This window comes from Lichenostomus cassidix, chromosome 1 (genome assembly GCF_008360975.1).
Source record: "Lichenostomus cassidix isolate B80296 chromosome 1, HeHo_3.0, whole genome shotgun sequence".
Taxonomy (NCBI): Eukaryota; Metazoa; Chordata; class Aves; order Passeriformes; family Meliphagidae; genus Lichenostomus; species Lichenostomus cassidix.
This window is the reverse complement of record NC_139479.1, coordinates 35,346,050-35,490,228: the sequence shown is the minus strand read 5'-3', so window position 1 is coordinate 35,490,228 and position 144,179 is coordinate 35,346,050. Positions and strand designations below refer to the sequence as shown.

General features: G+C 38.7%; 2 protein-coding genes and 2 long non-coding RNA genes across 4 annotated transcripts in view; 1 reads left to right on the top strand and 3 right to left on the bottom strand.

Moving 5' to 3' along the window:
• LOC146444532 (uncharacterized) overlaps positions 1-5,379 on the bottom strand; it is a 5,397-nt gene extending 18 nt beyond the window's left edge. The window contains exons 1-3 of the long non-coding RNA XR_014849720.1: positions 5,322-5,379; positions 513-583; positions 1-74 (exon numbers count right to left, since the gene is read on the bottom strand). The exon at positions 1-74 is cut by the window's left edge and continues 18 nt beyond it. This is a non-coding gene — a long non-coding RNA (uncharacterized LOC146444532). The remainder of the gene's footprint in view (positions 75-512; positions 584-5,321) is intronic.
• A 28,704-nt stretch (positions 5,380-34,083) lies between these two features.
• EFNB2 (ephrin B2) lies at positions 34,084-79,626 on the bottom strand. The gene is made up of 5 exons (XM_085056679.1): positions 78,438-79,626; positions 56,835-57,118; positions 40,400-40,492; positions 39,531-39,644; positions 34,084-37,939 (listed from the first exon to the last, which is right to left on the bottom strand). Exons 1-5 carry the CDS (start codon positions 78,563-78,565, stop codon positions 37,557-37,559), a joined length of 1,002 nt encoding a protein of 333 aa, XP_084912805.1. The 5' UTR covers positions 78,566-79,626; the 3' UTR covers positions 34,084-37,556.
• A 2,496-nt stretch (positions 79,627-82,122) lies between these two features.
• LOC146444530 (uncharacterized) lies at positions 82,123-87,168 on the top strand. The gene is made up of 2 exons (XR_014851080.1): positions 82,123-82,441; positions 82,600-87,168. It is a non-coding gene; the product is annotated as an uncharacterized LOC146444530 (long non-coding RNA).
• ARGLU1 (arginine and glutamate rich 1) lies at positions 86,657-95,996 on the bottom strand. The gene is made up of 4 exons (XM_085056659.1): positions 95,386-95,996; positions 91,173-91,398; positions 88,749-88,832; positions 86,657-87,535 (listed from the first exon to the last, which is right to left on the bottom strand). The coding sequence occupies exons 1-4, from the start codon at positions 95,739-95,741 to the stop codon at positions 87,371-87,373; spliced, it is 831 nt and encodes a 276-aa protein (XP_084912785.1). The 5' UTR covers positions 95,742-95,996; the 3' UTR covers positions 86,657-87,370.
• Positions 95,997-144,179: the final 48,183 nt, after the last annotated feature.

The following is a 144,179-nucleotide window of genomic DNA, read 5'->3' as shown; positions in this document are numbered from 1 at the left end:
TACTTTTTTCTTTTCACTTTTGGCCTGGGCAGATATGTTGGTATTGAGTAGATCAGCAGCACGTGACAAAATCCCTGTTGCAAGGAGGAAGAAAAAGTGAATTATGTATTTAGCTGTACTGGTCTGTAGGTTTCCATTAAACAGATGTCTCTGGCTTGCTATCATTCACTATAATTGCAGTGTCTGGAAAGTTGCCTTTCCCTTGAGACTAATCTATTTTAAGTTCAATGGATCAGGGAAAGCTTTTGAAAGATTTGTAAAATTCTTTACACTTGACTTCTTAAGTCCAGGGAAAGACAATACTATGTACCATGCATACTTCTTAGTGAAGAATTTATTAGAATATTAGTTTGAGGTAGATTCTTGTGTGAATTTCCACAGGCAATGGATCACCACACACATACAGACACAATTATATAGATAGTAATTTTTTTTCAAAGATGGCATTTAGGAAAAAAATAGCTCATTTTAATTACAGTTGTAATTATATTCTTGTTATTTTTCTATGTTACCCATGCTTTCCCATCAGCAATGTCAGAATGATCAGGGCAGTCAAAAGTTGTTGCAGCGTTTCAGACATGCTCTGAAGGAAAGAATGTTATACTTTAGGGCATTTTCAGCATTTTGTCCAAATATATCTGGTATAAATAGGCTAAAGGAATAGTCCTTTAGCTCTTCTTGAGTTTCATTTCTTACTGAAATAGCTTAGAGACTATTAGAAGCTCTAAACTAATTTTAAAAAAGAAAGGGAAAAAAAAAAAAAAAAAAAAACCCTTCAGAAAAGGATACCCATTATGCCTTGAAATCTCTAGTGGGCAAAATGACATCTTTCTTGTCCAGACATTCAAACTATGGCAACCTCATTAAACATGTTAACCAAATGACAAATGGAGAAGTTACCTTCTAAAATCTCATTTCTGTGGCTGCTGCAATGTCTGTGACTACTGCAATCCCTGTTCAGGTCTCAAAATCAACCTAAGATTCATACAATGCAGCAGTAGCATACTTACACCTTCCTTACTCTGAATACCATATAGCTTAAGATAAGAGCACCACATTATCTTCATGCTTAATGCCAGTAGAGAGAAAGCAGTGGTAAAAAAGCTGTGGTTTAAACTTTTTTAATCAAAAGTCAAGGGTGACCAACATTGCAGCTTTCATTGTACCACAAAAAATGACACAGAATTGGTACAATTCTTGGCCCATGGTATTGACTACATTAATTCCTGAGAGAGAGAAAGAAAGCAAGTAACAGTTGTTACACATTGCTTAATGCATGGCTGGAAGGTGCATATCTGCCCTGTGAAAAGAACCATGTAAAAAAAATGAAGAATATTTGCTTTCAGACTTTATAATGGAGACCTTTCAGACTCCATCTCACTTTCTTTTTTAGGGTTGCCTAGGAAGATCACATAATAAGAAGCCTAAGGGATATTAAGAAAGTGTGGTGTTAAACAGGTGCATAAATAGGCAGTGAAGTACATCACCTTCATTCCAAGTGATAAGCCTTGAAATGCACTCAGTCTTCTTCTAGACAGCTGTGCACAAAAATCAGGAGCAGCAGGAGATACTCAGTATCTGGGGTCATTTCTCTAGCATATTAGGTTAAACACAGCACATATACCTCTTTTTGAAAGAAGAAAATTATTACACTGAAAGACAGATATTAAATCTGAACCTCTGAACTCTAATTTAACAAAAAACTAATGTTCCACCTTGCCTTGTCTTAGAAAGCACCACTGCACATCTCTTCTTGAAAGGGCTCTGAGAGTTTCCCCCTGAGGGGATGCAAAGGCAAACTACAATCTTCCACCAGTGAGCTCAAAAAAAAAAATAATCTATTTTCAACTGCTTTATACCGAGGCTGGAAAAGGCTGCATGAGCATGCCTAGTCATGCCTGAGCATGCTGGTTCCAGTCTACTCTGTGGTGCCTTTGGCTACTCCAGAGGTTGAACTTGCAAAAGGCAAAATATCTGAGTCAAATACTGAGATCACTGTATAGGTATTTTCTATATGTCTTCTGTGTAGACTTTCCCAGCTTTTCCCATAGCTTATCAGAAACTATGGTAGGAATGAGAATTGCATCCACCACATCAGCCCTGGGCAGTGGCAGCAGTCACAGCTGAGCATCAGACCCATGACATGATATAACGTCAGCGATTATCACCATCAAACCCACAGCAAGACTACACTTGAGTTCTTGGGTTTTCACAGGGGAAGAGGCTCCTTCAATCTTCTGTTTGGGTAAATGCACACTGAGCACATTTGCTCAGTCTGTCCCTGCATTCCCACCAGCAGTGCCTCACACAGCGCTTGTGCTGATAATGATTTTTAAAGGCATTTTTCCCTTCTGTAAGCATTAAAGATCTTTGGAGATCATTTTTTCCTCCTTTTCTCTTAGGAGTGGATCTTCTCTTAACTCAACAAGTTTCTGACTGTGTGAACGAGAGACTTTGAAGGGTTTGCTGTTTCAAGAGACCAGGATGATTGACTGCAACAGCAGTACAGTAATGGAGGGAATCACTAGGGGGATTTTGGAGCAGACAGCTGTTATATTATTTTGAACAGGCAGTTTTCCTTATAAATATTTACTGTATTGAAAAACAGACAGCTATTGTAGCAGTGATCTGGAAAAAATTTTGAAAAATGACTGGGATTTTCCCTGCTAGACCAACATCAAAAGCTGTAACTAAATATACTTATGGTCCAATATTGCATAAAATTTGGGCTCAACCTGTATTTAGAAAAAACTTCAGTGAAGCACTGTATTATTTATGTAAGGAGGTCAATGTGACTTTCGTTTGAACAAATATTTCAGTACTCCTACCTATTGTTCACAAATTTTACCCAAACTGAGACATATGGCAGACAAAATTGGCCAAATGCTCCTTTGAAATAAAGGGGGCTTCACACCCCTCACTGAAGCTGGCTTGTTTTACAACAGTGAAAGATTTTATTCAGACGCAGAAATTAATAAATTTATCAAGAAATCATTTAAATATTTTTCTGAAAAGCTGCTGCTACTTTTATCATCAGCTCCTGAAAATCTTAAATAGAATAAGCCATTTCTAATGTCCACACCAACCAAAGATCGATTGAAAAAATCACGCTATTAAATTTCAAGAATTAAATATTTGAGAGAGCCATAACTGAGTTGCTGTTGTTGCTGTTTTAAAATTGGCTCCTTCGTTATGTAAAATGCTGTACCTATGAGATAATTGACTTTTCCTGTAATTAAACCTGCAATTAAAAAAATGTTATCACCAGTTAAATAACTGCTTGGGAAACAATTGGATGAAAAGACGAGCTGAAAGCCAATGAATGGTCTTTTCTCAGAGTGTGAATAAAAACAAGGTTTCATAGTCTGTCAGTCTCAGTACTAGCAAGCTTGTCTTTGAAAACACTTCCATTTTTCAAGCTGTTAGAGGGATTGCTATAGATCCTGGGGGCATATGCCTGAAAGAAAGATCATGATTCAGCAAGAGGAGGTCTGCTTATCTCACTCAACAGTGAGCTGGCAGAGGATGAGCCCCACGCTTTGTTTACAGGGGGAATAAACAGCATACCTTCCTGGTGCCTGCGTGGGCTGTGAACCCCCTCGGTACAGAGGGGATGGAAGGATGGAAGAGCAAGGCGCAGACCATGAGGGAAGAACCATGCATAAATATGTAGGTGTGTAATTAGTGGGACTCTTCACACCTTCAAAAAAGAAAAAGAATCTGCCTCATCCTTACAGTATCCCTTGATCTCTTTGTTAAACTGTATTTGTAGGTTTCTATTGAAATGTCACTGAGGAAATACCATTTAGCTTCTCTTGACACACAAAGAGGGAGGACAGTATTAAGTGACCTGTGTGGTGAAAGGAAAGCTGTGTCTCAATTTTATATTATTTCTAATTAAATTCAGATAATTACAAAAGAGACGGGGAAATGGGAAGAGGAGGGCAAAGAGAGAGAGTGAGAGAGAGAATAAATTATATCCTATTTATAACACACTTTTCATAGAGCTAAATTCTGCTATCCCTACTTATTTTGAAGTGAATTGGTCTACTTGTAAAATATTCCTCTGCAGAAACCACAAAGGTGCAGCAGAGGTTAAATTGATTATAACAGCGTTATGATGATTTAGCAAGTAAGAACTGGTCATTTCACCCTTTTAGCAGAAATGTATTTAAAATCTAATTACAATGGTGTATTTTAATTTGAAGTTACAGGTGACATTCACCAGATAGAAAGATCAGTAATTACCCTAACTGACTGCTGCAAAACCAAGAAAATCAAACCAAAGAAAAAGAAGTGTTCACTGAAAAAGGAATAAAGAATTTAGACATGATAATGCTGTTGTATCAAACAGTGATACACTTTGCCTTTGGCTTCTGATTTTCTCTATACATTTCTAAATAGTTTCCTGTTTGGATATTACAGAAAAATAAATTGAAAGAAAAAGAATTGTATTTAAGTGCATCACCTTCTACAAACTGAAGTTAAAAACTATTATTTATATTCTGCTACCTATGGTCCAAAAGATTATCTGACTTGAACATGCATATAAAGGTCTTTAAGAATTTGACAATGTAAATATTTCTATTTTCCTTCACATTTTTTTACCCCATCAAAGCTAAAAGAATGTAAAGCAGTTTTAACTGTTTTAAATAATCAGCTTGCCTGTCTCAGTTCTTCATGAAAGATAATGAGGTGTATTTGATCAGAAGGTTCATTAAAAATGATTGCATAAAAAAAAAGAAAGTCATTCCAAACAGTGTTGCTAATTGGAAAAGATGAGTTGACGTATGACTGAAGTTTGGATCCAAGTTCAGAGCCAAAGAAAATGTGTAACAATTTGTTTTCCCAAGTGCAATAGTTTGTGTGATGTTATGACATTAACAAGTCCCTCAGTTATATCAACTTTCATTTTACTGTGTGATGCTGGAATAATTTACATTTTTCAAAATTACATTTGAGTTTCTGAGTATGAATTACCCAAGAAAGTAATTGACTGTTTAGAAGTCGATGTTTCTAATAACCAAACAAGTGTAGAATCACTTCATTTTTCACCACCAGTCACATTCTTCACATGATTTCTGAATTGAGCATGTCACGTCACTGATGTCCCTTTTGAATTGAATTAGTGCACAAATGGTAGCTGGAGAAAGTAATTATTTTTCATGTTTCATCTGCATAGCTAGTGTCAACAGAGTAACAAATACTATGTTTTCTTTAACTCGTGATGGGCAAATATTGTTTGAATAGCCCTACAGACCTCACAGAAACCACATTTCTGATTAAGATGCGCAGAATTGACTATTACATACCATCCTTACCTTTTCAGAGGAAAGCAAACCTTGTCTTTTCAGCCATAATAAAAAGGCATTGCTGTGATAAGAACACTCACAGATTAACATTTAAGATACCCAAAATAATCAGGTAAGTTAAATGAGAGGGAAAGAGGAGAACACAGAGTCAAAAGGAGACCTCTGAAGCCTACAGATGGATTTCAACCTATGGAGACTGGATTACAGAGGAACGTATGCTGAATCAAATTTACTTCCTCAGCAAATTACACTGTACTTTCGAGTACAGGTGGGCAATAGGGCTGTGAGTTCCCCTCCAAAATCTATCCATCCTGAACACCTTGTTGGGACAGAATGAATGGCATATCTCACTCCATTGCTCTGCAGAAATTGTAGATAGAAAACCTAAACCAGACTCCTCACTCCTGCACAGCTGATGGGTGACATGAGCTGAGTGCTCTGAGCTCTTATTGTGGGGGTTTTGCAGCAAGTCACCAACATTCAGTTAGCTTCTCAGGATCCTTGAGATCTGAAGAGACTGGGCTGTTTTTTAATGGCTGGGTTTGGTGGGGTTTGGGGAAAACAGGCAAAACTTCAACTTGATCAAAGGTAGGTATGAAAATACTACTTCTCTTGTGCAGACAATGTATTTGACTAGCAGAAAGGTAAATTATGTGTTTTAAAAAACTGCATCTGTGGTAGGCATCGGCTCCCTTCTCTGTTAAATGTGTGTACCTTTAGGTTCTGATTTGTAAAGTAATTAACCCTTTTAGAAATAAATGTTATTAACTGCTGTGTCTTTAAGAGATGGGAGTGTATTCTTTATCAAAGACTCTAATCAAGAACCAACAAAGAAAAATACTGTAAAGACAACATTTGTTCTGCCTTTTTTAAGAAGTTGTTGTATCTTATGTAGTTAAAACTAATACTGTGAAGCAAATAGGAAATTAGGTCACATACTATTTTTCAAGTTAAATTCCACAGGAAATAAAGTCAATTGTAATGGTTTTTAGTGCCCGGAACTTGACTGTTCATTGCCTTGCCCTTGAGCGATGGTAACGTTTTGAATCCAGTTTGTAAAAGGTAATGACAGTACAAGACACAAGAGCGTGGAGTTCAGCTATTGCATCCTAAAGCTTTGAATCTGAAAAAGTCGCTCCATACGCAATTCTTTCTTGAAGAATATTGAGAGAGGGCATAAATATTGTTAAACGGGCGTTAGATGGAATAACTTACAAATTGAAATGGTATTGCTGATTCTTCTGTGAGGAAAGAAAAAATATTGATGGAATGTATCAGTTGGTGTCAGTTGCACCACCAAACTGCAGAGGATACCTTTACAACTCAAACTGCTGAGAACTTTGCTGGGATCTAGGGAATCATTAAATATCCCAGGACTCTCTTTTGGAAAGAACTGCTTTGTATTACGCTTGCCCAAAAATAGTTTCTGCAGAGAAACATTTAGACAGTACACCATTGTAGGCTGCAGATCCTCTGAAGAGGCATGGTGCACTGAATATTAACACCATTTCACACATTCCCAAGATGTATGCAATTACCTCAGGGAGAGGAGCTGGGAATGTGAGGTCTCAAGGGCTTAGATAATGACATAAAATAAATTGCAACGATTACCCGTGTATTTTTCCAAGAGACATATTATTTAAAACCTGTCTCGGCTTTCGAGAATGAAAGACAGAGGAATGTCCACTTTATGAAATTGCTATTAATGTGTGACCTAGAGTTGAAGACAAGGTTAATTATGGGTTTTTAACAGAAGTATCATTCTGGTTTAATATCACTACCCAGGCCTTAAATATTGAAGTAAGTCACATTTTTCAGGGACAATTGCCTTTGAATGAAGAATGGCGGGGCTCTGATCTTTGCTGACCCTACTGACTCCCATTGTGTAATCCATAGCAACAGCGTTGCTACAGCAACCCAGGAACACCTCGTAAAATAGGCTAAGACCGTGAAATCTGATGTCATACTTCCATGAGATGCAAAATTGCAAATAACTTCCTAAATCAGATTTATTAAATGATTGATATATTGCATACGAATTATATTGGGTCAATCCTCAGTGAACAGAGTACAATGGAATGAATGGAAAGAACAATAGAAGGCAAGCCGATCTTATAAGGCACTTTAGTGTTGTGGTGAAATGTTTGGTGCTTAAGACAATTATTCTTAAATCATGTGCATCTTTACTAATGTTTTTGTTCTCTTGAGCTTTTTTTTCTTTCATCTGGATCTAGTAGGCCATCAGGTACATTTGATCCAATCTGATGTAGCTATTCTGAAATTAAATGGAGAAGAAGATAAGACTGTAATCAGTACTGTGTGAATGAGATGGAATTATTCAGGATATTGTATACAGAGTTTCATTTTGCCTTGTCTACAAGCTGATTTGTCCGTGGCATAGTGTACAGTCAGCCAGCCAGCATGTAATTTACATGAATGTTCACATATACAACAGACAAGCTGGAAACATTAAATTATACTTTCTGACAAAGAGAAATTATTTTTGAACGCAGTATGCTTCAGAACAAAAGCATAATAGCATGTTATAACTTTTAACCATAAATATATTTCTAAAAGTTATAAAATATAACACGACTGAGTCTGAATTATGAGCAATTTTTAAAAGACTGTTTTATCAAAAGCACAACAAAACAATCGGAAAACAAAAGTCCTATTCACTAGGTAAAGTTTTTGCTTCTCAACCCTCACAACATTTGTTAATTAATATAACTTTGCAGCAAGCTTAAATATATCTCTAAATGGATGGATTGTGCTATACATATTATAATAGGTTCAGTAGCTACATAGCACAATGCAGGGTTTTTTTTTTTGAAGGATCAGAAGTTCTTACACTAATCAATTTCAAACAGTTTTTCCCAGTGTTTTACAATAGTCAGAGCTGGATATTTCAGAAGAAGCTGTAAACTTCTTTCGCTGTATGCAGCCATAGATTTCTGTGTGATAAAGCTAAATTTCTGCCAAAGCACAGATGGTGATCTACCTATTTCCCCAAGCACAAGGTTTGATGGCTCCTGTAATTTGATTCTCTTTTGTTAGTACAGCTAGTCAATGAGGAGTGCCTTTTTCTGAAAGTTCTGCCTGTATATTAATCGCCTGTGATGCTCTACTGCACATAATATGCTGCACACATTCTGCCTCTATAGGAGATTGTAAAAGTATGTTGGTCAAATATATTAACCTTGCTAACCTCTGCATCTTTAAAAATGACTTATTGATAGAGAAAGTTCAAAGAGACGATTGTACAAATCACAAATTCAAACAACAGTGGTCCTGTTATCTGATAAAATGGTATTGAGTTTATAGATGCTCTTTAAAAACCCATATAGAAGAACACTGCAAACCAAAAAAGATGTTTTTCAATTCATTTAGTGGCTGTTTTCTTCTTTTCTTATGGCTGTTATGCTGTGCCAAAAAAAAAATCTGTAAAATTGCTCACTTTTTCACTAAACATATGAAAATTGATCATGCACTTATAGAAGGAGTTTTGCTTTTTATAGACTAACATTCATATTTATGACTTCTGAAAAGAAAACAATATAGTACTTTGGGTTTCCACTAAAAGCTAAAATACACAGTACTTTATTTAAAAAAAAAAAATCAATACTTCTCAACCAGCTTTATCTTTCTTATAGTTATCCGCCACTGAAGTTTTATTGGAAACACAGATTATCTTTGTAAACTAATTGAAACAGGTCAGCAAAATAATTTGATTTTATGGCTGAAATTCTAATGCTGACATAAGATTTAAAGTGCTTGTGAAATCTGACTGCAAACTCAGAGGCATACAATTGAATATATATATATACACACACATATATATGTGTGCCTTTTTTTTTTTTTTTTTGAAAATGAAGGTAAGATATTCAAAGCTTTGGTTTGGTATCCCTACTGAATTATGCAATCATGTCCACTAGCTGGTAATGCAGGAAAATCTTCTGGGATATCTGTTTACAGAAAACAAAACAAAACAAACAAAGAAAACCAACACAAACCCAAAAAAACCCCAAACAACCAAAAATTAAAAAAAAAAAATCATGTCCATTAGCTGTAATTACAATACTTTACTCAGTGAGGTCAGTTTCAGAGTTAAAGTAGAAACTCCCTCAGAAACCACTTTCCTTCACTTTGACTCTACATTTCTATAGGGTCTGGAGCCACTTTAGTCAGGTTAAAAAAGTTTATTAAATTGAAATTATCTTGGAAAAGCAGGGTTTCTTTTAGGCTTAGATAGAGGAAGGAGTGTTTAATAGTAATTTTTGAGCAGCCTGTTCTGCTGCAAAAAGGACAGTGATTGAGTCCTACATTCCATTTGCAAAGGACTTCACTGAAGAAAGTGTTGATGTTCCCAGCAGCTGATAAGGGCTGTTCTGGCCTGTGGGGCACGTGTGATTGGAAGTGTGATCACTAATCTCAGGTGGCTACCAACCCCTGACCACCAGATTGTCATTCTCCGTGGTACACCCTATAAAGAGGGGCCCCAGACCACCCAGACTGGAGGGACCTATTGGTATGTGTGTCAGCACCTTCCCCCTTCATGTGTTTCTTCAAGGAGAAGAACACCTCTGACTAAAATATAGATAAAAACACTTGCCTAGATCTCTTTTTGTATGGACTTCCAGTTCAAAAAAGCATTTAGCTTTCTTGTTTCCTAAACTGAAATTTTCTGAGACAGTTATGAACAATCTTAGTTTCCCTGCATGGCATATAAGATTGGGATTTCACTCTTACAATCTCAAGTTGTCTGCCATTTATTTCAATTATCTCCCCATACTTCAGATTTTCCTTCCAGTCAGATGGGAATAACCCTTCCATTTGTTTCCTCATATCCCTGGATGCACGCACACATGCACTCATGCAGGACGTCACACAGATCTCGTACTGGAGATTCAGAGGCAGCGGGAACACCTAAATTAAGAAGTACAACCCACCTCTGCTCCTTCCCAGTCCAGGTCAGAGTCTGCTGCTTGCTACTGATTCATATAGTCTGCAATCAGTAATTCATAACCTTTATTTTCTTTACCTTAAATAAAATTAGTCACAAAATGTCCCACAAGGGTTAAACCATTTTCAGTAACTATAATTTACTTCATGGATGATTTTCTGTCTATACAAGTTTTTCTATTTTCACAGAGGTCCCCTTCCTTGTTATGAGTCCTATTCTGTGTGAAAAGCAAGCAAAACTAATTGTTATGACTATTCCCCTTATGTTTCCTGCTCCACTGGCATGAGGAGGAACTTTGCCATTAAGCTCAGAGGGTGTTGGATCCAGACCTGAACAGGTTCATGTAAGGCAGTAGCACCATTTCCTCTTGTTTTGAATGGCATTTCTCCTTCTCTCTATTAATGTCCATCCAACACATCAAAGACTGGTTGAGTCAAGGCAGGTCATAGCTATAAAGAACATAATCCCCACCTGCAAAATTTAAGGCTGAAGATACGACCTACTTTAGCTGAAAAACAAAATGGGCTTCACAGGTGTCAGAATTCCACTGAAATCAAGCACTAATCTTTGTTTTGCAAGAGTGAAATAACAAAAGCAATTTACCTGTAAAATGATGAGTTGACTCTTGCCAGCTTTGTGTTAAAATGAGACTTACGTAGGTATTTTTGAATGTATTTTTAATCATAGACTTTTAATTCTTCACATATGTGAGGTAGGGAGAGAATATTTATATTATTTGATAGTTTTATCTACTTTCCAGGCTCAATTATTTTATCAGCTGAAAAACTGGAAAATATTCTTATGACTAAGCTATTTCGTGTTTATCTTTTTTTTTTTTTTTAGTCTGTCCCCATGACACTGTTCTAGTTCTGATAATGTTGAGAGAAGGAGGAGGAAACATTTACACTGAGGTATCTAAAATGCTATTCATTCAAAGACATGGTCAAACGTATAAAGGACTTGTCAATAAAGTGGCATTAGAAATATACTTCATATTGCATAGTTCTCTTGCACAAAGAGATTCCACTCTTTTTTTACATCTGTATTATCATAGGTTTATATACAACTTATTTTTGTGTGCAAGTATTGGTTCTGGGAAGAACAAATCATAAATAAATCAGATTTGTATTAAACTGTAAAATATTTAGAGCTGACTTTCTTGTTTTAGTCTTTGAGGGAGGATTTACAAGAACACTGGTGCTGGTGCACCAAAAATAAGTAATCATCACCTCTAGTTTCCTAGGATTTTCCCTATTTTGTAACCTGTTGTTATCAAATAGTCTTGCAGAATCAGAATAAGTCTATCTTTCATACTGTGTAGGTAACTTTGATTTTTTTGCAAGCAATTTTTGTGGCAATTAAATTTTGATGGTCTGTCAGACATGTGCAGCCAGTAACATAATTGGCTCTAATTTAAAAAATAATAATTTTTGCTGTACAAGTAGCCAAAGAAAACAAAGAAAGGGGACAAAGGGTCAAAATCTGAGCCAACTGCCTTTCCTCAGGAAAAGCCTGTAGTCGAGACAAGGGGAAATCATATATGAGAATCATTTTCTCACTCTATATATAAATAAAGAGAAATTTTACTGTGAAAATATTAGCCATGAGGTTGTTTCTGACAGATGTCCTTACGTCTTGGTTTAATCACAATCCAATGTAATGTTTTTGAACTTTACCTCATTTCAATACATATTTACTCAGAGAGAGGGGAGAATGACAGCAAAATGCAATATTCAAGGGTTTTATTATAACTTTAGAGTATAGAATATGTAGATAGCTATCATTTAAATCATTACGCAGTAGTGCTGGGCAAGTAGCAATCACAAGATTTAATAAGTGCACAAATGTTTCACATTAAAATCTGATGGACTGTGTAGTACCTCCCCCTAATAGGGAAAGGAGATGAAAATAATAACAAAAACTATGTGGAGGAAGCTGTAAATTGTTATGCTTTTGTTTTCTCTTGCTTGCCCCTTTATGTCCATAAAAACTGTGTCCTTCTTCAAGAGGTTGCTGGTTTTCACAACCGTAGGGTGCAGAAGAGGATGGTCACTGCTCCCACTCAACGTAACTGGATTTTTGTTCTTCCAGGTTTCTTTGTTCTGCATTTATATGGTCTCACTTCAGTCTTACCTTCATCAAAAAGAAACCTCTCCACCTCACTGGAGAGGGCCCTGAATTTACCTTTGCCTCGTCAGGCTCCACAGGGTCAATGGCTGTGCTCCCCATCTTTTCAACTCTGCTGTTCATTTAACAACAGGAAACACATGAAAACCCTCAAATACATGAAGGATACACATGAAAACCTTTCAAAACAGTATGGGTAGATCTTCTCCACAAGTTTTTTTTTTTTGTTTGTTTGTTTGTTTGTTTGTATGCTTGTTTGTATTGTTGTTTTTGTTTATTTTAAATTAAGGCTAAAATACAGCCATAAATGTGGTGCTTAAGGAGAAAAATACTGCTGTGAAGGGGAAAAAAAAAGGGAAAAAATTCATAAAAGTATCTTCTTCTTTGTTCCAAAAAGATATCATGGACTTCATGTTGGACGTAAAGATCAACTTTGCCTAACATTGGCAGAGTCAGTTTAATTTTTTATGAGAAAATTAAGGAGCAAATCTGGTTTACAGTCAGCTCCATATGCTGTTTAGGAAAATCCTGTTTTGCTCACCAGAAATGCATTGTTTAACAGCTGTGAAACAGCGTTTAAAGAAGCATCATTGATAAATATGGTACACACTGATAGATACACCAATCATTTACTTTAAGCATTCGCTGATCATTGTTTCAGATATTCAGTAGGGGTAAGGAAGAGACAAAATTAAGAGGTGCTAAAGATCTAGATTTATTTCTCTAGGGATTTTTTGGACACCCCATTCTGCTTTCTGACATGAAAAAAAAAGAAAAAACTAAAGTTCCCCATCCTCTGAAACACAATAGAAAAGAATCTCACAACCAGAAGTTGAAAATGGAGGTACTGTTAAAGTTTGGCTACCCAAGGGATTTGAAAGACATCCAGGATGGAAATGTTTTTGTCATTCTTACAACGAAGGAAATCAGAAAAGCCACTGTTAATCAGGAGGTAATGTAATTCCGAGCATGCCCTTCAGAATACTCATAGTACCACTGTGTTGAACAGTGTTGTATGACTTTGATTGCCCTGACTTCATGTAACCATCCTGGCTTTAAAGGGCTTGATTTTTAGAGGATGGAGCTGAGGCATGTGAAACCACTAATTCAAAAATCTCATTTTTCTAGCATAAATAGCAATACCTTTAAAATGTGAAGCTCTGCCATCAGTTATCTGAAACTGCTCCCTAATTATCTCACTATTCCTAGGATATGGCTGCTCAGAAGTGAGTTCCCTGAAGCACAGAGCTATCTGGACTATCTTAACATAGTTAGCTCAGACATCATTACCACTGCAGTGGAAGCAGTCCGAGTTAATTTCTCCTCCTCAACAGAGCAAATTGCTCTAACTTTGGAGGAGACAGTCACAGAATAAGAAATTGCCAGTTTCCATAGACATGGTGTACAACCTCTTTTTGAAGTCAGCTTTTAATGTGGACACAGTAAATCATCATGAACATTTGAGTAATCTACTGGGGATTTTTCGAGTGGTGTCAGATTTTCAGGTTGCAATAAAACCTTTCCCCCCCATGAAGGAATAAAATGGTGACGCAAAACTGAACATTTAAAAATGTTATTATTTGTGGTACTGAAAGATCTAGTAGTAGAAATAAAGAGACAAGCAGATGCACTTAGGGAAAAATCAATGCATATGAAATATTTCTTTGATGACACATGCCTAGTTTTAGACTCCAAAGAGGTGACAGGAGAGGGAGACCAGCTGCAGGGATGGAAAAGATGAGTGAAACAGAGATAAGGCACAAGAGAAACAGGATAATAACAAAGATAATTATTGAGTAATTGTGAAGACAGATATTAAGAGAGGAAGGAAGCATGGCAAGAACAGTGAATGCAGTTACAGGGTTTAATACATCAACTATTGAATATCACAGATAGTGAATAAGAAGTTTTAATACAACTTGAAAATAAATAAGAAAAGAACTGAAAAAAATGCAATGCAGGCTAAAATATTTTTCACTAGAGGAAAAATGAAATCATAGAAGGGAACACTGAGAAAGAGAAACGCATTTCAAAGAAGAAAAAATATTGAAGCAAAAACATTGTGATTTTTTCCCTTTAATTAAAGTTCATCTTCACTCTTTTTCTCGGTCAGCAGTAGTTGTTGCTCATTTCTGAATTTTATTTGTATTGTATTAGGGGAAGGGGTATTATCCTTATTACAAAGCCGCTTTTAGTTAATAGCTGCTTTTGTTTCATAGGCCCATTGCTGCTAGGAAGCATTTAATAAAGACTGCCTTTGTTAGAAGGTATCCTCAGTGCCAAATTTACCCCTCAGGTATAATCCTCACGTTGGTGGGTGGAGCTGCACAACCTCAGCAAAGGACAAGTCCAGGTAAACCAGGTAAACACTCCAGTGTGTGACAAACAATGCCAATCAACATACCACGACATGTGGCTCACCTTCGTGGCAGATTTGTGTCACCAAGAGTGAAAGGAGAGGTACTCAAGAGGAATAAGTAAAAGACACGTCATGAAGGAGGGCCTGTTCCACAAAGCCATAGCCAGGCAGTGAGTATTCCAGCAGGAGTCCTTTCCAGATGAAGCCTGATGAGAAGATACACTCCATTTGTATTTGCATCAAATATCACTAACCAGCAACGCCTCCGGGATGAGAGCACAACTGCTGTGGTACCATTGCATCGGCTACAAAATTGCATTTGATTGAACACTGTGCTCAAAACATGAGGTGTGAAAGCTGCACCAAGGCTTTTTTTTTTTTTTTTCCTTTTTTCTGTTATCCCTCTTAGTGAACTTCCAAAACTAAAACACAGTATGATATTTATGGATGTGATAGGCTTTGCATTGCAGGGCAAAGATGGTAGTCCACAAGGAATTTCTATATACAGCCTAGGGTCTCCAGCATAGATCCCGAATTTATATTATGCAGAGCTGTAATTAAATGTGTCAGAAACCATGGTCCTCTATATAGAATTAAATCAAATTTATAATATTTTCCATGAGTTAATCTTCTTGAATCTTTTGACTGAGATATAGAATAGAGAATGTGCTATCAGAATACTTGGTTTTCCAACAGAGAAGTTGTTTGTCAGTTAAAAGTAACAAAAAAAAAACAAAAAAACTTGTGTAAGTTTGTTTTTTTTTCTTTTCTCTCTAAAGTAAAAAAAAAAAAAAGTATTTTCTTCATCTTCCATAAACCAAATCTAGTATGAGTTATTAATCTACAAAAATGAGTCAAGCACTGAAATTAGCTCATTCTTTTTCTTATCATTATTATAATCACTTTCTTGGTAGCTGCTTCTCCCAGTTAATTCAGCTGTGGATAATATCAGGCATGCAGGTGTCACTTGTTTTTTCTGAAATTTTTAAATGTGTTCATTGAATTGCTCATACTGAAGCTACTGGATAATTTGGTCCCCCACACCATTCTGAAACTCTGTAACAGCCATTGTTTGCCTTCCATACAAATGAGGCTTAAGCATCACATTAGCACAGGGCTTCACTCACTGCAAACTGCATTATACTCAGAGAGAAAGTTTAAATGGATTGAAAGTGCAGGCAAAGCTGCAAGTTTTACAGCTGAAAAGAACTTCATCTTAATAGTTAAAACTCATGCCTGTTCAGAGGACCATACCACGTCCTTAAAAATTATTTTTTGCCCTCATAATACTGCTGTAAATTTAAGCAATAACTTATCACATGATCCTTGAATTGGCTCTAGACTCAGGAATGAATTTCACCTGCGGTGAGTGTTGTGTGAAGGGAAAAAAATGTATGAGAAAGATTCCACAGAACTAAGCAAGCTGATAATTTAAACAAGAGGATTGGATGAGAGCCTGCTATGATGGGTCATATTGGATAAACAATGTGAGAAAAGTAATCTGAGATATTTTAAAAGCCATTCTAAATCCTTACCAAGAGACAAAAGAGAGATATACTACACTTTCTTTGTGTTAGCCAAGAAGAAGGAGTGAGGATATCGTGCTTCCATTCATGCCTTTGTTGAGGCTCTGATTTTTCAAACATACTGAATTAAAGCCAGAAGAAAATCTGAGCTCTAGAGATATGAAACAAACCAGTGATAAACGAAAAGACTGTATAATAGGATAACTATTAAATACTATTTTCCACCAATTAATATCATAACAGATGCAGCTCTAATAGGATTAGAAAACTATAGTTTGACATGGAATCTCTGTGATATAGAGCACAAAACCCCCAAGCTCTACAGCTGAAGAAAACGAAAAATGTTGAGTTGTATGAGCTAAACATTAATAACTATCAAAACAACAAATATTTAATGCAAACAGTAAAAATCTAGTGGCAGATATCTTTAAGCAGCTTTAAAATGTTTCATTGACCTAGTATTTGAGCTGCAAGGCTGCTATTTCACACCTTGTCTGTGCTGCCAACTTCTGCTTGAGCTACACAAGTACTCCATGTCTTTATGCTCCTAATCAGACAAACTACACATCCAAGTGCAGCTTGTACATTCATCTGCAAGCTTTTAGATGTGATTGATGCCTGTAACAAATAAGTGGATTTCAAGTAAAGGTTAAATGAATTATCATATTTATCTGGGCCTATGAGCTGTTATCAAGCCTTCCACAGGCTAGCACTGCACTTAGAAATGAGTATTTCAAAGTAAAAGGTTAAGGGGTTTTATATAGAGAGAAAAATAATCAAGTAATTGACCAATTCATTTGCTAAGTCAGGTGATAAAGACAATTTATTCTTAAGCGTCAGGACAGATGTAAGATCGCTTGCAAAAGCCTTTATTAAACTCAGAAACACTGAGCATTTTCTTTAAAACTTCATCTTTCTGTGGGAAATGCAATTCAGCTTAACAAGGTAATATATACGCTTTTGAATTACCTTCCTTTTGTTTTACAGTGACATCAAATATTCTGACATAAGACTAGAACCAAGTACAATAGAAGGCAGACAAGAATTCTTGGTAGAAAATCAGCAAATTTTGGAACTTACATTCACATTTGCAAGTACTCAAGTATGGATTTCACTTCAGGAAATGCAGCATACAATTACAATATAACTGTCCAAACATTATTCCTGTATTGCAACCGTATTTCATTCCCCCATTATGCATGATTTCTAAAACAAATTTGAAAGCTGTAGTCTAGAAATGGCTTAATTCCAAGTCACTCTTTAGTGGATATTACTGAATATAATAAAGCCTAGTTACTTCTGAATATGAAATGGCTATTATTCATGTATTTTTTTGGCTAGTGACAAGCTTACCCTAAATTTGTGGTAAAACAAAGCAAAACTTGGTGTGTGATGCAAGAAAAAACTGAGCTATTTAGTTATTTAAAGCTTTTATGCTATCAGTAATGATAATAAAATGCCTTTATTCACATTTACAGGGGCTCCATCTTATTGCTTAAATCTAAAACAATATTTTGAGGGCACAATTGTTGCAGTGCTCATTAGACAGACACAGAGTCATCCTTCATCCTGCTCTACCTGAGCAAAGCTTGTAAAAATGAACTGTAACTAGAAAAAAAAAAAAAAAAGAAATGTTGCAACCTATCAAAATCTAGGTATACAGACCTTCCTGTAGAGTCTGAATGCATAACATGAAAAATATATAATAGGCTACCTAATTTGTTTTAAATATTCTGCATGCTTTTTTTAAAATGGTTATTGCTCTGAAAAAGAACAGTTGTTACATATTGTCCACCTTTTCTTTTTTCTTTTTCTTTTTTTTTTGCCAAGTATTAATTTAATAGGTATTAATTAAATACAAGCCTCTGAAGATTACAGGAGCATGGACATGAAAGCACATACTGTGGCTCATACATGTGTACATATTATTTTTAGGAGAGGCTCAGTACTCCTGCAAGTGAAAGATAAGGTCTAATTTGAGGGTTCTAATTTCCATCTAATTTGAGGCTAAACCAATAAATAAATGAAACATAACTTGGGGTAAAATTAGATGCACACTATGTGTTTTCCTCTCCAGCAATCCACAATGCTCCACAGGGACAACAGGAGTTAACTATTTCAGCCACGTGTAATGGATGAAAATGGCTGAATCAGTATTTTTTAGTGTTAGTGATTATCTTTATTTCACCATGTGTTATGGGAGCTTATTTGAGTTAAGTAAGATTTTGCATTAAAAAATTAACAATTTTAAGTCTTCCAAGTAAAACTTTCCAGAGTTGTCCTACAGGAATCCCATTATCATTAATACTGGGTTTTTTTGACAGGTCCATTGTGTGAAACAGACTTATCATTTCATTACTTCAGGACATTAAATTGCTCGGTGGAGTGAGCACATTGCCCTCTTGGTGTGTTGAATCATGCAGTGTCTATGCAGGGTTTGCAAAATTCCTTTATCTCCAGTAACCTTCGTGACCCACCCCAATGACTGACTGGCACCTTCACTGTGTGGGGCTGGGATACCTCCAGGCTTCCACCCGGAGGAGCTTTTGTAAACCATTCTTTAAAAAGCTGACCAAGGCCTTCACAGTTATGAAGTAATCCAGGAACCTATTCTGCCTAAATTCTTGCAGAGCCAAGTGTCAATGAAGCCTAAATGAGCTCTACTACAAAAAGAGATAAACATAGCAATTGCCATGTTTAAACTGACCTGTGATTACCTGCATTGAATCCCATGCAGATATGGTCCACGTTAAAAGTTCCAGCATCCACTAGCAGATTACTTAAACCCTGGCAACTCAGCAAACATTTTCATTTTAATTGTATCAAAATGATGACCCAGTTCAAATCTCCCCATTTTCATCATCTGGGTTGGAAACATCGGCTGATAATGTTGTCAGTAAAATCAGCTGTCCTAGCCAGAAAGCAGATAGCCGTGAGCAATGGTGCCTTCTCTCAATTAGCATTTTGCAAGCAAAGTTGGCCCACGAATAAATTGGCATGAACGTTCATTGAGCTAAATCAGATGAGACTGAGCAGTCAAACACATAAGAAAAGATGGTATTTATCCTGACCAATCTGCAAAAAACAAACTGAAAAAAATTGCAATTTCTTATTTTTTGTCTTCCCCCCACCCCCACAAATCAGTAGAACAACAATCTATCTAATAATTCTGTTTCAGGGAAAAGGTATGGACCTGATTAGCTTGGACTTGATTTTTTGACACAAATGTTCAAATACAAGAAAAGAAAAAAAGTATATACCACTATCTATTTTTTGGTTATGCATAAAAGATTCAAGTGTAATATAAGACATAGATGAAATTTCTTATTTTTCAATTCATTCTTTCATTTATATCCTTCTGAAAGTACATAGTATTTTAATATTGTAAGCACACCTAAAAAATTATGAGACAAAAGGAAGATAGTGCTTCCATGCCTATCCACAGCAGTGTTTTTTTGCCTTAAGAAAAGTAAAAGATATTTCATAAAAAAAAAAAAAAAACAGCAGCCACAATCCTCCTGCAAGAGGCAATGTAAGCCTACAGCCACAAAACACTGAAGGGCTTTTGAATCACATCACTATTCTTGTGATAATGTAAATATGTTTTCTTGAAACAGGGCGGCACTAATATATCCGACTGTGACATTTTGGTTAAAAAAAAAAAATGGAAAAAACATAAAAAAAATGTGATAGAATAACGACAAAATAAGTTGATCTGTTCTACACCAGGTGTATATACTACTACAAAAAGAGTAAGGAATCAAATATAGCCAAGAGAACATGACTGCTTTCCACATTTCCAGTACCTTGGATATAAGTAGTCAAAATTGTCAGGATATTTCTGGTTAGCTGAGACTAGTTTTCAGTATCTTTGTACCCCACTCTGTGACTAGCCATGCTCATTTTAAGCTTCCTGTACAGGGAACAGGGAACTAAGTGGCCACAGCGTGGATTTCTGCAGAGCATTGCTCCCTGCCTACCAGCATTGCCTTCTGCATTTTTCTTGCTGGATCTGTACATAATTGCCCTCACTTGCTAAATCCTGCTTCCTGTCCTTCTTGAGGAATACCTCCCCTCTGCACTAGCAGCTCTTCAAACTCCTGATCTCCTGATGAAATTGTCCCTTGCCACTGCACTGTGCTGTGAAAATTAGTGATGAGATAGGTGTCAGCCAGGACGGTTTTTCTGGCTTCTGTTTCCTTTCCTGAGGCCAACATGGGTGGAAAAATCAAAGTGGTTGTCATGGCCTTTCTAATTCCCTATAAATACAAATTTCAGGTGTAAGATTAACAGAAAGTTATAGTTTATATTTGATGTCTCTCTCTACAAAAGATAATTTTTAGGTTTGGTGATTTTGCTGTTTATTTTTTCAAATGGCCAGCAAAGGACACTTTACATAGACTTAGCTACTCAGTAGCATTTTGGGTTGGTATTTCCAAGGTACATTTACACTTAAAACGGCACAGTATTTTTCCTTATTTTATTAGTCATTATTTTCCTCTCATTTTCCTTCTGAACATTTTTTCTAGAAGCTTCCTCAAAGGCAGCCAAGTATGCAAGTTGCCTTTTATTTCTTAATTCCAAAAGGGAATATGGTAAGTTCCTGCTCTGCTCTTTATTAATGCATAGTTTACAGTGGAGATAATCCACATGATCCAAGGAACAAAAACACCCACTCCATGCAGGTGTGTGGGCATGGCTGAGTTTCACTGTGCTGCCATAAATTTAACACAGGCCTTGAGATTTATTCACACCAGATAAATACGCAACCCTTCAAATGACTTTGCATACAATAGATCACTAATTTATAAAAGTAAATAGAAAAACAAAAAGCTGGCACTTGCCTCTTAGTATAATCTTTGAAAAGCCTTGGTACTTTCATGATTTATTTTGCTTAACAAGGGGAAAATAATGCCAACTATGCAGTTGTTAACACTTCCTATAAACCTCTAAAACAATTCTTTTTTTTGCTCAGTGACAAGAAATCTTCACAGGTTTTTATACAAAATCTCTAAGCAGCTATCCAAGATCTGCAGGTTTTTTTCCTCCAGCATTCTTCCTCCTTCTGTTTGCTATTCTACTTGGCTCTGCTCTTATGTGTTAGTAAGAGGTGCCATTATAAACCAAAAAGTTTAATCAAAAGTATATCAATTTGCTGATGTGATGGCATATCAATTGCAATGGCTGCTAGAGTAGGCTTTAAAGAAAACCCACAACGTTCTGTAACACACTGAACTGCATGCTTGGTTATGGCATCTCTAGAAACAAATTCTCCATAACCTGACATAATGTGAAATTTAAAAATGGGGATATAAAAAACAAAACAAACATGAGTTATAAATGTTTGTTCCTGGTTTGACTTTCGTGGTACTGTCTCTGCACCTAGTCCTGGTTACCTGCTGCTCTGGCTGTTTGCTCAGGCTGAGCAGTGTGTGGGCACAGGGAGACAACTCACCACTGGGTACTTGTGGCTTTTCTTTCACCTGGGTCTGTGCCCTACCTAGTGAGCCCTCTTATAGCCACAATATTAACCTTGAGTAAAGGCTGTTCAAAAATGTGACTTTATTGTTTCTGGACAATGACTCCAAATATTCATGGCACGCAACACCTGATCCATTAAGTATGGCTAGAGCCATGCTTCTTCTGTGGAGCCATACTTGGCTTTACATCATAGCTGTACTCATGTTTGACTGTGCCTACTGAGATCCCAAAACAAGGATTTCTCTCTCATCATCGGAGCTGACCGTGTGTATACACAGCACATGGGAAGAAGGAGAGACTGGTGACTGTCAGTAGCCAGTATTCCTTATCTCCTGATTCACAAAGCAGCACAGTATTCTTTTGACACTGCTCTTTCTCACCTTCAAATGAAAGTGTTGGAAAGAAAACTTGTACCCTTTCATTTTAATATGTTTTAATCTTGTACTTTACTTTGGCTACTTATTTAAGCTTACTCCACAAGTTCTCACATTGATATTATTAAAATGTCAGCGTACAGTGATCAGTCTATTTTGAAGATCCTTCCTGAAAAAAACAAAATGGAGCAATTTTATCTGTATACATTTTATCATTTCATGCAGATAAAAAAAAAAACCTCTTCAAACAAATGCCCATTAGAACAGCTATGGTAAGAAATTATGTGGGCAGATAATTATGTTAATTTGTTGTCATTTTTATTATTGCCTTTTATTATTACTAAACTGTTGCCTATTGAAACAGACAAGTCATTTCCCCTTTACAAAAATAAAATAATCTTCATGTCAATAGACTTCTAAAATAAAAGTACTCATAATACAAGAAATGTTGCAAGCAATGCATGATTGTGTTTTGGCTCACAACACAAATGAGTATCTGCAAGTCACAAGGACTGCCTGCAAAACTGCAGGCCTTGGTAAGGTGTAAAATGATGTGTAGAAGCACATCAGACAGTTGGGAAAGGGGTTTTTTGCATAAGATGTATGTGTAGCAGTATATATGTTCATGATGTTTTTTGTAACATTCCTCCTCCTTCTATTGTTTGCAACTCTCCATTGCTATATCACATTTCTCATCAGAGTGCACTACTTTTGAGTCCGGCCTTGTGGCTAGCTGATACATGTCAAAGGCATCTGTGATACTACAGGGGTGTCATGAGTACAGATTTTTAATCCTTTCTTCTCTCTAGTCATACTCCCATTTCTGTTTATTAACTGCCACTCTTTAGAAATCCTGGTCTTGAAGATTTGCCACCTCCCTGTTTCTCTGCGGTGGCGTATGCTGCCTTCAATTCCAGCAACTAAATTAAGTCAGTGGCACCCAGCTTTTCTCTCAGGGTTTTCACCTGCTGCTTCAAGGCAGAAAAAAGAGCTGTTCTCCCCAGTCTGCAGCTGTAGGCTAATTATCTCTGGTCTGTCAGCAGAAAATTTAAAGAAATATACACTTTGACTAGTTTTTGTGGGGTTTTCTGTTTGTTTGGTTTGGTTTTGTTTCATTTCTTTCTTTCAAGTAAACCACAGGCCAAGTGCTCTCTATGTAATTTTCAATTTAACCTTACTGGCTTCAGAGCCTGTACATAGTAGATGAATTAGTTGGGTAGGTTATGATTCACCTAACTCTTCTCCCCGGGCATCAGATGGCAAAGTCATGCACCACTGGGGTCTCAGATTCCACAAGAGAAGACAGACACCTAAAATTTAGGTTTGAGCATTGCAACGCCCACAAGTCTTTCTGCATCTGGGGCACAGAGATGTAACTAAGCTCTGCCTAAGGCTGCTTTTCCTTTCCCCACCCCCTCAGACTGAGGTTTCCTGTCCCACCTTAGCAAATAAATGGATGAAGGGCATTAAAGACACAGAGTCAGAGACTCTCTTTCCCTCCCTCAGATTATAAATGTTCAAGATGGTACCTCTGATTTTAGGAGACATTCAGCCTCATTTTAGGGGAAATTCAGCCTTACTTCTGAGGATACAGAGTTTTTCCAAAAGCAGGATAAGTTTGATAAGAACGCTAGATGTATTAACAAGAACCTTATTATTCCTCTTCACAGCAGCAGCAAGGAATTAAAAAAGCAATTAGTTCAATAGGTGACAGTTTCCTTTAATGACCCACTTAAATATTTAATAAATAAGGTTACTCAAAGTTTACACCTGTTCTATTTGAACACCACTAAAGGAGGCATATGGAGCAATACTGAATTCTCAGTTGACCTAGCAGTAATTTTATTCACGTTGCCAGTGGGAATACACTGCTTATTAATTAGTTTACTCATCCTTAATATTTTTTTGCATTAGTTTATAAATAGACATTTCTAAGTTAAATCAATCATTTGTCAAAGATCTGATGGGTCAGCCACATCCTTCTCAGAGAAACTGGTTAACACAGCACACAGCAGCAAAAAATTGTCTCTGCTAATGGAAGAGAAATAGGAATCTGTCCAAATCTCACGGAACTAATCCTAAAATAACAAGACAAACCAGGGAGGCTTTCTTCTCCACCTTGTAGTAGAGAACTGAAAGCAGTTGCAGACACCTAAGAAACTGAAGCCCATGGAAAAGACATATGGCATAGGATCCATCATGTGACTGCCTGGATGCAAAATACTGAAGACATCTGAAAATGTCATCTGTGAATCTTGACTGTTGGTGGGAACATCTCTCACCCAGAGTTAAGCTTTTTGAAGTGCAAGGCCTCAGCTGTTTCTTTGGCACTTCCTGCTGACATCCTTGTCTTTGATGCCAGCACCAGCTCTGCCTCTTTTAGCATAAAGTACTTGTCTTTAATACAAGGATAGGTTTTAACCCAAATATTAAATGATTTTTAACTCTTGCTCTGTTTTCCCCACAGTTTGTAATGTCATTTGGCTTAATAAATTTGAAGCTATAAAGTGCCCCAAATGCTCCAGTAGGATATTATTTACTGCAGTTATTGTACCCTTTGCAAAAATTGTCCCTGCTCTCTGACCATTTGATACAAGCCAGCTTGTTCTGGCTCTTAGTGATAGAAAATGCACAAGTAAGTTGATTTCATAGATATGTCTGCAGCATTGCTCCCTTCTGCCTTTACTCTTTTTGAGAAAAAAAAGGCCATTGATTTCCCATTTCTTTTCCACCGTTTTTACTTTAAGCCCTTTGTAGTTATATGAACATCAGGGGGATCTAAAATCACAGTGCTGAAAGAGTTAAGCAGGTTCTAAGCAGAGAAAATATGTGTCCAGACTTGTTGAAGCTTTTAAAATGCCATCTAAAAATCAGTGTGGAAGAGTCAGCACCGGCTCTGCCACTGAACATAGAAAGCAGTACTTTGCAAGGAGCACTTTCTTGTTCAAGTACTCTAAAAGTGTATTTTTAAACATCTGGAGCTGTGAAAGCTGTTCGGCTGAGAATGTTTGTTACAGGAGGAGGCAGGGAATGGCAAGCAGCCATGGGATCAACAACATAACACCTGGTTTCTGACCTAAAGTGGCTAAGAAACTGAAGATCTCATCACTGGCAGCCACAGCTTCCCTGCAACATGATCTCTTCTCTGATATATTTGTGTAGTGCTCTTTTTAGGCCTCCTGTAGGCTTTCGCTCCAGAAAAGAAAAAAACCCTCTGAATTCTTTCTTTCCTTGTAGAAACTGGCAGGGATACAAAAAACAGAGTATGAAAGACAGTAAATGGATCTCAGCAGGAGGAGCCCTGTTCCCCTTATAATGACCAGCCAGCACGTCTGTTGCTCTAGTGCAGAAATTCAGGTTTTGTCTTTAAAATCACCAGGCATCTTCCAGACCTCATGGATTCCCTAATTTTTCCTCCAGCCCCATATTATAGCATTCACGCTTCCTGCTACAGGGGTCGAACCGTATCAAATGTTTCTCAGTCTGCCAGAAGGATTCCTTACAAGCACAGTGTATTTGTTTCGGTCCTACGCACTTCCATACATTTTTTGGTATAGACGTGTACAAAGTCAGTGGGAATTCTGCCTGCGTAGGGCAGAGCTGAATGCAGCCCCAGATTTACTGTGTCATCCAGTATTTGTAACACAATAGCATTTGTCAAAGTGCCAGTGTGAAGTGCAAGTGGATTTCAAACAGCTGTAGTGCTGCCATATGCTGCCCTTTGGTTAAGCCATGACTTAAAGTTCAGCTTCCCATTTAGAGCAAAAATTGACAGATTCATCTTTTTTTGGATCTTCAGAAGCAGTCAGGCTCTTTGCTGTGCATTTTCTCATCTAAAGCTGTCTGATTGGCACTGCTGACACCTCTCCCTGACATTGGACCCAGAGAGTGCCTTGGTTTCTGAAAAAAGGAACCTCCCCATGGAGTCCACTGTCCACCATTGGGAAGGGTGTGGGATCTCAACACAAGCCAAAAGCTCAAATGAGAGCTTACAAATATGCACATTGCCATTAAGACCAAATCTCCTCCTTTAGGACATGTGGTGAATCAGGACAATGTGAGGGTCAGAGACGCCAAACAAGATTTAAGCTGTGCAAATGGGCTTGCAGTCTCTTCTGAAACACGAGCCATGCTCTCCGTATTAAAGGGGAACTCGGTAAATGTCAGGTTTTGGGATAACCTTGATCCACCTCTCTTACTGAACAACAGGATAATGCCTCAGCACACGACTGGCGAGCAGTGCTGCAGCCTGACTCCCTAGACTGCTGGTTCATGAATTTTAGAGGCTCTTCTGAGCAAAAGCTGTTCATCTACCAAAGGTGATAAAACTCCAACAGAAAATACCTGGCACAGCACTAACCTGAAGTCATATATCCATACCTCTGTTCTGAGTCACGCTGGCAGTGGATTTAAACCCAGGACTCTGACATGCCTGGTGAATGACCTAAAACTGCGTGTTTTCAGAGGTGATGGAGACGGTGACAGTCTGTTTGACAACAGGGATTTTTAGTACGTGGGAAAGGACCCAGACTTAGCTCAGGGTGTGGTCTGTCTAAAAAAGATGGATTGAGAAATAAGTCAAATTGTTGGTACAGGGGTGATTCATGTGGTTTGTGAGGGAAAAAAAATAGATTAAGAGGCCTATTTGAAAAGGGAGCTTTATGCATCTGGTTGGAAGATACAAGAAGAGAGTATTCAGATAAATATTTCCCGTTCATGTATTATAAAGGAAATATCCTGATTTTGCTATAGAGAAACATAGGTAGAAACCTCTTAAGCATCATAACTGCAGCCAAAAATATAATCCTCTCTTTCTGGATAGGATACCTAAGAGGTGCTGAGCAGTTTCAAATCCTACTTCTATTAATGCAAGCTCAAAGTGCTTTATCACCATCCAGGATATTTTACAGGAGCAGTTTCCTAAAATGCTGTGGACACAATAACTGGCCAAGATGGCATCCAAACTGTTTTTCATGCAGTTCCTCCTCAGCTATACTAAGGTTATACTATAGCAAAAAGCCATGCAATTTTGACTAGTAAACTCTATATTCCCTCTCTTTCTTTTTAAGGGACAAAGCAGAACTAAGGGAGAGTTCAAAGTACAGAAAAAAAATGTTTGGGGCTTGGAAAATTCACTAAAGGGAAATAGACTGGGAAGCATGGGTACCACAAGCAAGAAAATCAGATGAATGAATTTTAACTTTTCTTTCTTTAAGGTAGAAATACGCTAACTAGTGATAGAATTTAGGAGTTGATTTCTGTGTCTCAGAAGAAAGGAATAGAGAAATTCAAAGGTGGAAAGCTAAAAATTGATCAAAGAAAACACTCTTTCATATGATGTGTGACTGAACTATAAAAATCACCTCCACAGAAAGCCACACAGGAATGGAATTTAGGGAAATAAAAAAAAAAAAAAATCAGAATTTCAACACCCATGAAGAGTGCCCAGTTCTGATTTTCACTGCCTTTAAAGAAAAAGAACTTAAAACACTTAATGATTATGTTTATCTCGGAATAACTGGGAATGGATAGGATATTTGCAAGAGCCATTGTTCTCTAAGGGACTTGGAAATGTAACTGAACGGATCTTATATTTTATAAGGATTTAATTGACTCCTGATTCACGTCTGTCAATTGGTTAGTAATCAGGGGCCAAATTCTTCAGGGCACTGAAATCAGCCAGCTGCATCAACGAGAAACTCCACGAAATGCTGGAGAAGTCACGTTTGGGTCAGTCTCTGTTCCAGGAGCCAGCACTGATGTTAAGCAGAGCCGTCAAACAGTAAGGAAGTGAAAACCTTCACAGATCTCCGTCTGCGACCCAGAAACAGCCTCTCCAGAGATGCTGGTGCTGACCTCCCGGCCTGCAGAAACACTGCTGCGACAGTCACAGCTGGTTATCCCTGCATCCGTGATTCTCACCGCCCGTGAAGCTTCCAAGGGTTTAATTAAGGCGGATCCTCCTCACTGCTCCTTGCAAAGCACGCCTGGCAGAGCGGTGCGGCAGATGAGCTAAGGCATGCCGAAAGCCCCGCATCAGTCCCCAAGTGTTTCCTCACAGGCTCAGCCCGCTTCCAAGAAATCTTTTGAATTCCACAGCCGTGCACAGAAAGCTGAGTGACTGAGCCTCATCACTCGCAGCTTCAGTCCTGCTGCATTCGGTGCCACGGCGAGAGCCCTGGGAAACTCCTGCCTTGTGCAACAAGGAGCGGTTCTTCCCTTTGAGAAGGAGTAATCAAAGTGCTGGGGAGTGAGACTTGGCCACCTCCTCTCCACCCCCCTGCGAAAGCCTCAACAGCCCACACTAATCCCTCCCTGACGGTGACTGAGAGAGAAAAGAAAACCAGTCTGTCTAACTTTCGTCAGCAGTGATGAGGCCTTTCTGGAGGAAAGTGTGTTGCTTTCTCAATCCATCAGTAGCGTGACACAGCTAAAATGCAGTGGTAAGATATCTCTCAAAGAACTGGTGCAAAAATAAGTCTCCCAAGTCTCCTCGGGATGCTTGTGGCCACCAGTCTATTAATGGTGTCTTGTGTAAAGAGGATGCTGTGGAAACATTGCAAGCAGCAATGGGAGACAAAAGTGTTGTATAACTTGATAAATATAGTTCTGATGCTATCTTTGAAATATTTAGGCTGAGTAAAAAATCCAAAGCAAAAACGTCTGCTGTTTTAAAATGCAGCACTTGAAGGGAGTGCAGGGGAGCTGGCAAAAGGGATTTATGTCTCCTCTGCAGGAAAAATGTCTTAGGATAAATCCCTTGTATTGTGTGTAATCACATAGGTTACACCTTTCGCTGGCCAAAGCATCCAGACTTCAGTTTAATCACTGCTCGTCATAAGAGAGTGAAAGGACAAAGCTGTGTAAAGAAGCTCCAAGCTGGCTGCCACCAGACTGGTGCACTGACAGTAAAACCAACAGCACTTTCTGCTCCCCAGTTTTCAGATGGCTTAAGGAAACAAAACAAAACCAAATATTGGTTATTTCCAAAAGTCATTCTGTTTTTCAAACATGCTCACTCAATTTTGAGCTCCACATTAATAACTGCTTCTTAATTCTGCTCAAGCAGTGCTTCCCAAAGTGAACTGCTGACACTTTTCTGAAAAGAAATTTTAACAGATTCAATATTTTTTCTTAAATTACAAGAAGCAAGACAAAGCAATCTGAGATATTTTTAGCTTAATGTATTGATGAATGGAAATGTAAAACCAAGTGGATTGAAATGAGCTATATTTAAATTGTATTTAGGAATTTTACTTCATGCTATTTTCCTTCAGATGCAATTGAATAAATACAAAAGAAAGAGATAAAGCCATATAAAAATTCAGACTAAAGCTGATTGAAAAATAAGGGGCTTATAAGAAAACACATTCTTGGTATGAGGACTGTTCCTATGTTCCATTAGAACCTTATTTTTTTTCAGGAAATGTTGTCACTAGCTGAAATCCAGAGACAGGCATACAAAAGGAGGAAAGTCTAGGGCAACATTTGAAAAGAAACTTTCAGGGTGAGAACAGAAGCTTTGTCCAGATATGAAGCCCCAGTGAGGGCTGGTGTGATGAGCAAGTGATCAGGGCATGGCATCAGGGTGTGCAATAAGCAGGCTGAAGGAAAGCAGCCACCATTTACTCAACAGGGGAAATTCAAGAGAAGACCTCTAGACCCAGCCATATGAAGCTCTACAGCTTGGACACTGTTTTGAGGCCTGGAAAATTCACATACGCTTTGTTGGTTATGTACAAAAAAACCCATAACACATAATGAAGGAAAAAGTGTGGACCAAAGGCAACACATGCATTGCTTTTAATCCTTGCATCATCATTTGGATTTCCCCAGATCTTTACATCTTTTAGAGTGACAAACAAAGAGCTCTTTTGGCCTCCTGGCCTCACATCCTCCCATATTCCTCATGACAATGAAAGCTAAAGTGCTATTGATTCTGAATAATTACTAAATTATTCATGTGGTCATATGCTTCCAACAGCTGAGTTTAAAGACAGTCAAAATTAGGTATGTTGAATGAATTAAGAGATTTGGAAAGGCTAGGAACATAGCATGTGGGCATGAACAGATAATGTAATAACATTGCACAGCTGACCTGCCTGTTATGCATATGGAATAGAATTGAATACAGGAATAGGAAGGAATGTGTTTAAATATTAAAGAGAGGACAAAAAGACTCATTAAAATGTGAAAAAATTTTATTACACATTTGCTAGTAATCCAACCTACTTTTAATGAACAGATAGAGCAAATTGCTGACAATGTTCAATAAAATACAAAATACAATTTTTATGGCATTCGATAGCAGTCTTTTATAAAAGCAAGTCGTTGGTATGTTTTGAGTACAGTCTTCATAATATTTAGAACAACACTCTTATAAAGAATTTTCTGATAGCTAAGAGCTGTAATAAAATCTGTATGAGTATTGCTTACGTGTGTGCAATTCTGAATGTGGTAAGTAGGATCAGATATCAAACTGAACTATGCTAATTTATATCCACTGAAGGTCTCATCTAGAAGTAGCTATCCTCCCACCTTCAACGAATTCCCCATATTATTAATTTAATAATTGCACTTCTTCACCAGTCTAAGCACATAAGTTCTGTCAATGCACTTACGCAAACACAAGTCCCATTCCAGGGGCTATGACAGCTGTGCACAAGATTTTCTGCTTTTTGGAATTTGAATGGTCCTAGAGTTATTCAATTCTTGCAGATCTTTGATGTCTTTCTCCCAGGATCCCAGGTTGCAGAAAGCACGGAGTTCTGGCCTGAGTTCTCCACCCCATTTAGGCTCTGTCTTCTCTCAGTGGCTAGCAGAACAACCTGACTTGACCTCCTCACCCACCTGAAGCAACAACCAATACTTATCAAATACTACACTTAACTCTCCTTTCATCTGTCAACACTTTTCTTCTGCTTGCTGTGACGTTTTCCACCAAAGCCTTTCCCAGAGCTGTGAAGACTCTGTTTCCCTAACTACCTCCACAGCCGTCACCTTGCTCTGATTTCTCCCTGGATTTTGTCATTGCAGATGTCCCTGAGCCTCCTCCTCAGAACGTCACTGCCCTCTCACACACTTTTGCCTCTCCTGCCTCCTCCCTGTGTTCCACAGGCATTCCCCCAGGAGCAGCCACCAGCAGCTCCACCTCCTCATCCTCACCGTGTATGGGCGGGCTCTTGCCCCTCCTTCTCAAGAGGGTTTCCTATAGATTGCATTATGCCTTAATTACACATCAAAGTATTTACATGAATCATGTGAAAGATGGGTATTATTTTGTTTCATAGACGATAGCTCAGTCAGCTGAATCCAGCACCATTTGGATTATGAATAGCACAATCATTAATACACTGTGGTATATGCTCCAACATTCATCTTTTTCCAAAACAAATACTACTTGATTTCTGGTCTGATGCTTCATGTAATGACATACCAATTGTGTAAGGAGTTTGTTTGGTTTTTTTAAAAGCCAGGCATTTTCCCCACCAAAATTTGTATTGTGGCTGTGAAGATGGAGAGTGGCAGTTAGAAAGACTGAATTTTCATTGTCCTTTATTTTGCTAACCACTACAAAATTTTAAGCTTTTCTGCAAAAAGAAAATTTATGGTGCCCATAGAATCAAAACGAGTGTGCTGCTGACTGAGTGAGCATTTGATCAATGCAACACAGCAAAGCTAAAGAGACAGGCTGAAGAAGAGGTACAACGTTTTAAAACTAGGCAGTAACATTGTTATGCTTACTCTGTGAGGCACTTTTTTATATAACAGATCCTAATTCCACTCTAGGTGGATAACTACTGTGAATTATAATTTTATTTTCCACTTAGTGGAGCCTATTGACTTGGACTAGCTCTTGCCAGAGAACCAGTTTTGTAATAAACGCAGTAAATTCTGATTTTGTGCTTGTTTGATAATTAATAGTGAGGTGTCAGCAGCAGGACAAAATGAAAAGTTCTTTTTCCTCTCCAAGTTATAAAAGATGGGTTATAAGTCAATGACTTTATGCTGAGTGTCTAAGGCACATATCTTTTACTAAAATGAGTTCAGCAATTCAGTGGAGGTTCTGCTCTGTTTGAGAAGGCATGTGTGCAAGGCACTCCTGTTAACCAACCGTCCTTGGCCCCAGGCATAAATATACAGGTAGTTATTACACTGGCAACCATTTTTCCCTCCCAGTGGAGACAGTTTATAGCAACACCAATTTTCCCTTATTGCTTAAACAGTGGCAAAAATAGGTGTCCATGGGTGTCAGTATATATGCTAGTTATAAATATATGTAATATGTTTATCATACTTGGAAAAAAGAGGCACAGTAATTAAAATGCCATGTAAACTTGACACTATTGAAATATTTGTTTAGCAACATCTTCCAGTATTTACCAAGGATTAAAATAAAAACAATAGCTTTGGCCTTAACTAAGCCAGAGCCACAGCTCTGACAGATGGCTGTGCCAGACAGGCTTTCAGCATAGACCAGACCTGAGCATCTCACAGCAAATGATGACATGGAAGCCCTCATGACAACCCATCCAGATCAGCAAGTGAAATTCCCTGTGTGCAAGCACGAAGCAGGGAGTGAAAACTCAATCCAGCCGAGCATCTGTGTGCTCTGAGAACACAAGGTTACCTCCTTTGAAGCGGTTTACAGAAATAAATAGAGGATTAGGACCAAGGTTTACTGAGATGCCAGAGGATGCTCACATGCTTCACTCTTATGCCTTCTTGCTGGACCAAGTCAGTCTCCCAAGGTCATCTGTACCAGAGCCAGAAGGTGAACCTCAGTGCCACTGTGAGACTTTCCCTTTGAGGTCAACTTACAGTACAGATTCTGTAAACTGGATTTCTAAAATGAGCTCTGTCAGCAAGAAGTCTTGCTAGTCCAGCCATCTCCCAGTTTGGGGGTTTCTGTATGTCCCATTTCAGAGTGCTTGTGCCATTGAGACATGGTGAGTGTCTTGGCCATACAGTAATTTCTGATTATTCAGAAAATTATTTGACAAATGGGAATTGCATGACCCATACTATAAATAGCTAGCTGCCTTTCTCCAGTGAAATGTCCATGGCTAATTGGCATCTGTGGTTAAAGTAACAAATGCATATTTGCCCTCTGCAGACCTTCCCACCTGTTACTCACTCCATGGACAATGATGCCATTTGTGTGCTAACTAACTGAAAGGTGCTTCACGTTCAGGGTGATTCGGCTTTGTTAGAAAATTAAGGTATTATTTAATAAACAAATTTGCTTCCCTAGTGAAAATTAGGGCAGCACAACCACAGATCTTGTATTAAGGCTGGTGCTACCTGCTCGTGTTGGCCCCATCTCCCTTAAACTGCAGTAAAGCAGGGACAGGACAATGCATGGCCACACTGAAAGAACCACGAACAGATGTCTGGACTTTGCAGCTTTTCTAATCCTTCCTCATCCTCCCAATGTCTTGCTTGATCTTGCTTGGTCCCTTCTTGCTCAGCCCTGTCACCCAGGCTTCTCCTCCTCAAGACATGCAGGGACAACAACAGCACCCAGGAGGCCTCAGGTATTTTTTTCTCTGATTCTGCCCACAGAGTAAGTTTACCCCATAATGTCTGGGAATTATTTATGTGGTTATACTCTCAACACCAAGATCATCCTGGTTTACTGCATCTGACTGCAATTCACTGACTTCCAAGGGCACAAGACAGCCAGGTGTTTTCTAAAATCTGCTGATACATGTAAGAAAAGTGTCTGAAAGAAGTAGGTTAACAGAAGTCAGTGTGCTATAAGGAGCTTTCCTATAAACCACTAACAACAAGGTTGGAAAGAGGGGGAAGAGGAGGAAGGGAGAGATGGGAGGAAGGCAGGCAGGCAGGCAAACAAGCTTGGTGACTTTCTTATTTATTTTCATCTTTTAAAAAAGAAAAGAACTGCAAAACTAAAGAAGAAAATACTAAGAAGGCAAGGTTTCCATAGGAAAAAATATTTTATTTTTTAAGAACAAATTCAGTTTGAAACAGACGTGGAATGTGATTTTCATAATTTTCATTTTCTGGGAACTAATTGCAATGTGGAACTAAAGTGGATTTCAAACTTATGACCGGCTAGTTTTAATACAGAATGAAACAAACAAACAAAAACAAAAAATAAAATAAAAAAAATTAAAAGAAAGAAGAAATTATTTATAACTCAAGCATAATACTGTGTTACTTACAAACTGGACAAAGAAATTCTTAAATAAATATTCATGGTACACAATTTCAGCACAAATATGCGGCAATTTGGCAACCTTTTATATATTTTTTTCCTCAATACAGTGCAAAGGGGAATGACACTGCCTTTAAACAAGCTGTAGCTAAATACATTGCAAAATTCAAATTTTATACAAAACATCTTGCTCAGACTTTATAAAAAACCAACATTGCTCTATATACACAATCTGGTTAAGAAAAGCCTTTTTCGTCTTGTTTTCATGTGGGTTTTTTTATTATTTAAAAAGGTGAATAAGGCTACTGTAACACCCCAAATCCATATACAGTAAATCTGAACCTATTTACAGCATCTTCACTTAGACATGATGGTGCAAATTCCAATTCGGGTGACTAGGGATGATCATACAAGCAAGGCATTTACAGTAACTTTTCAAAGCTGGACCAACGTCAAAGAAAGGAACAGTTGGTAGATTGTCATAATTCTGCACCAGACACAAAACAGACGCACAGTAATTTTTTTTTTAATTGGTTGCAGGTTGCTCTTGAGCAATTCGTCTGATTTTTTTTTCACAGTTTAGTATTTAAGTAGAATATAACCAACTGATGAAGCATACATGATTTTAAAAAAAAAGTATCAGTAAGCCCATCTTTTCCCTTCCTCCCCCTCCCCCAAAATAAAATCTTAACGACTTACAAGAGAACCTTGTATGGATGGATTCATAGAAAAGAAGGGTTGTTGAAAAGAATTACATATGTACTGTAGTTAGTCACCATGGTAACCTTCCACAGAACCATCGGTTGGGATTTTTTTTTTGTTTTTTGTTTCTCTCTTTTGGACCAACATCCCAACATTATCTTCAGGTTCAGAAAACAAAGACAGTGATCATTTCTATTACATGTTTTTTCCTTTTATTTTCTTTTTTTTCTTTTTTTTTTCTTTTTTTTTGCAGGTGCTCACTGGAGGTCTGAGAACCCTAAAATGCTGTTGCTACATTTTCTTTCCAAATCAGAAAGCAAAGTGTTACCATAGTAACATGACTATGTTAGAAATGTCTATTTGCATAGCACATATAAAAGTAGAGTTTTTTTATTTCCTCCCCAGGGTGGGAGCTTTAGGGTAATAGCCATGCTAAAGAGAAAACTTTAACCTGAAACCCCCCTCTACGAACCTCAACAAAATCTACAGAACACATCAGCCTGTAAGGCAAGGGAAAACACAACACAGAAAACAAATGCCGGCACACCTTGTCTCTGTTAAATATGTGATGCAGTAACACTGAATTCCTGATATTTTGGACCTTATACTTCCTACTCTTCTCTTATGAGATGCTTTGGAATTTTTTTTTTAACTATGCTTCCACTGTTGGTTTTGGATGGCTGATTTTTTTTTCCAGAAGTAGCGTATAAAAAAAAAGTGTGCATATGCATACATATATATGTATACGTATGCATATATAGACTTATATATATGTGTGTATATACATATACACACACACACACATATAGATGTATGTAAAATGATGGCAAGTTAAGACTATGTAATTGCCGCAAATTAATTTCACATCTTCTGGTGTAGATTCTGTGCAATCTCAAAATATACATTAGTAAAAAAACCCAAAACAAAACAAAAAGTAAGAAAGAATGAGCAAAAGAAAAACTCGCACTTTATATCCCTTGTGTTCTATACACCTATTATAAATAAGACATATTTTCCTTCTCCATCTCAGTGTCATAATTTATTTTATTCTTATGGACTGCCAGAGGTTTGCCATATGTGCTTTAACTTTGCAAGAGAGCACCAATGAACTGCTGTGTCAGTCAGTACCTACACTCACTGTGCAGGGACAGCACTACATCAAGCCAAAGTGCCAAAAGGGTCAGCCAGAAAGAAATTCTGCCTTACTTTTCGAGATGAGCAAGGTTCTGAGGTTTGTTGTTATAAATTTTTTTTCACAACTTTACCAGTGTTAGAATTATAGCTCATTTGACCCACTGGCTTATAATCATCTTGGTCAGACTTGGCTCTCTGTTGTTTTCTTAAATGCTTTCCCTGTGTTCAGTAAAATGTGATAGTATAGCAGCTGAGTCTGCTTAAAAGTCATTCAAAGCAGACTACATTTTTGCTACAGCTTCAAAGCTGTGTATTTTATTGCCAGTACCACAACAGCCCTGCCCTAATATATCCTCAGCGGCCTGCTATTGTCTTGTCTTCTCCAGGCTTGTTCACTTACTAACAATACCCCTTTGTTCTACTGTATTGAAGGTACTATTTTTTTCTGCACACTGGTATTTGATAACCGTGAATTCCTTCAAATGCAGCCTTAATCCACTGCGCATGTTACTGTGTTTCCTATTTGCCTCTTAAAACTTAGCATACCAAAGTGCTGTGCTACCTAAATGCATTTTTTTTCTTTTTTTTTCTTCCCAGCTTCTATTTTTGAGGCAGCAATATTCAACTGCAACTTCAATCAGCCCTTCCCTCCACCACCCAGTCCTGCTCTTGACTTTGTTGACAGCCTAACTTTTTGGCTGGAAGGCTCCTTACTATCAAACACAATTTTTATAAATGCATTACCCATTCGAGTGAGGCTGCTGTAGCAGATGGATGGAGTGCGGATCTCCAAACATTAATGTTCCATTAGTGATTCAGGAGGTGGAGTGAAAGGAAATCTTATGTGAAGGATGGCAGAGCCCCGGATAACAGAAACAAATGGAACAGTGACGGACTAAAAGCAAGAGAACTTTAACAAGTCTTACTTAGACACCAAGGTCTGTGTGACAAATCCAGTACACACTGAGAGAGACACACAAAGTCAGAAGATTGCATTTCAAGCTTGATATATCCTAGAGCACCTTCCCAGGATGCCTAGAGCTATTAACATCCACGGATTGCTCCATCTTCCCTTGGCTTTTGTACATGCCTGAACGCCCACAGCACATGGCTTTGAGGATGATGAATGTAACAAGAGTACAGCAATCAGAATGGGCATCTTCTACATAAAAGTCTTCCAGCTTTTAGTGAATACTTATTCACCAAGATAGGAATTCTACAGACTAGGTAAGCTGTCCAGCTCGCGTCGGTTCCTGGAGAAAGAGCTGTTGCCTTCTCCCCCCTGTGCTTAAGTCAATGCTAGTGCACAAGGCGTCATCACAAACCGCATCAGAAAGCATTTGACCAGTGAGTTTCCTCTACGACTCAACTGTACCACAGAGCTGGCTGTGTTTTTCTCAGACCTTGTAATAAATGTTTGCTGGACTCTGAGGAGGCATCTCTTGAACTATGTACACCGGATGTCCATAGTCGCCGCTGACCTTTTCATAGTGGGGGCAAAAGACACTGTCTGCAGTCCTTAGAGGAATGATAATGTCACTGGGCTCAGAACCATTGTTGTTGCCACTGCGTTTTGGGGTGGCTAATGTACTAAGTGACAGAGTAGTCGTGTGCTGCGGGGAATGCTTCCTGTGTCTTCTCCGGTACTTCAACAAAAGAACCACCAAAGTGATGATGATGACGATGAAAATGATGCACCCTGATGCAATCCCTGCAAATAAGGCCACCTCTGAACCCAGTATACTGGAATGCCCAGCCTTACTGCCATCTGTGCTAGATCCTGGAAAGAACGGAAATACAATAGACAAAAGTTATTGCCATCCTGTGACCCATTTATGTTGCTTAAAAATGTGTAGAGTAAGCAAGACTGGAAGAATTAAGTGACAGCTAAACTTTGACAAACCAATTACCCTGTTAGATAGCTAAATGCAAACAGCCGAAGTCAGCAATCAATATAAAACAAGACTTTGTGTCTGTTGGTCTCACTTTTGTGTTGCTCCCAAACCACCCTGTTTCATACATCATCATCCATCAGCGGCAAGAACTGTCACTGACAAGGCAGCCTTTGATGCACACGGCATCTTTTAACAGATGCCGGCCAGCCCCGGGCACAAGAGAGGGGTGGGATGGGACTGGAAGGGAAAATAACACAGGGAAATGACAATTCTCAGAACAACTGGTACTGCTCAGTGCCACACTGCTCCCTCTGCTATTTTATCTTTTGCATATTGATTTAAGTTAAATCATCCTTAGTGCCTCTTTACGGCGACTCCTCTCATTTGGACATGAAGCTAAGGAGCTCGAGGCAGCATGGGAAACAGCAAAATGGCTACAGCATGCCTGTTAGTATTAACTTACATTTACTTAACAGAAAACAATAGCATGCATTTGGTAGTCAGGAAAAACTAACATGCTGAACAGCTTGTTGAATATTTCCTGACCATCACACCTTCATATTATTTGTCACAAAAATTAAATGAATGCTCATTTGACACTTTTTTGCTTCAAAGTTGGAACCTATTTCCCTCTCTTAATGCACACTCACAATGGAAAAATGATACCGATGCTCTATTCACATAACTGTTAACTCTTCCCACCAAAGCCTTTGTAAGGATTAGCTGAAGCCACTCACTGTATCAAACATTCATTAGCCCAGTAACTAATGACAGAGCTGGCAAGGAAAACTTGGGCCTTTTTTGGGAAACCCAGAATCACCTGTCAGCAAAGTTTTGCTTTGTAGCATTACTAATTCGCTGAATTTTCTTCTGGACAGCTTGAGCCTTAGGAGTTTTTTCTTGTTCATCCTATGAGTGAAGTGCACCCTGAAGACATTTTTTTTGGGAATCACCCATTTATTTTGTTAAGATAATTATTTAAAAAAAAAAAAAAATCTTTACATTTAGCAGAAGACCAGCCATCCATGTCTAGACTTTATACGGTCAGCTAAAAGATCAGGACATTAATTATAGATGCCTTGAAATAAACTTTATAAATGGCTGTCGAGAACCACTTGATAATGTATTATGCGGGAAGAGAAAGACAGACTCATTCATGTGCCAGAGTACTAAATGTAAGGCAGCACTGACCACCATAAAGCTGCTTAGCAAATGTCCCATCCAAAAAATTTCCTGTAAATGAGTGACATTGTCACAAGACGTAATTAACTTCTACAGCAGAGTGGAAGAGGGGAGAGAGCAGCTGTTGCCAAAACTTGCAGCTCCCAGACACTATCCACTGGAGCAATTGGAACCGACTTTCTCTTCATCTCACAGTGAAAATATTTGCTTTTCTGGCACTTTAATGGTAAAATAAAATGCATTTGGGGACAAAGTAAGAGAAGACATTCCAAGGCCAAGTCCCACCACACCTACCTGAGTGGTCCTTCACAAAGGGGCTGGTGGTGGAACTCTTCCCATTGGTGCCAGCTTCCTGCTCAGGGCGCTTGGTGGGATCCGTGTGCCGGGGCTGCCCTGCCGAGTTGGGATCTGGGGGAGACAAAGACGACTCATGCAGCTTTGGCACTTGATGGTATGGAGCCTTACAAGCTGGCTCTAGGTACCTCGTGAGACACAAATAGTTTAACAGAAGAACCTTTATGCAAAGGACTGGGAGATATAAGAAGGTAAATTTCCTTTTAAAGCAAAATGGTTATATTAGTTATTTCAGGTTTAAATTGTGAGGCCATCTGCAGAAACTATAGGGTCTCCTGTAACTGGCAAGAAAAGCTTTGCAGATGACATTTCAGTTTAACTGAGGAAGCTGATTGACTACTAAACCAATTTCTACTTAGAAGAATAATTCTTTCTTCCTGCACAATAGGTTATCTATATGTAAAAAGAGACAATGAACAAAAACCTCTCTGTAATCAGAATTCATAATGAGCAAACTATAGAAATATTAGCTTCCTTCTTTTCACGTATTTTAAATAATTTTGAGCAGCAGAGTTGTGGCTTTTGTTTTTAAAATAAAAATAAAAATTACTGAAACACACTACTCCCAGGTGACCTTTCCTTCTAGGGATCTCTCCAACAAAGAGATCTTATTACACTAACCCTCCTTCTGTAGAAATCTGTCAGTAGCCGAGGAAGAGAAAATAGGCTTTGCTTTCAGACTATAAGGGAGGAATGACCACACTAGACTCAACTGGCTCTCTGCTCTACACTGCTAAAAGAAGTCTGAAAACTAAAAAGGACATTGAGACCGATCAAAGTGATGTCATGAAACAGCAGATGGTCTTTACCTTGTCCAACTTTCATGAGGATCTTCATGGTTTTTGTCTGGCACACCCCTCCCTCCTGGTTATCCAGGCCCTCCAAAGACCCATTTGATGTTGCTGATTAAAAATAAAAGAAAAATAAATAAAAATAAAAATAAATAAAAAATCAGGAAATCAACAGGCAAAGTGATGTGAACATGAGTGTCTGAAAGCAGGGCTCTTTCAATCTACCAGGACCTGTTCTTGTTGCTTGGGCTGACCTATGGAAAGTCATGAAATGTTGAAAGCCAAAGGAATGAATACATTGGTAAGCTATACAATATATACAAATGGAGGAATGTGTTATCAAGGTTTCAAATTTACGCAGCAACCTTTTTTTTTCCTATGCACAATTGACTGACTGACTGACTGACTTGGACAAAAACACACCATCTTGCTAAAAGGTGATGGAGTCAGCTGAATAGGAAGCTCTGGCAGGCTCAGAGGAGAAAAGCACTGAAAAATCACCCCTTTTTTTCCCTCCCAACAATATCTTTATAATCACCATGTTACACCTGCTTCCTCTATTACAAATCTCCTGCTGGAAGAAGTGAACGCACACAAAAGACCCAGGTGAAAGCTAAGATTCTGAACTGATTGGAAAACCATTTAATATTTTAAAGTACAATCTCACTTTTCTCAGCATTGAGGAGCCTCCGCGGGGGCGGGTGGCAAAGGGGAATATGCTCTATTCTCACGGAAACCTTTCAGCTCATACAAACAACAGGGTGCTTTCCCCCGTGTTGATATTGTTGTGGCTTATCTAGGTGCCAGCTGGAGCCACGCGATCCGGGCGCAAGCCGACACTGCCAGGAGATGTGAGTGCGAAGCACCACTCCCCTGGAGAATCCACAGCACTGAATCACGGGGCATGGGTGAGCCCAACCAGCTGTTGGTTGCAAAACAGCTGCTGGGAATCGATTCGGCAGCTCGCCGGCAGTAAGCACTGTGGCCACTGCACTGCACTGGCCACCATGAGCAGGGCACGACTGCCAATGGTGGGCTCTGGATTCTCTATGCAAGGAATGCAGCAGGGGTTTTCCTACCCTGGTTGTCCTGGGGATGGAAATTTCACTGTCATTTCTTGGAGTTGTTTAACCAAGGCCCAAAATGGACTTAGGAGAGAGGGTGCATGCACAGACACCAGCACTGGGCCACCAAGTGGAGAAAACAAATGGAAAATGGGATGTAAGGGAGCTCACTGCTTGCTGCGGCGATGGTGAACTGCTTAAGCAGCACATGCCTCCCTCTGCCCCTCTCCTTTCAGCTTGTGGGCTTTATACTGTTCAGGTCTTTGTTTTTAATTCTTGCTCCTTCTCTTTCACCTTCCTTGGGGATTTTCTTTCAAATGCAGTCTATGTATATTTCCTTTTTCCTTCACAATGTCTTCCTACCCCCATGGCAGTATTTTTCTTGCTCTAATCTTCTCTCTAGCCGTAAAGATATAAACCCCATACTGTTGAACCCTGTTTCCTAGCCTTTGATCTGCTTCTTGTTTTTGTTCCACTTCTGACTCTTTTGTGACCACCTCGAATTACAGCCACCATACAAACTTCCCAAACTGTGCTTTCTTTTCCTAAAATTCCCTTCTCCTCATAAGCGGTCCCTCCCAGTTCCTCCTCTTGTTCCCTCCCCCCCGTAAAAACATGACAATAGCTGTATGGCAAAAAGACTTTTCAAAATACAAAAGAGCACATTGAGTAATTTAAGATAAAAGCTGATCTGAAATGTGCCACTGCATTGCCAGGCTTGGAAAATAATGGAGACATATAGTTTTGTTTTCTTTTGTTTTTTTCCAGAGGGGAAAAAAAAAATCAATACCAAGAACTCATCCTGGACATACATCAAATGTGTCTTTGCTGAAAGTGTTTTTTATGATCTATTTGCCAATGTACCAGCACAAGGACACAGAGAAAAAAAACAGTAAATAGAAATACCAAAGCTGAGCACCAACTGGACGTACAAATAATAAACACTGACTTTGTCTTGTGGTTTTTTTTTTGTTTTTTTTTAATCGAGGCAAAGGGAATCACATCTCTTTAAACACCTTCGACTTGATGTTAATTGACTAAAATGCTGCTTTTTCTGAACATCAATGCCTTTTTATTCTTTAAAGGCCTATCCACTTAACCCACAGAGCAGGAGACCTCAACAGGATGCAGAGGACTCGGTCTGACCTCACTACAGAATAAGAAAGTAAGATGGTAAAAAGAATGCAAAATTACTTCAAATACAGTCTCCAAACGGGAAGACCCAGATGTACAATGAGTCTGGTTGTGTGCCTACGCCAGCACAATCTGCCTCGCTTGCTTGCTAAAAGAATGCTTTCATAGCTTTGATGTCAGATGAATGAATTTGCAGAAGTATTCACTTTTTCCACAGTTCTTCAAGGGATTTTAGGAAAGCCTACATTATAGCTCAGAGTACAGACTGCTACGTCCTGAGGAATGGGAAATTTTCAAAGAGGACCATTTCAGTGACAAAGCAAAGTTTCCGTCTCAGTTTCTCCTGTAATTAAACTGACAATTACCCAAGGCCACTGGAGGAAATTATTTTTCGAAATTCATTAAGACTATCGAAATACAACGCTGCGTATCCCTAGTGTACCAGGAAGAAAGTAGGTAGCTTTAAACACATCATTTTAAGCTTTGAAAAGCTGCACAGAGAAAAAAGAAGTAATCTGGGACAGCAGAGAAAACACAGTTTCATGCTGCTAATGCCCCTTGACAGTGCAGTGTGCAGAAGTCAAACAAGGGAGTGAGTACAAAATATTCCTCAAACACTTGCTGTGGCCTTTCTATATTGATCTCCAAATGAAAATTACGCCCACTGTCATGTTAGCTCCTCCACTGCACTCACACCTCTGCGGGAAAGTCACCCAGCACCCGCAGCTCTGCTCACACTGAAAGGACTTTTAAGAAAAAAAAATAAAGTGCTCCTAATAGGAGTTTTTAGATTTACACACAAATATAACACAAGTTTCTGGTGTCCAAAATGGAAATGTTGCTCTCCAGTGTGTTTATATAATCAGATTTTAAACCTTCCATCCAATTTATTCTTATAAACATATTTAAAAAAGAATGGGTGTTTTATATATATAGGTCTAAATATGGATATATTTTGCAGTCAATAACTTACACATGAGCTACCATACAAAGCCCTCTGCTAGGAAGACTAGATACTTAAATATTAACATTAATAAACATAATTAATGACTAATATAAAGTTTCTCATTAGTATTAGCATATTCTCAGGACCCCACACTTCACTTTGTACTAATACAACAATACATGTGAACCTAGAAGTAAGCTAAACGTTGCTGAACAGGCAGCAAAATATTTTTAAATCTTTTGATGGTTAAATACCTCTGAATTTTTGAGACCTGTCCTGTTCTACTGGTGTCAACTGCAAAACTAATAATTACAGTCAAAACCACATAAAATTATTCAACAGTTTGTCCACACGTAAAAATAAACACATATAATTGTGCTAAAATCTCGACTAATTTGAAGACTTTCTGACAAAATTGTGTAACTTATAGGCCATTTTTACAGTAGTTTATTAGACACTGTCTGCATTCCCTGAATACAACAGCAGCTGCTGTTTTACAAGGAATGCAAGTTTAGCTTTTCAACATTCAGAAAACACTTATCTGTTATGAAATTATGGTTAAGAGTCTTGCTGATACCTACTTACTTTAGAGAAGTTAGCATACATTTTTAGGTTCGTAAAACACTGCCTTAACATATCCTCTTTCATACACAAGGGAGAAATTAAATTATTCAGACCAAAGAACTTCATTCAGATCTGCCTCCCCTTCTTTGAAAGATATAAATTACATAAAACAAACAAAAACATCAACAAAACAAACAAAGAAACAAACAAACAAAAAAGCCTGAAACTCATGTAAATCAATGTCTAATGTTTTACATTTATTTGCTTTTAAAACTCAGCAAGTGCTGTTTATTGTACAAAATGCATTAGTCATAAATGCAGAGGCAGGGAGTCACTGAGCAAAGCAGAGTCAGCTGACAAGAATAGTTCCTGGCTATGATTCTTATACAGTCCCCATGGAGAGGAAGTAATATTACATTTTAATATGTCTTCATTTGATTGTTATTACTCTGCCTCCCAGGAGGCTACGCCACTGTATGGATCACGGCTGTTTTCAACCTATCAGGTTGGTAACATTGCTCTAATCAGACAGAGAATTAAGCTGCTGGATTTGTGCCTGTATGTAGCTTTTCATTCACAAAGAGATTAGAAATGAAGGCGCAGTCACAAAAATTCAACTTCCTTCCCTCCTAAAAACACACATTATGCAAAATGAAAAAATGCCATCACAATTACTTAAAACTTCAGCAGACAAAAATCTCAGCCTCTTAATTCTGCTACAATTATTACCCACAGTTTCATGTTTTATGATTATGAAAAGCATTACCTATATGCAAATTAAATGCCATATGCTTTGAACCAACACAACTTTAAAACACATCTATTTCTAGAGCTTGAATATGAAATGTACTACGTAGCTGATGAGAGAAATTATGATCATCATATTTCATTTTCCTGTGAAAACTAAATGGACCTTAAACCACAGACTACAGGAACGAATGAGTTATGTCAACTCATGGGCAAGGGCAAAATTGATTTTGTACCTCCTTAGTGTGCTGGACAACAAAAGTCATTTGGCAATATATTAAAGACACATCATTGATGAGGTTATGAAGAATTAATTGCTGCTGATGTGGATCTGTTAATACCAAATTGAGAATTACCGGTTTTTTAGGGGTAGATCAGTACTATCCAACAGTAGTAATTTTCACCTTCTTTTGTCCATTAAATACTGTTTGAATACTGCATCAGAAAATAGATTTCTCAAAATCAGAAAAAAATAAAATCAAGTAACACTACCCATTTCCACTTTTCCCCTGCTGTGCTTAGAAACAGAATGAAAAAACAGCAGCACAATCCACACAAGCTTTAAATCCAACAGTAGTAAGAAGTATTCTTAAAGCAAAGCTGCACTTGATCTCACATGCACTCACAGTATTACTAAGTGCATATAAAGTTTTTGAGGGTTTTTTATTTTATTAATTAATAGAACACTATTTTGGCCAGACGTTGTTTGTGCTCTGACTGCTTTCATCTGCTTTTGGTCCTTTTAATGATTCTCTTAGTAAAGCACTGAATAAATAATTATTCTTTTCCATAAATTTAGATAATTTATGGGAGAGGTTTAAGAACACCAGAAATCACACACTGCAAAACCACAAATCACTGATCACAACATGAAGGTTGTTTCTAAACTAGCCATGGACAAAGAACAACGTAGCCGAGGTAACAGAATGAGTGGTTTAATTAAATGAAATTAAATTCCTCCCCCCAGTAACAATGCTGGATCTGCGTGGAGATCTGAAACAACTAAAAAAATTGTTCAGGCCACTCACCAAAGAACAGGTAGCTTGGTATACATTATATTGGGTGAGCTGAAGAATGTTTAGAGAGAGGAGAAATATACTAATTTCACACACTAGCAACTAATGGTTTACCCCTTGCTTGTAGTGACAAAAAAAGATTGACACTGAAACCTTTGTTTTAAAAAAAATAAAATTGCCTTCTGAAATTTAACCACCAGCAGTCCCAGACCTGGACTGCAAGTACTAAAATGTAAATGCATTATGAATAGTTGAATGGAGTGCTCTTATGAGTTGACTGTGTTTTTATCAACAGACAATAAAATCACAACTTTCTACTGATCTTGTAGAGACAAAGAAATGATCCTAAAAAAACCAACCAAAAAAAACTGCTGAATATTCTCAATTAATACAATCTAGGACACTGAAGCTGTAACAAAAATGTATCAAAACAGCTTAACAATAATTTTCCTTTTTTCCCACAATGTCTGCTTTTTTATTTGCCCCACTTGCAAAGTCAAGGTGGCAGCAGAATTTTGAGGAGTTTCTCAATCTAAAAACCATTCAGAAACTCTCATTCCCTCTGTTTTATTCCACATATTGTTTTAAAATTAAAATGGATTTTTTCCTGAAACTAAGGCTTATGGAGTGTTTATAAACACTCCTGATGCCAGCCTTTTTCCCCCTCTATCCACACAGGAGGCAAAACTTCAATGTGAGGAAAAGGACAAGTATTCTCTATTCTTCTTTTTCACTTTTCATTCTCGTTTTTTAAATTAAGTCCTTTCTATTTCTCAGGATTTATATCTAAACAGGATCCACAAATTATATTCTGCGCAGCAAGTAAGCAGCAATGCTCTCTCCAGTAAGCTCAAACCAGAACAAAATAAAGTAAAATAAAGAACAGACCTCTTCTTGCCTGGAAGAAGCAAAGGCTCTGCAGTGAAACTTCGTGATTCACTTTTCTAACCACTGCTCTAAAATGTATCTTGTCCAACTGTGAGTAGCGTGACTTGTGGTACTTAGATGGGACTCATGATATGAGGGTATTTATATAATTCCCCATAAAAGTCTCCACTTGTATTCATATGTTAAGAGAGGGACAGATTCTATTACAGTTTCAATGGTTTTTTTAAGGGTGCAATGTGGCAGACACAATCAAGACAGAGCCAACCGGTTTGGTACTGTAAAATATACTTTGGTATACACCAGCTGTATGATTCCAGGGACATCTCTGAAAATTCACTGACTGTCCTTCCCACATCTCATGTCATCCAACAGCACAAAACAGGGAGAGAGTTGTAAAGTTTCCTACATTCAGGATGATTTTATTAATTCCAGGGAGGCATGGCACCATATAAGAAAAATACGGGTGGTAAAAAGAAAAAGCCCTTTATGTCAACAAAGCCTTTCCATAAAGGGAAAAAGAGATGGTGAGAGACGGAAAGTATCAAAAAACCTGTGAATTCCAACTGGTTACTGCTGCCTATCATTTAAAATACACCACCATTTTCTCACTGGCTTAAGGAATACCACAGCTGAAGTGTACTGAACGGTAAACTATTTGCTGAATTATTATTCATTACTGAAGGTCACAGCTTCCACCCACCCACCACAAAATCCTACTTGCTTCACTGCTGTCAAGTACCCCTTTACAAAATCCCCTTGGAATGATTTAGAGATTATATTTAAAAAAACCAGAAAAGCATCGCAATACTGTATCACTATGAATGACAATTTGAGTCTTTCATTACAGTTAAGCATTTCTAAAAGTATTTCAGTTCTATATTTCACATACTCTGGGAAATGTTGTCAGATAATGATCCACTGCACACATGGTTGCTTCTAGTTTACATAAACAAATTATATATTTGTGAGTGCTGAAGTAACTGTGGCAGATGCAAGCCCACTAATTATGATGTATTTAGTGTATATCTGAAAGTAGGCATCTAAAACAGATTACCAGTTAGTTAACTTCACCATCCACAAACAGGTATTTTATGCAAGTTTATCCTTTCTCCCAGCACGCTACTGACAAAAGCCTCTCATAGATGGGGAGAAGTATCTCCCACTACCACAGCAAGCTTTGCTTAACAGTTCAGCTGAACAGAACTAATAGAATTAGTTAGCATTGAAGTTACACTGATTGTTGCTAATGACAAGAGGGCTTGCTGGAAACAAAAGCAGAAGCTTTAACATTAAATGAGGACCCACTTTCTGTATCCTACAAAATCACCTTCACTCTACAAGGATGTTCAGCTGCCTTGAAAATCTCTCTAGTTTTTGTCTGTGGCACTTGGATAAGAAAGGGTTATAGTGAAAGTTCATATTAAATAAATAACAAACCTCCTGCTCATTCTACCGTCACTAATTGCATGCAATGATATTAATGACCCAGTAATTGCTATACGAGTACCACTGAAGTGGAAAACATCATTTTGAGGCAGAGTTCATCTCTAGGTGGTAGGACTTCACCAGTGACTGAGTTAATGCCTAGTGACAGTTTCGAATATAACACTATAGATGAGAAAATGTGCCAGTCTCATGGTTACAACAGTTTAGATGGACATGATGTTATTTGCTTTGACCACACAGAGTCTAGGAGTAACCCCAATAAAGTGCCACAGTCAGACTTTGCCCTGTAGATGAACCTCATTCCTTTCAGGGGAGATGCTCTGTACTATAACAATCTAGAGCAATTTTCCACATGTTTGCTTCAATAAAAGAATACCTTCATCTCCTGCTTTTACATGTAGCACAACAAAAGTGTGCTTTATTGCAAAACACAAAAAGCTATTTACATCATCTAACTATCCTTCAGCAACACAGAGTTTGGCACCTTAGTACTGAGATCAATTATGATACTATTGGATGACTGTACACTTGGCAAAGACGATCAGAAGTTAAGCACTGTTTTGACTGCAGTATGCTTATGTTTGTGTTTAGAGCTGTAAAATACCCACAAAGTAAACCTTAATGAGGGAGCATTGCAGAAATTAAGCAATCTGAATTTCCAGGGTTCTACAGGACCTCCTGTTCAAATACTTGCTATTAAGAAATTAAGAGGTTTAGCATCTCTAGAAATTATCACACAGGCACATCTTGGCTCATTTTAAAAAACTCCAGTGGGATATGTTAATATGCCAGTGTTTGGAATTTTGAAAAGTCACTAGACAGACGAACTGATGCTTTTCTACTTAAGTTCACAAAGTTTTTAAAAATTCATGGGTGTTTTAGCAGTATAACATTATTTAGTTATTGTTTTTTCTTTTGCAATGTGAATTATTTTGCTATCGTCTTGATTCTGCCACCCAATCTGCTGTGGCAGCCTCTGGGTGGCATGTGGAATCAAGTTTCAGCACAGGCTGGGGGGCCCAAATGCATGGAAAGCAGGTCTGCATAAAGGCCCTGAGGGTCCTGGTGGACACCAAATTGAACATGAGGTAGCAACATGCCCTCGTGGCAAAGGGGACAAACAGCCTCTCGGGCTCGATGTGTCAGAGCAGTGCCAGCCGGTCTGGGAGGTGATCCTCCCACACTACTCTGCACTGGTGAGGTCACACCTGAAGTGCTGGGTGCAGTCACAGGCTCCCCAGCACAAGACAGATGTGGACTTAAAGCAGCAAGTCCAGTAAATGCTCTTGGAGATGGTCAAGGAACTGGAGCACCTCTACAGAAGGAGGGGCTTTAGACTCGGGGATACTCCAAACTCAGCTGGATGTGGTTCTGGGCAACTGGCGTGCTTGAGCAAAGGTTTGAGCAGGGGACTAGATGAGCTGCAGAGGTGCCACCCAAACCAAACCATTCTGGCATTCTGCAACTAACTGTGCTGTTGTGGTCTAACACAGCATTTATGTGCTTACATGAAATACCTGAAAAACAAATCATTTTAAGTTTTTCTGGCAGGATTTGGATTCAGAATTCTGTTTCTCTCACAGCAGCCCAGTGAGCACGTAAGGACCACTCTGCTGCTGCGGTTTAGTGATTTTTGCCATCTTCATCTACTGAACTGAAAAAAGATAAATCATGCTAACAAAAATGTGAACATGCTTTTTAAACCCAGCCATATCAGCTTAGCATGGACTCTTCTCCAAGAACAGCTAAGACCACCTTAAGCCTAATTCTGCTTTTACTCTCAGAAATATCTGCATTATTTCCTTGGGACTGAAAAACAAAGAAATTGGAAGAATGCCCATTAGGGCTTAGTTCTATAGTCTGATTTATCAGAAATAAATCCTGAAATATTCTTCATCCAAGGTTTCCAGGACTGACTAAAGTCAGGAAAGAAAATCCAAACTGACATTTAACCCTGGTTTTCATCTATTCCAGTGTTTTGTTTTAGCTAATGCAGTTCTCAAACGAAAGTACATTTCCATCCATTCCAGCTATGTAAAGATTTTAATGATGCAAACAATTTCAAATCCTTAAAATGAGTTTCAGTAAAGCCTTTATAAATCCTTGTGCAGTTCCTCATCTTTTATTTGAGGACTTAAAATACTGCAATATGTAACACATAAAACACAAGCAACTGTATAAGGTAAAGACTAATCATCCCACTTGATGAGTTAAATGCTCATCACCAAAGTTACGTACAAAATGAAAGTTAAATGTGCTTCACACTTCACTGTGGTAGTGCACTTTCAAGTTTCAGTTTAGACAGATATTTTCCTCATATTTTCCTCATAGCATGGCATGTCTTCCCAATATGCACCACCCCCTTGATTTAAGCAGTTACTCATACCCTGAATAGAAAGGATAAAATACACACTCAACACAATCTTCTTCTGCACGTCGTCCTGTTAAGGATGTTTATGTAAATCTAAGAACATACACATATTTGAGAAGATCAGGGTTTTAAGCTTTTTCTTTGCAAAGCACTACAGCATACATAAAGACTTCTACAGGAGACTACAGTATCTTTCTTAGTGAATGAACTGTATTTCCAGTATTTATAAATTTATGTTTCTGAGGAACTATAAAAGCCAGATATAAAAATAGTGACTAAAACTATCAAAGAGCTTCCTATGAAACTTTAAAACCTGTTCAATTCCTGAGTATTTCCAGCATAATTTTTTCTTTCAGTCTGAACAATTATTCTTCATTTTCATCTGATTTCATATCTATCTGGAATACTTGTGGGGGTGTGGGGGAAGATAACTATATTTTTTTAACAACATGCCATCAATTAACAAACTAAGCATTCCAATTTCCTTCCCTTAGGAATAGAGACATAATAACAGATTTCCTGCTGAACTATCTCTGTCTACTTTAAAGGAGATAAACGATTGGTATTGCCTAGGTAATGGCACCGAATATGAACAAAGTCCATCAATATAAAATAGCCTTATTCTCTTACAAGACCTGTGTGGTCTGGGACAAAACCCCAAAGGACCATGATTCCATTAATCCTGCAGGTCTTAGACTCTGTTAGAAATCTGAAGCTACACAGACAGTGATTTTTCTCTCTAATAATATTATTTGTATAAGCTGTATTTATATTTCATTCAACAAGGGCTAAGTGGTATTGCTGATACATCCCTTAAAAGACTCTTCAGCAAAGTCAAAGACTGACCTCTGGATATCATTTTACACTAAGAAGAAATTATTTATCTAATTTTCTGAGGACAGAGAAGGAGAAAGGAAAGGGAAAAAAGCGATCTTTGTACAAATGGAATTAGAGTGACTATTATCGCACTGGCTTTCATTAACACCATCACCACATTGAAAAAAAAAAATAGTAGATTTCTGGACCACAGAGTCTTTAGCAAAAACCAGGAAAAACATCTTTGTTGCAAAACAAAAGGAATTTCTGATACAGTGTTTATTCCCATTTTGGCTAGTTTGGCATTAACATAGGAAAACCTGTTTACTGTTTCCTTTTGGGCAGCTTTCATTAGGTGATTTGGAGGTTGCAGGGGGCTGCAGGCTGAAATCTCCCTCAGAATGTTTTCAGAATGCCCAATCAGACAGATTAGCCAGTGCTTAAACTGGTCAGAATACTAAAATAACATTTTAATGTAAATCTATTTGGCCATGCAAAGAGATTTATTCTTCCCAGCTGGGCCATATTTCAGGGCACAATCTATATTGTCCTTTAATATGTTCTTCCTCAGACAGTTATTGCCCTTTAATTGTAACAGAATGACAAAGTGAAAACATAAAAAGCCTTGTGATTTTTTCAAACACAGCTAATGCTAAAGTTTCAGAATGACTGTTTTGATTTTAAAAGCCACAGTACTATTAAAGCAGTTATCCAAAATATAGTGCTACTAGCCAGTATAAACCTTTAAATCAGTCGGGGATCAAATATATAAAAATATATGCTTTTTAATTTAAGCCAGAAGCCAATTATATAAGTGGGTCACTTGAAAAAAGTTGACAAAAAAACATTTAAGGAAAGCTGCATATTCAATTTTGCCAACGTCAAAGCCAATGAGCATCATTAGCTCGGCAAGCTCGGCTAATGAGGTCCAGGCAGAGCAAGCCTTATAGAGGAATCTTTCAGACAACCATTCTCCAACCCCTTCCCAAGCCCCAAGTCACTCTACTATAAATTTGGAACAGGTGAAGATTTCATTGCAGGTGACTTATTTTTTACCATTGATGGTATCAGCCCACAAACTTCACTTTACTTAAGAAAAAGAAGAGATGACGTGAAGTATGTGCTTGCTTGACCAAACTACCTAAGGAGCTTGAGGGCAGCTTGAAGGCAGGCAGCACTACTCCCTTCCCTCTGGCACTGCTCCCTTCCCTCTGGCACTGCTCCCCTCCTCCCTCTGGCACAGCTTCCCACAGGCTTTCCCCAGCACTCCCTCAGCACAAATCCAGGCAGGGTATCTCCAGGCTCTCCATGCCCTCTGACTAAAGGCCAAGTCTACTGGGAAGGGTTTAGGATGATTCCTGTTCACCAAAAGTAAACATCTTTGATATATTATATGCACTTGAATTATGCTAACACATCTCTCTCACCAACAAGAAGAATCTGCATCTGAGAGAGATACTCAGCAGTGACACCATGACCCAAGTACTTGCACATCAAGTACTGAGTATCTCCTCACTACTGAGCAGATTCTCATTGCTCGTTCTGAGCAACTCACAACAGCAGAAAATTATACTTTATTCCCTAACTGTGCAAAGATATAAAAAGACTTTTTAATGCAAACATCAGAGTTGCAAATCTTCACACTCTTCTGCCCAAGTTTGCCCTTCACACAGATATTTATGTTGTTTGGCATGATGTATTTTTCTTTGTGCATCTGATTAAGGATTTCCTTAGAAACTTATGGTATGTTAGCTAAATGGTCACATATTTTAGGATAATCAAACATTAATACTTCTGAGATCTCAAGCACATTTGACCTTCTCCAGTTCTGCTGAAAAGAAATCAGGTAACCGTAGGAAAATGAACCTATTCATTTCCCAGGAATGAAAAATTGATGATAGCAAAGACGAGAAAAGCAAGGACACTCTGTTATATCATTTATTCACTTTCACAATACCATTCAGTATCGTCTTTCCAATTACTGCTGTTCACAGGATTAACTCTTTGGATACTGACACTAATATTGAGGAGTATCTTGCCAAGAAATGGGTTACTTGGTTTTTATTTAATAAAGTACCACTAAATGTGAAAATGGGTATGAGGAACTTGCCCACACTTTTACTTTTTAAAAAATAGCAAATTGTGAAATAAGAAGATTTTATATGCTTAGGCTTAGGGAAGCACTGAATTTAAAAGACCACCTTCTGCTATACCTATCATGAATACATCTGGATGATATAAAAATTCTGGCTTGAAGAATTCCTGTGCAATCACATGTCTCAAAAGGGCTCAGGAAGCTGCTTCATCCTGTGTTGCAATTCCTCATCCCAAAATGACTAACCCCCTAATATGAATAGAGATTTTACTGTTTAATACAGCTCCACAAACCACATACTATTACCTTAGAAAAACAAACTCTGTTTTCAAATAATGGCAAGATGATAAAGGTACATGATGCACAGAACATTTGAAGGGCTGACAACAGCTTGCCAGCATAAACAGCGTGAGATTAGGCTGTAGGCGCAGCCACAGCAAGCATTGCAAAGATGCTGAGCTCAGTAAGCGCTTGTGTTAGCTTTGTTTGATGCCACTTAGTTGAGGGAATGCAAGATCCTAAAATACTTCAAAATCAAAAGCTGGCACATAAAATGCATCATTGCCTTCATTGCATAGCTCTCCCACCCCCTAAAAAAGCCCAACAAAAAAAGCAAGACAAAATGGAAAGAAGGAAGGACAGAAGGAGGGAAGGAAAGAGGGAAGGAAAGTAGGAAGCAAAAGAAAGAATTACAGGTCTGTGAATAGGGATGTATGCAAACAATTTACAGCCTGACTTGCACACGACTAAGATGTATTTTATTACTTATAAAAATAACAGCAAATGTCCTGACTACCAGAACCTGCATTGACAAGGCCATGTCATGAGCTTTTGAACACAAACTGTTAAAAGCCTATCTAGCTCCAGCACCCTCTAAAATGGTGTCCTAGCTGAGCACTGGCCTAGTTTTCTACCCCTCTTAGTGTTTCTGAGATGAGTATCACTGAGTTTATTGTTTTCTCTTGAATGACAGGAAAGCGAGGGTTTTCGCTTCTGGATGGCTGGGTTTTCAGGGGTGGGGTGCTTTTTCGTCCAGCCTATAAAAAGGTATAGGTACCCTTGCTGCAGCTTGGTCAGTATGCTAGCAATAGAGTGGTAAGTTAGCCATTTGTTTATGCCACAATGAGCAAGAAAAGTAATACCCTGAGGCACTCCAGTACTACTGCTAGGCCAGTGTGATTTTTGAGGCATTAGACTGAAGGCTGAGTAAGTTCTTTCAACCAAGTTATGCTGTAATCTTCCAGGAAATGCAACGTCTATTATGTCTTATTGCTATAATGAAATAATTATACAAAACTAATGAAAATGAGACGTACTTAATAATTCTCTGGGTAAATCCATGACATAGATATGACAGAACTGACAGTGCATCAGAAAGCTCCATTTGTGCCCATAATTTTCAGGTAATAATTGTATAAGTGCCATTTGTTCCACTACAGTTGGTCTTCTGTGGATGTTTTTTTTTAAAAGCAGCACTAAATAATGAGCACATTTCCTCATTTAAGCCAAATATTTGAGCGTGATCATTTTTTGATGATGAAAATGCTATGCATTTTCACTGGAGTTACAGATAACTATCTCTCAACGTGTAATTTTGCTGCTTTCACCCTGGTAAATATCTCACTGGATTTCAGTGGGAAGTTTCTCAAAGTTAGTATTGTTTAAGCAGGATCAGGTTTTTATAAAATCCCTAGCTAAACGGAGAAAGTGCCAGTATTAAGCGATCTTTAAAACCAAAAAACGGTGGTTTGTATCTCCCGTAACTCTTGCTTAGTAATTTCTAAAATTAATAATTAATATTATTAATGTAGTGAATTCTTACTTAAGTTTCTGTGACATAAAACCTGTTTTATACATTACCATGTACCTTTATGGATATAACTGGGAAGTGAGCACTAATTTATATTGAATGCATTTCCATTTTCACTTTAAAGGTACTTGATCAGAGCACTTTTTAAATTGCCAATATTTTAAACTCAGAAATTAAGAAATAATTACACTGTCAGGCATTACATGAAACAGCTATCAATCCTCCAGTTTTCAAGCAGGTGGCAGAAATGTGTTTGGGGACTAATTTTTGAGCAGGACCTGTTGTGACAGGACAAGCGTTAATGGTCTTAAACTAAAAGAGGGCAGATTTAGACCAGACATAGTGAATAAATTTTTCACAAAGAGTGTGGTGAAACAATGGAACAGGCTGCCCAGAGGGGTGGCAGATATTCCATACCTGGGAATAGAGCTCTGAGCAACCTGATCTAGTTGAAAATGTCCTGGAAGATTGAATGGGGCTTGAATGGGGCTAGATGACCTTTAAAGGTCCCTTCCAACCCAAATTATTCTATGATTCTGTGAAATAAGACACACAAGTATCTAACTTCCTTGTAACTGCAGAAAAGCCAAAACACAGAATTTGCTCCGTCACCTAATAACTGTTGATACTTGCTCAAGACTTCAAAAGTGTCCACGGGGCTAAATGAGATCCACAGGGCATAATAATACAATGACAAAACCTAAACTAATGCAAATTGTTGTTGTACTGCTGAGGTCTCAGCTTATGCAAACTCCTGATTCACATCATTAACTTTACTCATCGTAAGTAATTTGAATCACTGAACACAGTGGCTACCTCCAGACTTGCTTTTGGCCATAAATCCCTGATCAGAAACTCACACAAAGTTTGTATTGCTGGACAGAGGCCTGTGCCATGCGCATTTGTTTTGCAACCCAGGACCATGAAAAAGGATGAAATTCAAGGCCACAGTAGTCTAGATTTTACCCTAGAATTCTCCTAGCTACTGCATGTTTTGAGGAATGGCATGTTCAATTATAGGCCCTTACCAGTAACTATTGTGAGGAAACTCACAGCAACTATTGTGAGGAAATTAACAAAATGGGCACCAAAGTGGCCAAAAGATGCTTCCTGTGAGAATCCCTGGACTAGTCAGAGCAATGGCTAGCCACGTCACACAGGACGCCTCATGTCAGAATAGCTGTGTCACCATACTCCTACTCCTGGCATAAGAGGACCCAAGGACAAGGCCAATAGCACGGCACATCACCAAGACTGTGAGCAGGGAAGGCATCACAGTTTAGCTGCATACAACTTTTAATGCAAATACAGTACAATACTGTGCAAGCATGGAAGTACGATCTAATGTGGTTTACACAAACCAAGAAAAAAAGAGACAGAGACCCTTTGGAAATCAGGAACAAGATTGAAAATTTGCTGGGAGGAATTTTTTTTCAGAAAAAAAAAATACAAACCCATTCATATTCCTCTTAGGTTGGTTATAATGTACAAGACAGCATAAAAAAATAATGAACAGTTATATTTAAAAGAATGAACAACTGAAATTTTGAACTTACATATGACGTAATAATCTTTGTTCTTCTGAAATTCCAGGCCCCAGAGATTAGGACTGAACTCTTGAAACTTGATGGTAAATTTAACATCTTGATCTGGCTTGGCACAGTTAAGAAGAGGTGTATTGTCCTTTTTAATAGCACAGCTATCTGCTTGGTCTTTATCAACCATGTAGACCTTATAATATTCATATTGGCCAACAGTTTTAGAGTCCACCTTTGGGCATATAATATCCAGTTTGTCTCCTATCTGTGGATATAGTACCAATCCTTGTCCAGGAAGGAATCTAAAAGGAAGGGAAAAAAAAAGGGGGAATGGGGGAAGAGAAGAAGAGGTAAAATGTGAGACACTTGATAAAATTTCATGCAGAACAGTAGCAATTGCAGTGAACAGACAGAAATAAACACAGTTTCCAAAACCAAAATGACAGACTGGGCAAACCAAATCCTAATAGTTTGGCCTTGATTCAATATCAACAAGATGTTTATTTAGATCTTGGAAATTATAGACGGATGAGTCTTATAGTCCTTATCCCAGTTTTGGGCACTGTAGCACTGTAGCATGTCTCTCTGGCAAGCATTGCTGTTTCTTCCACTGCATTTGGCCATGCAGAGCAGCTAGTACAATACCTGGTGGGCTATGATCCTGTTTTTCTGTTTTTACAGTATTTCTACTATTCTTGCATATATTTTGCTAATTTTGGACATGGGAGAATAACAAAATAAATCTTTCAATGCCCTTGAACAGCCATGTGGGACAGGAAAAATAATATATAACATGCTGATTGATATTACCAGTGCAACACAAAGGAACACCAGTCACTCACCAGGACCATGCTTACAGACCTGGGATGGACAGAGATCTATCTACCTGATCCATGGACCACACATGCTTCTGATAAAACACTTATATCCAAGACAGCATGACCACTATACTACAATGATTTCTCTTCATAAATGCCACCATTGCTGTCATTATTTTAGCTCTTTTTTGATTTTTTTTGTGCTAGTAGCAAAAGACAGGTGTGCTTTTTGCCTTAGTACAGGAAGACTTCTTTTACAAACTGGCAGTGAGCTTTAGTATTTGAGGTTAGACACAGTATTTTGTCTTTCCTACTAATATTAATTAACAGGCAAACATGACCACTTCTTCATGGAAGAAAAATATAAACAGTTATAGTATTGATTCATCCACAAAATGAGTTGTTCTCACAAGGACAAAAGCCACAGCAACTTTGTTTGTTGCTCTCTCCATTAAGATATATTTGTTTCAATTAAGGCCAAGAAGTGCATGTTTTAGAACAACAGCCAACAACACAACGTACTTGAATGCACAGACCTAAAAGACTGACTTTCTTTCCTCTTTCTCCTGCCTGCCAGCATTTTCCAAAGATCTTCCTTAATGGAGAATCAGCCTGAAAAACCAAGTGAAACAATTGCTGCCTAATGAACACCCTTCTCCAAGTGCTAGTATTTAAACAGCACATGCAGTAAATCTAGCTTATTCACCAGCAGCCTTCCTGGAAACTTTAAATTAGAGTATCAAGGCCCACGCAGAACAAAGCTGTAGGCGTTGGTGACCTCCAACCTCTGGCTTGGCAAAAGGAGCTACAAGCATGAAGCAGCGGTGGGGCAGAACCCACTAAATTAAAGGATGATCCAATGCTCCAAATTTCGAATCCATCATTTACAACTGCTTGCTCCCACACAATTCAAGTTTACGATCTGTGCTAATTGAGCAGGATTACTTTCCCTCACAAAGCCTACGTAAGAATTATATTTGTTATGAAGCAGCACATAGCAGGACAAAGACATGTAATTACAGATTTAGGGAACTAGAACAATGAAATGTTATGGCAAGAAAAGCGACTGTTGATGTATAAATCACTGCGCTCTTTTGTGCTGTGCAGTGTAATTTCCAGACTGCAGAAACTGGGCTTGGCCACGGCTGTTCAAACTGAGATTGAAGCAGAGACGGGGCAAAGCTGCGCCTCCTCCTCCAGTTTTCAGACATGCCAAAGGAATGCAGTGAATACCATGTCCTAAAAGCTGAAATGGTGAAATGAAAGGTGGAAATGCATCCTCAGAGTTACCAGCCTGATGAAGGACAACCAGATGTATGTGTGGATGAGGCATCTAGGGACGTGGTTTAGTGGTGAACACAGCAGTGCTGGGTTAATAGCTGGACTTGATGATCTCACGGGTTTATTCCAACCTAAATGACTCTGTGATCCTATGACTAAGGCAGAGGCCAGTTCTGCAAAGGCACCAAGGAAAGGCGAGGAGGAGCATCCCAGCCAGCAAATATTCCCAAGGGAACAGCTCTTATTGTGATTCTGGCTCTCCTCAGGGATCAACTCCAGCCAGGCAAAAACAAAGGGACAGAGTTTGCAAGGCAAACTCTGTCACCTGTGACTGACTTTACTACCTTGTCTGACCACAACCCCATTTTAACTTTGCTCCTGTTCTGTACCAGGAAGATGACAATCACTCCTATTCCCCCATCTGCATGCCAGGACAAAGACTGGTGGGTATGAACCCACTGCTGCAAATACTTCTTGCCAGCAATTCTTCACATAACAGGACTGTGTAATAGGAAATACATGGTATTTCAGAGGACTGAATCTTTGCTTTTAAGTTAATCAATTTAGATTCCCATGCATAACAAATTTGAAGTTCATAAGGCTAGATAAATGTTCCTGTCTGTCATTATCAATAATATGACATAAAAGCTGCCCTGAAAAACAACAGACACTGATTCTAAATTCAGACTTTGTGTATATACATTAAATAGCCTCAGTATATGCTCTCCATGCAAACTCAGAGCACAAATGGGATGAACTGAGAGTCAGTATGCCAGGCAATCCTCAGAAACAGCTGCAGGAGAGAAGGCACTTGGTAAGCCTTGGTTTTAGCCTGGAATTGTCCCATAAAAGACAGAGGCTAGAACCACCCCTGACAGACAGTTAAAACTACATTTTACAGGAGCTTTAAACCAATGCACTTGTTAGACTTTATGGCAGAGAATATTTTCACTATGACTCTGAAGTCTGTACAGTTTTAGAACTAAACTCAGTAAATCTCCTTCCACTTGAGTGTCTGAACTTGTAGGATCTAACGCTGATGGGATTAGGGAAGAATAAAGGCTAAAAATGCAAGGATTAATCTGAGAACTTGATTGTATTGAAATTTTTTCCACACTTTGCAGTTTTGATCGTGACCTTTGCTAGGAGAGATATTTTTCCAATTTACTTTCCTTATTTTCTTACAACAATAAAGCCCCAATATGGATGGAGATAGTAAAAAAGTTTCAACTCATGCATTTCAGTTCAACCACAAAACTTACAGTGACTGATTAGTAGTAGGCATGATTATTATCCCTGCATTTGTATAATGCTTTTGCGACTGTACATTCTATAAAGACTTTAAATAAATCATTTGCTGGGTACTAAGCATTTTCTGAAGCTATTTATGAAATGTCAGGAGGATTAAGACTACTGTTTTATGATCCTATTTTTGAAGACCTTTCATCTGAAAAAAAAAAAAACGACAATGTACATTCAGCCTTGGTAGAGGTTAAAAAAAACTTCAGGATTAATCCTGAGTCTTTATTTCTGCAAGTGATCATGTTGCTTTAAGTATTCCAGAGTAGCATCAAAACTGATGAAATGTTTGCTGAATGGTGTCTATAAAAATTAAGTTCATGAAATGGCTTTAAAACTCTGATCAAAATGTGCCTTCAACTAATTAAAAAGCTTTTTTTTTTTTCCCCTCATCAAAACAGAGATATAATAAAGACAGAGCAAGGTGTTTCCAGGATCCTGTGACTGATCCTGTGGAGGCTGCTACTCCAGTGGTGGCTTGGGAGGATGACAAGCTCTCCGAGTAGTCGGGATAGCAACAGCACTGGAACCATTCCAACAGCACTGGAACCAAAGAAAGCTTTCCAACTTTCTGCATTTCTGCTCTAAATATGATTTACTGGGAAACTTAAATACCAACATAGGCCCCTGTACCCCAACAGAAACTTAAGAGAAAAGCTTAGTAAGCTTCCCAACTCATTTCTGTCAGCAGTCAGATACAGCAAGACTCTTAGAGCATTCGCAAAATCCTGCTCACAATAAATAATCCCGGTGCTTGCTGTGAGAAAGCACAGAGAAGTATATTAAGTACCATATAAGCTGTATGATGAAATTCATGCGCTTTCTGTCTGGCACTTTTCGATACAGATGGCATTTTTACTGTCAGCCCAAAACTGGTGTATTGTGGGCGACATTTGACATCTGCGCTAAGCCAATGGATGTGAATCCCTCCCACACGTCCAACTAGTCATGCAGCTCAGCATATAACAACTCGCAGAGTTCCCAGACCTTTTTAAAAATAATTATTGTATTTGACCAAAAAGTCACATGACACACAAAAAGAAATCAGGAACAGAGTAGTTCATCCCCCACTCACACCAACGTTACTATGATTTTATCCACCACACTTATTAAAGTAAGTGCTCAGTGTTCAGAATAATAAAAAAAGGCTCAGCAGCAGTTCCTGGCACTAATGTAACCTTACTGGTCAAAGTCCACATGAAGTTAAATTTAATTATGGAATTTTATAAAAAATGAAATGTATATTATGCATAGTTTCCAACTAATTTCTTAAGAATCTACTTACTGTATAGAGAAACTTAGCACATTCAACCGCATTAAATTAGAAAGGAATTTTTATTAATAATAACCACTTAAACCTACCTAACCTCATAGTAGCAAATTCTCAAAAAAAAGTAGAACTTCACCTGCCCACACTCTCGTTCACTCAGAATATTCTACCATTTCTTAGGGCACAGACATTTCTGAAATTGTAAAATTATCAACAGAAAAAATTCATAGATAAATTCTTAAGAGATTTTGTTAATCAGTATTGACTGATGTAACCAAGTGTTCTGTCAGGGTTTCCTCAGCTTGCAAAACTATACACACATATATATGTACACACACTATACATACATATGCACACTTAGCTTTAACTATATTCCAGTAATTATAAAATAAATATGTTTTAGAAAGCGTGTTAGTACTTGATGCAAGGCTTGTATATTTAACTGGCAAGCAGTGCCAAATTTCTGTGCTTTAATAACTTACCTGAACTAATTGGTGTAGGCAGTTAGCTTTAAATTAATGTCACAAAAATAATCCTAAATATGTGAACAATCAAGGCGCTTCTTAAAATGCAGCCTGAAACCTACTGTTGGGGAATCCTACCCACTTAACTTTTTGAAGTTTAACTACCAGCCTGATTATAAAGTTTTTCATTGAAAAGTTTTATTAAGAAAATATCATGAATACTAATAACACAGTATGTTTAGTCCGTTACTTGTAAAACTGCAAACTGAAACAGAATACAGAATAACATTCCAAGAAGAATGGTTATTAAATAGTATATCTATTAATCATCTGACTTTTGAGAATATAACAACATTCATATTTTGAATATCACTTTGTCCACAGGAGAAATATTTAAGCAAGGCAGAAGTCCTACCAGCTTGATGCAAAGCAAATAGAAATTTCAGGAAAAGGCTAGTGATGTCAGTGAAGCAGCAATGGGCTAATTATGATGAAAATTAGTTTCCTTATTCCCAAAAACACTGAACAGCGTAAAATAAAAAAAAACAGATCAGAGCTCTCTGCAAAAGCTCTATACAAAACTTTCACATTAGTTTTTGTCATATTCAGGATCATGTACAAAAATATGCCACGTGGATATAGGGTATACATCCAGCTGCAAATCTGAAATGCTTTTTGTGCAGAAGCAATGATTTTATAGGACTCATCTCACTCCAGTTTAAATAGATTAAGTGAACATAAATTTAATGAGGAGAGGATCAGTAACTTCTGTGGACAGACAGAAGGACAAGTGTCATCAAAAAAAGATTAATGTGGAGTCTGTCTCAAAATGGGTACATAATTTTGAGAGGAAAAAAAGGCACCACGCTTATGTGAAGTCTGCAAGAAAAAATACCATGGTGTGACACAGCAAGATGACAGACTGGCTTTATACACAGACTAGAAAATGAAACTTTGAAAGCCAAAAAAAGCACAGCATTTCATATTATTAAAATTATTTCAAGTGAGTTGTGGAAGCTACTTTTCTTTACCAATGCAGTCTTATTAAATCATTTTAATACTGCAGCAAAGTTTTACACAACATGCTAAACAGGGATGTTTTTGAATTTAAATAAAATTTAAGAAGTTTAATCTGCTAAACTTTATTTATATGTAACATTTTTCCACACAGTTAATGAAACCATTCATGTAAGGAATGGTTACTAGCATTAATGGGACTTGCAGGCTAGAAAGTAAATGGAATTCAAACAAATAAATAAACAAATATATTCACATTAATCCCTTAAGATCTTTAATGGCAAGTACCACATTATACAAGGCCAAATTATAAAATATTATAACACAAGTTGGTAAAGCAGCAAGTCCTGTATTTCTCACTTCTACTGCAAGGGAAGAACGTATAGTCAGGCTCCCCTGCAATAAAACCTGCAGCAAGCTCATAAATGCTTTGAAGCAGTCCCTTGAAACCACAGGGGTTTCCAGGTCTCCATCCTGGGGTTCGGGGTACCTCATTCTCCTCACCCTTCCTCACCTCCAAAGGAGCCCATCTTCTTTCAGACTACCTGGAACAAATGCTTGCAGCGCACTGAAAAGGGGAATGGTAAAGGTTTTATGTTGTTTAAATCACAATGCTGGATACAAAATGTCAGTGGTGCCACCATTTTATGTGTCTCAAGTAGCCATGCAAACAGGCACTGTTCTTGGAGCCTTTTCCTGGACCTACACTTACTGACATTGGTTGCAAGATTTCCATGGATTTCAGTAGGGCAAAATGATGCAGTATGTTTGCAACTGAAATGTTAATAACCTACACAAGAATAGTTCTGTAGCATTATTATGTTTTCTCTTTTTAGTGGACAGGGAATTAGGAACATATATGAAATTTCAGCCATTTCATTTATCCATTCATTGCATTACCTTTAGCAAAATACTCAAGGAAAGCACTTAAAATACAAGTGATTTCTAACAGGAGTAAGGCAAGGATGGGCTAAGAGTGCATATGCTTCTCTCCAAAGGAAATATTTTTTGCATGGACTTGCAGGATTTTACAGTCAAATTGTACCATCACATCACAGTTCTAAAGGCACAGAGCTTCTACTGTACAGAGACACCCTCAGACACCATTTGTCTCCAAACACATCAGAAAATGCCCTAGCTGGTCTCCTAGAAAGATTTGTCACGAACTTCCTTCAACAAATAACTATTATGACTAGTACTGTTGCAGAAATACAGGCACCTTTTCATTCCACTCAGCTTAGAATTGCCACAAGTCTAAAGGTGCCTTGCACTAGAAAGAGCACAAACCCTGCAGCTAAGAGGTGGTATTTGGCAAAGCTGTACCCCTTCCATCCTTCACAGATATGGAAGGTCACCTGCAACCCAGCACCAAACACATCTTATTGGAGACACTCAAAGAGACAATCTGGTTCCTTAAAAGCTGTGATGTACGAGGTTACAGATGTGATCTTGCTCTTCACAAAAAGTAAGCCCAAGGAAATGCTTCAGACTCCCCTTCAAGGCTACCTGGGTTCCAGCAGAGGTAGGTCACTTTGCAGTCCCTGTCGAGGGAACCATGTCATTTCAGGTTAGGATCATGCCATCTTGGAGTGACCATGGATGCAGGGGCACTGAGGGTCCCCTTTCCCCAGCCCACCATGTGGGGCCAAGGCAGCATCCTGCCTTCAGCTGCCTGGCGTGCAGCTGCCAGAAGGGTTTTGCTGTTAGACAGCATATCTGTTTCAATAGGATGTCGTCTCCACCTGCAAGAGGTGGTTCAGTTTTGCTGGAAAGTTGCCCCTTCCCTTGCTGCTTTGGCTCTCACTTGCAGAAAAAAGCAAAAAACCCACTTACGTAACTAAAATCTTCAACCCAACTTGCATTTTACCCCTCCACCTCAAGTAAACCCAGAGAGTAAAACTGAATGCCTGTTTTTCCCCACGTAAAACTTAGGCATGTTTTCCCCTGCCTTAAAAAACTTCTGAGATCAAACATCTATCTGTCTTTTCCTGTGCAATGGAGTTCTTTTCACAAGAATGTGAAACCCAGCTCAGGAACTTTTACCACAATGGTAAGGTTTGAAATGTTGAAAAGATATACAATCCAATTTTTTAAGCTGATGAAGGAATTAAAAAAAAAATAGATTTTATATTCTGTTTTCACACATGACCTCCACATAAGGCACTATTAATAGCAATTAACTTTTAGTATTATATGCAGAAAGCCATTACTGCTCTACTTAAAGTACTTAAAGCACTAGAGAATTCTGATCCATTTACTAAATCAATTCCTGTTACCACAAAAGAACCACTAATGTGCTTCACGACAGTCTTCTAAGTAAGGAGAGGAAAAAAAGAAGGATGAATATGACCAATGTTCTATTTTAAAGTGTATTATATTAACATTTCATCAGCATTTACAGAAATATGAACCTCACAACAGTGCTGGACTTACTCAGCTTCAGCAAATGGAAATGTTGCTCACTTGCTCTCATGCACAAGCATGGAGACACACAGGCACATTCTCCTCTTTATTTCATTTCAGCAGAAATGTGCTTTCTACGTAGAGTTTAAAAACAGCAAGTGGCTGCAGTGGAAAGTAGCAGTCAGTCTGTATAAATGGCTTATTCTGAGGAATTTCTGAAAGAAAAAACACTCAGTAGGTGCATTGTAATTAGTTGCTCTTTCTAGTTACCTCTTGACAAATGATGCATGCGGGCCTGGATGAGAGCCCAACTCTTGACCCATGCCACCACTACACACTTTAGTACTTCAAGCAGAAACTCCTACCCTCAGCATTCTTTTCATTTTGCTTTTTTGAGAAATGCGGTGCTAGTAATGCACAACACAAGAATCAGAGATGATTAGCAAAGCTGGAATTCTTTCAGAAGTGCTTCACAAAGCCATGTCCTAAATATACCTGAGGAAAGTTTCTTGCCTTCGGTTCCTTTCAAATATGTAGCATGTTTCAGGGCTCCATTCAAGGACAGAAGTACATGGAAATACACAGGGCAAACATTATTTCCACTACACTTAATGATAAACTTTGGCAACATTTGTAAGCCTTTCAAACAGAAGACATTCTTGTGATCATTACTTTAATATGGGCGATTATAAGCCTATTGAGAAATGCAACTTTTGCCACAAAAAGTACCCATAAAAACAAACATTTTTTTTTGGATAGCACTTTACTGCCCCCTTTTGCACTTTAACATTAGAACAGGTTTCAACGTGGAATATACATCTGAGAAACACTGAAGATATGGGGTAAAAAGACAGGGCATCAGGTTTAGTCACTTGTACACCATCAGGTACTGCTTTAGGGACATCTTCCACTTGCCTACACTGCAAACAAATGAAACATCTAGCTTTCATTGTCCTTAATCTTCCATGGAAGAGATCTGTAATGGATGGTTTAACTTACTGTCTTACATTGTAATCTGCATGTTTATGGGCAACTGGAAAAGAGGGGGATATTGCTCATTAACACTAGTTGTCTCCAGCATAATTTTCTAAAGCAAAGATCATCTGCAACTTGAATTTGGTTTATTCATCAGGATGACAAAGGGCTTTCCAGTCTGAGGCCATGCATATTTTAGCAATGCCTGAACTGAAAGGATGGGTGTATCCTTCAGAACAAAACTTCACAAACTGGCAGGCAAGAATATTTTCATGAAAGGTGAAGACAAGAAGCCTAGACATTCAAATATCCTGCAAGCCTACAGGCAGAAACCCGTTCTGCAACTCCGCACTGCAATTACAGTCAGTACAGAATCGATGTATGTCTGTGTGTGTCCATATAGATCTGCAAAAGGTAATAAATCTATAGTCTAGTGGCCAGTTATTTACAAAATACTAATTCATTATGACAGAGCCAGAGGGGGACCCATCCTGTACCAATCCTTAGCTTCCATTTGACAAAGTCCATGTGCTGCTGTGTACACTTACATTTAAACTTAATCCATTTTCCTCTGTCATCCCACAATTACAATACAAGTCACAATAATATTAAATTTCAGTGCCTACAGCATTGCACAATTGAACCATTACTGTAATGAAAACTGACTCCCTTTGATATTAACACTGGTGTTTTCTCTCATTTGCTAGCCATGAAATACAGGAAGAGACCAATGTTGTTTTAATTAAAGAATTGTTGTTCAAAATATGCTACTGGGAATCTTAAAGTAGCTCTTTGCTCTCATGGCAAAGATAATCAGGTATTTATATGGTTTGAATTTTGGGAAAAAATAAAAAAGAAAGTAAAATAAAAAAAATCTGTGCCATGAATTCAGCGTAACACAAAACTATTGCTCTACTTGACTTGTGCTCACAGAGGCAGGGTGTGCCAAACCCCAGAGATGGCACTTTATTGAAAAGATGCAGAGCAGTAGTTAGCATGGAACAGAAAGTCAAACCAAACCATGTGTGTTTCTTACACAAATCTAAAGCCTTTGCTTTTAGAAAGCTAACACAGAGCAGCTGGCATTTGCCAAAGAACTACTTTTCAAAAAGTGCAAACCAGATTGTTCTATTGCTGTGCTATTCTGTACTCTCCTCTACCGTTCCTGTTTGAAAAACAAATGTCTTATGTCAGCCACAATATAAGGATGCCAACCAAAGTTTGCAGTCTTCCTTCTCTTAACTACAGTTTGCTCACACCTGTACAGTCTTGTTTCAAGACATGCTCCAAGCAAAGTCTATAAAAGAGGGCGGGGACTGTCTTGTTAGTTGATGAGACATTAATAATCGGTGATTCTATCTCCAATTCAAAGACAAAATTCCATCTACTTTGCAGTTGTTAGAAAATATATAATTGCATACCATTTCCCTGTGTAAGTGCACACTGGAAGTAGAACAAATTGTTAACTCACAACTTTTAGGGGAAGTTATGTCAAATCAATAACAGAATTGTATAACAAACAAACTTATTTTGGCAAATTATTTTTATGCCAAGGAGAAAATGACCTTGAACAAAAATCCAAACGGGACATCTAAAGTCAGTCTGTCCTTGCTTCTCACATTAAACCCAAGACTCAGCCACTCCCAAGCACAGAGATCCTATGTTCTCACATGATTACCAACTTTTCCAAGGTTTTCTGCAGAAGCAGAATGAAGGCAGGTGGCCACAGCCACCTTCAAGGCAGTAGTAATATCTGACATATGAAGAACCAGCTTTTGGCCCCCCCCTTTTCAAAGGTCTCAGCCTCTGAAATGAAGCTAAACTGACACTGTAATAGTTAAAAAAATCTGTAAATGTCCAAAAGTGCATTTGACACACAACTGACAACCCTGCCCCAGATGGAAGAGTCCATCAGAGGGGTTCAGCAGAAAGCTAGGGCCAATGGGAGATCCAGCCATTCAGTTTTAACCCACTCAGTTTTAACTCACTGCCCTGCGCTCATGAAACACTGACATTTGGTTCAGCCTCTACTGCAGAGAGGCTCAGCCAGTGCACCCCTTGCAAACCAGTTCCTCTCTCAGGGGTGGAAACCTGGGCTCTTGGAAACAGCCAGGTCACTCCCAGTGATCAGTTGTCAGTGAAAATGTGTTGCTGGCATTACTTCAAACAGTGAGCTAAAAAAAGCACAGAAAACTCGGTTGAAACAGAGCTACCTGTGCATTCAGACTCCAGAGGCACAGCTGAAGGACCTGCTTGAGCTCCCAGCTGGCACAAGGGGATACACTGACTACTGGCAAGCTACACATCTCTTTCCAAATGCAAACAGGGCTGTAGCTTCTGACATCATTTTCTGATTAAAAAAAAAAAAAAACAACAACGAAGCTTCGGAGAGAGCTGTATTTGTCCAACCCCAAAAAGCCTCTTCACACTGGCCTTGGTTCAAGACAGCTCATGGTTAATTCGTCGTGCTTCAGCAAAAATATTCAGCATTCAGCCCATGCTCGACATGAGCTTTTCTGAATAAGGACAGTTTCCCAAGTCAGGCTGTAGAGTACAGTCCTGCTTGCCTTGGTGTCACACACTGATCCACACAACAGAAGACTACAATAAGCTATAAATTTAAGATTTGCCTTTTGGTTTGCTTGAAAAAGTGCCTGAAATAGAAAGAACAACAATTACCACTAAAAACCGCCTTTTAAATATTTTTCAGGTAGTGAAGTAGTCTTGTCTGCCAATGTGACTTTCCCAGTACAGCTAATCTATATAGCTCAGAAATATCCTGAAAAAGAAACCCCCCAAAAACCTGAAGGTCAAGTGTTGTGCAGTGATTAAGCTAGACTGCTTCTGAACTGAACTGAAATTAATTAAACATGAAGAAAGCAACTGAAGTGTGGACAGAGAATGCTACGGGACTGCAAATCCTCTAAAGGAGTCAAGATGTTCCCAACTCCAAATTTACACTTTTATCCAGTCAGGTATAGAAACCAACTGCTGCTCAGGCAGTAGGTAAGCAGATGGCAAGCACCAAGCAAAAATGAAACTGCGAAACGATGCGCCGCTCGAGGAGTCAGAAGAAGCGCAGTTATGGGTGCTTCCACCAGTGCTCACTGCATAGGTTCCTTAAACAAACTGCTTCAAACTTGCAGAACATCAAAAGCCAGATGGGTCTTCCTGAATGAATCCACAGGCAAAGAGCCAGGATTCCCGCTTGCTGCAGAAATAGGCCTGGACTTGATTTGAGTCTTCTTAGCTCTGACAGGCTGGAGTCTGGCAGAACTCCCAATCCAAAATAAAACAGCATTCAAGTGAGATTGGGCTTTAACTAACAATAATAATGATGATAATAAAATTTCAAATCACTCTTACTAGCTTTAAAACACTTTTCCCTTTACAGTGCAGTGTTCACCTTTCCGACCATTCTTCTCTGGTTTGGGTATCTAAATAAATGCCCTATTCAAACAAAAGCTAACAAAACAATTTGAAGCAATTTGCAGCATCACAAATTTTTCAGCCTAACATTATCATTTCACCATCTAACCCATCCTGCTGTGTAAAACAAGGCAAGTAATTTCTCCTTTTCTGTTGACACAATGTAAAACTTTTCTTTAAAGCATACAAAGCTCTGATACCACCACATAAAGTTTTGTAAATCCCATTTCAGCCATCACCCATGAGACATTTAAAAAGAACACTATAGGTAGGAAACCCATCTTATGTATATGTCATACATCAAGAATGATTCACCTAGCAACACAATCCTCTACCAGCCTTTATCTTTTTTGGCTTGGGCTTATGTTTAAAACCAGAAGAAAGCATAGACTATTACATCAAAGTTTAAATCAGCTGCATTATAATTATCATGCCGATACCGCAATAAACACTGGGTGGTGGCTGGCCAGGATTGCCAAAAAAGATAGAGGTCCTGCCCTTATTTGCTGTCTTTGACAAAGTATATAATCACATCAAAGGAAAGTTCTGTGCATCACAGCTAACAGAAAAAAAAAAATCCATATGTTTTCTTTCCCAGAGTAAAATGATAGATTTTTTTCATTACAAAAAATTTAAATTTTGCTTATAATGAAAAATAATTATAATGTAAAGCCCTTGCAGGCGTGCAGTACTCAGTGAAAGCACCGGAGGTATTTTCATGGAGTTGAACGGGAGCTAGCTAGGCTAAGATTAAACCTGAATTTACAGGGACAAAAAAGATAACAAAAAAAAATTAACCCAGATAATTCAAAATGACACTGAAGACACTTCATGTTTAGGAAATTTCTGCATGCATGTTTTATTGTTCTGGGTCTTATGATCTGTCTGGGGGTGGAGGAGCAATGCAAAACTGGTTTTTGTTCTGCCATTTTGTTTTCCCACTTGGCTTCCAGAAACATACTGAGCTCAATGTACATGTATGCTCAAAGCCTGTCCACTCTTCAGTGTTGGAGAATTTTTTCCCATTTAGGGAACAAGAGTGTAAATTACAAAATCTCTGTTTTAAATACACCTTTGAGTTTTTATCAGTGAAAACCCCTTAAGGAGGGGGGAACCTGGAGGAGAACGACTCTGGGCACAGGGAAAGCTGGGGTGCACTGTCCAGGATGCTCTCTATAGATGATTCCCCATTTCTCCCTGTGCCCTACCAAACCTGTACAACCTTATCTGGGACATTTCTGAAATGTGACATGACAGGCAGGTTCGAAAGCTAAACGTTGGATAATGGTGGGCAAACAAAAGACATCGGTTTTTGCATTATTTCTTTAATTACTTTAACCCTTGTTCGAACAGAAAGCATAAGGCCAGAGTAATTCAGCTTCCCCCTTTGTCATTTGCCTGCCATAAATATGCACCAGTCTGCATTTGAAAAGCTGAAGGAGGCCGCAAGCTTGCTGGACATTTATCATGCTCTGTTCCCTGTTAACAAGCAAATACTTTAGTTGAATGGCCCATTAGCAATCATTGTCAAATGCAGAATGCAAGGTGCTTGGATGTGACCGGCCTGTAAATTAGATGAGGTTGCCCCTGTGCTTTGGAGAATTTCAGCAAATGAATTGGATCTTTTGCTATAGATTTGGGAAGGTTAAGTTTCAAGACAGGAAACCCATCTGAACACTTCAGGCCCTGTATATTCTGCCAATCCATCCGGCCCTCTGTATGCACTTGTTTATTTTTCATTTGCTAAATCACATCAGCATCAGCAGCTTGACAGTTTGGGGTGTGGAGTTTCCTTTTCAATCAGAATTGTGAAGATTTCAAGCATACTGTGTGATACGGTAAGAATGATAAATTCAAGCATGTAATTAACATCTTTACATAAAAAACCCCCTTTGAATAGTTAAAACAAACAAAAAAACCCCAAACCCCAATCCACTTTAAAAGTGTCCAGGCCACTGCCAAACAAACAGCATGAATTCCATTTTGCCGAGCTCATCCCAGGCTCATTCCCACTAAAGAAAGACACAACTGTTATTGTAGGCTTCGGTGTTTTTTCCCCTTGTGTCTAGACTGTGCTTAACAAATGCAGAGTGCTTTCTTCTCCCCCCTCAGCAGACAAATGAACAGGCAGTAAAGTAGATATTTCTCATTTGAATCGTACCCCTGATTTGCAATGTAATGCTGACTTTAAGTTGTGGGCGTTCAGGGTTGTCAGTAGGGTAGAAAAGCAAGTATTAACTATTTAAAAGGCTCTTTAAGAGAAAAAGCAAGAAAAAACACATCCAAGTAGCTGCACTGGGAGAGGTATTTCACTACCTTTACAGCTGCAGATCGCTTAAAATAAATGATGAAACAATAGCTATATTGTCTTCCGGTTGAACTCAAGGGGCTGACAGCAAACTCATCCTAGTGATTGTAAGTTGGCCGGGGAGGGGGGAACTGGGGGGAGGCAGATGCTTATCTCATTCATTTCTAGATTTCAGCCAGCCTTTCGAAAATAAACACCACCTAGAGACTGAGCCAGATCCATTTGGTTATCTGCAGCTTGACTGGTAAATAGGAATGGATGCTGGTTTGTTTGTGGTTGTTCGGTTTTTTTGGTTTTGTTTTTTTTTCTTTTATATTTTTGCAGGATGGGAAACACGAGAGATGCTGAAGTATCACCTGGCCAAGGCACAGACAATGCAGCATGTTTATCTTTGCTGCTCCCATGGAGTGTGAGATGGAGACCACAAACTCAAACACAGCTGAAATCAAAAGGTCTCTGTTTTCCTTCCAGATAACCCCAGTCCTACCTATCCCCTCTGTTCTCTGTGCCTTGCCAGCATGCTCCTGCCCGAAGCCCAAATAGATTAAGGCAACAAACCCCAAGTGCAGCCAATTCTTCAGAAAGGCTGCTGCTAGGGCAGGAGTTAAAAAGGAAAAAATTTTCCACACCTCACAATTGCAGCCATCTCGAGTTTTAATCGGTCCCCATCTCAGCAAAAAGCAGTAAATGAAATCTATCTTTACCATATTATACACCACCAATGAGCAAGAACTGAGCAGCTTTTCTTCAGCACTCCAACCACCCCAAGCCACAAGTAGGCCTTTCATAGTTCCTAATCCCGGCCCCAAGTTTTGTGCGGTTCTCACATAATACCTTACAGCCCGGAGCAAGGCCCTTCGTTTATAACACCCCTTTCAGAGACGTGTCATTTCTAACATCAAGCTAATCTATATGTTGCCATGGCATCACCCTTTATCTGCCTTTACATCTTATGAACTGCATGGATTTACCACATTATTTTTATCTGAAAGACAGAAAATGGTGGTTTTATTGCCATACAATCAGATTACTGCTGCTAGTTTCTCTATGCCTTTTTACCATACTTCAATCAAAAGGGATCAGTTTCTTTATACTCTGCCCTTGATTTACATTACATCTGTAAAGACCTAGTCTGGGTTGTAATCCCCTTATTAACTATGACCAGGGTTGATTTGCCTAAAAATAAAAGCAAATTGTGTCAGACCTTTTCACTTTGTTTTTGATTCGGAACTACAAAATGGATTACTAAAGAAATCTTCAGAGTTCACACGGCTGGTATAGTACTGAATTTAAAATGAGAATTAAACAAGTTAAACATGGGAGCTGTGTCAACGGTTTACATTTTCCATCATGGGAGAAAGGCTGAACTGCATTTGTCTTTGTGTTCTCTGGCTTTAAGGAGACAATGAAGCCACAGGAGTTTTTTCCAAGCTCTTCTAACACTGTCCATTTGCCATCCTCCCTTCCTCTGCTTTTTCATGCAACTCCCCCACAAACTCTTCTCTCTTGCTGCTCCCTTCCCCACCCCCTCAAATAAACCTCCCCTCCCTCAAGACACTATGTTAACAGTGTGTTAGTTAAAAGTCTACATTCTGTGGCACTGAGTTTTTTAATCAAAATATTTCAAGCAGTTTAACATTCCTATGTAAGTTTCCACAACGCCTCACAAAGAATGAGCTCATAAGCAAATCCATGTAGATGTATGATAAATGACCAGAAAAACAGGTTTCTTTATGTCAGCAGCCAAGGCAGACAGACATTAGGCACACATGAATAACATTTTAATCACTATTTTTTTTCTCAGAAGAACACTTTCTTCTCATTTGCAACAAGCAATTTCAAGTAGTGCAGGTTTGCACGAGGCATGAAGACCAGATCCTAAAGAAAAGAAATGGTCTCCTGTGGCTGCTGCGCAGGGCTGAAAGGCCTGTCTTTGCCAGCGTCACCTCAGCTCCTCCGCTCCTGATTCCCCATGCCAGGCACCTTGCCTGAATTTGAGAGGATCCAGCATGTCACACCTCAAGCAATGTGATCTCCTTACAATAAAACAGAGAAGAGAAGAGAAAAAAAAAGGAAGGGGGGGAGAAAAAAAAAAGGAGAGGGAGGCATTCTCGTGTGTGGGAAGAGGGAGAACTTAAGTGATTTTAGCATGACTTTTAGTCACTGCCTTTCTAAAGGCAATTACTTCATTAAACAAAGTGAAATAACGTAGCACAGCTTACAGATAACATGCTTTAAGATAATTACTATAAATAATATAGCAATTACACTCTACATATAAAAGGCTGGGGAAAATAACCAGCTCAAGAAATCGGCCTTCAGTTTATTCTGAATTCATTGTGCTAACTCACTTGTGCTTCAGAGACCTGGCTACAAATGCTACAGCTATCAAATGGACTGGAAGCCACCACTTGCTCCATCTATTAGCACACCAAGTGTCAACAGCTATGTTTTGGGTACAATTTAGGAGCATGTGTTTAAACCATTTCAACCTTCCACTCCTGTTTCTTCAGCTTGAAGCTGTAATTGCTTAGGTTAGAAAGTGTAGTCCCACAGCACAGGACTCGCAAATAAATTCTTGTCCAGCTGAGAGGCTCCCAAACATGTTGTGAGATATCGTTTTAGCAAGCTCTTTGTGCTCTGGCTGGCTTGCCCGTCCTGTGAAACAAGGGCTGTCCATTACCTACAGTTTATCATCCTGACAAAATGTGAGGAATGTGGATGTGAAAGCACTAACAATTCCACCCCTGGTGCTTTCTCCTTTTTTTTCTCTCTGTATTAAAACCGACAAGATTAACCCAAATGCAAACTGCAGAGCATAGTTCAAGGGGCTATTCAATCGATAGTGAATGTGCATTTGTTTACCTACAAAAATAAGAATTTCAGATACAATGAGAAGCAGACTAGTCTATATGCTACTGAATAGAACATTTAACAGGGTCATCAATTGTAGTTTATTTTATCAGTTTCTGACATGTTAGCATTCATTCAGAGGCAGGCTGTGAAATATCCCATATATAACTGGTTATCAGAGGGAGAGAAAAACAGCTATATAATCTAACTTAATCAGTGTCAAAGGCACCACTTATGAGGATAACCTTCCTCATGTCACTAAGGAGAACTGCCTTGCTCACCCGGCCTATAGCACGTAGGGAATAGCGACACTTAGGCATAAGTGATGCTTTTTTGAATGAGATTTCGCTACTGCTTCACTAAAAGGCGCCCCATAACACTACATGTGGTCCTGCGTGTCAAAGGCAGCGCTAAGCCTTTGTGAGGTGAAATTGAGGTAATCCATGCTATCTGCTTACATTGTTTTTCTTGGCAGAAGCAACACACGCAGAAAGTCTCCTGTTAAAAAGTGTCAACAGGAGTTAAATCTTGAGTAATTTTTCCTCTGTGTTTTTAAGATCAGGTGATCTAAAGTTCTCCAGATGATAAGTCTGTAAATGTAAAATCTACCAAGACTATCTGCAACAATGATGTTTAACCTCCCAAGCAAAAAAGACAGGTATGATTATTTAATGGAGGTCACTTCAATCTCATTATTTGGTCAATGCAATAAAGTAGATCTCTGAAAAGGTAGGGGGGGAACAGGGGAGGGAGCTCTGGGTTCAAATAGCTACAGCATGCTCTCCCCATCCTGACCACCTGCTAGAAATTACAACCTCTAGACTTCAGCGCAAAACCAATTCAGTTTATATGTTCACCTTAACCTAAAATTTATTATTTCATACTTTATATTAACCTGACTAACAACTTCTCCCAGCATTTAATTGCCTACCTGTTCAGTAGATTTATGTGTTGAGACTTTCAATAGAGTCAAATGCACAGCTTCCCTGAATAAATTAACCAGCACCAAAGATAGTTATTATTTCAAATCCAGAAAGGAGCTTTATTATTATACCATGCCAAGATCTATTCAACAGCTTTGCTTCCCAAGCTAACACTCAGCTTGAATCCAGAGTGAGGACAACCTTATCTAAGGAGAAATTATTCAGGATCCTTCGGGTAAACAAGTGTGAGAAGAATTAGTAAGAAATCCTGCTCTGAGAAGTGGAGCTGCCTCACCACACCAGCAGCAATATCAGGAATGCATTTGCAAGTCTCCTCAAACTCCAGGCCTCCAAGAGGCCTATAAATCACTAGCCCCAGCAATTGAAAAGACTAATTTTAATAGTGTACTTCTTCACTGTGGTGATTAAGCCTCAATGAATCACTCAAGAAAATTCAATTACATCAGCCACACAACCTATTTTTAAGCGCGCATTTAAGTTGAAAAAGTAATTAGATATTATCATTAGATCTACCATTAACAACATTCAAACCTTTTTTGTAATCAAACAGTTTAGAATTAACTAAATGGAAACACAAATCGCGTTTGACAAAAGAAGCATATCCCCAGGCTCTGTGAGATGGGTTGCATTCAGCTGCTCGGATGCTTTCGTTTCACTGATGGCTAATAAAAGCGATCAAGGTAAGTTTTAAAAAAAAGCGAAAGCAGGTTGGGGCTGGCAGAGGAGAGCCGGCTGCTCTGGACTCTTCTGCTTTGGAAGAGTGACCTCTGTAGGCATAAACGGAGCGAGGGCTGGGATGCAAAAGCCTTCCCCTTCCTCCTAGGCCGAGCCAAGGCTGTTTTTCACCAGCACAGCAGGCCCACTCCTGCAATGCAACCCCGGCACTCAGCCTTTGCCTTTCGAGAGCCTAAACAGCCTTATAAAGCCCGCTTTATAACCGGCCAGGCCGCTTCATCCTCTGACGTGATGCCGTGCCTTCTTTCTTAAGCCAAAGAAAGGCTTTAGCTAGGCAGCATCATGGAAGTGCTGAGACAGTGACTGGAGCTAAATTTAATTTTAACAGGCTTCCCACCTAGTACATATACAAAATAAGCATTTGTCAATCAATATTACAAATAAAGACTCTGAACTAAGCAGTCCACAGCGCTCCTGCCAGTTTTTTTTTTTTTTCTTTTACTCTAAGAGAGATCAGGAAACTCCTTAGTAAAAAGAAACAGAGCAAATATTAAGAAAAAAAAATACAGGCAGAAATCAGTAGCGATTTTTTCCTTCAGTGAAAACAACAGTAGATAGTGATGACTGTAAGGCATTAGTAAACTTGAGATGCTACTCCTAATTCGAACTTTGAAATCTTCACCAAACTCCTACAGATCCTGCCACCTGCGCAGGATTAATCCCTGATCCAGGAAATACTTCATTCATACTTGTCTCATCACCACCTAACATTTCCTCTACAAAGTCCCCCGGGAAAACTAGACGTGTACTTACTGGACTTAATGGGGAATTCGAAATTCAATTAACACATTGCATATGGTTTAATTCTAAATATATATAACTGAAGATAGAATATGCATATAAAACTATTTTAACCCATTTCTGGTTTTAAATTCCCTTAACTCAGACACTACTTCTTCCTATCGTGATTTTTGTTTTCCAAACTAGTGATTCTAATCACAGAAGTTCAAGGATCCCAAAAGTGAACAAAGCCAACTTCCATTTTGTATGTCAAAAATCCAAGGAGACAAAAGAGAAGTATAAGTAGCTTTCCATCACTGCCTCAGACTTTTCTTTAGAAGGATGGCCCACTTTTCAAAAAGTTCCTCTTTGCAATAGCAACAATTTTGTACGTTTAAGTAAAGAGAGTACCTTTAAGTTGGGTTGTTGTTTTTTTCTCAAAGATAATCATCTATTTTAAGTGTCAGCTTTGAAAGTGAGGTCCTGGGAACGCATGTACATTTTTGCCTGGGTTTGTTAATGAAGCATGACACTAAATGGTTGTGTGATGGGTAATGCTTAGTTCATTACTCACTGACATGTGCCCTGATACCATCAACTCCACAACCAAATTTAGCCCTGTTATAAGCAGATGTAACTTCGCTGGAGTCAATGGGATGAGTTTGCATCTGCAGACGGAGAAGTTGAAGAGTATCACCCTTTCCTGGCAGCTCAGCGCAGCCCGGCTCCTCCGCTGCTGCAGCCCGGGCGAGCCCGGACCTTGCCCGCAGGTTTTATCCTGCCACCGCCGCACCGCTCCCCACCGCTCCCGCTCCGCCGCCCCGGCCCGGCCTCCCCTCCCTCCCCAGACCCTCCCGCCGCGGGCAAGGGGCGACGGGGCAGCTCCGCCGTCACACGGAACACCCGCCCCGGGAAAGGCCGGGTCCTGCTGCCAGCCACGGCCGGAGTCCCCCGCCGCCGCCGCTCACCGCTAGCGCACCCCGCCCCATCCCCGTGTCTCCCGGCGGCCGCGGCCGACCTGCGGCACCGTCCCGTCCCTCCCCGCGCACGGAGGACAGCGCCGGCCCCTGGGGAGACGGCGGGCGGGAGCGGGATGGAAACTTACTTGGGGTTAGAGGAATTCCAATATATGGGGTCTAAAACGATGGACCGCGCCAGTGCAGTTCTGCATAAAACCATCACGGCTCCCCAGCAGTACTTCCAGGCGGAGGCATCTCGCCTCCGCGCTGCCATGGTCGCAGGCGGCACCGAGTCCCTCCCCGGAGCCTCGCGAACTCCGCCGTGCGCCTTCCCACGCACCTGAGCAGCAACAGCAGGGTGGGTGCCCGGTATCCCAACAGCCGGGACGATTGATAGGGAAATACAGAATAAAAAAAATTAAAGAAAAAAAAAATTCACACGCTAAGAGTCGACGATGCACTTGGCGAGAGCTGCAAGCAGATCTACTGAGTCATGTATGCCACTCGCATGTAGCAATATCTCCTGAGAGGTCAGATCCAAGCTACCTCCGAAGTAACAGCAATAACAAAAAAAATGCAAACGCCTCAGTCCTTCCTCTTACTGGGGGTCTCCCGGCTGCCTTGGAAGATGCCACTCAAACTGCCAACTCCCATTTGGATCCAGAGCGCCATACGCGTTCACAGTGTCTAAGGCTCGCGTGAAAAGGAGTAAAACAAACAAAAAAATAAATTAAAAGAAAAAGGTAAAATAAATGGTGGTGGGAAAAACAAAAGGGTCGGGGGAAAAAGGACACAGCTTCGGCGGGAGGTTCCTCCTGTGTGTCTCTCACTGCTCCCCGCAGTTTGCAATCCGCACAGGCACCAGCCCGGGCTGTTTCGGGCAGCTCGGAAGCAACCGCGAGTCAATAAATCCACTCCGAGTCAGCTCCCCCAGTCCCGGGGAGGCGCATCCGCAGGGCTCCGGCTTCCCCGAGGGGCACTGCTGTCCTTGTCGCCGGCAAAGACCACGGAGCGGAGCGAGGAAAGAAACGGGGGCGGACAATAACGATTAAAAAAAAATAAAATAAACCAAAACAAAACGGGGGGGCGGGGGGTCGCAGCGTCAATTCGTCCCTCTCCCGTTGCACGATCTGCAGTGCGCGCCGCGGCGGCCGACTGAAGAGGAGGAACGTCGGGCGCGGGACTTGCGCCGCCGCGCAACCCACCGCGGAGGAGAAGGAATAGAGGGAGGGAAGAGGAGCGGCGCCAGCCACGGTCGTTCCCACCGCGGCGCTTCCAACCCCCGATGCCGCCGCTGCGAGTTCCCGGCGCAGGAGCGCGGCCGGCGGCAGCGCGCTGCCGTAGCCATATAAGCGCGGCCCCGCTGCCCCGCCGCCGCCGCTCATAGGGCCGCCGCCGGGCCGCCGCGCTGGTTGGGCGCCGCGCCTGTCACTTAGCGCCGAGCGGCGGGCGGGGCCGCGCCGAGCCCAGCCGAGCGGGCCGGCAGGTAACACCCCCGGGCGGCCGCTGCCCGGCTTGCGCGGGGCGTCCACTCGCTCTGACTCACAGCGGGGCTGCGCGGGAGGCGCGGCGGGCCCAGATGGAGCGAAATCGGGGGGGGAAAAGATGAAATTAAATAAGCATTAAAAGACAGCCTTTGCTCAAACTGTTTCCCAAGTACTCTGCCGTTTAAAGAGCGGGGAGCAGCGGCAGGGCCGGGAGGCACGGTGCTCCCCCGTACCCTGCCCGCCGCTGGGAGCGCAGCGCCCCGGGGAAGCGCGGCTGCCGGCGCTGCGCGGCAGCGGCCACCTCCGCGCCATTGCGCGGGAAAGGGCCGGGCCGTGTCCCCACTGGCGCGGAGCTCCGTGCACAACTTTCTGCGGGTTCCCTGCCGGTAAGGCGGCCTGGGGGTGCTTCGGCGCTCGGTTCCCACTTGCCCTTCCCACGGGTTTTGTGAGTTTTCTAAGTTTAACTGGTTGCGCGACAACTGGCCACGGGCCGGCACTGAATAAAGAAGAGACGGACATGCGGAGCCCCTGAGAGGGATGCAGAAGGGCGGGCAATGCAGGGCTCTGGAGCCGGCTGCGTGTTCCCTCGCTTTTCTCTGGCGCTCGCTCAGAGCCTCTTTCTTCCCCTCTAGACTTTCGTGGGGAGGGGGTTTGGACGCAGCTCGTTTTCAGACGCCGCATATCCCAACGGCACGGCACCTGGCCCTTTATTTCATTCTATCATTGACTTCTGGTCAGAAGGAGCTACTTGCGGCCAGCGCTGGCGATGTTTTCCCCGCGGCACCCCGGGCGGTGCGGAGGGCGCCGTGGGGTCGCGGGTGCTCCCGACGCCGCGCTCGGAGCCCGACACGCCGCGGCTCCCGCGGCACTTCCACGGGGCCACAGCTCCCACTAGCGGCCAGCGGCTGCCCTCCGCAGGGGGAGCGCTCCCCCTCGGCTGTCCCCCTCCGCCGCTCCCCCGCGCCCTGCCCGGGCCGGCGCCCACATGGTTCTACCGCAAAAATCTCCGGCAAAAGCGAAACGGGGCGGCGGTATCGCTGCCCCGGGTGGTGGTACCGGGCTCGGGAGGCGGCACACGCGAGGGGTCTGCAACAAGAGTTGTGCCGAGGCTAAACACTGGTGGTGTAATGTCGCTCCTGTGAAATTAAGGAGGTTACCGAATTTCTTCCAGTAAGGATTTCTTGCCAAAATAGTATCTGCAGAAAGGATTAAAAGTTAAATCCCAGGAAACTACGGCGCTCTTTCTGCCATTTCCCTGCCTTTTAGTCGAGGCATGCAAAGAACATGCTACCAAAGACCCTAATAAATAGCCAATTTCACGTAATTTTATTCCCGAAGAAATATGGGTATTCGCTTAAAAATTGGCTTGTGGTGGTGCTCGTCCGGCTTTTAGACGAACGCCAATAAGCTCTTATATGGAAAACAACTGGCACTGTAATTTATATCCCGGATCAATTTTGGAACTCGGTGTTGTCTTTCGACCCCTTTTCGACTAAACGGGTGTTTCAGCCTGGCAGAGCCCGCTCCTCCCGCTCGCAATAGAGGGGAAACAAATCGGAGGCGCGCTCAAAGCCCCAAAGATTTTGTGTTAATTGTGTTCGGTAGTTCTCTAATGAAATCTACCACTTAAGAAAACAAGGAAATCAGTTTGCTTTTCACACAAAACATCGAATACGTTTTAAGTAAACTGCTTAATTAAATTGAATTTGAAGTGAGGAAGGAATTGCAGATCCGGCGACGCAATTTGGTGGAAAAGGATCTGATTCCCGGGACGGAAGCTTAGCACTCAAGTGGGAGCTTAGGTATCTATGCACACCGAGGGGCATCAAAGGAGAACTTCACCAGTGAGGGGAGGAAAGTACTTAATTATTAAACTTTTAAACAAATGTGTGGTGTGTAGTCGGTCGTGAGGCAATGTAAACACGGAGCCTGATAAATGCTTCCAGCAACAGAGACGTGTAAATAGGTCTACCTCAATTTTGTGATGCTGCTGCTTCTGTTTGTTTAGAAGCAAAAGGTTACGAGCGGTGTTTTGTAAAAGCTGTGAGTAAACTGTGACCTCTAACTCTTCGTATCCTTGCTTTAAGTAAACCAGAGGAAATGAAGAGCCCTGGTATTGTCTGAAAATATCCTCCTGTAGCTAAATATATCAGACGACTCCTATTGTCCAATGTCTAATCATTTTTACGCAAATACAGCTGTTTTACTCTACTGTCCAGCATCCTACCGATGCACACTGTAAGTGTATAAAAATCTGCGTTTATAATATCACTTTTAAGTAAGAACCAAGGCAAAACCGGGCACTTATTTCCGAGACAACCTAAGCAACACAGATTAAGAAATCTTAAAAAACGCGGGCTTGGTGGCAACTCCTCTCAGGTCACCCTTTTTGTCCGAGGAACCAGTCCCTGCGGTTGGGGTCGGGCCGCAGGGCCCTTCCAGCACCGCAGAGTTACTTACGGTTCCCAGCAGGGCCGGGCCGGGCCGGACCAGGAGGCGGGGGCCGGGGGCGGGCGGCGCTCGGAGGGGCTGCGGCGGCGCGGAGCCCCTGGGCAGCCGCGCTGCGACAGCGCTCCTTCCCCGGACCCGAGCCCTGCGCCCGCTGCATCGGCCTCCAACCTTTCCGTCCCCCCTCCGAGAAGCGCTTCGGACACGGGAGAAACGTGAGAGTAAAGGCTGGGGACGGGGGTTTCAAAGCAAAATATCTGACGAATGTTCGGAAGTTAGAAATCGGCTTCGGCCGCGGCTTCTCCGGGGGCTATTTCAGGAGGAGGTCCCGGCAGACATTTCGGGTTTCTCAAGGAACGCGGTTTCCTGACAGATGAACGCACAGGGAAACTGGCTTCTGGGGGAAATCCTGCTGCGGCCGTGAGAGCGGCGCCGCGGTCCCCCGGCGATGGGCGGCCCGGTTCGGCGGACGAGGATGGACGCACAAATGGACGGACGGGTGGATGAGCGTGGCCAGCGAGCAGGTGAGACCTGCCTATCCCTTGCCTTCGCTGAAAAACTGGGACTGCCGTTTGCACCGCTTAAACCTTTATTTCCTGTACCTCACCCAGGCTTAAAAAAAATCGTGTTTATCGCTGAATAACCTCTTCCACCTTCTTTCCGACAGTGATGTGGGCAATAATTACGTAGATACTGGGTCTGGTACTATATACAAAATATCTAACGAAAGGCAGCTAATCTGAATGGATTGGGCCCACAATCCCTGATTGTCTTTTAAATATCAGCCTAAACATGAATTTTTTTATTAAGTGGAACAGTTCATCTTCATTCATCATTACATGAAAATGTACCAATTTTAAAAGTCAAGAAGATATAACACAGTGGAATGGATACAATTACTTCTAAATTTAATAAAGAGGTATTATCACAATTGATGCTTATTGACTTAAAATGGATTGTTTATCACTTGTACAAATTGAGGCCAAGTGTGCAAGATACTTGAAACAGGTCTTAATATATCATTCACACCACAACAGCGCATTTTCTGCACTTACGGTAGAGTGAGTACATATCTAGATGTTAATTTGCCTTCTCCAGGTCTGTTTTACAGCTGCTGTTTTGGTAAACCATAGCTTCTTAGAAAATTAGATTGGCTTCTCCCAAACAGAGCCATAGAATTCAAGCAGCCTTGTAATAAAGAACAGAAAAGATGTTCATACATCCAAACCATGCATTTTAACTCACAGTACCACTGTCCGAAAGCAAAAATATTTACATTATTCTGTGGTCTGTGATATGAGTGGTAGGAAAAATGACATGGGATCAAGCTTCTGCTACACAAACAGCCTTTTATTATCAAAGGGGATCTATGTCCTTTCGAGCAGAGCTGATGCTGAGCCAGCATAACCCTTGATTCTAAGTGTCAGTCCAGGGAAGATGATTGTAAGCATGAAGTTGTTTAGTACAGAAATGTCAACAGAAGCTCGGCACTCTTCAGAAGGCCAACAAAATATTGGGATGGAAAGAGAGGAATAACCCTGAAATGCGCGCATGTGGCAGTACCAGCACCAGAACGGAACAGAAGTGCATGAAAGTTGTGGTTCAGCTCCAGCTAGACTGGCCTGTCAGTTCGAAACTGTATCAACCTGGGTGTTTCAACCATATCCTCCTGCCTTGGAATGAGCCTTGGGCACACAGGCAGATCCACTGTTCTCTTCTGAAATAAATCCCCTCTGTAATGCAGCCTGGAAGGTATTTATTGACTTGAATTCTGCCTGCACTTGCACCAAGTTTAGACCCTGCAATGACAGAGCTAACACCCCAAATGCTCTGAAAATGTTTTATAAGATAATGCATGCAATGCAGTTAAAAGTGAATAACAACACCTCCGTGTTTGGTACCCATGCAAGAAATGGCAGAAACTCAAAACAGTCCCAAGAGCACATTAATAGCATCACAAAGAGGGGGATACCACCTTCAAGTCAGGTCAGGGTGAGGTATATGAGGTGGCACATAGCTAAAGAGAAAAGGAGACATCAAAGGTAAATCCTTTTTGTTCAAGATAAGATAGGAACAAATGAACTGTTGATACTTAAGTGAGATTATAGATACATATGCAGTTTCTTGGCAGTTTAGACATCTCACTGACCTAATTGTTTCTGCTTTGCTCAACTTCAAGGATACCATCCCTCCAATGTATTTCTTAGGACTCAGCTTTCTGCTTGTGCTTGAAAAAACAATGATAAATGAACATGTAAAGTTCAAAGGGCAGTTAAGCAAACCTCCAAAGTAAGAGCACACGTTTAGCGTGCTGCTCTAAGGCCTTCCACGCTCCTGCCTTTGCCAGACACGTACAATTTCATATTAAAGTAATTGTCCAGGACATTTATGAACAAAGTTTGGGAAAACTAAGATCTCTTCTGTTATCATATAAAGGAAATGAATACTGCTCAAGATAGGCCGCAACAAAAATGCCTACCTGCCTCCCTGGAGTGGTCAACGACACACAAAACCCCAGAAAAGCCCAAAACTTGTCCAAGCAAAATTTGAAGTTGAAACTTCAAACTGTAGCGAAATCAAAATTAAACACCCAACAAAATCATCAACAGCATTTTCTCTATGTAAGTTAATATCCCCTTGTATGTGCATGCGGGGAGCTCATGGTTTAATCACTGCATAAATGTCCGCCTATGTTCCTACATACCTTGCGTTAAATGGGTATGAAGGCCTATGGGAATGTATGAATATCCCAAGTTATTACCGTCAAATGTCAATTTGCTCCCCTCCAAACTGTGTGCACCTCTGTTCTCCTAGAAATCAGCAGTGTCTGAAGTCCTGAAATAATTTTAAAAAGGCCACAACAATGCAAACGTAACATTCACATACACCAGGTCTACAAAGATCTAAGACAGAGAATGCCTTAGGACAGTAAAGAGACAGCAGATTCCACCAACTGAACTTCTATCCCAGGAAAGGAAATCAAACCAAAGATCTAGCTCTCTTTCCTTTTTTTGAGGGCGGGGAAGGAGAAACAGGTAGTGAAATGTGGAATGGCAGAAGGGGCAGTCTCATGAGGAATGGGCATTTTGTCTACAGGATAATCCTAAAGGTGGGACTGAAAATAACCTGGTAACATCTAAGCCTACACAATGTTAAGTGCAGCATTTAGCAGCAAATATGGGATGCAGAACAAAATGCTTGATACCCCAGCTGCATGTATGATTATTTAGCTTCTTGCTTTTAGAAGAGGAAACAAAACTGCATAGGTCTGTTTTGAGTATTGACTTTTAATAGCTTGTTTCTCATAAGGGAACAGGGGATGTTTTCTGTTTTAAAAATACAGGTATCAGTTGATCTTTAAATACAGCCTGCTCCTGCCAACAGGTCATGTACATGATTTATTTGGCTTCAGCTTTTGTTTTTATGCATTAAGCAACTTTCAACCTTCTTTTGTAATACAATATATAGACAAATTTAAGTACAGTATAAGTGTAGGTATTTTACCGTCTTCACATTTTCTTGACATACTGGACAAAGATACATACATCAGTCTGCCCCCAAGCCCCGGCTTCATACAAAGCATGTTGAATACTGCTTTCACTGGCATATTCAACATGCTCCCAGATTTAATTTCCTAAATCTACAGAAACAGACCCTTTGGGAATATCAGGAATTATTTCCAACTTTGTCCAGTGACATTCAAATGCTCAGGCAACTACTGGCAATGTTCGTTTTATGGTTACTACAAATGTTGCACGCTGACAGGAAAAAGAAAGTTTTAGAACTGGACAAGCTATAGTAATCTAGATTTTGGTGGAAGAATTACGTATCAAAAAGGGGGACTTTATATATATAGTTTTCAATCTGTAGTTTCATTTTTCAAAATAAAACCTGTATATATAAATGGATAATATTCAAGATCTGTATAAGAGTTGCTTTCTGACTAAAACAATGTATTTAGACAGAATCTCACTTTCTGTTTTTCAGTTCAAATATACTAGCCAGTCCAGTCCTTTGGGAGAAAAAAACTTCCATTTTTAAATCCTTTAGGAAGGATCCATCAGATTCATTTTATGGTAATGACCTTAACTTATACAATATATTATATGATGAGATGAACTGAAGGGGTTTAGATATCGGAACTATTGGTCTGGGTGCATTAAGCCAAACAGCCGTTTAAACATGATACTACAGCTGAAATAAGTCTCTGTCAGAATAAAAACCAACATTCATGAAAACAGCAGCAGCCATCAATAACATTCACAACTGCAGGGATTTTTTACTGTGTGTAATTTTGCATTATAAGTAGAAGCCACAATAGTTTAAAGCAAAATTTAAAAAAATATCACTATAGCCTTGAATTTAATAATGTGAATTGTCACTCTTATAGCTGTTTATAGAAGTGTACTAAAAAAATTTACTTAAACATATGAATTTAAGACTTTCACTTTATTCAGCAAATTGGTTTATTTACACAATGGGGAACGCTGGTTGAATGCTGTCAATGTAATAAAAACAAATCTAACAGAGACAATACTGAACTCTCTCTATGTATTCATAGCAGAAATGACAAACTATTTCCTTACCTGTATCGGGAACATCAAGCGCAACAACGGGACAGTATCATAGGACACTGATTTAACAATAAACCACAGAGGTCCAGTAATACCATGGCAATTTACTCATGTATTTACTGACTTTAAAATAAAAACATTAAAAGTCAGCAATACCCAGTATAAAGTTCTGTCAATTATCAGAGTCAAACTCTGATGAGTAGGTCAGTAAAACCTTATCAGATCATCCACCGTTCATAAAGTGACACGAGTTGCTTCAGACCACCAAAACAGAAACAAAATTGATGAAAACAGATTACCCTCTAAAAGGCAATGATGATCTGATAAGGGTTTAACTTAATGGAAGTTAAAAAAAAAAAAAAAAAGAATTGCAGAGCACAGCCCCTATTAGAACAAGCTAACTTTCCAACTTTCAAAAAAGACAAAAAAAATTGAGAGAAAAAAAAACCAAAAAACACTTCAACATGAAGCTACCATACAAAGTTTTTGTTTGTTTTCCTTTTTTTTTTTTTTTTGTTGCTGTTGGTTTTTGTTTGTTTCTTTTTTCTTTTATGAGTTCAGAGTTGAAATTTAATCCTGGCTTTTTAGGGAGAAGGACAGTTTTGGCCTAGACTTTCCTTTGCCCAGGATAATTTTTTGCTCTTCCTTTTGCTGACGCTGTCTCTCTTGTTCTAGTTTCATCCTCTCCTCATGAATCTTTCTTTGTTCTTCAACAATTTTCAATTGTTCTTCAGCCTATACAGGAAAATGGTAAAATTTAGGCCAGCATATTTTGTAGTCATAAAAGCAATTTGCAAGTCCATATTAACTTCCAAACAGGTCCAATCCTGCATAGGTATGTAAGCAGTTCTACCTGAGCTAGGTGCCATAGTTGGTTTCAGTGAAACTATAAAATGGTTATTTGAATGGAGTTTATAAGAAACACTGAGAACTTTCTACAGCTAATGTACCGAAATCTGGAGTGCTTACATACCATTTTTCAGCACTGCTTTGCAAACAACACATTACATTTTAATTAAACAAGACAGTAGATACATACAGAAATTGTCCCAACACTTGTCAAATGTAAGTTGAAGGCACAACATAATGAAGTAACGCACCTTCAAGGCAGAGGTCTCCTTGCTCCAAAACCTATCTAAAAACCCCTTCTAATGCAAAACTATTTTCACTTGGTTTGCAACCAGTCAATCCTTACACTGACCTATGGTCCTTACAGCTCTCCCAGTAGTCTTCTAAAGGTGCTTATTTAGTTCATTACATAATTTTCCATTTGTCCTGTTTCTACTGTAAGAGCTTGAGAAAAGGGTGAAACAGATCTAAAGCAGATGTAGGAAGAAGATTTAAGAAGCCTCAATTTTATATGAAAGAGGCATTTGGGCAATTGAAACAGAGTTCAATCAGGATTTAGAAACAGCTTAGTTTGTCTTATCATCAATTGATTACAATCAGCTAAATCATATTGAATGTTTTCATATGGCACCTGATTAAATGGGCTTGAAGACCAACATAAGTTAGACTTTCCTAACTTACACATCTTCAGCTTATGCTGAAAGTCCCTTTCAGCACTTCTGCATCAACATTATACCAGAATCAAATCTAGTTTGTACTTGTTCTGCTTAACCAAACAGAATTAGTCACACAAAGCTGAACATGTTTGCAAACTTATTTCAACATTCCCCATGTGATATAGTTAAAATGTACTTTTAAAATTCTGAATGCAGCCATTTCCCCTCTACATTAACTGCATCCAAACCATTTTACCAGCTTAGTGTTACTGCTAAGGATCTGGTCTATTACGCTCAGGGGTAGGAGAGCAATGTTAGTGATGCAACCAGAAATACACAAGTTAAACTCTAGAAAGGGCCGATCTGTTTATTTCAATTGTGTTGCAAATCTGGCAGAGACACCTGTATTTCCCTACAGAACAGTTAACTACACCTTCACATACCAGTTTAGCTTGTGCTTCTGCAATTTTTCGATTATTCTCTTCCAGTATTCGCTCTAGTTCCTCACGCTTTGCACGCTCTTCTTCCTAAAGGGGAGGACAGGGCAAGATGTTAGTAAAGTAAAATACTCATTCCTGCTTGTTCACTAATCTTTCTCAGAATTCTTTTGTGAACTGACTTAAAGTGGCAGCTTTACAGCCACCTATTTTGCCTCACAACGGTAAACTGTGCAGCCACTAAAACTGGTTTCTAGTACTCAATTTAAATCATCCCGCCCAGTCCAAACAGCAACCAACTAAACCCTCCCTAATCATAGAATCCTGACAATTTATTACTAGAATTTTAATATCACACAAATCAACAAGGACAACTACAAAAACTGGATAGTATTTACCAAATTAAAAAGTAATATAGAAAATATAAATAAAGTGAATAGTTTGTCTCACCAATTAAGTATACCTACGTATTCTTTACCTATACTCCTTTAATCAGCATTAAAAGTTGAATATTTACTGTCTTGTCCAGTGTCCTGCAGAGTGTGCTCCTCGGCTGCCATACGCGCCAGCTTCCTCTTTAAAATGATTTGTACTGTTAGCTTGGCAATACCTGCATCAGCAGCTCAACCATTTATAAAGAAACAACATACAAGGAAGGCTGAGCTGAGGAATGCAGATGTTTATGGTAAGAAGGAACAAAAATATGTAAATCATTCCTAAGGCAAACAATTAATAAGAAAAATACATTTACTGTTAGTGAAAAATACAAATGGTAATCCATACTTCATGGAGCTATGGGCTTCTTTCATGGGGAGAATGGACTTAACATTCAGTATTTTGACAATTTTAAGACAGCTGAAACTGTCTGCAGTATGAACTTGGAATTCAGGAGTCCAGGGAAGGCAAGATCAGGAAATAAAGCCTTGTAATTGTTGTTTTCTTGGTGAATTTTATGGAACTCTGTTATGCAACTCAAATATGAAGACTGCGTGAAAATTTTTGAAGTGTTTCAGTTCACATAATATATATCCAAATTATTTTTATATTTGGAGGATTTAAAGTTAGCCAGAGGTTTGTGTCTGTGTAAGAAAAAAAAGTTAATATGAACAAAGCAAGCATATGAAAACTTCTTACTATGACTAGTAACCAGCTACTAGCTAGCACACTTCACTCCAGGCATGGAGGTTTATTCTGTGTTACAAGGAACTGGTAGGACTTCTCCACATGATGATGACAATACCAAAAATACATTTAAAAAAAAAAAAAGTCATCCATCTGATCAAATGAAAAACCTCTATATGTGAAGAATTTGCTGACTACGAACATGTAAATTCAACTTAAACTCTTTGATATTAAAAGTCTGAAATTGCAAAAAAGTATAATTTATTGGTTTTAGTATTTATTGTAACTCAGCATTCCATTTGTTTCCATTTAATTTGACACTATGTGACTAACAAGTCACATCTAGTATGAAGGGGAAAGCTGCATTGCTACTGTCTCTCCTTTCGTAAGCCAATCAAAATATTAATTTAAAATAAACTGTGTAGGATGCACAGAATGAAAAGCATTTGACACTTATGACTATTTAGCACAAATTTCCTCTACAGTTTGAAGTTTGTCTTGAAATTTCTGGATCCTGGAATGATTGGTGCAGGCAGGCATCAAAGCCTTTAGTAGCAAATTACTGTCTCACAGAAAGACATTTTCAGCTTCTGCTCCAGCTGCTGATTAAAAAACAAAACAAAACAACAAAAAAAGCCCCAAAAACCCAAGTCACACGTTCAGCTTGACTTCAGACAAGGGCAACCTGCTCTTTTATAACTTCTAGGGAGAAAAAAAGGAGTTGTTAGTAGTTATTAAAAATGGATATAATGATTTGGACAGAGATCCTTCGTGAAGACGTGGATGGGCTTATGCTCGAAGTCCCAGAATTAGTCCAATGTATGCTCAAGGAAAATGTTCATTTTAAATGAAGAATAAGAAACCTATTTGTTAAAGACAGGTACTGCAGCTCACTGCTGGACCCTGCTTTTTGCCTGACTGAAGGCAAAAGCCTCTTACAGTCTAGGTAAACAAAATGAAACAAATGAAGGATACATAATTACAGATTTTTCATTACCCTTCCCCAAAATGAAAGGACTGCTGATAAATCCTGCAGCCATGGCAAAAGTTTCAAACAATTCTGAAATATGTAGGTCAGTTCCATTAAAAATCAAGTATCCTTGTTCAGGTTTTAGGAGAGTAACTGTTTAAATATCAGTGAGCTCCTCTGAATAGGCTAGAAATTAAGTTTCGCAGCAATGCAAGTTTATATGAGAAGGGAATTAGATTTGCTGTATTCCATCTCTTTCTGAACCGAACAGGAGGCACAAACCGACACTGAAAGTTTTGCCATGGACTGTCTCTACTTTCCAAACGACCGAGCGTTACCTCTCTGGCTTTTTGTGCTGCAAGTTCAGCTTGTCGCTGTCGCTCGAGTTCTTCGAGCAACTGTTTTTCCATGATGCGCTTAGCCTCCTCCACCCTGCGGAGAACCTCTCGCTCAATCTCATCCTTTCTTTTCTCCAACTCTTCTTCTACACGTTTAGCTACGAGTTCTTCCACTCTTCGAGCAGTTTCTTCCTCTATGAGTTTCTCTTCAATTTCTTGTTGACGACTACAGAATGCAAACATGAGGATTACATTTTTAATCAATAATGTTCGCACTGAAACAAATTCCTTCAACACACAGCATCAGCCATGCTACTGAATAACTTGTACACACAGATTATATATTTAAAGAATATTTTACCCTACATTTGAAGAAAGTGAATATTCAGGCAATCAGTGTTCATATCACAGGGAATCAATTCAGACCATACCAAATTTAGCATCTTTCTATATACTAACACACTAAATTGAAGGCAACTTATCATCCTACTTTTTGATCTCAATTAGGGGGAAAAAAGAAAGAAACCCAGCCCAAACCAAAACAACCACACCACCATGCCTGCCTCCTCCAAAAAATCCAACCCCCACCCAACTCTGACCATCCTTCATGCCTCAGGAGTTCAAACGGTCTCAATTTTAAGCCACATATAGCAATAATATCCTGTAAAATCTTGCCTTGAAGCCACCACCTTAGGGGCACCAAACTAATATCTAGTATCTTAAAAGAGAAGACAGAAGCAATAAAATTTGTGATTTCAATATTTTAGCTAGAATTCCAGGTGTTATACCTGTAATCTTGTTATCCAATCATTTACCTTAACAAATTTCAAGTACTTCAGCTCTTGACCTTTTCTATTGCAGCACTCTGTTTCTACCATAATAATCCAAAAGAAATTATATCAATACCAAGGACTAAATAAATCCTTGCAAACTGCAGCTTTCCATGTTCTTAATTTTGGAAATATTTCGACTGTCTTGCCTTTATTTTAGTTTAGCACCAGTATTAGCCTGATCACAGTTTTAATTTTTCATTAAAAAGTATACAAAAATATGAGGTAAATTTGTAGATTAAGTACCAAATACAGAAAAAAAAATCCAGGTAGTAATCGCTAGTACAGCATGGCAATTAGATATCCAAGGATGAATGACAGTGAATACTTTATAGTTATATTTCATGTAGTACTACTCATTTGGAATTATTATGGGCTTTGGGAAGGAGATTCTTGGTTCGAAACTTGACATTGAACTTTCATTTTAAATATTCTGTGAAGTACAGAACAATCTTTTGAAACTTATCTTCTGGCCTGTCAGCAACACAAATCCAGAATTTAGAATAACAACTACTGTTGTAATATTTTAAAATTTTCAGAATGTTTGCATTTTCTGGTCTCATTTGGAAAATCTTTCCTAATCTATTATATTTGTAAAACAACTACTTAAAAAAAATTACATAATTTACCAACTTTTAGATGACCCAAGGTACAATTTGCAAATATGCAATAGGAGATGATGAAGTATGGATTACTTATCTAGATAAACGGGGAAATACAAAAGTGAAAGGCTCCCAACTTCCCCTGCTCATGTGTCATCTTTTCAAAAGTGTACTGAACTAAGTGGATCTCCTTCAGTAGAAAGTTTTGAAACCCTCAACTCAATCATTTGGCCAGGGAAGACCAATTTTAGTCTTACAATCCTCAAGAGATAGAAAATCAGGCTGGGGGAACATTAGGCCAGCATCCACTTTTCCAAAATGGACACAAAATATATTGAGGTGGTTTTTTTCAGAAAAAAAAACCAACAAAAGAACATAAGGCAAAAAAAAAAAACCCTAGACCACTCATAGAAAAATGCATCAACCCCATTCTTTTAGAGTATCTGTGCCAAGCTATGACCCTTTTTGGACAAATGTTTAAAAGTCCTTTATATACTGATTTTATTTTAAAAGGTTTTCTTTCACTCTTACAAGTATTTATTCAGCAGCAAGTACTCCCACCATCCTGTACCAAGACAACTTAGCATACTTAAGTGGCTGTTCTAGAGAAATAAATTGTCATAAAGTTCATATTCTCGTCTTTAATTAAACTATCATAGCTTTATGTTTAACATCAGGAAATCTAGAAAAAAAATTAGCTAATTGAATATAGTGCATAGTTACAAAAATACCATGACACTCATGTCTGAAACTGATTTTCCAATATTCTTAGCAATTGTTAATGTACACAAATTAAGCACTGTGTCTGCAAATGTTTGATTCTTCTCACTCCAACAAAATCCACTCAAATTTAATTAAACCAATCAAATGTATTTTTAGACTTATAGGCAATGATGATATTACAATGGCTTACACCTTATCAAGAAAATAAAATTATAAACAGATATAAACCTCAGTGATTTATTCTGTAGTGTACCAACTTTTTTTTTAATCACATGAACTTACAGTATTTTACCATTTTACCATCCTGGCCTACTGAGTTATGATTCTAGAGCAACGGGTAAGTCACTAATGTAAAAAACTATTTTTAGTATGGTCTATTTACTTCTTAAAGACTAATTTTATGAAATCTGCAGAAAAGAAACCATTTACATTTTACCAAATTTCTGAATGGAAAAAAATTATACTTGCAAGGCAACAAAATGACCATTATAGGAAAGGGTTGAAGTTAGGCTGTATATTGAGATTTGAACAGGACATAAGAAGAAAGTCACTTCCAATCTATGAACTGTCCACTAATTTACTCAGTCAGAAAGGAAGTACTTCTTTCCTTCTCTAACATAAATCTCTGCTAACACACGTAATACACAATTTACAGATGAATTACTAAAATACCATACTTTTCTACTCTTTTCCTTTTTAAAATTTAAAGTGTATTGTAGGAGTATCAAAATTCCATACCCAGTCTTCTCCAATATTGATTCTTCCCCAAATATCCACTATTCTGTAGCAAGTATCACGCAAATGTCATATTCCTTCTATATAGACTTCATGAGCTTTTTAAAATTTCCAAGCTAACTTACATAGAAAATTTACTTATATGTGAACTAAACCAGCTCCTAAGTACTATAATAAACTATTCATTCTATTCTCAATTTGTTAAGCATATTCCAGTTCTTCACTGTAGATATGCAGAGATTATTTTTCTTAATTTAGGTACTGAATAAAATTCTAAACCACAAAACTAGGATCAGTATGTCAAAATATGCCAAGTTTCACATGTGTTTGCGTTACTGTGGAAGTCTCTGACGACATCACTGTCAAAACTCTGAAGTCAGCGAAGGTGATTACCTTCAAACAAAAATGAAAGTGACAACTTGGGGTCACCAAGCCCGACAATGGCAACTAATATTTCCTGAGAACGATATGACTGAAGTAAAGCTCCACCTGAGAATTAACAGCACTACTTGGCTTCACACGTGCAAACAAGTGCAATTTCTGGATTAGGTGGTCCAATGAGGAAGGGTAGAGTCCAAAGAAAAAGAATCATCCGATCACAACTGTTTATTCCATCCTTCTCTCTGCTGCATAATGGTCTGTTTTATAACTTCATACGTTGCTAAACATATTAATGCACCCCCACAGTTTATTAAAATAGTATTTATATCTGCAAACTTAAAAAATAACCACACTCCCCATAACATAAACTGAAGAAAGGGCAAGGTTTCAAATGAAACAAGTCACCGGATCTCACCATCCCGTTTGGCAAGATAATAATCCCACAGTGTTAATACAGCAGCTGCATAGTGCTTCTTGAAACCCCCAGTGGAGCAACTCCAGATGCCTCCGCACGACGCGTAACAAGCTGCACGCCACGGAGGGGAGGGGCGGCCGTGTGGCAGTGCAGCACAAAGCCTCAGGGGCGCCGAGGCCTCCGCCGCAGAGGGAAGTTTAGGAGCAGCGCAGGAGGGAGAGAGCAGCAGCAGCGGCGGATGGGAAGCGGGCAGAGCCGGCCGAGAGGGAGGAGGCGTGCGGGGGGCTCGCACCCCGAGTGGGCGGCTCCCAGGCACCTGAGGGAGCTGGGCTTTGAGAGAGGGGCGGATGGCGGGAAAACAGGCACTGCACAGGCCTCAGCGAGGGCCTAAACGCCTGTCCCCGGCTGCAGGCGGGCCTAGCCCGCAGGAAGAAGGCGCCGAGGGAGAGGCACCAAGGCACAGAGCACCTCCCTTCCTCCCCCATCCCTCACCACCCCTTCGTTCCCAGCGCAGGCCCGGGGCTCACATTTTCCGCTGCCGCTCGAACTCCGCTTTTTTCTCCTCCTCCTCCCGCTTCTGTTTCTCGTCCAGGCTGCTGCGCTTGCTCACCGTGCGCCCGAAGATGTCGATGCGGTCGGGGGGGGAGGAGGCGCGGTCGCGGTCCCTGTCCCGGTCGCGGCGGGAGGAGGGGGCCGTGTTAGAGCGCGAGCGGGAGCGGGACTCCCGGCGCCGGTTCCGCTTGCTCTCCCGGGACTTGGAGCGCTTCCGTGCCCGCTCCTTTTCTCGGGAGCGGGACCGCGATCGGCTCCGGTTCTTCTTGTTATGCTTGGAGCTCTTGGTGTGCTTGGAGCGGGACGAGCTCCGGCTGCGAGACCGACCCATCCCGGCAGAGGAGAGGCCGCGCCGGCGGCTGCTCGACCACCCCCGCCCCCTCTGCTAGCGGCGCCTGGGAGAGGTGCGGGGAGGCTCTGCGCGCATCAGCAACGCCCGGGCGGGCCCTTCGTCCTCTCCCTTTCCACCGCTTTGCGCTGCGAGGAGAAGGAGCAGGCCCCGGGAGCGGGAGCGAGTCCGGACGCGGCCAAGATGGCGGCCCTGGCTGAGCAGTGACTCTCCTCTCCCGCCCCACAATGCACCGCGCCGTGCTCGAGCCGTTCGCCCCCCTCCCCGCCGCCTCCGGCAGCGCGCCGGAGGAGCACGAGTGCGCTCGGCAATGTTCGGCAGCCAATGGCGAGCGGCGCTCGGAGCGGGCCCCTGTCGGGCCCCGGGTGGGAGAGGCTCCAGCCGAGCGGTGCCTCGGGAGGAGTTGCTGTGTTTCGTCAAGTGCAAGTTCTCGCAAACTTGATTTTCTTTTTATTTTGATTTGGTACGGAGAACAGAGGGAGTTATCACTGCAGATTACGGAAGTTGAGGAAAACAATTAAAACCCCCACTAAACTCTGAAAATCAGTTTTTGAGTCCTCTGTTGCGCCACTGTGAAGACCCACCCTTAAAGGGAAAGAATCACCTAAGATTCGTAAATACTCATTCGTCGAAAGGAACGACTAAAGTCAGAGAGTCCCAAACAACCAGAAAGTTTCATCAGTGAATTACACACTTGACAAAGGAATTAGTATCCATATGACATACTGTATACCTGACCTACTGTATAAGTACCCGGCAGTGGGCTTTGGATAAAGGGGCAGGGTGAAAGGGAAGAGAGGAATTGACGAGGGAAAGATGAATTAAATAGTCAAAGAAGAAACAGTGATAATCAGTCCCAGTTCCAGCGCCGAGCCAGCTGAGGGGATGTCAATCCAGCTGTGTGGGCCTGGCCGATGAGATGCTCAGGGAGCTAGGGGTGTATTTATTTCCCTGCAGCTTGTCTGCAGCGTGGCACAGTGAAGGGCTGTCCTGGGCATATATGGAATGTATTTACCTGTAGGCATTATTGTGCATTGTTTGCAACGGGTGTGTAGGCAAAGGAGAGTATGAACTCAGTGGTTCTGTAGGCATCTGTGTGGGATGTTTTTATCCCAGTTCTGCCATGTAATTGTTAGCCATTTCTGCTGTGACAAAATCTGGAACTGGTGTTATTCTTTATTTCAGTAAACTGGTGCAATCTATAGATAGTTAACCTCATTCTTGATTTTGAGCAGAAATTTTAGCTCCTTGATGTTTCACAACTTGTGGGCTTTTTTGTTGTTTTGTTAGGTTTTTTTGCTTTTTAGGTCTGCGTTTTTTCTAAGTACTTGTCCTAAGTTTGCAAAACATTCCTTGAGTCACTGGACAAAAATATCCAATCTCGCTTAAAGGTCTTCTAATTAATTTGATTGACTTACCTTATTTTTCTTGAAGGAAGACTTTCTTCTTTTAAAATTCAGTCTTTGCCTATTTAGTACCAAAAATAACTGAAATGGAAGCATCTCTCTGACAAGTCACTGTGCAAATAACACCACAGTAATGGACTCGGTGAAACCAGCACGGCAGGAATTCCAGAGGCACAGGCCCTGGATGCACTTGTTTGTGCCTAACCCTGGGGAAGCTCTTGTAACAGGTAACTGAGGAAGTTGATAATCAGACCTTTTAGCCCCTGACTGGGAGGGTGAGTTTCTAGCTGGCATCTTTCCTGCAGCAACTTTTGTGGCTATAATTGTATACTGGAGCTTTTAAATTCATACGGTGCATCAGGTTCTGGATAAAAAATGTATCATAATGTTTTTAGTACTACATATCACAGTGGATGTACCAAACTTGACCTGAAATGTATTGGGGAGGAAGGGCCAGAATTAATTATTTTACAGTCAGTTATAACTATAAAAGAGTTTTTAAAATATTTTTCATTAGCTGAGTTTTCTCCTTGGTAAGTCACTATAATATAGACCTCTATTTATTGTTATTTTAGACAACCTTGGTTGTCTGAAGAAATACTTATTTCATCAGCAGAATTTTGTTCCTATTTAATAATATTGACTCATCAGAGCTATAAAATGTAATATTTTATGAGAACAATTAATTATGATAGATTGTGTGGAATTAAGAACTTATATAGAATAATGTAATAATTTCCCCCAATCCATTATTGTATTGTTCCATCTAATTTTCTTAAAGTTTCAAAATAATAAGAACGCAAGATTTTTAATACCTGTAATAGCTTAAAGTCATTAGTCTATTTACTTTGTTATTTATGAGGACTTAATTCTAGTACTTCTGGAAAAAGCTCTTTTTCTTCTTAAAAAAATACATCCCTAATAGATGAAAAATTAGTTGAAGAACATTTCTATATATGATTTCTTTTTACTTTGAAGTTTGGTAGTTATTTGTTAGCTTTTTTTAATTTTTTTTTAAATTCTATCCCCTTATGTTTCCTAGCTTAATAGTAGTAAAATATTAATATTTAGGGCTTTTTTTTCCTCCCGGATGTAATTACAGTTGATATGGAATTACAGTACCAAAAGGAACTTTTTAGTAAATACTACATTTAAAAAACTCTATTTAATTACATACTTTATTTTCTTGGTTTCAGTTAATTAAAAAAAGATGATAATTTCCGTTGTCAGTTTCCTTTCAAAATTTTCAATATTTGATTAAAGTCATGCAAAATTTTTTGATTAAATAATATTAGAATTTTTGAGTTTTTAATCCCATGTAAGTACGTTTTATTCCCAGTTTGCAAACCATACTGAATTTCCACGCACTCATGTGTTTTTGCATTTTTTTCCATTTTAATATGTCTCAGTATATTAAAATGCATAATTTGCTTCTTAAAACGGTTGCCTTAGAGTTGGAAAATACCTTATTTGCCAGCCAAATAGTGGCATAATTAAAGCACCTCACCCTTCTTTACCTTGGCTACTGTCATCACATGAAATCTCTCAACTCACAGGCATTTGGGAGCAGCTCCATGGAGATACTGTGTTTTTATGATCTCCAGATTGTACCTGCTCTCGCTTACACCTCCACTTCTGTCATTAGCTGGGTCAAGAGGGATCTTGGGAGATTAAAGGTGGATTATTTTGGGTTGTGCTAGTGTGGCACAGCTGGATGTGAGATCTTTGCACCAGGTCTAAAATAGAAGAACTCTGGAGGGCAAGCAGGGGAAGAAAGCACAAGCATAATAGGATAAGGTGTTTGGTATGTAATTTGCTGTCATCTGGTGTAGTCTGCCTCACAGTAGTAAGAGGGCAGAAGTAGCAAAGAAGAGCTAAGGGGGAAAAAAAGGTAGTTTAAATGTGTATTGGTTCTATCAAAGTAGTTGTTTCAGCCAGAGTTTATTACAAGGTCAGAAACTATGAATACAGATGGGGTTTTTTTAGTTTTTATTTTTTATTCTAAGTATGAGTCAGCGCTGGGATTCATGTCATGTAGATCACAGAAGCTGTACAGGAGTAGAAGCTGTATCACTTAGTCCCTTTTCAACAATTTCTTTTTTATGCCTGATGCTGGAGTTGCTTGTTGTGCTTATGCATTTTCTGTCAGGTGCTTTGTTTCTCTTTGAGCAGCTCTGTGGAGTTCTGAGCTGCTAAGCTGCAGAGGTAGGGAGATGAAACACCCTGGAGACTGGCAGAACAGCTGTGAGGAAGGCATGGCAGGAGCATGGAACAGTTGGCAGAAAGAGAAATATCCTTTCCAAAACTTGAGAGAGTAAGTCACTAAAACTGCTGCTTCAAAGGAGTGTTAAAAAAGTGAAAAACACTTTAATTAAAAAATGTAGAGGAAATGCTGTAAAATGAGAAATTAAATAAATTGAAAGAGTTTTCACATTGTATCTATGAAAAAAAGTTGAGTAGATTGTATATATAAGTATAGTTATTAGGTAAAATAATTATTTTCCTCTTTTCCATATGTTCAGATGATGATCTTGTCCTTGGAAATGAGCATTACTGTACAGAATGCTGTTGAAAGTGTTTTGTATTTTGGATATGCAAAAAGGCACAGCTTGAGTAATCAGAACTAATGTGTGGATATATGATAATCAAATTAATTTAAAACAATGTATGTTTTCTTTCCCATGTGGATTTAGTTTTAGAAAATAAATAAAATTACCAAATTACAATAAATGTGGGAAATTACATTAATTATCAATGTCAGAGGACATTTTATGTTTTTTGTTTTATGTAAGCCCACTAACCACTTTTTTTTAACGTTTGGACTACTTTTTCTGTCTACACGGAAGAAGGGAAAGGAATGTTCATTTGTATGCTTTGTTCATGGTGCCTAGTCTATTTAGGTTCTAAACAAAAGCTCTTGAGCACTATTAGAAGTGGTGAATATAAGAGATTGATCTGCAAACCACAGTGATTCATAGTAATGCACCTTTTTCTCAGTTTTTTTTTTTTTAATATCATTGGTAACTATGTGAAGTATGCACATTTAAGATCACATATAAGTATTTATATATGGACTTATGACTTGGTTCATCAAAGATTGGCAGTAATAAAAGTCCAACCAACCTTCCTGAGCAACTGCGTAATCATAAAGCTACTTTAACTCTGTAGGCATGTTCTCATTTATCTGAAGGACTTCATAGCAATTGTAGTGTTGGTATGTGTGACTAGGGATTTAAGCCAATCAGAAATGAGTTGACTTGTCAGATATCTAAGCCTCATGAAGGACTGATCCAATGTGAATACTTGGGATAATGCCTTTAAAAAAAAAAAAGCCAAAACCATAAGCAAAACAAACCAGAGTAGCAATGAACACTGTTATTCAAAAACAGGTTGCTGGTGATTCAGTGGTTAACAGTGGTTAGACTAGTTGGACAAGCAGGAAAATGGGATTCAGGTGTGTCTTCATTCATATCAATGTCTCTTCCTTCCCATGACCATATGTTAATCACCAGGCCCATGTCTAGGCTGGAGGAAGGTGAGAAGGGAGCTAGGGGCAAAATTCCCCTCTGTCCTCACAGATTTTACAAAATAGAAAATGAATGTTCAGAGGCAGGACGCAACATGTTGTAACCTAATGTCAGTGGTACTCCGGAAGTGGGGGAGCAAGTTGCTCTGGATTTAAGTCTATTCAACAGACTAGTTTTGAATGTTACATAATCATGAGAAAAGAGACAGGGCTAATCCCGAGAGCTGGAGCACAAAACTTGGCAGGTGCTGTAGCTGCTTGGGTGTTGTATAACATTTCCCCTCCCACAGCAGCTGCGTTTCAAAAGGAGTGAGCCGTGTTCTGTTCTTCAAAGGCTACTGTAGGCACTGCCCTGAGGAGAGGACTCCCAATTTTTGGCTCCTGAATAGATGAAGATGCCACCTTTGTGGTGCTGACTCAGACACTTTGGTTTTAACAGGGCGACAGCCACGCCTCCTTGTATAGCATTTCCTCTTGGCTTGGTGACTCCTAGTTAGCATGTGTATTTGATGAGTTCCTAAATTATGTTTAATTTTTTAAAAAAAAAGTATCAGGATTAAATACTAGCTGTGGAAATTTTATATGCAGAATGTTTTGCATATTTGATCTGTAAGCATGATTTTTCCTGTTTTTTCCCCCCTTATTTCTTTAAACGCACTAATATCTCTAGTACTACCACTTTTTCTGTATGAAAATAACTGGGAGTGATTACTTTTTTTTTTTTCTTAAGTAGTCAAGAAGCAACTTGTTTATGATAAAAATAGGTTTGCAGGTATGGGAAAAGCATCCTGCCTCTGCTTAAAAACTAAATCAATGCTACCTCCCACAATTAATGGGAATTGACCCTGAAGCATTTTTTAATGTTCACAGGTATTCTGTTAAAATTTTATCAAAAAAAGGTCAGAAGAAATCTTTTTTTTTTCTCCATCACCATGCAGATTGATGAACTTAAAATTAAAACTTGTACATATTAAAGTGGGCAGAAAAGAGGAGTTAACGTTTAGTTAAAAAATACAAGACATGAGCAAGCCAGTTTAGCAGGAAGTCTTCTGGGTGCCAGATTCTGCCTCCTGTATTCACAAAAGTAGTGCTTTGTTTTGCAAGTTGATTTGTTAATTAATTTCCCTGACTTGTTAGGTTAAAGGTTGAAGGAATAAAGCTTTTGGGCACAATGCAATTTTATTTTACAGTTTCATTTTAACAGAAGTTTTAATTTTGAAACTTTTTGAGCAAAAGCTCAATAGAATGGCAAAAGCTGAGAGCCTGTACTTGTAGACAATTTTCCTAATGAGCTGAAGGGTAATAAAATGTTAAGGAGGAAATAGACATTTTGAAGTCCATTCTTCTGTGAGTTTGCATTTGAATGTCTCTTCACTCTTTTTGGAAGACGAAAAATATTGTGGCACATGTTATTTTCCTCTATTATTGTTCCTTCTGTCTTTTATTCATAAATTACTTGTCTGCAGATTATCTGATAATTTTTAAACTTCAGTGATAGCAATTCTGCAGGTCAAACTGAATAGTATTTTCATGAGTGATCTGGCTGACTCCTAGCTGACGAACTGCCACAGAGCTGTAACCATAACTGTGACCTGAGCATTACTGAAACAGGGCTCTCTTGATGAATTGCAAAGCTCTGAACACTGGGCACCCTCAGTGTTTGCAGCATCCAACCCCCTGCTTTACATAGTGTTGTGTCACACTGCACAAAGCTACTCACTCTGTAGTGTCTCTGCACAATGTTCATCAGTGGGCTCAGCTGGGCACTGATTTCACAATGGGTTTGGGTCATTGGGGTCTAAGATGACACTGTGTTAGAACAGAATCAGCTTCTAAATGCATGGAATATCTACTGCCTAGATGGACTAATTCAAAGATATACCCAGCATTAATGCGTATGTGGTTTCTGGTCACTGACGGTGTTTTGTGTTGGCATACAAGTTTGGTAAAATTGTTTTCAGGTTTGTATCACCGATGCTAATTGTGGCTTTAAGAATTCTCAGGATATAATCTCGGTAATGTGGGAAACAAAGTAACTATGGAATGAAAAACACCAATCTTTCTTCTTTATCTCTCACTTGCATTATTACTGACTTTTGAATGGATGAAACATATGCTTCTATTGTTTAAATCATTGCAATGTGTGGTGTGATGGTATATTTGCATTTGGACAGTTCTCTGTATTTTCCTTTGTGTCCTGTTTTGGGAGATGAGGAAGCAGCTAAGGGAAGAAGAAAAATTTGCTCATACAATCTTAAAATGTTTGAAGAAATACTATGTTAAGCCCCACTTTTTAAAGGCAGACACTGTTGATTGTGGGTAAGAGTGACAGAACACAGTTGTATAGATGAAACAATGAATAAATCTACAATAATGTTTCAGCTATAATAAAAACATATGGTTTTGCTGTTGAAGCAAATCTCTCAAACATCAATTTTATTGCTTTTGGAGTGGCCTCAAACTGGGTGAACTGGGTTATTTTTGGATAAGACTAAGTCTAAAATAAAAACCAAAATATGGTACGTACTGTTTGAACATAAACACTTTTTGTACTGTGAGGGTGACCCAGCACTGGCACAGGTTGTCCAGGAAGGTCTTCATACTTGGAGATATTCTGGGCATGGTCCTAGGCAACCAGGTCCAGGTGGCCCTGCTTGAACAGGGCAGGTTGGACAAGCTGACCTCCAGAGGTCCCTTTCAGCCTGAACTGTTCCATGTTTCTGTGAAATCAGATGATGAATTCTAGAACTCTCTCTGCCATTGGGGCTTCAGTCTGCAGGACTAGTCTAGAGCTAGTGGAAAGCTAAGCTCTTGCCAAAAGCAGGTCACATGGGCATCCAGTTCTCAGCAGCCGCTGTCTTGGCTCACAGACTTTTTATTGCAAAGTGCCACTTGCCAGTGCACTAACATCACATAGAGCTGAGTAAAGCAAGTCCTTCGGTGTTAGTTTCTTTGTTCAGGAGCATAGAGGGCAAAAGAGGCCAAAAGTTGATACAATTACTTTGTATATTGAATATATACAGACATAACCCTTAAGATATTTTTTGCAGGCTACAAGACTAGTATTTGGCTGTCAGTACCTGATAGGTAGGCTCTAGGCCAATCTAAATGTGTATAACATTGGAATATCTAGTTAATCTGAATCTGTAGACTTTCCTGCTAGTTGCTTGATGACTTAGCACACCCTAGACTCTCTTCATTTAGCTCCATGTTGGACAATTATATATTCTTTATGGCTTGCCAAAGGTAAGTAGAAGAAATGAGTAGGGGAAGATAATACTGGGGTTGAATGGCACAGGAGTCATGAGAAGAGATGAAAGTATTGCACTAGATGGTGGGGGAGGATGTGTGTAGCCTAGGGTTGGTATGATGAAGGTTCATCTGCACACTCGATTCTGGAGCTCCTGCTGTGTATATTAGGCACTGAAATAATGCACTGACATGCTCTGACTGCTCAAAACAGGACTTCCAGGGCAAAATGCCATCCATGCTTACTCACCCTGCTGGATAGCATTGTCTGCAATTTTTCTCAGGCAGTTTCTACAGGTATTCAGTCTTGGTGGTGCAGAGAGACCTGGAATTCTCTAAGAAGCTGTACTTCAGGAAAAGGTGACTTTGCTGCATCTGTGTAAAAGTGCTGCTGTAAAGAGAAAATGTGAACAAAAGTCTGGAGCTTCCCTCAGGCTTGGAGCCAAGAGCAGGCTTGCAGCTGATTGTGAGACATCTGTCATCAGCAGGAGCTGCCAGTAGTGGAGCTGGGGGCTACAAATGAGAATGACAGAAGTACATGATGACCTAGTGAAAGAAAAGGATTTTCTAGGACAAAGGGTAGTAGTTCATGATAAGAAGGCAAAATAAACTACGTGTCTGAAAGAGGACAATCAGGTGTGGGGTGAGGGTGGAGGGGTAACCAAAGCAGACAGAACCACACCAAGAAATAGGCTGTTAGTGAGCAATACTGGGGACAGATAGTAAAATGCTTGCAATGGTGAGAAAGGAAAGACCATGGCAGTAAAACAAGTAAGAAATTAAGAGCAAGAGAGTCAAGAAATGAAGGATGCAAAATCCCAGAAAACACTCATTACATTAAGGGAAGAAAAAACCCCACAAAAATGTATATATACTATATACATAAATATATGTACACTACTTTTCTATATGGTCTGTTGCTAATGTTGTCAGAATGAATGTTAAATAGTTCAAATGGAATGGTGTCTGAGATTAATTCTCTTCAGCTGTGCGTCTCCTAGGCAAATGTGTGAGAACTGCTGATCTGTTCATCTTGTTCAGATCACATGAATGTGAACACAGCAGAGATTTGACTTGGTGTTCCTCTCTACAAATATAGAGGGGAAAAAAAAAGGAAAGAGAGAGCCTTGCCTGGGAAGAAAGGGAGGGATCCCATTGTAAATGAGAGTCATACGACATCCCTTGTGGAGATGTGTTGAAATTTCCCATGGGAGGAAGAAGTATAAACAAAGGTCGGTATTACTAATAAAAGAAAAATAGTTGGCAACCAAGGAAACAATAATTATTTGATCGCAGTGTCCTGCAAAGCTAGCAACAGAAACAATAGCAGTTAAAAGCAACAGACTCAATGCATCTTCTTGCAACCAGCCCTACCTGTTGTTACACCAGGGTTGTTTGCCTGTTGTTTGCCTTACTGTTCTGAGAGCAGTGCTGTGCCAGGAAAATAAATATGTCCTGACTCTTCACTTTTGCGACTTTACTCTTCTTATGACCACGGTGTTCCCAAGGGTTTATTGTGTTTAACTTCTCAAATCTATTGTGCAGCAAGCAAGGAGTAGCTATTATCTCTGTTTCACAAATGGGGGACAGAGCCTGCAGGAGAGCAGTGCTTACAGCTGCACAGCTTATGGCAGGCAAGGGCTGTACAAATCACAGACCAGTAGCTTTCTTTACTCACTTTCTGAGGTGACAGGATCAGTAGCAAAATATGAGTACTGAGAGGGCAAACATTATGGTTTTTCTTGAGCAGTCAAGTTTACCTACCAGGAAATAAATGAACAAAGCTTGCTACTGGAAAAAAAAAAATTCAAAAAACCTCAAACCATAACTTCAGCGATTTCAATAGGAGATCCATATAGTCTTGAAAAATACATTAATAATAAAGTATGTACATTTGTGTTGCAGCAAGACCCTCTTTAAAGTGAGTGTAATTTCATTTTAAGTTCAAACTGGCAAAGCCTGTTAAGGCCATATTGTAACAGGCATTGTTATTTATTAACAGAAAAGTGTGTGGTGAGCTTGACAAAAAGAGGCTGTGCAGTGTTCTGGTCATGTTTCCAGCCTGCCTGATGATGTGGCCACAGCCCTAACACTGCCCTTCCTCAAAGGTAACCTCACTGAATGGCACCATCTAGTTTATCTTTGTCATGCTGCAAGCAGTAGTTCTGCATTCTCGGTGATGTTATCTTTACTAGCAGCATGTAATGCTTTGTGGGAAGGTTTGTTCCTAGATCACCAGGGGTTACACAGAACACAGCATGCCATGGCAAATGACACTTTCTCAAACCTGAATGCAATGCTGAAAGTGACTAAGAGGCAGTGCTCCGTAAAGAATCCAAGCTAATGCTGCTGGGAAGAGTTAGATTGAGTGACATAAGCTCATTCCTCTGGGCTGTAGAATGGATGGGTGTTGGATGTTCCCAAAGCACCAATTACCGTGCTTCTCTAGGGACTGTAGCACATTGCTTCTCATCTGCAGGAAAACAAAGCCCTGTGGCTAGATCTTCTTTTCTGATTGGCTTTTTTTGTTGTTGTTGCTTGTTTCAGTGATGTCCATTTCTTATGTTACTACATTAGAGTATCTTCAAGATCTTCAGGGTCATCTTTGCTTTTTTAACTGAATCTTAAAGTTTTTCTTCTATCTCCTTTATATCTATGTTGGGCATCTCTGTTCCCTAAAAGGGATCAGTCTTTTAGGATTGCTACTTCCTGTTAGAGTAGTTACCTTGGAAAACAGGAGGGAAAGAAATAACATCACTTTGAATTGTCAAGCTTTTTATAATGTTAAAAAACATTATAAAATTGAATAGTGATTTTAAGCACAGTCATCTTTTTGAACTTGCTGCATAGGAGTGAAATGTACCCTGAAAACTACTGCTTCTAATCATACTTTTTTAAAATTATGCCTGAAGCTTTTTAGGTAGTGTTAAATATATTTTTCTTATTGAAAGAAAGCTGAACTTGAAACTATGCTGATAGCTGAAGACTGATAGCTGTTCAGTGGTCATTGTTCTGGGACCTTTGCATATGTTTGTGGATGAAACTGACTGTACTTCATTCTGTAGTGTTCATTTATGACAGGAATTTATACTATAAGTGACGGTAACTGTTCTTATTTCTGACATAGCTCTGCAAAGTCAGATGTCAGCAATATTTTTTCAAAGAGGTCATACATTTATCTTTCATGAGACATTTGTGTACAGCTATTAAAAATGTCAGCCTCCTGAATTAATATGAAAGCAATCAGTTCAAATATGCTGTTTTAAAGAATGATATGAAAAACAGCATGTACAAGTGAGAATTCGTGAAATATTTTATTTCCCTTTAAAGTAACAGCCTTGTTTTGTAAGAAATAAAACAGCTAGCATTTTAGTTTCCTTTTTTGGTTTCCCTCTGTGACAAACAGTGATAACAATGCATCTCAGTCTCCTTGCAATTCTTGGAGATATTTGAAAGGAAAATGCAAGCAAATAATTCAAATATTTTATAATAGTGCTCTATGTGGTTTGTTTTCCTTTGTCTGAAGAGTGCTTGAAAATCTAATTTTCTTCTTGCCTGTTTCAAAATGGGATAAAGAGTTTTCTCTACAGCTAGATACTTTGGTTAACAACCCAGAGGCACGTGGGTAGCTGTGCTCGGAGCGGGCGGTAGAGGGCACCCGAGAGCACCGCCGCCCCACTCCCGCGGGTCCGGCTGGGGACGGCGCGGCACATTCCTGCCGGAGCTGGAGCTCTTTAGGTGATGTTCCCAGTGAAAACTGAGCCTCTGCCAGGCCTGCTGCTGAAATGGGGCCTGGGCAGCTTGCATTTCGACATGTCGCCCTGTGAATTGCACATTGCTTTTTTCCTATTCTGGGTACATTTCTTTTTTCCTGCTGAGGGTCACCAGTTTCTGTCCAGTTCTCAACGCTTGTTTTGCTGGTGTGTTTTTGTTTTTTTTCAAAGCACAGAATATATTAAATGAATGCGTCCATTCGAATACTGCAATGAGAAGAATTGGAATGGTACAATTAGAGGAACACTACTTCCCATTTTGAACAAAAGCAATCTTGACAAAAATCTACAGGAGCGGGTCAAACTTTGTTAACAATATTCCATTTCCCATTTTATAGGCACTACAGGGCAGTCCCTTGCCTTTGATGGAAATAAACACAGTTTGTCAGTCCCAATGGAAGCAGTATTCTTGAATGAGCCTAAAGTTCCCTTTTATAAGAAAGCAAGTAAGAACAATCCTTGGTGACTAGTCTGACGCCTAATATTACTGGTTTATCAAAGCCTCCACCCATTCCATGTGGATAATGGACTCACTCAGTTCTTAACATAATTATTAGTCTAGACTGGAGACATGTCAGGTTAATAGTTCCGTAGAGAAGGGTTTTCCCTTTAAAGCCAGGTGGTAGCTTGAATCATGGGACTAAATCTGGAACATGCTCCCGAAAACCGTGATTTGGTCCCGTTGGCAAAGATTACTATACTGGGAACCACTCCCAGAAAAGGCAAAAACATGAATCACAAATAAGTTGTTTGATTCCCTGTTGAAAAGATTTAGTGAAAAAGTCTCAAGAGCAGCATAGGCTAAAGAATTTTACATTAATGATGAGTTTCATTTCATATTTGCCCTTGGCCTACTGCTGTACAGAAACTACTGTACCCAGATATCTGAATCATTTCTGTAAGTGTCAGATACACTGTCTTTTGCTAAACTGTGATATAAACCATGCTTGATTTGATTAGACTGCTATTTCCCCAGCTTGTATTGGATAGATAATCTGAAAGAAATGCCTTCAATTTGGCCTGAAAAGAGAATATTAACTTTGCAATTATATTTTGGCCTTGGTGACCTCTTCAAAGGATGATCTCTTAACCAAAAAAAAGAAAATTCATGCTTTCTTAACACTTCTTATAATACATCTTCATTCACGACTTGCAATAGTTCTGGCTACCAAACTATTCTGGGAAGTCAGGAAATTTGCAGGATAGGAATTTCTGTGCTTTTATCTGTACTAATCTAAAAAGCTGGGAAAGGTGGTCATTAATTTCGGTTATGGAAGCATAGTTTATCAAAGAAAGCTTCAGATTTTAAGAGTGTCTGAGAGCATTTATATGTCTAGCTAGCACAGGTGATGTAAGTAGCTGATCAGCATTTCTATTATGAGCCTTCGTTTTCAGTATTTTGTAGTAGTAGGAATCACTAATTTTTTTCCAAGTGGAAACCTGGCATGTAAATGCTCAGTCCAATTATTTTTGTATATTTTGAGACAAATAAGTTTGTCCATTATTAAGTTTTATGGGAGATCATAAATATTTTTAAGGCTTCAAGTGCCTTATTATGTTCCTGTAATAGTGCAGGAATTAGTTAAAAGGGACTTTTGCATTAAAAACAAAGTTTTCAATATGTATTATATATTTCAATATATATTCTTTGTACCATAAACCCCCTTGTAAGCAATACCTGCAGAGCATTAATGTTAGAGCAGAACCACCAGCAAGTTAACAATTCACAGAAATAAGTACTTTTCCCTTCATTGTCCGCATATTATAATCCAAAATTCTCTGAAAAGCATATTAGCTTCCTTGATAAAGAAATAACTTCAGCACTGGTTTAAAGTAGTTTTCAATTTATAGAAACAATGTGTATTTGTAGTGCCAAGTAAGTCTGTAGATGCAACAGCATATTTAAAATTTGCAGACTTTTTTCCTGATCAGAGTGTTTTCTTTCCCATCCAATTTTTGTTCTTCATTTTACTGATTTAGTGATAATGGTAGCAGCAATAACAATGAAAATAATAATGTATCTTGATAAAAATATTATGTCTCACTTCACAAAAACTTTGGAAAGCAAGTGTATTCAGTGAACAAATGCGGTCTGATATTCTGTTTTATGCCACGTGTGTTTTAAATACACCTGAATCCTTGTGAAATTGGGGAACTTCAACAAAGGATGGGTCTGAAAATAGCCAGTGAGGTGGTTGGCTGTGTGCCTGTCTTTACAGCTGATATTAATAGGCTCTACAGGTACAAATACTTATGGGAGCAGCATTTTCAATGCTCCTACTGAGCAGATTCTTGCAGAAACCAAAGTGTACCAGCAATCCATGGTGATCCTGCTGTGGTTTAATGTCAGGAATGCATGGTAAGTTTAATGATGATTACAGCATTACTATTAAGGATGGGTTTGCCTGTTCCAAACACATTATTACTATTAGGATGATCATCATTACAAAGAGTTCAAAATCAGGCCTCAGACTGAGTAATCCTGTACAGTTCCAGGGAAGATATTGCAGGTGATGTCTGTCTTATTTTTCCATGGCTGAAGGCATCAATGTTTCCTCTTATGCTCCTCCAACCACCCTTTTTTTTTTTTTCTTCTATATGTAATTAGGTTAAGCTGCCATAGTAGAAAATGAAAACAACTATGCTGGGTTTGGGAAAGGCAGATGCTGTTTTCACTAATTCAGACCCAAGGAATATATTTTGTGCAGCGACAGGAGAAACTATTTGTCCTAGTACTATAGAACTTGATCTTTTATCAAGTTTGGTAAAATTTTCCTTTAAGTGAAATGTTTGCGTTTGTAATACTTTGTCCCAGTAGCATCATTATAATAGCATTTAAGCCCTAAATGAGCACATTTAAGCAGGGCCTTTGCAGCTCAGTGCTAAATGCATTCCTGAACCCTCCCTTGGCCATCACAGCCTTTCTGCAAGTGAAAGAGTGAGGGAATCTTCACTGTGATTGACAGGCAGTGACTGTGGCTGACTCATTGTCATCCTTCCCTGCTGGACTACAAATATGTATGATAACAGAGCTCTGTGAGGGAAGAGCCTTTCTGGCAGTGTGTTATTTGTGTCAAGCCACAGGGATTTAAGATCTTGGGTAACCTTACAGTAGTTATCTCTGAACCAGCAAACCCCGGTGGAAAAGAATTATTCCAGTGAAATGACTTCCTCGTTTGTAAAAACAAAAGTTAGAATAATGCAATGTGACTGGAGATATTGAATATTTTATGTAATTATTTCCTTTAATAATAATCATAACATCAAGCATGTAACTTTTTAAAAAGTCTGTATCAGAGTCATACTGACTTCTCATGATACCATGTAAAAACGAGAACATGTGAAACATCAGAGAGTAGGCAAATTCATTGCACAGAAGTTGATTCTTGGTAGTCATCTCAGTTTAGGGAATTTATTGTTTCTGAGGCTGCCATTTCAGAGATATTTATTGCCATATGATAACCTGCACAAGAAATTAAACCTTTCTGTGGTTTGGCTGTTGTAGCTTCTATTGGACCACTGGTAGTGAAAAGACAATGCAGCATTTTTCCTGAAGTCTTTTTGTTTTTTTAATAGAAAATTAAATGGATTTCATAGCCCTGATTTAGTGTCAAAGATTAATTAACTGGTTTTGCTTTATTGGGATATACTATAATGCTTGTCTCCTACATGAGTAATACATTAGAATTGAACTAAAAGTGTTCCTTAGAATTCAAGTATTCCTGAACTTTTCTTTTTTCATCATAACTGATGCCTATCTTAGATTTAACTGTTACTTTATTAAAAAATAAAGTATTTTTAATTTTTAATTCAAAAATTCAAAAACTTGGAGTGAAGGAATTCTCATCTAACTTTAGGGGTCAACCAAGTCCCCTAAATAGCTGATGAGAAGTAGACCTGCTCAACTCCTATTTTAGGAAATGTGTGGCAGTGTAAGTGGGAGCACTTATCCCTGGCAGCTGACTGTCTTTCTTTTTGCCTGCAAGGGCTGTTGTGGGGAGCTGGTGCCTACACAACTGCCATGAGCAGCATCTTAACACGAGGTTTGAATCCCTTTCCAAATGCATAGAAACTGGGGACAAGTTTAAGAAGTGCAGATTAAAAAAAAAAATTAAGAAATATTTCCTCTGGGTTTTTTTGGGTTCTTTTTTAGTTGTTTGGGTTTGGCTGTGGTTGTTTTTGTTTGTTTGTTTTTGTTTTGTTTGTTTGTTTTTTGGTTTGGTTTTGTGGGGTTTTTTTGGTTTTTTGGTGGGGGTTCGGATTTTTTAGTTAGTTTGGTTTTTTGGGGGGTATTTTTGAGGAGTATTTTGTTGCTGGGGTTTTTTGGATTTTTTTGGTTTTTTTTTTTTTGTTTGTTTTTTGTTTTCCCCTGAACACATGTAGTTTAGTTTTTAAATGTTTCTTAGAAGTTTTGTGGGATAGCAACTTTTGAAAATTAAACTTGAGGGGTGCAGTATCATCACAAACTTTGGGACTACATTTTCAAGAAAAAGATTAAAATCCCATGTTGAAACCATGTTGAAATTGTGAAGACTTCCGTACTGGTAGGCAATGACAGCTTTTTGACTGACCATGTAAACATGACCTATTATTTTTTCCTCATTGCTATCATTCTTATTGATACTAATTGTAATCTCATTGCTAGTAGTAACGCATCGTTGCAGACCTTATTAAGTTAAATTCAGGGACAGCTGTACTTCTTTATTTTGTGGCTGACTATGCAAGAAAAGATCTCTTGTGAAGACAAAAATGCCCTTTATATTATAAAATCTTTGTTTCTTGGTTGATGCAGAATTTTTGGATTTTTTTTTTTTTTTCTTGTTTAAGCCTTGTATTAAGCCTGGAAACTATTTTTTTGCAACCTTGAAAAGCTTAGTAGAGTTCTAATGTTACGAATTAACTTTATTTAAAGCTTGTGTCAGAATTGCAGTATAAAGAATATTGTCAATACATAACAGAATCTGAAGGGCATTAGGCAATAAATAAGAGCATTTAATACATTTGAAATGTAGTATGCAAAACAGTTAAACCAACCAATATGAGCATGAAGGCCTGGCTGAAAAGATTGCTGAAAGATCTCTGAAGCTGTTTTTGGACTTCAAAAGTATTGTGAGGAGATATTCAGTACTACTGCTGAGAACTTATATCACTGTTGCTGAACTATATTTTAAACAGAATTAATGTGTGATTAATGACATTATTTTAAGTGTATGTCTTAAAAAAGCTAACTCTTAAAAACAAAACAAAAAGAAAAAAGAAGAAGCAGTAAAATTCCCACTCGATATTGTCACTGGAACTGAAGGCCTAGTCTAGGTTAACTTCAACTCATAGGAAACAACCTGCAAGGCATAGAGCTTTATTTCAACCTCCTTGCCATTATGGCTTTTCCCCATTTCCTCTATTCTTGGTGCATACTGGAGTAACAGCTGTCCAGGGTGGGAATGCATGCGGCATGACTTCACTTGAGTTGTGCCTTGAGGAAGCCTCCAAAGTTAGAGCAGATATAGGACTGCTCTGAGGAATTTTCCTCAAAATTATGTATCTCCAGAGGCAAAGCTTTGTAAGAAAATTTTCCCACAGGAACTAATAAACTTTGTCCTGTAGAAATTACAAGGGGAAAGGGGAAATGGAGTCCAAATGTTGTATATCTCTGCCATTTTTTTCGTAATTTTTTTCACCAATAACCTTACTGCTTGATGACTTGAAACTATGAAAAGAAAGTTGGCAAGTGAAATAAAGTCAAATAATGTCCTATGTCTGTAAAAAAGAAATAAAAAACTGGGCCAAATGACTATTCTTTGTATAGTTTTCCTTTCCTTAGACTGAAAAGTGGCTTTTGCCAAGAAATATTTAGTAATTGGGAGGGAATAGAACACCGGAAGGGTCTTTTGTTATCCTCTTTTACAGTTCTTTATGTAAAATGTGAAGAACTCATTTGTTGTGGTCATGCTACACTAATTTTTGTTTATTTCTGGAGACAGCAAGATTGCTGATTTTTTTTAATACTGATGTGGTTGTCTTTCTTGCTCTGCTAACCTTTAAATCTTTATTCCCTTATGGCACTGTATGCATGTAGAACATGAAATTCATGGCTTAATATGCTTTCATAGCCTCTTTTTGCCAAACTCAGAAACAAATAAAATTAATGATTTCTATCATTCATAATTTCATTTTCTAGAATGTTGAAATTGCATTGTCAGAATTTTGCAGAGTGTTTCTCTACTTCCAGGGTTGAAATTTGCTCTTCCGTTGAAAACGAAATTGTTTGTAGAAAATAAAGAAAGGTGGAGGTCATATATATAAACACACACACACAATTTCCACTCTTAATAATTAACTTTAAGACATGATTGTGTGGGCTTCTTTACATGGTAATGGATTACATTAAGAATTTGGTTGTGAAATATAATTTCTTTCCTTTAGGTGTTTGTGCAGTCTCTACTTGTAAACAAGTGAAAAAGGACGTAAAAAAAAAGCGCTTTTAAAATAATGGTAGCTTACTTTATAGAGTGTAATTCTACTCAAAGAATTTTAGAAATAAAATTTGCAGTTGCAAGGAGTGAACACCACAGCTGAGAAGCTACATAAACATAGTTTCAACCCACTTTTTCTCTCTTATTAAGTAAAAATAAAGAAATTGTTCTGGGAAAGCCTGTTCCTTAGCAGAAAGCTGCAGAATAAGGAGCTGCATGACCACAGTTCCAGCACTAATTTGGTGCAATGGACTGGCAGCGTCAGAAGCATTTTGTACCACCACAGATCTTGTGCAGCGTGGACCTGATTGGGAGCCAGTAGGTCACATTTAGAGCATCTTTGCACCTAGGTTTTTGTAGGAAGATGTTGGGTCTTGATGATTTGGAGTACTGTCATTGTGTCACTGGTGACAGCTGTCCAGCTGCTTGGTTTGCAGTATGCAACAATGCAAGATCGAAGTGAAGAACACCTTTTCCAGCTGAGGCTGGGAAATGTCAATCCTCTGGCCAAGCTGCTGTGCAATGTGCTCTGCTAGGGAGCCCTGGGCATAGTAGTACAGTGGAGGCCAGCACTGATTTTTCATTTTTTGGTAAGGATGCTATGGAGAGTCACCAGTGTTTAGAAAATCAGCTTGAAAACACAGGCCAGTCTTGCCATGGGATGGTCTGGTGGACTGTGCAGTGTTGTTGTGAATTGGAAAGATAAGTGCTACTAATGCCTTGCCTTCCTTGTGGCACAGAAATGAAATAAAATATATATCTTTATTAGCTGTTTTGCTCTGTTTATGTCCAATATGTGCTAATGTCCGAGTTGTAGCATAGCCTGGTGTGTGATATTTAAGAAAAGCCTACTTTGGGCTGCTATCTGTATATTTTTCTTAGGTAGAACTAGCTCTCTTGGATTTCCACCTTCCCCCCACATCTCTCCAGTAGCATTTCAAACAGTGATGAACAATAACTCTGATTACTCCACACAGACTTGTCCCTTCAGAATGTATTATCTCAACAGGGACTTGAGTGGAAAGAAAGCTATTTCCTTGTTTTCTAGCAATAAGTCAATGGACTCTTAAGAAGACAAGCCTTGCCACAGATGCAATTCTTAGGCTGTGAGCAAGCAGAAGATAAAAGAGATCAAAAGCTTCAAATTCTGGTGGGGGAGAAAAAGCTGCTGTTAGCAAGGGGCCAAAAGCTATAGCAACACAACCATTCTCTAAGAAGTGAAAACTTAAAAGGAACTTTAAAAATGTGTATCAAACAAAATCTAGTGTATGTCCTCTGTGAACAAAGGAGTATATGCAGGCTCACCACTTTCTATCTCCCAGTGAAAGGTAAACAAAAATCTTGTTTGATTGGTCTCTTTTGTATTCGTCTGGTTACATAGAAGACAGTGGGGGAAGGAGCTGCTTAGGAGCTGGAAGAACTGTTCTCAGCAAAACACTTTTTATTGTTCAGAGACCTGAGTTTTAACTGCTGGATGGAATTAGTGTATAAAATATAGCTTTGCAACAACTTAGGTTTTATTAGAGAATTATATTTCATTTGATCACAGCTCTCATTTAAGGGATTCACAACTTTCGCTGATCTAAACAACTGAATCAGAAGGAGACCCTTAAATTATCCCTGGTACTAAAGCAGCATTCAGGCTGTCATTTGAAGTGTCTCATATTTCTCTCTTGCTGTACATAAAACTACTTACTGCAGAGGACTTTGAGGTTTGTTACATTAACAAACACATTAAATTCTGAAGATGAAATCTATCTTATTAAAAATGTGAAAGTAATTATGTAATTAATTTCCATTTAGATATGTAATAATATATAATTTGTGGCTCCTCATAGTATTCTGTGCCTTTTGTACAAAGCTGGTTTCTGTTACCTGCACCCAGGAGATGCAGTTCTCATCACTGGAATATGTGTTGGATTTCAGAGATAAATAAGACTTCTCACACTTTTCTTCTAGGCTGTATTACAAATAAAATCTTTTAGGGCAATTGACAACAAAGAAAAGTATGTGGTGTGACATTTTATTCTCCCAATATTTAATTACAGTCTTGTTTTCTTGGGGAGAAGTGTTGTCAGGTCATTTTTCCATTCTGTACAAGTAAATGGGGAAGCTACTGTGCCTCTGAGGTCCTAAATTTGGAGGGAAAATTCTTCTCAATTAATTATCTTTTCCCATTGAGGGAAAATGCTTCCCGGTTAATTACAGAGTTTATGGAGTAGTTGCTGTCTGTGGAAAAAGATTCCGTCTCCATGAAAAATATGTGAGAATATTATCAGAGGTTTCACAAGAACTTCTGCTTGTTGTGCACAGAGTGGGAGAGATAGCAAGCTGTAAAATGTTATGAATGTAAACCCATTATGCTTTTTTAATGTTTTCTTCATCTGAGCTAGGTTTGGTGATGCTTCAATTTTTTGCATCCTTTTCCTTTTCTCAACTTGAAATATTTTATTGTGATGTGTCCTCTGAAACACTTGTAAGTCTATGCATGTTCAGATGTGCAAAAGTCTGAGTGAAATTTCTTAAATAGATGTAAATATTTTTTTTCACCCTCACATATACATGTGTCTACCTAAAACAGCTCATATTTTTATATGAGACTGAATATTGTTTTATCAAAACACAAAATATTTTATCGGTCAAAAGTTTCAGCATTAATAGAGTGGTAGAATGAGAATGACAAATCTCTAAATGGTTTTTGGTTTGACTGGTTTTTTTTCTTTATTTCATTCCATTCTAATGGCACTGGACAAATTAGGCTGCTGCTTGTCCTTTTTTGTTTCGGATTCAGCATTCTTCATGTTGTACTACTACAACCCGGAACAATTCCTTAAGCCTTTAGAAACATAGCCAGACCTTTCACAAATCCTTAACAAAGACTTTCTCATCATTATCAGGGAAAGTGATCTTTTTTCCCTGTTCCAACATCTGTATGCTTTCTATAGCAGTAATCCTTTAATTTAATAAAGATAAAAATGCAATAGCTTGGTTAAGTAATACAGGACATATAACAGCGTTCCTGGTTTATCTGTCTGCTTAGCCTTATTGATCTAATTACAGATTAATTATCCACATGAGTGCACTGGTCTTTTATACAGTATGTAGATTCATTTAAATCTGCATTCCTCTAAAACCTTTGCAGAAATAAAAAGTGTTCATGAGTCAAATGTCTCACTAGCATTCATGGTCCAGAAATTCTTAAGTTCATTAATTACCTTGGCTCAGAATCCCCTGTGGAGCAATTTCATTATGGTGATCAGCAAACAGTGCCCTGTATTAATCCTGTGTTAGCCAAATGAACTAACTTGGGAATTGGAGTCTTAGACTTTCCAACCCTTATCTTAGGCTTCAGAGTGTGCAATATACAAGATTGAGATGTTGGACTTGCAACATCCTTCTCTAAGTTTCACATTACTTTAACATCATCTGGATATAAATATACATTGTGGAGCCTTCCTTAGCTGGCAGTACAGGAGAAGGCCTCCTTTGTTTTAATTGATCTAATATTTTTTACATCTCTCTAGTATTTAGGCTCTGCCCACCATGAATAATTTATTTGGTCACAGCCCTACATTTCTCTATAATATGTCCTTTTTAAGTGTCTCACAAAAAGATGTTAATAGTATTCTTATGAAGCTTGGTTATTAGTTTAATTTTAGTCCATTTTCTTTTGCTTTAATAGGGAGAATACACATCCTGTGGTTTTCATCAGGATTTAAGATGGTTTAATGTTATATGCAACATTCAGCGACACTTTCTTTAGAAACTCTTCAGTACCTTCTAACTTCCTACCTACCTTCAGTACCTAATTGCCCATTGTCAAATCGTCTTCAAGTCAGAAGTTTTTCCTCCTCATGTTATTTTGAGTCAGGTTGTTCAAATTTGACTGAATGCTGCTATACAAAATTGTAATTTTGAAATAATGTTTGCTGTGTTAATATTTTTTCTTTTTGATGGTAAAAAGAATTTTCTTTAATTCTGACATGGTTTTCTCATATTTTCTGCCTCTGTTTTTGTTTTGGGAGTGGTCACTGGAGTAAGCTGGCATTATTTATGGGTTTTGGGGTATGGTACTGGATATGGTTATTTGGAGCAGCCCAAAACAGAGGAGCCCAGAGCCAGGGACTGGAATAATTGTTAAGCAACAAAGATGGTCAAGTCTGATGCCTGGCCTCCCTCCCTAGCTCACACTTTTTAGCAGTATACTTCCATCTCTTGAAGTGCTTAAAATGTGGTGGATCACCTTCTTGAAGGTCCCTTGAAATTAGGAATTTGCTGAAAAGATAGCTGTAAAGAAACTTTCATAATTCATGTGTTAAACCAGTCAAATAAATGGTCTGGTCCTTCTTACTTTTAGTGTACATGCATATGTGTAACAACAATTGTCAGCAAAGCATTCTTAGTAATAAGGATACTTTATATTTCTCTCTGAAAGATTATCAATCTCTAACTAGTCTGCTTTCTTTCACATAGCTATAGAATTAGTCTTATGCCTGTAAAATTGCATATGATTATCCTTGGCTGCTGTACACTTTTCCTGCTGGGCTGTACTACCTCCTAGATACATTCAATTTTAACTTCACTGTTGTGGGATTACAGGCTGCAGCTAAAGAAACAGGAATATTTGTTCTTTGTTTCCTCCAGTAGTTAAGTATTGCAGATGTTCTTCCTTTTCATGCTTTTTGTTCAAGTCTTCAATTCACTACTGTTTTCATCAGCTGTGTAGTTTGTTAGCCTATTCTATGTCTTATCTTTAATGTCCAAAGGCATTGTTTAACTTTTAGTACAGTTCCTGGGTTGTTACAATGCTACTGTTTGTATTTTCCAGGCTGTAGAATTTCATATCTGTGGCTTAAATCGTGTAATGACTTATACATGCCTTTTATACAGTGGAAATTCTTGCAGTTTCAGTGGGAACAGTCACAGGGTACTAATTTTATGGAGTGACAAAATGTTGCTAAAAGTTTGCCAATAAGCAGTATTTTTCATAATGAGGCAATATATTTCTTGAGCACTCTAGCTTCAAATGCCAGAGGCACTCCTATCCCAGTGTGTTTTTTCTTCTTTTATCTGCAGTTGCATTTATTTTATCCAATGTATGAATACTCCTCTGAGTGGCTATTGTTTTGGAAATGCTGCAGTGGGTTTTTGAAGAGACAGACAGATAGTAAGCTGAACCAGATGGAGAAGACTGTAGTTGTGCCACTGACTCGAGGGGGGCCAGGGCCAAGTCCCTGAACCTTAGTGGCTCATTGAAATGCTCCTGCATCTTCCTGCCCTTTGCCATTTATCAACTGCACATTCTCGAAAGTTCTTACCCATTTTGTGCCGTGAAGCAGGTGAGTACCAGACTGCAGGTAAGTGGCCAATGTAGTTGTTGCCAAGAAAACTGGAAGTCCCAATCTTTTCTCCATATTCTTTTGTACCCTTACTCCAATTTCTAGCCATATGGTTCCACCCCTTCCCCTGTGTCAGCTTTTGCAGTAAGACAAATTTGTATTAGTAGTCTGGCAGGAAGCTAGTCAGGTTTTCTTCTGCTGTATTTTTCTGCCAGATTAGTAAAATGCATTGGCTTGCAAAAGGATCTGATGACAGCTTACTTTCCATACTGACAACTGTCTGAGAAAAGAGCTCTGACAAATTACGCCATCTCTGAAGCAAGCTTCCCCACAACTCACCTTCTCCCAAGAGCCCCTGAGCTCCATTTTGGTGAACACATGCTGGATGTGAGTAGAGGCCAACCACAATTCTGCAGCTTTAAGAGTGCCACTTTCTCACTGGAATTTCCCTTGCGGAGTCAAATCACTTACTTTGGGCAGTTAGATAATCAGAAAAAGAGGTCTCATTCATCTTGATTTGAAGGCTGACCCCGAGGGACAAGTTGAGCCTTTAGTGCAGTTCTGTGCTGCTTGGAGCCAAGGACTGTAGGTGTTACAACATCTTTAATTTTGGGAATGTTTTTGGAGGGTCTTTAAAGAAGAGGCTTTTTGTAACACTGCCAGACTTTCCTAGTCTGGTGCAGTGCAAAAGAACACAGGCCTGACTCTAGGTGGGCATTATGTTAGATTAGAGGTTGCTCAGAGGAAGAGACTATCCTGTCTACTCCTACATGTTTTCAAGATGGTTAAGGACATTGAAGATGTAGTTTGGGGGCTGGCAGTGAATGCCCGTTCCTCAGTGGTGATGAGAAAAAGGAGAGCAATGTATTTGTTCCAGAAAACCCCCCAAACAAACACAGTAGGATTTTAAATCATTATTATTATTAACTTAAAGAGAGAAACGTCCCATTTTATACTTGACTTTGAATAGAAACTCCCGGAGAACTGGGATTTTCCAGCATTAACTCAATTTTCTGCCCCCAGCATGTATGCATATGGTCCTATACCTTATTCCCTCCAGACTAAAGAGCTGTGTTTCTGCCTGCTGCTGTTATCTGTTCATGCTGATCCAGAGGGAGGTTTTGACTTGGTATGGGGCACTTGTGTTCTTAGGCCCATGCATGAGAAATTACTAAAGCAGACACACCAGCTCTTCAAGCTGTCTTTACACAAGAAGAATTTGGATATCAAAGACTAAACCTCTCGGGTGACTTCTTACTGCCTGCTCCTGTGTTGGCACATGGACAAATGTTTCTTATGAGTAAGAAACCCAGACCAGGGCTGAAGTTTCCTCCTTTTGTTGAGAAGTGCTGCCAGTTGCTGATGTAAGTCAGGCAGGGAATTTTGTGTAGGCCATGGGTATGCCAGGTTGCTGGCACGTAGATACAGGAGAGGGGATGGGACCAGCCTGTGAAAATCTTGCTGGGCCAGGGCTAGTGGGTGAGTGCTGTCCCTCGGGGTGTACTCTGTCCCTCAGAGCTGTGCTCTGCCTAGAGTGGTCTGAAGACATTCTTAAGGGCCTGAAGTAGAAATAGTCTACTCCATTGTAGTGCCATAACTGAGATCTTATTCAGGAATAAATCTGCTGTGGAAATCACCAAAGAGAATGTAAAGTACATTTTCTGTCTTTGAAGGAAATTATTTCTTAGGAACTTTCATACGAGACGTTTTGTAGTACTCCATGGACAATGTGGATTGAGTGAAGATTGCTCAGTTGAGAATTTTCAGGCAACCAAATTCCAGAGTTTCAGAATATTTTTCCTGGCAGGTTATCAAACTGACAACTCAAGTTTGATTCCTGGGAAATGAGCCTTTTGACAGAAAAACTTATTTTGCCTCTAGTGAGAGGAAGAAACTTTCCTAAATACTGAAAGTATTCTGGTTTCCTCATCTTGCTGGAATCAAACCCCTTTAGAATAGAACAGATAGAATTTTTGTTTGAATATCATGTCAAGAGTATCTTCAAACTTCAGATAAGCATCTTTCTTGTAACCCAAAAAGGTCACCAATTCTCATCAGAACGAGGTTGCCGTTTTTCTAATATTAGGTGACATCAGTTTTTGGAACAGAACTAACTTATCCAGAAAAAAAAATTGATTTATTGTTTTACAGCAATACAGCCTTTTTATTTTCTTTTGTTAATTTATCAGCAAAGCTCCCATTGTTTTTTTACTGATGATAAATTACACTTTTTTATGGAGTGCCGAGTCATAGTAATTTCCTTGTTCCAATTTCATTAACTTCCTGGTAGTATTGTCTGGAGCAACCAGATGCTGATGTGTAATCCAACTGTTTCCCTAGTATGTGGGAAGCAGTAAACTTTTTGTTTATCTCATAAACAGTTCTGGCTATATATCTTTGGCTGTTTCTTTCCCATGGTCAGATGAAGACTGGCATAAACTGTATTCTTTTTGGCACCACAGAGTGCCTAAAAAGAGGGACAAAAACATCACAGACCTATGTCATTAGTCTGGTTCACAGAAGTTGAGTGGCTTTGTGTTGTTTTTAAATCTGTCTGGGTAACGTTATTTTTACACATAATCTATACATGAACAGTCTCTGAAAAGCTGGAACTTTACAGTTAGTCATAAAAGTAAATATAATTTTCTAGAACCTTACCTAAAATCCTTTGCAAAAGAGGAATCTTAACATTTAAAACCAGTAGAAAAATAATAAACAGTATAGAAGAGAGATATTTTCCCAGTCCTCACAAAACAGCAATTGCAAATCTCAAAATAATGTTTCTAAGTGACAGTCATAAGATATAGTCAATTTGAAACTATTATATGTATTTACTGTTATAAAAGTGATTTTGCTAAGTATAAACCTGAATTTGAGTACTTGTATGGATTTTGTATTAAATCTATAAAATACTTTTGAAGATTAATGCTTTTGGTTTTGGACATCTCCTTCAAAAAGTTTCATAAGTGTTTTTGGACCAGTCTTAAAAGGGTTTGAAGTCTTGAATTACTGTTTTTATTGGTATAGCAAGTAATATCAAGGCCATAATTAATCACCTATGAATCATATTTGTAAATTGCTTGAATATTTTGGGATGAAATATCTTTATTTTCCTTAAGATTAGTTCAAAATACATCAACATCTGACATTCTGTCCAAGGTATTCTGTCAGAGTTGGATATTTTTAGAAACAGCAAATATGAGTAACTATGAGCAACTATTGCAATAAGTTGTGTTTTTGTTTTTTGAGTGCTGAAAGGGTTACTTGAAAAAAGGGGAGGAGGGAGCAGGAATCAGTGCATCATTACTAGTTTGGAGTGTCTTTGCTTTGTACTTTGAGACCACACAAAAGTCTGACAGCATCACTTTCATCAGCATGTACTTGAGCATTTTTTACCTGTTCATTTGAAATATTTATTTTTAAATTTTTACACTTACTAATAACAATTCTTGGAATGTAAATCAGAACAATTTGAGTTTAAACCCCTGAACTGTATTTGCAGGACTGGTGTTATCTTATTCTGTAACTGCGGAGTGCCCGTTTATTTTAACTGGCTCAGAAGTAGGCACTCTAATCTTTGCTTACAAGACCAGATTGAGATTGGCATTCAGGCTGATTTTTATGGAGTGTGGCACATTCATGGTGTTTCTTTTAGATGCAATAAGATTGTGGAGTTGGCTGCAACTGTATATATAACTATTTATATATTATAACCACTTGCAGATATAGGTCCACTACTGAGACTTCGGCACTGAAACTCTTCCCTTTTCGGGTGCCCAGATATGTGGTCCAGAATTGGACACCTAGTATTCCTGTACAATGTGCAGGAAGGTTCAAGTTCCTCAGGAAGTTAACTGTGCTTATGCAGTAAGGTTTCCATCACTGGCAATGTGAAAAAGGAAAAGGATGAAAGAGGGAGAATCATCATCTACACTGAAGACCACTTTGAAGAATCTAAGTGGACTTTGGTGCTTGGGAATTCTCAGTTTGGTTGTTTAAATACAGCCATTGGGAGAATGCATGGCTTTGCAGGGGGTTTGCAGAGCTGTGAATTGGAAAACAGTGAGTACAGTGATATATTTAAAAGCCTTTATTCTCCATTGCCTGTTTCTGGGCTGTTGGTTGGCACTTCCAATATGAAATTGGTATTTTGTATGCAGGCTTTGCCTTGGCCTATCTTTTGCCTTAGATGTCTGCATCCTCCCATGGTCCTCACTCTTAGTTTTGTTTACAAAGTGCTGTAAATTGTAATATAGAAATACTGGAACAGGTTTCTCTGAGAGGTTAGTCTGGCTGAAGTACCATCATAACACAATTATACTTTCTCTGATAATTTGGATAGTTTATTTAGAATTAGCTGTCTTCAGATGGAACTGAGCCATAAAGTTTATTCTGCGCTATCTAGAAATTTGGAGATTGGAAGCAAATGCAATTCTATCAGAACAACTAGAGCAGTGCCAAAATGTCTATTACTATCAAGTTCAAAAGTTATTCTTGCAAAGTAGTTATTAATTTTGTTCATAAACTGCCAGAATGAGTATAGCCAATGGAAGTTTTACTGTTTCTTTTTGTTCCAGCAATGAATAATAACCAAACACATTGGATTTAAACTTTTAATAATGCTTTGGGTTGAATTTTTCATTTAAAACATCTATTTATAGGTAAAAAAGGCTTTTGTGCCTCATAAATGTAGTAGTCGTGAAAACCAGAGTTATATGAAGTGGTGTTTCTATTCAGTTGCACCTACCTTTACCAGTTTATTAATGTACTTATTTTCAGTGCATTTGGTAAAAAATGTAAGGTATTTTTTTTACAAGAAACAACAGGACATGGCAATTAGTGCTATGGTTTTGTTGTTGTGGGGGTGTTCAATCAAAGGTTAGACTAGATTATCTGGGAGACCTTTCCCAGCCTTAATGATTCTATGAGTCTACGACAAGTAACAACAATAGGGAAGAAAATATTTTAATCATGATAGAAAACATTTTATTGGAAGAAAAGTGCACATCAGTAGTATTAAAAAAAAAGTACATTAGATGAAGATCTTTCAATTTTACTACTAGGAGGTAAAATTAAGAGACTCACATACTGTAATTTCTAATCTCTTGATATTTCTCCACAAACTTGATTAACATTGACTGAATTAAACTTTAATTCTTCTAATTAGTTCTTCTAATCAGATTAGAATGGGAGGTATTTTTAAAATTTCTAATGGTGAGAGAGCTGGTATGCACTTGCCATCTAATTTTTATATGGTTTTAAATAATAAATTGTCTCATGAAAATAATAACTGAAAATATGAAATAATTGCTTTATTAAAGTCTTCCTACAATTACTGCATAACAGTTCACTCCTGTAGGAATTTATTTAAAAATGCATAGTCTTCACTTAAAGGTGCTCCACAAAATGAATCTGATTAAAGCCAACAGAACTGCAAATGTGAGTGTTTTCAAGATGTTTCTATGTACAAAACCTCCCTGTTTATAGGAAAATTGTCCCACTGACTGTAACAAATTATGTTTGACAAAAACCCCAAGATCAATGTATGGAGTGAATGAAACATCTCCTGGTTATCTTTTTAACTAGGTGCCAAAGTAGGGCATAACTCAGGCATGTCAGTTTGAAAAGATATATATAATCTCCCTTTTTTTTTTTCAATGTTGTTATATTCTTGAACACATGGAGCTGTATGGCACTGTCTCATCTGATGTGGTGGTGTAGTTCAGCATCTCTTCCAATGCTTATGGTGAGCACAGAGGGAAATATGGTGGTTGGAGCCTCTTCTTTGTGGGGGAGCTGAAAGGGAAGGTGGGGACAGTACTGGATTGAAGGCCAAAATCTCCTGAAAGTTTTGAATACACACAATACAAAGGCATTTTCTTTCCTCTTTTCACTGCTCACACCAGAATAGAATTAATAAGAAAAAAAATTAGAGTCACCTTGTATTTCTCTGTCAGTTGCTTTTTTCTTTTTTTTTTTTATTTTTTTTTTTATTTTGCTACATAGAAAGCTGTATTGCAAACAAAAGGGGATCAAAATAGAAGTTCATAATGGAACTGAGGAAAGGAGATCAGAAAATGCCCCTTTCTGGAGACCAGTATTGTTAATTGCCTCTCCCACTATAAAATTCTGGTGTCTGTGGAAAGCTGGAAGAGCTACAAGTAGTGTTATAATCTGCCTTCAAGCAGTGGATGCCAGCAAGGATAGAAGACAGCCAGCAGTATGTTTTTTGTTTTTAGACTTTCTTTTCTGACACCAGCTGGCACTGAAGCACTTGATGTGTTTAACAGGCAGGAAGGATAGCTATGAAATGGTTTAAAATAGGTTTGAAGAGTATTGAAGTCTCTGTAAAAACTAAACATATGAAAGATGTTTCTATATTTGATAAGAACTGTAGATGAAAAGCTGAGCATTTGTGACTGTTTAGAGGTTGAACATCCTCAATTTTGAGAGTCTGAATCCCTGGCCAGATTTAACTGCAATCTGGAACAAAAATCTCTAGAAAATGTGCTGTTGAGCTATCCAGAATTAACCCTTGGCAAAGAAAGTGCAGTTATATTCCTTGTTGGTTTGGAGACCATAATTATGACTTACAGTTGTACTTTGCTCATTTTTTTTAATCCTTGTTCACTGCCTTTATACAGATATGAAGTTTATTAATTACACTTGTGGATAAGACTTGTCCTTGCCTTGTTATGATGTCTTCAAATACTGTAGAGGTCTGTGCAATTTTACACACAGAGAAGGATTGTTTTGTTTAACAGTTTTTTGGGACTTGAATGCTTTGCTGGTGCTCTGTTCTGTCTAGCCTTTCCATTTTGGAACGTGGGTATGAGAAGGTAATTCTGTGAATCTAAATAAAAATGGTCTCAAGTGGATAGCCTGTCTTGGATGCTTTCTAGTCTGGCTTTTACACTGTGTCTGGCATAGAGGTTACTTGTGTCTCTAATACAGCTAGCTGCAAATTTAGACCCTTGTTCATATACTAGATCTCTCGGCTGCTGATATGAGGGAAAACTAAATTTTTCCTTTGAGAGGTTTTCATGTGTACATTTGACTAGAAGTGTGCGGGAGACTTACAAGACTGAGCTTGGAGATATTTTGTGCGTCAGTAGCATATACCGTGCATATTTATATAAACTGAGATTTACATTTGTGCTGAAATAAGACATACCCATAGTTCATATCAGAGGTAGTTCAAGATTTCCATCTAAACCAACAGACTCACATCATATTTTTCTGAAAATACAATCAACAAATGTAGATCTGTCTCTTCAGTTTTTGGGGAAAAATGGTTTTGTTTTTGTTTTTTTTAAATCTACAAAGACAATAAATTTTAATGTAATCTGCCACCATAATTAGGAGGATCACAGGTAAAACTAATCAGATAGATGTGAAATGTATAGATTTTTGATGGTGGGCTGGACTGACAAAGCACTCCAACAGATTTTGAGCAGCATTGGCCTCTTAACTGAAAGTATTAATATGTAACTGATATTTTGGTTTGCAGTAGCTGGAAGCAGTTTGTGACACATGCTAATTTGTATAGACAGCAGGCATGAAAGAACATCAGCAGGTGCACAGGTATACTTTGTATATAGAGGGAAAGTTATTGCATAGTGATGGGTAACCCTGTACTGTCAACTAACCAGAAGGAGATGTGAAATGTTATCCCAACTCTTATATTTCTCCCAAATAAGCATTCACAAACTAAGGAGCAGCTGAACAATTGTACAATTATGTATAATAAACTATTAAAAAATTAATTAGGACAATTAATGTAATGTCATCAGCACTTAACAGTATTAGTTTTCTAAAGGAAAAGGTAAAATAACAAATGCATTTTTAAAGTGCTTATTTTGAAACTTGGTAATGTTTTTCTGATTGTTCTTCTAAGCATGATCTGATTTAAGTTGCGTTAAAGACGTTCAAACAAAAGCCATATGTAAGCAATATGGAGTTTTTTTTGTCTGTTTTGTTAATAGTAATATTTGGAACAAATCAGACACTACTATCAGCTATGCCTACAGAGCTGTAGCTATCTCTGATTTTACAGGTTTGTAAGCATATATGGTAATAACCTGGCTAAGACTTTTCTTCCATCTTTGGACTATGGCCTGTTGAAAATGAGTGATCTGAAAATTAACTGGTAAATAATGGAGACTTTTCTTTTTTAGGCATTCTTACTTCCTCTGGTTTTTTTCATATTAAGCACTGAATGCTTTTGTGATGTTACTGCAGAATGGCTTGTGATAAGTGAGAAAGGTGAAGGCCTTATGTTTCAAGCTCTCTGACATATATTGCATGTTTGTTTGCAGTGCTTTATGGGACTGCAGTCATCTTAGTTGTCTTTGGTGATATCACTGGTGTCCTGTAAGAAAGTGTTGAAGAGAGAATGTTTCTAGGGAGTTGAAACAAGATGTTTATCGATGGAGACAAAGCAAGAGAATATGCTGGGCCTAAAAACATGAAAACAGGAAACTTGGCAAATGGTAAAGGCCTCCATATGAAGTTTTAAGTAATGGCATTTCTCATTATATGTTTCGTAACTTCAGAGGAAACACAAAAAGAGACTTTTTGACAAGAATGGGAATTTAGACTTTAAATTAACAGTGCACTAAAGGAGGATAATAGGAGTGAATTGAAACTAATTGGTGTTTCAGATCATTGAGCTGCTTGAAAATAACATGTGTGGTGAGAACTGTAGAAGTTAAGTCACTCTTAAATGCCTAATTAAGCACAGTTCTGTCCTGCATGGGAGAGAAAAAATGTTATGTCACTTACTGCTTTATTCTCAACTGACTGATCCAAATGGACAGTCAGTCAAAAAGTTTAGTTTCTGTCTGATAAAGTTCTCTTGATTAAGCTGATCTACTGGTCCAAGGAGGTGTGATGTCCTGAGGCATACAGCTGTAGGCATAAAAAATGGGCATAGGTATAATCCAAGTTGTCCAGAAGACATTGTGTAAATCAGAATGAGCAGATGCTTGGCAGAACTGATGAGCATTTTCGAGTGTGTGATTAATGTGGGTGCAGAAGTCCTGTAGCTCAGTGCCTAAATCAGCTCACACCCTGTGGCCTGATTTAAGCACACACATACGTGAGTTAGAATATGACAAAGATATTAAAAGTGAGTTTTTCACTGGAGAAATATTCATTAAAAAGCATGGAAAAACCTCACTGGAGAAATTTCTCTTAAAAAGCATGGAAGAACTTCCCTTTTATTCCTTTGAAAAAAGGCTGACAGATGATTAAACTTATGTAAAATAAATCAGACAATTTGACATGTAAGATCCGTTGCTTTCCAACAAACTATTGAGTTCACTGGCTGCAATCCAACAGAGAAAACAAAATGTGCAGAATAAACACTGTCTATAGCAGGTGGAGGTAATGCCTTATTATACATAAATGCTGTTTTATGTTGTGTAACCTGGGGACAATTTAGCAGACAATTTTATACTTAGAAAAATCATGGTTTATGCAGAAAAGGAGAACCACGGATAATGAATTGTCTACATCTGAAAATACCACACTAGATCTGAAACACATGTCCTACCACATTGTCTTATGATTTCAAAAGCAAAGGAAGGAAGAGAGATTATTAAATTTAATTTCACTCCCTCATATCACTTTAAAACAGATGTTTAAAACCAAAAACTTATCCCTTCTTTCCACTGTTTATTCTTACATATTTTAGTACCAATGTTTTGTAATTCAAGAACAAACAGTGGCCTTTATACATCATGCAGCTAAAAAAGAATTATTCTAATTTTGTTCATGCAAACCTCAGTTTAACTGTAAAAGTAAAATGAAGCAAGATAAAATAAAATATAAACAAAATTCAGACAAAACACAACTATGCTGTGAGAAGCATGGGTTGTATGAGTGTACACGTGTGTGTGCAGGTGTGGCTGCCTGGCTCCAGGGGAAGCAGATCCCTGAGGTTTACCTTCCCCAGTAATTTTCCAACTTCAATTCCACACACAGTCAAGTGTCAGTATTTCCTAGGAGATATGGGTTAACTGAGGTGTGAATTATACTTTTAAGAATTCAGGAGTCATCTGCTGTATTTATAAACCTGATCAAAGCACACGGTTATTTCTTGCACAGTTTAGGTAGTTAAGTTAAAGGAAAACTTGTTAAAGTTTTCAGACTTTTGATGTTTTGTGCAAATGAGTCAGTTGTCTTCACATTCCTACAAAACTGGAAAGGCAAAATTATGTCAGTACAGAGATAGGAGTATGAAGTCCAACAGCCTTAACTGGAGCACTGGAGTCTCTATCACAACATCACCAATAGATTACTGCAGTTCTGTGTTTCTAATTTTGAGACTTAAAAAAACCCCAACAACTGGTTTTCAATGCAACATGTCTTGCTGATTTAACCCAATTTCATCATTATCAGCAATATCGATTTTTCTTCCAAGTGATTTAGAAATGCTGACTAATTTGTTCTCACAATTGTCACAACAATCTGGATTTTACTCTCTCAAATGAAAAAAATACCATTGAAGACAAGGAAACAAAATCAGTCAAATATTAATTGAAGGGTACATTTCCTCTGTGAAGTCAGTCTCAAAATGGCATTAGATTACATCTGGAAATGTCTTATTTCCAGTGTAGGTCTAGTCACTAGGCACTTGCTCATTTTCTGTGAAGCTGGTAGGCACTTGTTCACTTGCTCATTTTCTATGAAGCTGGTTTCTCTGGAATCTTATTGCCAGAGGAGAGGAAATTAAAAGAAAAAATAAGCTTTCCATTGTTAATATAGCTGGTTTTGTAAGCTTACTTCTTCATTCCCACCCTTTTCAGTTAAAGTTTTGTTTTGCATATATTGAGGTGGAAATGTTTATAGAAATGATCTTTTCTTAAAATGTATAGTTATCCTCTCAAGTATGGCATGTGTAAGTATTATCCAGAATTTTTTCATTCAGGCAAGCGTGAAATAGCTGCTCTTTTGTTCTCTGTGACATCACAGACAAGAAAGACGAAGGGAGTGAAAGAGAAAACGGAGTTGTGCTCAGCCCAGACCCTTACAGCTCTTCTGAAGATCTCTCAAAGCTGCCCAAGGTTACCTTCTCCGCCACTGCCAGGGAGATCTGGGCTGTACATCGAGGAGGCAGAGGCTGCCCTGTTGCTCTGCTCTGCAAAAACACAGCTCTGCAGCTCCCTGAAAGGAGGGTGTAGTGAGTTGGATGCTGGTCTCTTTTACCATGGCCACAGTGAGAGGACTAGAGGAAATGGCCTTCAGCTGAGACAGGGTAGATTCAGATTAGATATTGGAAAAATCTTTTTCACCATCAGGGTGGTCAGGAATTGGAATAGGTTTCCCAGGCAGGTGGTGAATTTGCCATTCCTGGAGGTGTTGAAGAGGTGCCTGGGTCTGGTGTTGGATGCTGGTTTAGTGGTTTAGGGGTTATAGTGGTAGTGGTGAGTTGACACTTGGACTTGATGATCCGAAAGTTCTCTTCCAACCTTGATGATTGTGTGTTTCTGTTACTGCACTGTCACACCCTTCAGCAATGTCTGGTTGTCACAGCAGAGCCTGCTGATGGAGTGGGACTGCTCATGGAGAAGACACTCTTTGTAAGCATGGTTGGTAACAGTGGACATGTAGTGTGGTACAAGCCCCCAACGATCTTACCCTTGGTGCGAGATCAGCCTAATCCCCTTTGGTTAGTAAAGGCTCATGGAAATGTAATGCAATGGATGATGATGATGATGGTGGTATTGAAAGTCTCAGAGAGCTTGTTGCTTGGAATACTGTTCTGAAACCCCTAGAAAAGGTACTTTTTCCTCTGCCCTGTATGTGGTGTAAATTAACTCTGTGAGTAGAGTTCCAAACAAAAATAAGTATTTAAAAGCCTTTTTGCCTTGGCAGATGCCTTCCAAAAAGTGAAATATCTTCTGTGTGCATATCCATGCTGATACAACGGGATGTTTAGCAATTCAATTTCCATTTTGCTTTAATGTTCATTTAATAATCACAAAAGCTTTACTTTTTAAACATTTGCCACTTGCTTGAATTTGAATATTAAGTGTTAGTGAGGTTTTAATCTGAAAAAAATTGTAAAAGCAGTTCTACTTTAATTTTCCTCCAACCTTGTGTTCACCTTGCACCTATCACACAGGGAAGCCTGAAACATTATTAGTAGCTATGATTTGTGAAAAGCTTATCTCTAAAGAACATTACATGAACTCCAAAAATGCGACTTCCTATTTTCCACAGGACAAAGACTTATACCCATTCACTGGGGCAACAGGTTGAGATGGTTATTAAATAGCAATGTTTCAAGGTTTTACAAACCTCCTGCAAAAGATTCAAAGCAGCTAAAATTTTAAATGCTTATTGGAGTTGTTCAGGACTTCAAAATGGAAGGTGCAATTTAATCAATGGCATGCTAATACGAATTAGCAGTTTTCAACCCTCCTTCCTGAAAAATGAGATATTCTTTAAAAATTCACAGAATTCTCCAGCACCTGCCACCTCTGAGACATTGTAGGTTATTGTCAAAAGATGACCGGAATACAGAGCCACTAAATATTTCATCTTAATGATAATGTATGCTGCAGAAGGTTTGAACTTTATATTGAGATTTGAATTGACTTTTGATAAAAGACATACTGGATTCTCTCTTTTTTTTTTTTTTTTTCTTCTTTTTGCACATTAACTTTCTGCCAGGAGCAGGGGTCAAAGCTAGCATATAAACTCAGACTTCTCTCTACTTATTGCTAGCAAAATATGGTATCAGGGGATTCATTTATTTTTATTGTAACTTTTAAAAAGTTGTCTGGATCAAGTCAAACTAATTAGATGTGTTTTTAAAGAGATGGATGGGATAAATGTCAAAAGTATTGCAAGTCCGTTGTTTAAGTGAAGTATGCCCTACTATGCTGAAGTCAAAGGTAATTTTACTGTCCCTAACACTTTGAAAGTTTTGTGCTGTACTCAGCCATGCACCCAGCTGTGTCCTACCCAACTGTGTGCATTTATTAGTCATAGAATCAGCATTAAACACCAGTGACATAAGAGCCAAATATCTATCATAGTCAAATGGTCTGTAGTTCAGTACAGTTCAAAACATATTTCCTAATTCTCATGACTGACCATGACGCTAAACCAGGTATTTCCTGCATGTCTGGAGTTGTTTTTTCTTTCCTTTATTTTTCAAGGAGTTTCAGAAAAAAAAAGTTATTCAAGCTTAACAGGGGCAAGTCTCACCAAGTTCTCTTTCAAGAGCATTTTACAGTTAGAGTGCCATTGTCCAAAGTTGCTGCTGCACATAAAACAGCAATTAATTTTTGTGCATTAAGAAAAAAAAGAAGGTAATCTTTAGGGCAGTAGGTATGTTTCCTGATATTTTTCCCCCCTTTATTGTGGACTTTCTATTGTTGAATTTAAGTCTTACAAATATAAAAAGTGCTATGCATGCTTTTTCTTTCAGTGTATAAGCTTTTTTCAGAATGTCCTGTTTAATCTTACAACATAGCAGTAATAACACTCACATAGTTCTCTTTTTTGGAAGGATTCCCAGGAAAATGGCTATGATTTCTATTTGTTCTTAAACTTTCTTTTAAGGAATAAGACCCTGCATTTGCCGCAAATAAGATGGTTAATTATGAGTATTCTAAAACAACTATTTTCAGGAATTTACCTAGTGACTGATTTATAACTTAGCAGAATGGAAAAATTGTGCTGGTGTGTTGAATACTGCAAAGTCTAAATGTTGATAATTATTTTTTAACTCCTTGTACTGGCTGGTTTAGATCTTCTTGTAAGACTGGCTCTGTTTGAAACACAGAAATTAGTAGAGAGTCTAAAGAAGTGGCAGTCTAACCATTTGTACACTCCACCTCACATCGGCATCTTTTCAGAAAGTAGTATATGCTTTACTACCACTTTCTTTGGTTACCCACATTGGTTTTGCACCAGAGAAACAGAATGAGATGGTTGTCGCTTTTTGTGCCTTAACTATAGAAATATGGACCATCATGCAGTCACACATGAGTGGAAAATGCATTCAACAGCTCAGAAGTCTGGGCCTTGTGATACAGATGACATTTGGGCTTTAATCCCACCTTCATTAAAGCAGATGTCTAATTTTTTGCTGTCTGGAGTGGTACAGGATGGCACAGAAAGAGGAAGTTTGTGACTGAAGGATGATTTGAAGGTCCTTGAGAGGTAAACAGGAAGTCCCAATCATGGAAAGAGAGGAGAAATGGGAAAAAGGAACCCAAACAAACAAACTCAGAAAGCACAAAATGCTGTTTGCTTTGCAATACTTAACTGAATGAAGTTGGAAGCTACAAATTTGCTTGATCAAGTCAGGAAAAAAAGAACAGAGAGGGTGTCACAGCACATAAGCTTCAGCAGATCAGTGGATGTGCAGCTGCTGCAATTAAGCTCTTTAAGAGGCATGTGTTAAGTGTAAAAGTTTGAAGTCAGAAATGTTTATTTTGCACACTCCTTCATTGTGCTGGGCATTGAACACATATAGCACTATGCAAACAAGTGCATTTTCTCTGTTTATCCCAAACATTGCCATGAGTGCTGTGTGTGTTGAATTCCTTCACTGCTCAGGGTCCGTGGGAACAGGGAGTGAGGGTCCTGCCTGTTCTCTGAGTACTCAAAAAGGAGTATTTCTTGCTGTTACTAGCACAGGGACAGAGACTACTGAGCTGTTTTCATGCATCACAGTCTATTAGTTGGGTGCGTGCATAGTATATTCAAATTATCGTAATAACTTTAGTCAATTCTGAAATTAATGTAAGGCGTTAAAGAATGCATTTAAAGCATTGCTGTATGTTTTTTTTTTGTTCAGGTGTAAGCAGTAGAAAGGAGATGGAGGAGGAAGGCACCATCAAGGTTAAAGTCAAAGCTTCATTAAATGAACGAATTCTGATCTTCCAGATATTACTCAGATGTTTTATTATAACCATTGACAAAAGTCCCATTGCTTTTCTCGGGGTCATTTGCGAGTTTGAAAGTACAGCAATGAAGCATAAAGTATCAGGATGAAAAATGTGAGAGGAAAAAATAGCAGCCCCTTCTTTCAGCCTTCTGGCAAATACATATTTTCTGCTGGGTATATTGAGCACGGCACAGAAGTGTCTCATGAGAACTTTGTGCAAGGAAATGCACCGTGTCAGTCACTTAAAGCAAAAAAGAAACATGTCATCACTCCAAGTGGTATTGATTAGAACAATAAGGATTTCCTGGTGCCAACAGTTGAAACAACTGTGTGAAAAGTAGTGAAGAGGTATTACCATATTGTTGCAGCTTTCTCAGGAAAATTCCAAATAAACTGAAGGATTCCTGTCAATATTTGTATAAGGAAGCATGCTGCTCCCTGATTTGGAACCACTTCACACACATGCACGCGCACACACACCCCAGTGCATGCAAAATTCTAGAGAAACTTTATTACAGCCACAAAAAAAAAGGACACACTCAGAGTTTGGTGCACTCTTTCTCATGCTAATATTTACAACATCGATCTGTTATTGTCGGTATTTGATCTACATTTCTCCCAGCTCTGGTCAATGGAAGGCACAGCTGCTGAATCCCCATATTGTGCAGGCAACATGCCTTTGTGTTCTGCAGCTGGGGAGTTCTCATGTCCACAATAGCCAATCTGAGCACACTAAATTAGGAAAGATTATTGTTTCATTTATTGACTACACAAGTTTAAAAAAGCAAGTATATAGTTTGTTTCATGTTTTATTTGTTAAGGTCATTTTCACCAAAAGCTGGGCACATGGACATGACTATAGGGCAGCTGTACTTCCAGCCACCTCCATAGGAAGAAAATTCCAAACATTATTGAAATGAAATTGGATGGTTAGTTTCTTTCATGTGGCACAGCCTCCCACCTGCTTTCTCCCAGCCATCCATTTGTGAAGACTTGCTGCAGCTTTTTTCCATCCTTTTGCATCAAGTTCCTTCCTGACAAAGTGTTTATCCTACTGTACAGTTCATTTTAATCAAAGCTGGTTTTACAGTGGAAGGAAAGACAAGCGAGTTCAATTTTTGAGCTCAGTTCTCTAAATGTTTCTTTCACTGAATGGTCTTTAGAAAAAGGAAGGCAGCAATTTTAGCTGGAAGTAAATATCGCTTCTGTGTAACAAAAAAGGGAGGGGAGAAGTGGGAGAAAAATCTATTTAACACTTTGGGATATAATGGTATTCAAAGAATATATTTTTCTACCATTTATTCATTTGTGAAGAAACTCAGTGAATAGTAATAGCTGCTGTCAAAGATATTTATATTTAAGAGGGTCTTTATGTAAAATAATTTTTTTTTTTTTACCAGGAGTGATTTTTCTCCAGGAGAAGTCTGCCATCTCCTAGCAACCGATATGGCTATCTTTTTTTAACAGACGCTGCAATAACAATGGGTGCCTAACCTTTATATGGAAGTATTTGCACATGTACAATCAGGCCGCTTACGAATTCAAACCGAGTTGTTAAAGTGCTCCAAGGGAGACTCTGGTTACCACTGTATCTTCTATGCTTCTCATCTAACCAGGACTTTATAATGGCAGCCATTTTAGCTGTAGTTGACTACCTCCCAGAGAGCTCCAGAACTAAATCTGGAAATGACTCACACCTTCACTTCCCTCTCCCCTCTCTCACAGCAAGGGAAGGGGCTCATTTCGCTATTTAGGTATTATTTCCTCCTCTGTTTTTCTGATTTTCAAAGTCATAGCATCACTTAAACTTGCTAGGTAAAGACTTCTTTTAATTTAGAGACGTAAATAATAGAGGACAATGACCTATATCTGCAAATGGATAATTAATTTTGAAGGTACATGACTGCAAATTAAGTACCTCTGACTAAGGGTAGGTTCTTCCACTTTTTCCGCTTGTCTGGTTTTGGACAATACAGATTTAGATTTGGACAAGGGGAAAATCTGGCAAACTATAGCATGCCCAGGCTCATTTCAGTGATTCACACCTGCATGCCTGCCTGAAGACTGTTTTGGATCATGAACACCACATAAAGCCTGCATAGCACATAGTGTGTGTGTGTGGTACCCCAGGTAATGTGAGATCTAGCTTCCAGGAATTCAGAACTCTCCAGCTACTGCTTAAAGGCTGCTCTGTAAAATGTTTCAGTAAGAGGCCTTCCAAATTTCCTCTTTGCAGAAATAGAAGCCACCATTGGCTGAGAAAGAGGAAGGAGCAGACTGAATGAAACTTCGGGGCACATACCTGGTACATGGCCTCTGCTCCTGTTCCTAGGGCTGTTAATATCTTTTTGGAAGCTTGAACCATCCTTGAACAAAAGACAGGAATATTGTTGGCAGAAAGCATCCTGCTGGTGGTGGGAGCAAATAAAACAAGAAGCCATGTCTTTCCCATCAACAGCACGCCTAAACCAATATTTCTTATCTATACACCACGATGGGTAAACCAGATCCAAATCAGAAAGAAAATAAGGAACAATTGAAAGTAAATGACATAAAACTTTCCCATAAAAGCTCTTCTATAAATTAAATACAACTAAACACTGAACCTCAATGTCCTCACACCAAACCTGTAGTTCAGTGTCTTACTTAGTAAATTTATAGGAAGCTGACAAATCCTCAGGTGTGATGACAGACTCTTCATCAAGCTTCAGCACCTTTCTCTGATCCCAGTTTATCCTTCTCCATTGTTATATCAATTTCATTCAGAGTGATGCTTAAGATTTTTCAAAATAACCTTCTGGATCATTCCTTTAAGTCAGAATATAGAGTTTCTCATTTTTACTATCTGTGTGCTGATTTAATGTGTTCTCTGCTTTTGCCACACATTTAATGTTTTTCATTACTGATGCTCTCTCCACTGATAAACAAGACTATTGTGCTTGTTTATCTACAACTTTGGGATCACAATTTAGATATTTGCCTATAACTTTATGTATATATATATATCTTTCATCATATATAGATAACTTTCAGCAGAGGCTGGGTGCTACCTTAGTGGAGTGCCTTGAAGATGCATCAACACACATGGGTTTTAGACCCAGAAGTTCTTACTTTCAAAGTACATTTTTACTTTAGAAATTTTTGCATAAATACTTGACTGAAAATTTGTGTCCCAGAAAAAGAAAGAAAAAATAAAACTGCAAAATCTTGATGTCAGGGAAGTAAATAGTAGCCAGCATTCTTTAAGAGTCTGTTTTGTGTCATTTGAGTGCTTAACAACAAATCTTTAAATTAGTTCTACTATGAGAATTCATTAATATTAGATGACCTTCATTCACTGCATGAGTTATAGAATAATAAAACTTGTGAATAATTTGCAGTGGATAATTTAGCTCTAAAATGCTTTTGACAAATTTAGCCTCTTTTTCTGTTTGTGGAATACCAACCAGTGCTGACAGGCCTCTCTGTCTGGTAAGGACATGAGATGTGAAAGGACATCCTGGGTAATGGGGAGAAGATACAACCTCCTGGGTAACAGCTCTCTGCTGCTGCTGGCAGCCATGTTGTATAATTTCTTTTCCAGTTTGATCTTAGTAGTAGTTAAGCTGCTATTTTACTTCTCTGGCAATTAGAAACCTTCCTCTAATTTTCCAGTCTAATCCTAACCAAGAATACTTTTTTTTTAAAATCATTTTTGGATGAATGTCGGCTTCTCAGCTTTGCTAGCTCTTTGACTTCTCTAGTGTATACTTGTTTCTCAGCATCTAGTTTGTTAAATTAATCAAGACTTATCTACATCTTTCTATTCCCTGGACTATCCTAGGAATTTTTTTTCCATTTATTCAGATTTCTTACTTTTATTATTGTTTAACTTAATTCAGCTGTTTTTCTAAACTTCAGAAACCAATCATGAACACTAGGTAAGTACGTAATAATCGTCACTGTTGATTTGTATCAAGTATTGTTTTTATTCATAATATTTCTCTAAGCCTTTCTTTTTTTTGTAGCTTACCTAAAAAATATTTATTTTACAGTATTCAGTGGTCTGAATCCAACTCATAATAAAAGGATAGAAAATGTCTGATTGTTTTCACTTTTGAGGAGAATCCTACTTGCTGAATTTCCAGATGAGTAAAATTAGATCATATTAGAACGATTTACAATTTTTTTTTCTGGGTCATACCTGCCTTGCCTAAGGTTGTTATGCTAGAAATCATCCTGGTTTATTATGAATTTATGATGGGTGATGATTCAAAATATATACAGTCTACCTTCTGTGTCTAGCCTGTCCTATGTTTATTAAACTTTTGTTTCAATGCTTCTGCAAATTTATGTTACCTGCTATAAAATTGCTATGCAGCAATGGCTTGATGAATTATTCCTGACTGATTACAATAGTATTTTGGTTTTGTTTATAAAATTAACTTCTTTGCACTGTTGCTTGCATATGTAGCTGCTCTGTAATTAGCTGTTTCCTTTTCAGGCATCCCAAGTGTCTCTACTTGATTTCAAGTTGAGTGAGTGCAGCACCTTGCAATAAATGAGGAAAGAGCTGCAAAGAGGAAATGTGATTTCTAGTGGTGAACTTGCTGTTGGTAGATTGCAGACCAAGGCATGGTTTGCATTTGGCTTATAGGGTTGCAGGACAGGAGAAGATTGTGGTGCTGATCTGCAAACATATTAAGTAAAGACCTAATGATGACAGAAAATGAGGCAAAAAGCAATTGTGTGTGGTTCTCTTGCTGTACAACATTTCTTGGATCTCTGCCTTGTTACTGGTGCTGTCCCAGCTCTTTCTGTAGCTGTTTGCTGTAGTTGCTTGCTGAAACAAGTTACATGTATTTTGTCAAAAGGCGAAGGTAAGAGAGGAATTAATTAATTTTTTACTGTGTAATCCAACAAACAAGGTACCAATGATCAAGAAATGGGAATTTAAAGGAAATTATTTGGTCAGTAAATGCCGAAGGTTAGACTCTGAAGGTGAGAAAATTGTGTCCTTTTCCAGCTGAAAGCAGTGGGAAAGCAAATCCTCCTGGCCCGGCTGAGCTGGAGCTTCCCTCTGTCACCAGCTGATGTACTGAGAGCTCCCCCTCCTGTTTCCTTCTCCTTCTAAGGGCTGGCAGATCTCCCACCTCTAACCCACAAATTTCTGCTGTCTTCCATTTATTTTTTTACTGCAGTACGACATGGCAGCGCAGAGGATACTTTTCAGTGCCAGTTAAGTTTCTGCAAGCTTGTGTTGTAACCTCACCTAAGAGGATAGGGAGGAGAAGATGGTGCCCAAAACTTTCAGCTACTATTTATTCCACATACAACCACAGTTTTCCCGTGTTTGATTTTGCGTTTATGGTCTTAACTTTCTTTTTTCTGTTTTCTGTTTGTAAGATGAAAAACACAAAACTTCCTCCAGTAGGGAATTTCACCAAAGTAAAAGGGACAATTTTATTTTAAAATTTTCTCATTAATTTTCATATGCCAGAAAACCCTCAAATGAAACAAACAAACAAACTAAAAAACCAAAAACCTAAACGTCAACCAACCAACTAACTCCCCTCTCAAAAAACTATTTCTTAGACAACCAGATTTAAGAAACTTCCCCAAGTCATATTCAAGGAGAGACATGGAATCCCATGGAAAAGTAATCAGAGTTTGAGGAGGAGCAAGCTGTGACTATGAGGGAAAGGATACCAAAAGTGATGGAATCCATGCTATTGGAAATTTTCAGTCCTTAGCATAGCCACAATATAGAAACTGAATTATATCTTCTGAGATTAAGGTAATGATATAGAATGACATGTATTTTGTGGAAAACTGTTCAATTCTGAAAACAAAAGAAACAATCCACAGCCACCTAAGATGGTTTTTGCTGAGTTTATTTAAAGTATGAAAGAATGAACAATAATATTTTTCATGAGCCTTTTTATTACAGGCTCTTAATTCAGTGGAGAAAAATGGATCTTCGTGTGCATCTCCTATAATGACATGATTTCACTGGATGCCTCACAGCAAATCAACTTCAATGTACCTCAAAGGTTGCTAAAGGAGAAGAATTCGTAGCAATCATATCAGTAATTTTTCATTTCCTTCAAGCAAAAGAGGTGAGTGAAGATTCTGGAAATAACCTGCTGATAAAGTGAAGTGATTAAAGAAACAGATGCTCATTTTTGTCGAACATTGTTCACTTTTGTGTGAGAAGTGAGGGTTACACTGTTCAAATGCCAATAGGAGGAAAATCAAGATTAAATATCTGCCGACATATGTAACACTCATGTTACTTGCAGTAAGAGAACATAAGAATTTACAAAAATTTGAAGTGCTTATACAATGGAGTAGAATATTGCATCTCTTAGTGACAGACAAAAAGGAACAACAGCAAATTAAAAAACAAGTAGTGGCTACAGAGCTTCCAGTGTGGATAAGTACAGAGTGCTGATGACAATTTTATTTATATGGATAGGATAAAGCTCTGACTACTGGTTAATACAATATTTAGGCATTGTCCGTTAAAACTAAAAGTTAGGTTGTTATTAAAAAAATATTCTCTGGCATTTGATATGATATTTCATAACTTCTCCTTTCTTCCCTTTTATATTTTATTTTCTTATGTCCCTTTACCTTTTACTCTTATCCACAAAGATCCCCATTCTGCCTGCTTTTCACTGCTTTCCTGCTCCCCAACATCCTCCCTCCAGGTTTGTTTCCCAAATCAAATCTCAGAGTAAACACATTTATTGAAAGAAAATGGAAAAGAGGCAGGAGGAAGGAGTCTACAGTCACATAATCTTCCTTCTCTGTGTAAGGTACTGGAGAAAGTGCATAAGAATGAATTTCCAAGATCCATAACTAGGGTTAATGATGGGTTCTGTCAGTTGTTATTCAAGCATCCTTGCAACCCTTTCACCCTAATGAAGTTCTTCAGGAAAATTGCTCAATTAGTTCCTCATTCTAAGTGAGAAGACAATATTTTTTTGCTTTTTTTTTTTGCTTTTTTTCTCAGTGAACCTCTGTGGAAGACAATGAAATCTTGAAAAAGAGAATTGTTCCTTAAGTCTTGGGATTTTAGGCATATGTATACATTTTAAAGAAACTTGTGTGAATAAGAGTACATCCCATTTGTGGCATGGCCTTCCTTAGTCTTGCTTGCTTGTATGGATTAATGCAGAGCAAAGAAATAGTCAAACAGGTTTTGACTATATATATATATATTTTTTTTTTTTAGCTTGGGTTTTGTTTTTGGTTGGTTTTTTTTTTCCAAATTTCCAAACGGGAACTTTTACTGTTCACCTCTGCTATACCATCTTTCGTAGCCTGGCAAGAGATTGAGGCAGCTTTTGTAAAGCTGTGGGAATAGGTGGATTGCAAGACAAAGAATGGCATGAGAACTCAGCAGATCATATTTTGAGAGCTGGCAGTGGCTGCCTGCAAGCAAGCACTAATGTCTGGAAGGAAGCAGGGCCTCAGGAAGGACACAGTGAGGCTGGGGCTTGCAAAGCACATTGTGTCTACAGCTGCAATTAAGATATTTCATTGCTTTAAGGTTGTGTTTTGGTTTTGTCTGCAGAAAGAAAGATTATTCATTCTGTTTTTGCTTTAACACTGATACTTCAGGCTTGATAGTCCATGCAAGTTTCTGGCTCCTTAAATGCTGTGAAGCAAATAAGATCTGAAGATGTCAGTGGATACTGGGTGTGGGGGACCTTGAAGTCTCAGACTCTTAAGAGTGAAGAGTTTGCTTTGAAACTACTGTATTTAAGGATAATTTCACTAGTGAATCACACAGAAAAAAGGTGTTCACATCCTCTGAATTGCCTGGCTTTTAGGTGCATTTCCCAGAGGAAGTGCTAGTACATTAAATGCTACTCTCCTTCTCTTATATAGTTCACCTTTTCCCTACAACTCCAGACTTCCCACAGGCACTGCTGGCTCATACACAAATAGGGGGTGTTTCTGGAACCTCTGCTGCAAGATTGCGTAATCACTCATGCAATTTAGTCAGCAGAGACAGCAGAATGAAGCTCTTTCACTCTGCCATTGTGTGTAGCATATGCAGAGGAATTATGGCCATGTAATAGCAGCGGCAGCAGCCAATGAAACATCTATATTTAGATGGTCACTCATACGGAGAAAAAGAGGATATTTTTCTTACTGCTTCATTAATGTAAGCAATTACGCATTTTAGCTGCTGATTGCTATGTACAGGTTACAGATAACCTGGGGCAGAAATCTGTGAGAAGAAAGCAAGAGACTCTGTGAAGCTGGGGGAGAAATATGCTGGAAGGTAGCTTTGGGAGGATGAGAAAGAGAAAAGGGAAAGAGTGAAATCATCACCCTTGAGATTAAAGAGCTGTTCAAGACCTCTTCCTATCAGCCAGGACTAGGGTAGGAGAGGGAATCCTCCTACATGTTGTCTGCTTCTTTTGGATAATCAATAATCATCTGTAATATTGGATACAGACTAGGAAATAAAGTTCTATGGTTTTAAAAGCCACAACACAGGTGATGTAACAATGACAGCTCTTCTCAGTGTTGTGGCTTTCCATTTCAGGCAGGTGACTAGAAAACTTGACCTTGGGTGTGTTGATCCTGACTCTGGTTTCTGACTGAGTGTTTACTGATGTATGTTCTAGTGGGATGGACCAGCTCCATCTGTGTTTCACAGCCTATGGTAGCAGAAAATACTGATTTAATATTTTCCTTTAGCAAGAGTGCCATTCATTTCCTAAACCCTTTACATTTGAAACACAGATTTACATAGATTTTTCCAATAAATATTTTATGTTTTCACTTTTATTCTTGCAATTAGTAACTCTAAAAGTGCATTTAGTTACTTTAGAAGCCTCTCAAATCACTTTCAGCAAAACAGACTAGCAGACTAATAACTGTGTATTACTTGAACTGAAATTCTTTATATTAAGAGTAAGGAATGACTGTATTAAGGCCATTCAGTTAATATGTGTCTACTGTCTGTGTTTTTTTACCATAACTATTTTTCTTGTCTTATGCTGCTGTAAATCTGGATAGACACGTATGCTTTTGTAAAAATAAAAATAACTCTTTAAAATCTCTAAATTAAGCATGTTAAATGGAAAATGTTAAGCACTTGTTATATGCCATTTTACTTTCTCAATACAATTCCCAGTGAAATAAAAAAAAAAAAGAACAGCTTTATTAATAAATTCTATGGTATTTCTGTATTATGGGAACAATATATTCTTAAGCACTCCGTGCATCTGAAATTTGTCTCGATGTGGCCCATTTATTTTAATTTGGATCTGTCAGCAGAAAAAAAGAAGTAATTAAACTTGTGACTAGCATGGAGAAACATTTTACATCCTAACACTGTAGCTTGATACGCAGTAGTTTCTTTATATTTCTTCCAGTTGTCAGATCAAAGTCTCTCAAGTACTATAACTCAGCCATGCTTTGATTAATTACTTTACACAATGAATTTGCAAATTATATTCCTGAAGTGATTTATGTACTTCTAAACTTCAATCACACACATTCACCCTCCCCCTCCCCCACTCCTATTTTGTTGTGCTTTGTGGTTTTTTAAATTTTATCTTTTTTTTTTCTTTTTTAAATTCCAATCTTTTCCCACTAATTTAGTCAGTCCACACCTTGAAAAACATTTCTGAAAAACAACTGTTATTATTTTATGCTTAACAAATTGGTGTAAACAGAGGTTTCCAGTAAAGAATTAAACCTTACCTGAACAGTGCAATTTTACAGAACTATATGAA

Excerpts from the sequence above, each read along its gene's own strand:
- ARGLU1 (XM_085056659.1), bottom strand. The coding sequence starts at position 95,741 with ATGGGTCGGTCTCGCAGCCGGAGCTCGTCCCGCTCCAAGCACACCAAG. Across the intron at positions 91,399-95,385 it reads TTCGAGCGGCAGCGGAAAAT|TCGTCAACAAGAAATTGAAG; the intron begins GTGAGCCCCGGG and ends TGCATTCTGTAG. Across the intron at positions 87,536-88,748 it reads CAGAAGCACAAGCTAAACTG|GCTGAAGAACAATTGAAAAT; the intron begins GTATGTGAAGGT and ends TTTCCTGTATAG.
- EFNB2 (XM_085056679.1), bottom strand. The coding sequence starts at position 78,565 with ATGGCAGCGCGGAGGCGAGATGCCTCCGCCTGGAAGTACTGCTGGGGA. Across the intron at positions 39,645-40,399 it reads CCTCATGAAAGTTGGACAAG|ATCCCAACTCGGCAGGGCAG; the intron begins GTAAAGACCATC and ends TGTCTCCCCCAG. Across the intron at positions 37,940-39,530 it reads CTTTGTGAAGGACCACTCAG|GATCTAGCACAGATGGCAGT; the intron begins GTAGGTGTGGTG and ends CGTTCTTTCCAG.